Source organism: Aythya marila (genome assembly GCF_965140915.1).
Source record: "Aythya marila genome assembly, chromosome: 22".
Taxonomy (NCBI): Eukaryota; Metazoa; Chordata; class Aves; order Anseriformes; family Anatidae; genus Aythya; species Aythya marila.
This window is the reverse complement of record NC_139063.1, coordinates 3,650,395-3,790,238: the sequence shown is the minus strand read 5'-3', so window position 1 is coordinate 3,790,238 and position 139,844 is coordinate 3,650,395. Positions and strand designations below refer to the sequence as shown.

Here is a 139,844-nt window from a genome sequence, read left to right as displayed (position 1 = left end):
GTAAATACTTACTGAGCTGTGACTGCAACTCAGAAATACTCCAGGAAGAACACCATGGCAAACACGGTAATGCTCTTCTTGACGTACTCCAAAAAAAAACTCAAAAACGCTCAAGTTGCATGACTGAACTGCTGAGTTATACGCTGAGAGTGCAGGTGCACAGAGGAGTAAGAACTGGGAACCCCTCCCTCATCCATATGTTAAAACGTATTATCACATCTGATTAAGACACTACAGGAACTGGTAAAATATGTACATGAGCTCAGCCCTGAGAGAAGCAGCTCCTCCTGTTCCAGCCCTGCTTCTTTCACTCTACGAGCCTCTGCGGACAGGCTGAGGTGCTGCTCCTCTAAGTGCATTAAAAGGGTCTTAAGGATGCATTCAGCTCAAGCCATGCACTGGGGGAAGAACCATGGCCTCACGCTTCGAGCACAGGATGAGCCTCACAAGACCCGTACTCCATCCTCAGCCCTGTCCCAGCTCCGTGCCTCACCCTGGCAACTTCCCACATCGACATCTCGGCTGCTTCCACCGAAAAGCAGTCGCTGCAAGAGCGCGAGAGCTTACGTTCCTCCTCTACATACCAGGGCAAAACAAATGACTGCCTGAAGCCTACGGTTTCCACGGAATTTCAGCCTCAAGAAGAATAAGCGTACACTCAACCCAGCAGAGATGACATTTAACTTATGATTGGAATTTTACTGGAATCGGTTTATAAATACAGCACGGCCTTCCTGAGCCTGCAGAAAACACGCGAGGCCTCTCGGTAGGTGACCAACTTCACCGCTTTTCCAGCCACTAAAATGAAAAACAGAAAGTCACCATCGGCCTCCCGAATGGCACCCAGAACAGGTGGACGGCAGGGACCCAGACGGAACACGTCAGCTTTGGTCCAGCGTGCCAAAGAAAACTGCTTTTTTTTCTCCAATCCCACCTGTCACTCACTTCAGGCTGGAGATTTATCGCTTTGGCTAACAGACATCCAGTATAGTTTTACCAGTGCGTGTGCATAACCTCCTAATAAATTAAAGGCTGAACTTCTGGAAATCAGCTCATGGCAGAAAAAAAAAAAAAAAAAAAAAAAAAAAAAAACACTTTTGCAGGATTTCTCCCCAATTACCCTTTGTTTATGGACCCTTCCAGAAAAGAAAGCAGGTTGGCCCTAACAGCAACTTTAATGCCGCCAAGCTTATCTTTTTCATTCTCCCCCCTGCACTTACGCCTGCCTGCCTTCGGTTTCTGCTTTGCTGCTGCCCGAGAGTTTCAAACATTCTTGGCAGGAATTGGGCAACGGCATGCTGATGAGCTTTTCCCCAGAGCAATCCATCACACAGGAGTTGCAATTCAAAAAAGAAATCAAACTGACTAGACAAAGAATTTCAAATCCACCCGGTAAAAACTGGAAAGGGCATCCTTCTCTAGTATTTTAATTACGGAAGAGCACGGATTCAGATTTGTGGGGCAAAAACTGGATTTCCAAGCTGGTGGCGTTCCTTTGAAAAGAGCAGACAGAAAAATGGTGGAAAAGTCGCGTATGAGGTAACAGTAAGATAAAACGAACAGCTGCACTATTTAGCCTAATTTTAGACTCCAGTTTCTCTCCGAAGGAAAGCTGATGTGTTTTGCTTTGTTTTTTAAATAGGGTCTTCACGTTAAAATTTCTGTAAGATAATATCCATTAACCAGTGTTCTCAAATAAGACTACAGACTAAAAAAACAATGAACACAGCAAATTTAGGGGACTACATGGATATATAACAGCATTTGAGTCGCATGCTTCCCCCCAGTTTCTAGTATCACCTATGAACAGGGGAGAGGCTCCGCGTATCAGCTGAGCAGTCAAATCAGGAAAGAGAAGTTTCAGCAGGTAGAACAACTTGAACTGGACTGATAGTTTTAGGAAATGGGCAGGCATTCTCACAAAAAAAAAAAAAAGAAATATGACCCAAAAGTCAGATGTACAACCTTCCATAAAGCACGGCTCTGTCTTGCAACCACCACGGTGATTACAAGAGGCACCAGATGTAGAAACCCTCCCCTAGTACAGCTAATAAATAAGGATTGACAGAACATTTCATTTATACTTAGCAAAAGGCAGGTGCCAAGCATTACTAACCCCGTTCCACTGAGGGGAAAAAATGAAAAATCAAAAAGGACGGCACAATCACGTTTGCCCAAAGTTTCATGGTAAACTAGCGGGGACAAGGGCAGGAAAACTAAGCTGCAGTTGAGCATCAGAACTGATGGTTAGTGTCCCGTGTCCTAGCTCACACGTACCCTGCCCAAATAACACTAGTCACCGTAAAACCAAGCATCATGACGACGGTATTTCAGAAATCAAGGTGCTTAACAGAATCGGGCAACAACACCTGGTCTACCTCAGGCTACTCTAAGAAGTAAGCCTGTAAGATCTTCAGCATCCACATCAGAATTAACTGCAGTATTTCTTACAATAGAAGACAACCCCCACCTTTTTCTACTTCTTTTAACACAGAGAAAATCTGAAGTCGCCCATTCAGAGGTGAAGCCTGACCAGAAAAAGATGCAGCACCCCCGTTTTCATTGGAAAGCCCTCATGCGTACTGCACCTCGCAAGCAATTCGAGGCCTCCTAACGTTACCATGCTAAGCAAGGAAAAACCCCGCGCTCCAAGCCAAGAGGAGCCAGGTCTCAATTGCAGATTCCAAGATATCACAGCTCATTGGCAGCACAGAGCCATTTGGTGCCAATTTAGTTTAAAAAACATATTTTCAACAACATTTTTCATGCCTCGCTTACCGCTAAAGTTGAGATCTAAGTCAACAAAACATAACTATTGTATGGCAACGGGCCCAAGAGCGTTTTTTATTAGCATAGGATTTTTAAACTGACTTTACTGAACTTACAACAGCGGCCTGGAGACGACGGTGCACCTACGGGGAGGTTATCCAACGCGCCAATGGTTAATAAAATCCAAACACATCTCCCATTACAGGAGACATCGTTTGCCGTAGTAAAAGCGTGTGCCACGAGAAATGCCCACCTCTTACAGGGAGGGAAGTGCTTTCTCTTGAGCAGTTTCCTTTAGGTCCCAAGACGCTGGGAAAGCCAGCTTGTTATTAGGAACGGCTACACGCTCTGAGGGGAAGTGGAAACAAATGCACGACAGAGCTGTTAGTAAAATGGAAAAACTGAAAACTAAGATCCCAAGCCTGGTTCCTTACGAGTCATTCCCACAGAAAACCACAGATTTCTCATCCCACACTCTGTAAAAGCAGGCATTCTCATCTCTTGACCCTATTCCACATTTCCCAGCTGTAAAGGTCAGCTGAAACAGACGCAAAGCCCCTAAACCTCCATCCCAGTCCCTGCAAACACAGAGCACATCTATCTTACGGGGGGCTCCGGGAAGCACCACGCTCCTGGGGCCAGCCAGTGAGCAAAGGTCCGTGAGGGCTACAGACCATCCCTATCAAGTGATTGTGCTCTTAGTTTATTACAGGAAACAACTTTCACGCCAGAAATTACTTCGTCTTTCTTGATGAGCAGTGTGATGAAACTCCCCTTATGGCATCATTCATAAATCCTACCACATGTGGAGAATTAAAGGCACTCCTCTTCGCTGCTCAGGACGGCTTCCCAGCCCCAAAACCTCAGGTTAATACCCCAAAAGCTCCTGAACGTAGGAACCCCATGCTCTTCCCACATCACCTTCTCCAGGTTTGCACCAAGAGACACCTCTCTTTGTAGTGGGTCAGATGAATTACACTCGCCTCTCGCTCCCCTACAGTTCCTCAGAAGTTAGGGCTAAGTACCTACTCTGTTCTCCGCTGCACAAGACAAAGGAAAGACACGAGCTTTAAATCCTTCCAGCTGAGGGAATTTAACAGGCCACACACCTGAAGGAGGCTGTTATTTGGAATGGAGTTATATTATCGTTATTAATTAACCGTTTCTTGTGAGCGGCTCAGAAGACAGGTGGAAGCTTTTCGCATCCTGCCAGATGAAAGGCCTTTTTCCTTTTTAACAGCAGAAAAAAGGAATTGTCAGTCTGAGTCCACTAATCCTTCATGCAAAAAGGATTTGGGGGGGGGTTGGTTTGGCTTTCAGGGTGGGAGAGTTGTTGGTTTACTTTTTATACGCTATTTGTACCATCTGAAGTTAAACTAATCCTCAGAACAGCTATTCATTAATAATTCCAATTAATGAGACTAGTTCCTCAGATATTGACATACGATGCATCAACAGCTCCCAGAATCACATCAGTTTCACTTTCCGGGACAAAAACGCAATCCAAAGACATCTCCCATTGTACCAGAACAGACAGAAATACGCTTTTGTCAGATACGCAGCCTACTAAAACCCCTGCTTTAAAAGTTCAGACATCGTATTTTAGCAGACATTTCATCTAGATTTACATTTGTCAGGATACAGAAAGCCCCTTCAAATAACCCCCCGAGCATCTGTGACATTTGTCCGAGGTTCCTCTATGCCTGTATCCCAGGTATGCATGAACGTAATCCCGAGGACCCGAAATCTCCGCTCAGCACAGCCGAAAGCTCACCACCCGCTGCCATCGGGCAGGTCGATGACCACAGAGATAAGAGCCACTCTCTCAGACAGCAGCGTTCCCGTCCGACAGAAAGGACGGGTGAGTAACTCAAGATGCTGAAGGAGGCTGCCTTCAGCAATCAAGGAACAAAAATTAAGCAGTTTTCAGATTGACACCAGAGAAGCACTGAGTAAGAAGGGAAACTCTGGAGGCTGCATGTCACGCTACGTCAAGTGTCTCTGACCCAGGGCCTGAAGTTAGAGAAAAGTACACAGAAAGAAAAAGGGAAGTCTGTCAGTCCTGCACGAGGCCACGACAGGCCTTGGGGATGCACATCTAAACACAGAGAGTAACCTCTTTTTAATCAAAGCTTCCAGATACCAGCATCTCCTTTCCCTGTATCTACAATATCTGACGTATGTACTGTACTGCTTTCTCCTCTGCCCTTTTTCTGGCCCTCCATATTTCCAGCAAGCAGGAAATTCTACGCATACAGCAATAATTTTAATTTTCAGGCTTGTTTTTCCTATTTGTATTCCTCTGCAAAACAAGGAGTTGGGACACTGTGGAGTCTGACCACAGCAAGAACTTGCATGTCCATCAGATCTCCCTCTAAATGAAAGAGAGGGTCAGGCAGTGTCAGTGCTTACCCAAAGAAAGTCAAAATGTGCCCTGATAGGTACGGTTAGAGCCCTCGGCCTGTCCTCTGGTAAAGCTCCCAACGGAATGTAAATTGGTAATTGACCATTTCCAGTGCTTCCACCCCAAGTTTGGTTTTGATTGCTTTGTTGGGTGTGTTTTTCTTTTTTTTGTCCATTTTTTTCATTATTAAGGCTGTGATACACCCCAGAAACCCCCACATCTCCATCTCAAAGCACCCTAACAGCCCCAGTTTTGAAAAGGGCCAAAATCAGCCAGGAACAAAACGCATCCTCAGACCCATCAAAGAAATCATTTATAACCAAAGGGAAAGTCGCATAACCAAAACAAACAGCAAGCCCATTGTGCGGAGAAGCCCTGCCACTGTTCTGACAACACAGACTCTTATTCCAGGCCGCAATCAAACATCACAAGCAAAATAAACCCAAGGTACAAACAAAAATGCCATCGCCTCCTCTTTTGTTTCAGGCACAATGCGAGGAGGCCGGGCTGGCCGGGATGGATGCGGGGCTGCCACCCGAGCTCCTCAAGGTCACGGCCAATTTCTGCTGGGGGGTTGGTAAAGGAGAGAGGGGGGGGGGGGATGAGGATGAGGAGGCGGCGAGCAGCAGGGCCGCTTTGGGTCGGGGCTGGCAGAAAAGGCGAGTGTAAAAGTTTATGAGCTCATCAGGATTGTTGTACCATTACATCAGAGGCAATTATAAATGGCCAAGAGCAGGAGATGGGGAGCCAATCAGATCACAGATAGGATGTCAACCTAAGACCAACTGTCTCCTGGCTTTGACAGAAGGATTTTACCTCCATAATTCAAATCCCAAACCAAAGCGATCTGCGCTTTACTACTCCCATCGCCGAGCTGCTCACCGCCGCTCCCCGCCGCCCGCCCAACCTCCGGGCCTCCCGCGGGGGGAAACGCGGCCCCGACGAACCGGGCCGAGCCCCGGCGACCCCGGAGGGCCCTCGGCGACCCCCGACACGAGGGGCTCGGCCCCCCCCCGGGGAAGGGAACCGGGGCCTCGGGGCCCGGCCGGCGGCGGAGGCGCTGCCGTGGCCCCGCCGTTGTCCCACGCGGGCCGCCCGCGAGCCCCGACCCCGGTTGCGGCCGCCGCCGCCGGGCCGAGCCCTACCGGGGGGGGGCGACCGCCGGACCCCCTCCCACCGGGAGCCCCCCGGAGCCTCCCCCCCCGAGGCAGCCCGCGGGACGGCGGCGGTTCCCCGGGAGCCTCGCACAAAGGCTGGGGAGGGAGGAAGGGAAGGCAGCGAGGCAGCCATTTTAGAGCGAGCCAGCAAAGCACAGACAATGGCAGCTCCCCAGCAGCGCCGGCCCGCCGGGGGGGGACCCGCGGGACAAGCAGCTGCCCCCCAACACCCCGGGACCCCCCTCCCCAGCCGCCCCCCGGCCCCTCGGGGTCCCCCAGCGTCCCCCCCCACCCCCCAATCGCCCCCCTGCACCCCCCGCACCCTCCACGCCGGCCCCGCCGTTACCTGCTGGCTCCTGCCGAGGCTCTGCCCGCTGCCGCTGCTGCTCCCCGGGCTCATGGGCGCATGGTGGCTCCTCGGGGGGGCTCCTCCGGCCGCGGCCCAGCCCTGGCTGTTGCCCCCGCCGTACTGCGAGACCATATCCGCGGCTGCCGGGCCCTTGGCTGCTGCTGCTGCTGCGGCCGCTGCTGCTGCTCCCCCGTCCTGCGGCCCGCCGCTATAGTCGCCCCCGGGGTACCCCTGGTAGCCGCGGGCGGAGCTGGGGGAGGTGAGGAGCTGGTTGAGGGTGGGGGTGGCGGTGGGCTGCGGGGTGGCGCCCCCTCCTCCTGCTCCGCCGCCGGCCGCCGAGGGCCCCATGACCCCGAAGCGCTGCTGCTGGAAGGCGGCGGCGGCGGGGGACTTAGCCCCGGCGGAGCTCTGAGCGCTGCCCCGGGGGGAGCTCAGGGCGTAGGCCTGGGGGGGAGGCGGGTAGGAAGCGGCGCTGCGGCCGGCCGCGTAGTAGGAGTTGTACTGGTGGTTGGCGAAGCCGTGCTCGGCGCCGCCGTGCGAGTTCTGGGGAGGGGGCGGCCCCGCGGGGGCTCCGGTCGGCCCCGGGTAGGGCTGCTCCAGGCCCCCGCTCTGCAGCGCTGCCATGCCAGGGCTTTGTTGTCCGCCATGTTGGTGGAAGGCAGCGGCGGCGGCGGCCGCAGCAGCGGCGGCGGCGGCGGCGGCCTGGGCGCCCCGGCCGTAGGGCTGCCCGAAGCCGTAGGCTGGCGGGGGCAAGGCGGCCGGGTGGGAAGGGGGAGGCTGCTGCTGCTGCTGCTGCGGCGGCTGCTGCTGCTGCTGCGGCGCCCCCACCCCGTCGCTGCTGCCGCCGCCGCCGCCGCCACCGGGCGGCTCCGGGAGGTTATTGTTCAGGGTGGCGGCGGCAGCGGCGGGCCTGGGGCCCGGGTTCCCGTTCGAGCTCTTCAGGTCGGCCTCGGCCCCTGCGCCCCCTCCGTTGCTCTCGGCCCCGTCCTGCAGCTCCTTCCCCGGGGGGCCCTCGCTCTCCGCCTGCTTCTCGCCGCCGCCGCGCTCCGCCGCCGCCTCACCCCCCGCCTCCTCCGGGGGACAATCCCGCTGCTGCTGCTGCTGCTGCTGCGCCTCCGCTTTCTTCAGCTCGGCTGGAGCCGGGGCGCCCAGGCTGCTGGCGGCGGCGGGGGCGACCTGAGCAGCCATGATCCCCCCTCCCCACCCAGCCGCCCCCCGCCCCCCCCCGGGCCGGTCCCGGTCCCGGTCCCGGTCCCGGTCCCCCCCCCCCCCCCCGGAGCTGCTCCCTGCCTGGCCGGCCGGCGTGAGGCCTCGCTGCTCTGCTGCTCCCCGCTCAGGCGGCGGCGGGCTCTTCAGGGCAGCGGGGGCTCATTCCCCCCCGGCCTGCTCGGCGAGGCGGGGAGGGCTCCGCTGGGCTGGGCTTCCCGGGGCCTGGCCCCGCTGTACCTCCTCGGTTGCAGCCGGCGGAGAAAGGGGAGGAGGAGGAGGAGGAGGTGGGGGGGGGGGTGGAAGAAGAAGAAGGAGGAGGAGGAGGAGGAGGAGGGGTGTTGGGGGGGGGGGGGGGCAGACCCGGGACGTAGGGGGCTCGAGGAGCGGGAGGGAGGGAGGGGGGGGGCAGCGGCGGGCGAGGTGGGAGCCGTGCCCGGAGCCGGGCCGAGCGGCGGCGGCTGGGGCCGGGCTGGGGCGAGCAGCTCCCGGCTGGGGCGCGCCGAGCGGGGCTCACTCCGGCACGAGGCTCAGCGCTGCCATTTTACCCAGCGCCGCGGCCGCCTGCCAAACCCGGAGCGGAGCGCGGCGCGGCCCGGACGGGAGCCTCCTCCTCCTCCCTCCTCCCTCCTCCTCCTCCTCCCTCTCTCTCTCTCTCCTCGCTCTCTCTCTCTCTCTCTCTGCCCCCCCCCCCCCCCCCCCCTCCCCTCCCATCACAAAGGAGGAGCGGGGCCGGCCCCGGCCGCTCGCGGCTCGGCGCGGCGGAGCTGCCGCTCGCAAAACCCGCGGTGGATTTCGCGGAGTTGAGAGCCGGGGAAGGGGGGGGTGGAAAGGGGTGCTGGGGAGGGAGGGGATGGAACGGGTCGGGATGAAGCGAGCGGGGTTGAAGCGAGCTGGGCTCAACCGGGCCGGGCTGAAATGGGCTGGGCCGAACCGGGTCGGGTTGAACCAAGCTGGGCTGATCCAGGCTGAAATGGGCTGAGCTGAACTGAACTGGGCTGAACTGGGCTAGGCAGAACCGAGAAGGGCTGATCCAGGCTGAACTGAACCAGGCCGGGCTGAAATGGGTTGAGCTGAACTGAACCGGGCTGAACTGGGCCAGGCAGAACTGAGCTGGGCTGATTCAGGCTGAGCTGAACCGGGCCGGGCTGAACTGAACTGGGCCAGGCTGAACCAAGCTGGGCTGATCCAGGCTGAAATGGGCTGAGCTGAACTGAACTGGGCTGAACCTGGCCGGGCTGAACCGAGCTGGGCTGATCTGGGCTGAACAGAACCGGGCCAGGATGAGCTGAACTCGGCTGGGCTGAACTGGGCCAGGCCAAGCCAAACTGGGCTGAAATGGGCTGATCTAAACCAGGCCCGGCTGAACCGAGCTGGGCTGATCTGGGCTGAACGGAACCGGGCCGGGCTGAAATGGGCTGAGCTGAACTGAACCCGGCTGGGCTGAGCTGGGTCGGGCTGAGCTGAGCTGGGCTGAACCAGAACCAAGAAACGAGCAAATTGCCTGGGGAGCCAGCGGAACCAGGGCAGGAGGAAGCCCCCCAGCATCAGCTGGGCTTATCCCGCTCCAGTCAGAGGCCCTGCTCGGGAGGCAGCCCCCCTTGCCTTGCTAGGATGGTGAGGCCGTGGTTCCCACCATCAGGAGGCCACCAGCCCACCTCCCGGGGACAGCGGTGAGGGCACATGGCTGCGTTGCTCAACACTGGCTCTGGATTTTCGGCAGGGAAGACGGCCCGTGGGTTAACGAAGCGCCTCTTCTTTGTCCCTAGAAATTCCATTTAGAATTAGCCTTTGCAAACTATTAAGGATTGTCATTTCCTCTCCGCTGGTTGTGTCCCTCTGGAAAGAAGAAAAAAAAAAAAAAGAGTTGGCGGCACGCCATGACAATAACTGCACACACGGACATCCAAGAAAGTCCGGTTCCCGCTCCTGCCAAAGCGACAGCAGTGGGCAGTGAACCAGGAACTCCCTCGGGGTGGCTGAACGGGGACAACCACAACCACCTGAACGTGTCTAGACACAACACGTTGGGCAATGGGATGGGATGCTCCCGCCGTCTCAAAGGATAACGAGGTGCTGGAGCTCCCCAAATGTCCACGGGTGAACCAAACTAGGCCACGTTCTTCTGCAACCACTTCAGGCCCAGTTTCCCACCTCCTCCATCCCCACAGCCTTTCTCACAGTGGGAGGAGGGAGGAAAGAAATGTACCCAGAGCTTGGTCCTAGAGCCAGGTCCCCTGGCCTGTCCTGTTCCAGTGGGTCCTGTGGTTGCAATTTTTACTTCAGATTGTACAGGTCTGTGGGAAAGAAACAAAAATATGAGTTATTCAGGTTATAAAACACAAGCTCACAGAAATTAGGATATGGTTGCTCAATAAAAATGGCAGTCATATAGTTCAGCTCTCCGTCTGTGTACTGGATCAGGACAGCTGGGCAGGAAGGTGTCTCCTCCGGCATAGGGAAGTATTTGGCAAAGCCAAGTGGAAGCCAACACAACTTCACAGAGAGAAAACGCCAGAAAACAACGGGTAAGGAGTCAAAGGAAGCTTCTGAGATGCAGGCTTCCATTTTAGACCACCTTGAAACAAAAAACTGGGGCAGAAGTAACCTTGATTACCAGAGTTACAGTGATGAAGGCCCGAAGCTTGGCCCAAGCCTAACAATCAGCAGGCCGCACCACGAGAAATCCCATTTTAACACCACTGAGGACAGTGGGGGAACCTGGGTCTGGAGCAAGAGGCAAGCCAAGGCACAGAAGGACGGAATCAGTGCCAGTGCTCCAGGCCTGTTAGGGACGAAGTGAAGATTTCAGTGTCTACTGCTGTCAACTCAACCCTCACCCTCACTGTAAAACTTATCATATAAAATATTTATTATCCAGAATGCAGGTGGCAGAACAAAAGGGTTTCTTCCAAAGCTGAAAGTGGGAGGGGAGGCTGGATGGGGCAATAAATAGCAAAATTTTAACTGTATTCTAGAGCAATAAAGAGCCCTGCAGGCTCCTGGACAAAGCCTTTTGCCACTTTACAGTCTTTACAGTTGACTGTGCAGCGTGGAGCAGATTCCCTCACAGTAAATTGGTCAGTCAGTCTTCCTCCACAGCGGTAAATAAACTATTAGAAAGCAAAGGGTCATAAATGATGGCATCTGTGTTGTGATATGAAAAGCCTTCAAAGGCCTTCATGAAGTTTGGAGCCTCAGAGTTTGAAAACTGGGGAAAATGCTAGAAAGGAAAGTTGATCTACGTGCTGTCTTTGGAGGAGCCTCTGTTACTTGATCAAACCCGACATTCTAGAAAAAGCAGAGAAGCAGAAGGAAAAACTCCTTCAGCACATCAGGCCCGACTCCCTCAAGTGAGCTCCTGTGGCTTTATTAATGCCCATGGTGGGCTCTAGTGGACCACAGCACCAAAATACTCTTGTTTAGATGTTTTGTTTACTACAAGAAAAACCCAACTGGAAGCAATTCTGCCATTTAGCTCCAGATCAGTCTCAAGCAACAATCTCCTCAACTCCAAAGCTACATTCTGCTTCGGGAGGCAAAGCCCTGCTGTCCAGCTGAGCCCCACCATGAGTTCACTGGCTGCAGATCAGGAGCTGCAGTTTCAGCCCAGGGGCACCCAAAGACTCCACGCTCCGAGGTACCCCACGTGTCTCAGGCTTTTGGAATCTTCTTCAAAGAGCGCTAGGGCAGACTATGAAACCTGGTGTTGACTGTAATGTGAAAAGCAGGCTGGATTCCCCAGCCACCCACACAGTAAGGAGACACTCACTTTACCAAATGTTTGTGAAAGCTGAAGCAGATTTTGGAATATGCCTCATCAATGAGGCCCTGGCACTTCACTAAATAACTGAGGCGTTCAATGAAATTCCAGCCATGGGGTTTGGAAGGCAGATGACGGAACAGTTCTTAACAACATTTCCACCTAAGAGCTGAAAATCCTCCCGCCGCTCGTGCCATCCCGTGGTGGAACTACCCAGCTCTGCACGACGGGACGAGACTTTGCGACACGTCGACGCTCTTCCCAGCCCCAGCGCTCTCGGCTGAGCCGCGTGCGGCAGTCGGTCGTCTCTTCCCCATCTCCCAAAGTGCTGAGCACGCTTTCCTCCACGGCAGGCTCGGCCCCGAGCTGCTCAGATGGGCTGGGGAGCCAGCTCGGCGCTCTCCCCTGGCAGCGCAGGCCGCCACCGCTAGGCTGGCTCCTCCTGAGCCCAGCGGAGTCTCCTTCATGGAGGTGGCCGTGCCATTTAACCCAGCGCTAAGGCGGCGAAGGAAACCTGGTGTAGATTATAGAGTACTAGAAACAGGAGTAGCGTCTCCCCCATGAGAAAAAAAAAAATAAAATAAAAAAAAGGCTCTGCCAACTGTGTGATGGCAAATATGGACTGAATCGTTGACATGGAAACCGGACTAAAGTCAGCCGCGCTCCCTCACGCTCGCACACACACAAGTTATCATTATCCCCAGCCTTTCAACTTGCTACAAACGTGGACTGGATCAGCACTTCGGGAATTGGGCAGAGTTTCTCTAATAAAGTATCGGGTAGCTCGGCCACGCTCGAATGAAACGCGCTGAGGAGCAATTAACGTAGTTGGGTGAAGAAGGATGCTCTTCCATTTTCCTGAAAGGCACAGTGTGCTGAGATATGCAGACTGGACCCAAGAACAAGAGACCCATCTATTATAATTCACAGAGCACGCCGCAAAATATGGAATGGAACGAGGAAAGGTTATCAACAGTCCCTCGGCTTATCTGAGAGTAGTTTTGCTAAAGAAAATTACATTTCCTGCAAATATGTTTGCATTTGTCCAGCCCATTCTTTCCAGTCTTTTAGCCACTATCATATCTAGGTTAAGCACTCTCGTCGCAGCTTCATAACCACTAAGATTAACGTTATTGGAATTATTTGGTTGCCGTGAGTGGCTAATGTGCTGGGGCATTGTGCGAGACAATGCTTATTTATCCTCTTAAAAATATGTCAAGATAGTGTATAATCTCCCTCTCCAGGGCTGACACAATGGCACAGGGGCACGCTGCAAAGTGGAGTTTTCAGCAGAAGGTAACTCCGCCAGCTCGCAGCAGCACAGCTCAAAGGCAGGAGCGGATCGCAGGCTGGATTTGCAGCTTTCCCACCGAGCTGGCACCAAAAAGGGCACGGAGGGAAGGGAGCGAGCCCCTGCCCCCGCCGCGCCGCCGGAGCCGGCCGCTAGCATCCGACGGGAGCGCTGCAAAACTGCAAAACTTTGGATGCGCATGGAGGGAAGGAGGGAGGGAGGGAGGAAAGCGGAGCGGGGCTGGCTGGGGGAAAACGCACGATTTTTGCAGCCCTCGCTAGGAGGAGGAAAAAGCGAAGCGGAGTCGGAGCGGAAGGGAAGCGGCGCGGAGCCCGCAGCGCATCCTGCTCGCGGGTCCAGGCTGCGGAGCCGGAGCAAGTTTGGGTGCACACGTGGGCGGGGGGGGGGGGGAGAGGGGAGAGCAGCTCGCCCCCAGCATTAAAAACGAAAAGAGTGGAAGTGGGATGTCAGAATTTCCCAGGGAGAATTCACTGATGTTCTGAACACGGTCCCTGCGAGGAGGAAAACAAGTTTAAGGTGCCACGGCATTGATTTTCTAGAGGTGGCTGTGCACACCGTGCTCCACTGCCGCCCTCAGACATCAGCTCTCTGGTGCTGAGCGCTCGCTCGGAGAAGGAAGAGTAAATCTACTTAAAAAAAAAAAAAAAAAAAAAAAAAAAAAAAAAGGCAAAAAATAAAACAAAACGCGGAGCGGAGTTCATAAAAACCCCTGCACTGGATCAGGAGCCAACCGTCTCATTTCTCCTGAATCCCACCAGATTTGGGACCTGGCCAGTGGGCTTGCAGAGCAGCCCCATCAGGCTGCAAACCCCACTTGGAAGAGTTAAAAAGGCTTTCAAAGCTGCGAAAAGAGACAGACCTCAACTCTGGGCCTGGATTTTCCCACTGAAGCAAAACTATTATTCTGTTTAAGTACTTGGGAACTGGCAGCAGCGTGCAGGGAGGCGAAACCAGCAGAGAGTTCGCCAGCACGCAGAAAGCTGCCGACTCCGAGCAAGTCTGTCCCTCTGTGTTTCTCCCACCCTCTGCTGCTCTTTTCAGTGGAGTGAAAAAAAAAAAAAAAAAAAAAAAAAGAGAGAGAGAAAAAAAAATCACTCCCGTGCAATGCTGCCCTCTGAAAGTGTATTTTTAGCCAAGTTGGAGTTCAGGAGTCACGAATAGGGCAGGGGGAGTGCTGCTGGAGAGCCAGGGGCCGAGAAAGGAGGGTTTTCACCCTTTTCATGAAGCTCTTGCACTGCCATTTTACCGAGGCAGGGAGGCAGCGAGCAGGCGAGGGAGGCAGCGCGACAGCCAGCGCTCGCAGAGAAGTTTCTCACGGCAACTGCGGGCTGGATCTGGAACGGAGCCTTTTGTTCACAGCAAGTTGAGCAGGAGAGAGAGTTGAGTCTGCTGAAAAAGAAAGAGGAGAAATAAAATGGAGGGGAGGAGGAGGAGGAGAGGAGACGTAGGTCGTGCTGAGCTGCTCAGCACACAAGGGGAAAAGCAGCGAGCTGGGTTATTCTCTGCAGCGCTGCGTTTATTTAGAAAGTTGGTGTCGTAGCCTCAGGCACAAATCCCTTGTTAAATGCATGGGAACGAGTGAGAGACCCAAGGACAAGCATTAGTATACAGGAAGTGGAATTTTCCTAGGGGTTCACATCCTTTGGTGCTCTTTTTGCCAAGATTTTATCCCCTTGCTCGATGAAGGGTGCCTCCTACAGACACCAGGAAAAAGGCCTGAAAGTGACACGAGGTGCACTGTAGGTCTGGCTAAACTAAATAATTAAAGGTAAGGGACACCTTCCACCAGGAATTACAGTGGGGTCTGAAGGCCAGATGCAACTTTGGGCACTCCCCTCCCTGCCCCCCCATTCCCTTTCTCCTTTCTCAGTGCTGAAACACCACGCGTTATGTCCAAGGTCTCTGAATGGGGTGAAAAGATAACAAAAAAAAAAATCCCCCCCTCAATGTAATGCTTACACACATCCAATATATGCTGCATTCACACAAACAAGTGGGGTTTCCCTCCCAGCACACACTGCTGACCCCTCGCCCCCAAACCAGGCGCGCTGTTTGCATGTGCCCGCACCCCAAATGCTCCCAACGGGGCTGAATTAACTCCTGAATTAACACCCCTGAAAGGAGGAGCCCAACTTCAGTCGCCTTTGTATTTTGTATTTTTGTACAGTTTATGTGTCCACTCGGTGGTGGACTCAAAGAGCAAGAGCCTGCTGCTGATGAGAGCTGGCTTTTCCCACAAGTCGTGGGTTTTTCTCTCTCTTTTTTTTTTTTTTCTTTTTTTCTGTGGTGTCTGGAAATACCGTTTCATTAAGAGTGTTAATCACCTCCTGCGCTCTCCGCGCCAGCAGGAAATAAGTGAATTCGCCCCGTGTAAATGAGTGAGCGGCGTGCCTGTGACAGCAGCTCAACGAGACACCACGTGGGAAATCCGAGTTAAGGATTTCAACGTGCTTTGCCACTCCGGCCATGAGGGACCGAGAGCCTTGGTGGGGAGGAAAAAAAAAAAAAAAAAAAAAAATCCACCACGTTTCGTGCTGCTCAGAAGCGACCTCTGTGGCTGCTCGGGGAGTGAAGTTCAACAACCCTGAAGTGCGTGCTGGGCAGATGCGGCACTGTACCACCGACTTCTGGGCTGGAAAAAGCAAAAAGAGAAAGAATGAATAAATAAAATAGGAAAGAAAACCCGAAAAGGGGGCACCCCCCGGGGCAGCGCCGCTCTCCTCGTAGCGAGGGGAGCCCCGCAGCGATCGGGACTCGCTCCGAAGCGGCTGCTTTCCCTTGTGGACAAACCCAAGGATGCTCCGCGCTGACAGAGGGATGTGCGCGATCTCCAGGTGCTGGAGACATCTAGCGCCGGATTTCCAGAGGAGCCCGGTGCCCGGCACTGCCGGGACCAGTGGCGCCCCACGCTGTCCCTGTCCCCATTTGTCCCCATCCCATCCCCATCCCACCGACCTGAGCAACCTGCAGGGGCCGGGGGCTTCCCCCGCTGGCCACGATTTTCATCCCCGTTACTTTCTTCTGGAATATCGAATAAAATCGCCTCTCCACCGGGAACCTCTAAAAGGCCTGTAAAAGTTTAATAGGGAAATGTCAGGAGGCATCACGCAGGAATTTCACTTCGTTTTTTTTTTTTTTTTAATTACTTATTATTATTATTATTTATTTTTTATGGGGGCATTCACTTTTGCATATTTTGTGAGTAATTAACAGCGTGGTTGGTAAAAGATGTAAAGGTGCCCCCCTCTCCTTTTGCTTACTGAAATGGTGCGAATCCGGTTTTACCTCTGACGTGAAACACCAGGAGAGATGAGGTGAAAAGTACAAGCATCGCAGTTTGCCCACGTAGGCAGGAAAATATATTAAAACCTACGTATTAATAAAAATGTCCATTAAAACAAATATTATTTCCTATTGTTATTTTTGGCTGTTGTTTCCCCCCCTCCCCAACTTTGTTTTAGTGAAGCAGGGAAGCATATACAGAAACCTTGCCTGCAGTAGATGCTTTTTTTTTTTTTTTTTTTTTAAACGGAGCCCAGATGCTGGTCAGGATTAAGGTTACACCAAACACATTCTACATTGCCATTTTCCAAACAGAATGAAGCAGATGGAAAAGCTGGAGGAGGACGGCACGGGAACGGAGCACTGCTGAAAACTGCAAGCCCTGCACTAACGCTGTAGAGGAGCGAGCCTGGATGCCAGGAGAGACGGAAAGAAACCAGGCATATCAACTTCACATATTGCATTCCTCACATTTGAAATGACTATTTTAATTAAACATCTGTCAGAATATCTGCTTTAAGCCTCGTATTTAAAACGGGGAAAGAAAATTCAGCTGCAGCTATTCACTGTAGGCTCCTTAGGGCTCTGTCCTAGAAGATGCAAAAGCCACTGGCCTCGGGCCATCGGAGTACTTAAGTATATGCGTAATTTTAAACATCGGCAGCCCCAGTGATTTTAAGCATATACTCCCTTAAAGTTAACCATGTACTCAGCACTTTGCAGGATCCGCCCATAAGACTCATACCAGCTCCTAGCTCAAGAAAATGAGTATCTGTGCATCTGAGAACACAAAGAAAATCTTCTTTGGAGAAGGGCTAAAGATTTTTGATTTCTAAAAGACACCAGCTCATCCGTATTGGGAACTCAGGTCACACTGAAATAAAATCGCTGGGGGAAGTTGGCTGAATCCATGCTTATTTGCAAAATACCCCTATTTGGCAAATTAATTCTAAGCATTTTATATGAGATTCTACAATAGCTTAGTTCATCCAGCACTGTGACTCAATCATATGATGTGCTTTGAAAATCTCTTTCTAAAATTGATTTTAAGAGCTTTTTGTTGATATCATATAGGCGCACACAATACTTAATACAGAGAAAGAACAAATATTCATGCTATGGGGAGAACACTTAGTTATGTCCCTTCGTTTCAGACATACAAAGGAAGGCACAAATAACTCTCACAAAATGTAATAAAACAACAACAACAACAAAAAATGCAATATTGCAAATAAACAAGGTGTTGACCAGCTTTGAAACATTTGATCATGAAAGGGCCAGACAGAAATTCTACTCATCTACCTTTCAACAGTCATCCATAAATGTGTATTTCAAAATCTTAATTCTGTAATCTAACCCACATGGGGAGCTTGCAGTCTGCATGCAGGGATGTGACTGATTTTCTGCTTTTAAGGCCTCCATTCTGTAATCTTGCTCAAATGTACATGGCCTAAAAGTAAGATTCTTACCTTCCCAAGTATGCACCTCAGTAAAAATTTACTTGCATGAAAAACCAAAAATGTAGGGGCATTTAGACCAGCTTCACTGGAACTTCTGGAATTCATTACTGGAGCAGAGAAACAAGGTCATTTTTATCTTGCTGTTATCTATGACTTTAAAGAGGCCCACAATCAAACCTTAGCAATATTACTTCTTCATAAAGACTGATACTATCATACTCACCTTCAGTAAAACAAAGGCACTGGTCAGAACTGTTCGTTCTCTGTAAAACTGAATCCTGAGCTCAAGACGTTCTGGAGAAACATAAAGAAGACATAATTTTAAAATGTTTATAACATTTATAAAAATATTGAGCATACCCAGAAAGAAAAACAAAACAAAACAAAAAAAAAAAAAACACATCCATGGGTTGTTGCTTACATTCCTACCCTCATAATTAGATACGTAAGTGAAATGTGCTTAAAAAGATTCATACCCATTATATGTATTGGTAAGGTGTAACAACATACGTTATGAAACAAAGTATTTAAAGTATTTTCTCCTACTTTTAAGGAAACACAGTTAGTGACCTAGGTTTTCCAGTGCCATGGATTACTGTAATCACTGAGAGCACTGCAGTTTTCCCCATGTCTTCCTCCAGATCCACCACCTTCCTATTGTAATGTTTTACTGACTTTGTCTATTCTTATTCTGTATTTTCTTAAGGATTGCTTTATACATACATGTATGGTAGCCAGCACACATTATTTTATATTTAAACAAAGGAATGATAGCAGTAAGTAATGCTGAAGCAGCACAAGGAATGTAATTTCCAGACATAAGTGATCAAACTTTCCCGGGGCTGTAATGATCCACTGGCAGTTATCAACAGTTACATGTGACAATAGGGTTCTGGATTCAGCTTTCATTAGTTGAGAAACTTCTCGTTATTACTTTTTAAAAGGACTTTGCAATACTTGAAAATTAATGCTGTTCCCCTTGTATTAATAGCCATGCCATAGCATCTTTTTTTTTTCTTAAAAAAAAAGTGAAGGAGTTGAGTTTTGATGCAAATGATTGATTTATTTTCCATCACCTCTACAGGTACAAAAATAATCTGGATTTGTCATGCTACTATGGGGAGACAAAAAAACAACGGCAAACCAAAGACTTCGAAAGTTGTGTCCAGACAGCTATAGACTAATTAGCCTGACCTCAGTGAGAAATGTAAAACTTATTTCTCACCTGAAATGATGTGGAGGACAACAGGAAAACAAATGGATAACATGCAATATAGGTTTAACAAAGGCAATCATGCCAGACAAATCTGATGTCTTTCTTCAATAAGAGAACATAGCTTTCTTTGTAAAGGAAAACACAATCCACCTGCTTCAGCAGAACATTTGATCTGATGCCACATGCAGAACTACCAGTTAAACTGGAAAAGATGAAGATTAGTGAAAGAAAAGTTTTGCAGATAACAAGTGGTTAAAGAAAACATGCTGAATTGTGTTGAAATGCAAACTTCCAGCCTAGAGAGTGAGTGCATGAGAAGCTCCACCAGCACTGGTCTCAGGACCGGTGCTATTCCTGTTAAGTGATCTTCACACGAGCAATGGCAAGAGGAGCATTAATACAGCTTGCTCCTGACAAAATTAGAAAGCATCAGGACAGAAGACTGGAACGTGGTAAATGAAGAACCAGATGAGGTTCTGGAACAGCACAGGAATTCTGAGGAATGGCCTAGCAAAGTGGAATGCAGCAATAAGATTAATGCAAAGCACAAAGCTGAGGGACTATTAGCCAAAATTCCTGTAATTGGGAATTTGGGAAATCATCACAGTTAATAGAGAAGGATAAAAACTTAAAAGCATTATTTAGGCACAGAATGACCACACATCACAAAAATGAAGAAGAACCAATGCGATCTAATGGTCAGGTAAGGCACATCCAGGTGTTATTACAGCGACTCTTGCAGAATTCTGCGTCCAGCTTATATTCACAGGTATGTGAAAATTGGAATAGTCATAGAAAAGGCTTACTGAGATGGTTATAAGCACAAAGAATCTATCATGAGAAAAGATTGAAGTTTTAGTTCAGCAAACTCCCAACAAAAGAAAGGCTGAAATAGAATAGGATTAGTTTGTATACATAGCTTATGGTATGAATACAGGTACTTAAACTAAAGGGTTTTGTTAGCACCAAATACACAAGGAGGCCTGATTACTGAGGATGGAAGTTAGAGTAGGAGGTCTCAGTAGAAAAATTAGATTTATAAAAGCCCTTCTAGTGGGGCTACCGGGCTGAAAGCACTAAGCAGTTTTATGCTGGAGTTTGTCGTCCTTATGGACAAAATGAGATCTGATTACCTGTAGACACCTGGCATAAGGCTTGGTGACCAAGGGAGGCTCCTCGAGTCCCACATCGTGGAAGTCCAACCACCGGGGAAAAACAATACCAGCAGTGTGCTTGGAACGCTCATCTGCAACCTGGTGGATGACTAATGAAGATATTTATAATTAGTTTACTGGAACACGTTGAAAAGTTGTTTATTGTCACCGTGGAATATAAAGATACAGTGAAGAATTTTGATAGCTTTGCCATAAATTTCCCTGCTTTGCAGCAATGAAATGAGAGGAAAACCTCTGTGCAATATCACAAAGATACATTTATAGTGGTTTAAAAGCATTCAGATACCATAGTGAAAAACATAATGAAATTCCATTACAATTAGTAATTCTGTATTTACTGCAGCACACAAATTGCATGCCATAAATATGTAAGCAAACATCAAAAAACAAGGATAAAAAGAAAATCTGAAAAAAAAAAATAAATCATTAAATGAGACAGGATTTGAGAAGGCAGGTTTTCTGATTTGATTTGTAATTACAGACTGCCTAACAGTGCAGGAACTGGGCTAAGATGGGCAGAAGTGTAAGATGCACACATAGGAAAACTGAACACACTGCTCAGTTCCCTGTTAAATTCATCCGGGTCACGAGAGCGTAAAGAAGCATGAAATACAGAGTGAATAATATGTAGGCTGACCTGGCGCTGGAATACGCTCAGGCTCAGCAAGTTCTGTCAGACAGCACTTGGAGAACTCAGCAGTGACCCTGGCTGCAGCCAAACCTCCACTCACACACACACAGACACAAACTCACCTTAGCAATGTAACTCTGGACAATTATAAATGAAAGAACAATCTTTTCTTAGGGTAGAGCTTTCCAAAAAGAAGACCCAGAAGCTGCCAGAAGACCATGAAAGTCTCCCACCCTATTTCTAGATTTTGCTAATGGCTTTTCATTTCCACCACAAAGAATGTAGCCTGGAACATGCATCACCTCCTTCATTCACAGGTCTCTTAACCTCTCCAGACAAAAACATACCTGCTTTATCCATACTTCTCTTTAACAAACAAACCTTGGCTGCTCTTCTTGGGGTCTTCCATTCTCCACAGATGTTCAGGACTTCAAGCACACCTTGCTCCATGCTGTCAAAGCCTTGTCTGTCACCTCTTCATGCTTCTTTAAGCAATAATTCACAAGGGGGCACAGGGCAGAAATGGATCCTGCATCTTGGGTGGTTGGTTGGTTTGGGCAATGTTCTCACCAGATAGCTGCATGAAAGACCAAGAGGACACCTCGCATACACAGATTGCATCTCTACGTCCTTAACATTTTGGACAAAAGCGGAATTGCACGGCTCTTATGGTTGTTGATTTCTTCTTTCTACAAAGCCACTCAATTTTAACTTTGGTTCATCTCAACTCCACAGCCAAAATTATTATTTTTTAAAAGGGACATTAATAAAGTTGTTCTGCTCATCTTGTGAGTGACAGGACAGTGAAAAACACAGCAAGAATTATAACCCAAGATTCACGTAGTGTAACTTTTTTCCTTCCTATTTGCAAGCAAACATTCCTATTCCGGCTCACATTAGGACTTCTATGAACTTTTTGAGTAATAAAACATAAATCCCATCCGTTGTTGAAAAAGAACATTAACTGACAATTCCTCTTCCATTTGCAGGCTGGCCCACTTGGAGTTCACACCGATGGTGCATTTGGAAACCCTCCTCAGATCTTTTTCTCCCCCTTGTCTTCAGGCACGACATTTTCAGTCGTTTTCTGTAGCCACAGATCAAGACATGAACGTGCACAGTAAGGGGGAAAACTGGCTGGGCAGCAGAACTGCACTAAAGAAGCCAGTGGTTATAATGGATCACAAACTGAATTTGAGTCAACACAATAAAGATAATACATCACAGAAATATTTAATAAGGTTGTTTTACGTAGGACACCCGTGACAATTATCTTGTTCAACTCAGTCCTGGTGAAATCTCAGCTGGAATATTGTATCCAATTTCAGGCACCACATTAAAAATAAAAACAGATATAAACCAGCTGGGAAGAGCACAAAGAGAGCAACAAGAAGGCTAGGAGGCTTAGAAAATCTAAACCTAAGAACAAGTTGAAATATTGCATTAAAAACGGGGAAAAAAGGAAAAAGAAAAAAGGAAAATGGGGAAAAAAAAGGGAGAGCTCACATGAGAGGGGACAAAACAGCCATCTTCCACTTTGTTACACTGAAGGTCGACAACCAAATGTTCATGCCTACTGAAAGCAGAACAGGCCATAGACTTAATTCACAGGAAGATTTAGCAGAGCAACAGAAGTGATGTCTAAACAATGAAAATACTAGCACGGGCAGTGGTTTCGTCGTTGTTTTGCTTTATTTTTAAAGGAGACGATATAAAAACATCCACACATCTTTCCAGCATCTCTTCCACACGTCGAAGCATCTTCCTCTTGTCCTGGAGCAGAGCTGTGACCAATGGGCCTCGTGATGTCTTTCTGTGACTGCTATTTTTCTTCCTGTATTTGCTATAGTAATAAAAATAGTGAGAAAGGTGTATTTCAAATTTAACAGTGCACTTTTAGAGGAAGAACAGATGATCTGGGGCCACCACCTCAGGCTACCATTTCAGCAAGTTACTTGGAGGACTTCTTTGCAACTTTCAGTTACAGAAGAGATGAGGGAGTGCATTTCAGATCAAGCGTTTCTTCTTTTATTAATGTTATTTTGCCAAGTCAAACGACTTCGACACTTCTGTTGAAGATCTCTGAGCTACACTGAACACGCAGCAGCATGACAGCGCCTTTAGTAACTGCTAATAAAGTCCAAATGCCTTTTCTTTGATTAATTTGATTCATTATCTCTTGTCTTAATGCACATTTTTTCCTCCTCAAGCAGCTAGTTTTGCAGACTTTTTCACTGGATGTCCATAATACTGGAAGTGTCTTTCCATTCCTTGCTTTTGTCCACCCTTCAGTATCTTTCCCCTCCTCTTATAGACGTTGTACAAATCAGGGTAAGTTCAAATTTCTAAAGATTCTGCTCTGAGCAAATTTCACAATCCCATCCTAGGCTCATTCTACATCCATTTAATGGTAAATCACCTGCACTGATGAGCAAGGCCGTGTACAACCATTAAGAACCTGTTCGCTGTCTCCATAAATTCTTTCTCCTGGCTCAACAGACCATGTTTATTCTTTGAACCCCTATAACCCCTGCTTGATTCATGGACTATACCTAGGAAAAGCTCTCAGTAATTTCTTATGCATTACCAAGCTTTATGACACAGAAGATCAGCACCTTCTTCAGATACAGGCATAAAAAAATCCCACGACAGCATCCCTGACATAAAACTGGCTAATTTTCAGTTGCAAGTGATCAGAAACGGTGCTCTTCCACAGACAGCAACGGGCTTCTGCATGCTAAGGGCTGCCTTTGTTTTGTGTTCTGCCTCAGCAGCTGAGACCTGCAGATTTCTATGAGTGTGATTCTCTCATCCCGACGGGGGGCCGCTGGTTCTGCTCATCCCAGCTCTGCACCAGGACCCGGTGCCACCAGTCACACCCAGAAGAGCTCACCTTTGAGTAAGCTGCTCCAGGTAGATGTTGTACAGAAGTAACAGGTTGATTACATCTGGTGGTTTTGCTTTTTTTTGCATTTCTTCCATTCCTCAAGTAGCAAAAGACCTGCGAAGCTGTACAACTAGATCCGTCCACCTGTGCCACCTCGCAGGAATAAGCATTGTAATGGATTTACCAGCTGCTTCTTCATGCAACCTCGCAACGTTTTGAGAAAGAAGTTGCACAGGCAAAAATCAATGCCAAGAAAAAAGCAACAGTAAATAGTCGGTTTGACCTGAAGAATTCCCAAATTTCAGAGAATTCCCTACCAGCATGCTGTGAAAAAGAACACGCAGCTGAGTAACAGACCGGCGCTCTGTGGGATAGCTGCCCAGAATATTTTGCGAGGTGAATTGATGCAAGGAAGAATGGTGCTCACCCGATTAACAGTGGAAAACGTCTTAAATCAGCATAACAAAGTGGGGTGAATGCACTTGTGCTCAGTGTAGTTAAATAGCTGTAATTAGATCAAACAAACGAGATTGATGCATCATCCCTTTGTAGACGTGGCCTTAAAAGGTAGGTCAGGAGCTAAGTTCAGGAAAACAGTTACTGTGGCTTTTACCTAACAAGGCACAGCTACACGCTGACTAAGTAAATACGACTTCCAAGACTTGCTGAATTCTAAAGAAAAAAGTTAATAGAGAGGCCAGCAATATATAATAATCTTATTTTTTAATCTTATCTTACTGTCAGTAATAAAACTACTGTAGTTGATTGGATACTGTGCCTTTTGGATAAACAACGTACAAAATCGCAGTTACAAATTCATTTGTCTCGAGGCTTTGAAGGTCTTAATTGAAGTGTTCCCTCACCGGTTAATATGTCTAGATGGAAAGGGTGAGTTCTAATTTGCTTTGTTCTTTTTGAATCTTTTTATTAAACGTTAAGAAAATAAGGTACCACGCTGTTGCATGAAGTACGGTTGCTAAATTTCAGAGATGAGCAAAACATAAGGTAGCAGATGGTACGAAGAGGATATATGTGAAGAAATGTAAATAGCAGGGAACCTCACCAAATCAAAAACGTAAGGCAGAACTGAAAGCGTGTGCAAGACCCCTGGGAGAGCAGGGGAGATGAAGCAACAACTGAGCTGCAAGATACCTGACTTTCCTTCCTCAGAAATGGCAAAGCCCCGACAGGGCGCTCTGATCTAGTAGAACAGAAGTCCTGTCGTATCCAGGGGAGCCAACGTGATTTTGAAGGGTCCTTTAAATAAACACAGAGTGAGGGGAAGAAGCAAGAGCAGAGTTTGCAGGTGCCAACAAATAGATTTATCAGACACTCGGAATCAAAAAGAACCCCCCTCAGCCCCAAATATTTCAGAACTTGGATCAATAACTAATGAAGATATTATAAAAGTACTAAGAGTAGAAGATCACTATTGAACAAAGACAAGATGCATTGTTTAAATTAGGCAGGAGACCAAGTGAACTGGTGTTAAGAAAGCACCTAGCACCCATTTTCAGAAGCCGCAAAGTGTTTTCTTTCCTTATTTGCACCCAAAATACTGCCACCTGTACCCACACTCATGATCCATCACCCTAAAGATGTTTTTACATGTCTCTACCTCCAACAGAAAGACTAGAAACTGCAATAAGATGAGAGGGATGCTGAAATGTAGGCAGGTGAGGGCGCAGAGGTTGGTTGACAAGTCTCAGGAATTTCAAGGAGGAGCGGCTGGGCCACAGACTTTCTTTCCATGTCCGTTTACTGATCACCAAAGGTTAAGCTCAGCTAAAACCTGTGAAGGTGAAGAGTGGCTGATTTCTGAAGTGGCCCTTCCATGCAGCTGCAGAGAATCAGTGTCAGAAAATACCACACCTTGCTGTGGGGACTGAGCGACTGCCTGCAGCTTGTACAAAAAATCACTGCATTCTGAGCATCAGAAATAAGAGGAAAAAGATAAAAAAGAGAAAAAAGCACAGCACTGTTTGCAAAAGACAGCATTAAGGAGATATGGAACAACTTGCTAAATACCCTGCACGATTGCTGAGCCCACTGAAGTCGCTCTCGTGGTGCTCCCTCCGTCGTGAAGATGTGCTTGGTGCCAGGTGGCTCTCTCTGTTTGTCTCATGTCACGAACATTTCCATAGCAGAATACCACAAGTTCGTTGAGACTAAATCACAATGACTCTCGTTTTGTACCTTATTCTGCCCTGAGTGCCATTTGTCTAGGTGATTTATGAGGTGAACTCTGGCCATGCAGGTCTTCTCTCCTTCTGAATGGAGAAATAATCCAGAAAAGAAACGCATCTCTTTTGAGTTAATAGAGGAAGCTGCACTAAGCCTCATTCACTAAAGTGTTTATTAGACATCCAGGCCAGCTGAAGCTTAGCACGTTTCATACATATCAAACTGCAGAGAGCTGCTGGGAAGAGCAGAAACAAACAAAACAGATTCACAAGTTTCTTAATAATTTAAATTAAGCTACTAAAGTAACAGAAAAACAAGAGTTGCTGGCAATAGCAACAGATATCTATCAATTCCAGCTTGCTGCTTATAGCAACGCTCAGGAATTGAAAAGCAGTTGGCTCTCCATCCCCTCAGATATCCTCAGGCTGAGGGACTGTTAAATTGTAATCAATGTGAATACATAACCCCCAACAGGCACCACGTTGCTTTTGTGGCTGCCGATTTCATAAATTGTCTCCAGGTTCTTTGTAATGAAAGATATTGCATATAATTACAGAAAAAAAAAAAAAAAGACAGAAAAAAAAGAAAAAAAAAAAGAGAAAAAGAGTGCAACTTACGAGCCTGGTCCTGTGAAAACTGCCTGCTCTTTGACGACTCAGCAGTTCATGGGGGGATCATCAGCACTTTGTAGATGTGAGGCCAGTGTTAAGATATAATTTGCAAGAAATAACTTGAAGTTATACCATAGAGATTTATCAGTTCGGAGAAGACCACATGTGGAATTCTTAAAAAGCAATGAAATCACAGAATTAAAAATTTTAAGCATAAAAACCATTAAGTCATCCAAGTCCATTTACAATTATTGATGGTAAATCCATCTACTCCAGATGGGAAGAGGTCACTCTCTTCTTTTTCCAGGGCAAGTCTATGAATAATTTGAGTGATTAAAGCTCAAAGCAGGTGTGGAAATGAAAAAGACCGGGAAAGCACATGGGAAAGAAAGCACACTCACATGAAGATGCATAGCTTTCCTTCTGAAATCAAAAAAGGCACCCTCCGTTCAGCCATACAGCCACAAAACACAGATGAGTTTGTACATTTTTTTTTTTGAGAAGAGTTGTCACTTTTTAAAGCGCGTTGAAATCTTATTTTTACTTTTTAGGTTTCCTCTTCCTTCTTCTATCGAAGATGACCTAAATTTTGAGCTGAAGTATTCACAGGATCCTCGCTTGGAATATAAAACAACAGCAAAAACATCAGGCTGCAAAAGAGGCAAAATAATAGGAGGGAAAATTACAGTGAAGACCTCCCTGAATAACAGGAGGTCACAAACGCTGCAGAAATAGATGCTGAAGTAGTACTATCCAGAGACAGTGGACACAAAGTGATTGCATTTACAGAAACCCAGCTAAGGACAGGTGGGCAGGATGTGAAGCTAAGCAAATGGTCACAGCCCTGGGAATACCCAACGTTTCTCCAAATTTCCCCTCAAATATACCACTGTATTCTTTGTGAAAACAAACCAAAACAAAAACACCACAGCAGAGATACTGATATCCAGGAGTCTCCCGTTGCAAAAAAATATAAAACTTGAAAGCTCAGTAGGAAAGCAATGGACTTAAACAGCTACAGAAAGGGGTGGAAGCTGTATTTTATATGCAGAAGAGAAAAACATACAGAATGGGCATATACAACCAGGTAATCAGTACTATAGACTATGGAAGATTCATGCAGCTCACTATTTAAAAAAAAAACAAAACCCAAAAACCCACAGGCAGTTGCATTTTATTTTGCTTAAACAGTCAACAGAAACTAAGATTATAATCTGTGCCTTTTTAAAATTCCATTCAACAGATGTTCATAAACAGACTTGAGCCAAATTTCAGTTCCCCAAAAGGATATTCAGACGGAGAACCCTTACAAATGGATGATAAAGTCCTGCTTTTTCCCTCGTAATAATTGCTTTTCTGAGACATCAAATCCTCTCTTAGCCTCATTACAAAGTTCCCACCAGCATAAAACGTATTTTCCATTTCCTATAGTATTGTTTTCCAAAAATGGCACTGACATTCCCAGCACAACTCTCCTTTACTCGCTTTTTGTCATCTCCTCAGCACAGTGTGAAGGGATTGTCTCGGTGACAACGTTCTGTTCTTCTTAAAAAAGCTTAAAATAAAAATCCAATTGATACTGATAAATATTTACTTAATTTAAGAAAAGGGGAATTCATCAATTAAGAATGAAAATTCCGGAAGAAAACAAAAAGGAAAGGCAAAGCTGTAAGAAGTTGTCTTTTTTTTTTTTTTTTTAAAGAGAATGACTGCTCAATAGCTCCTTTTGGGACCCAGTGAGATGATTTCTTTAAAAGTATGGTGTAGAAATACCCCCAAATCACAGAAATTATAAGTCACTTGAGCATTTAAGACGCAATACAGAATTAAGAAATACCAGAACACATAATGAAAACAGTGTTGCACTTTCTTCTCTATGTTAAAAGCGACGGGGAGGGCTGAAGTGAAAGGTTTTATTTTTACTTAATTACTCTCAGTGTTCACTGGGGACTCCTTAGGAAGGGTATCTTACATTTGGACCTAAATGCAAGCAAGATTCAGCCCTGATCTTACATCTTCTGACAATACATTTCTTAAATTAGAAGGCCCACAACTAGGATGTTGATATCACCGCTATGTTCCCCCAACACCTGAGAGGCTCTTCTGTGTTATCAATCTATTAATCCAGGAAGCAGTTAGCATGAAAACAAACAAAGACATTGTTTAAAATGAAAAAACAACCCCGAACACAATACTTTGTAGGCTTGCAGCATCCTTCATCCAAGGATTTCAACACACTTTGAAACACGAGGTCTCACAATTTGAGGAACAAACAAACAAACAAACAACTTTTAGGTATTTTGAAAACGATAATGCATTAATTGAGTGAGCATCCACCTGTGATGCAATTACAAGGGACTGCTACTGCAGCATTTCACACATCCAATCCACCTTCTGGTTACAGCTTACAAGTTTGTGGTATGTAGAAGGAACAGCAGAGCTGGTTAAAGATTTTCTCTTGCTTCACATACTCTGCAAGCTTCTCATTAACTCATACATGACTTTAATCAGTGCTGAAGCACACACTTCTTTCACCGTGCATCAGGACTGGTCTGGAAAAAAACCCTCCGCTCAATAAAATATTACCATAACCACGAATTAGTATAGAAAAAGGCAACCTTTTTCTAAAGTGGCTGCTGATTTTCCTATATAAAGGGTTAAACTGACCTTCACTCATCCACGAGAGGTAATAAAATAGAACTTTAAGGACAAAAATGGAGCACTTCAAGAGATTATTATGAAGAGCTACATTCAAGACGATAGAAGACAAAACCTTATTCTTAAAGCACAGATGCTTCTAAAACAAGAGATCACACGTTTTCAAAAAAAGAACGCTACCGAGCCCTTATAATGAATAAGCAAAATAAGGGGAATCAGTTTTTTTTTGTATTATTATTTATTTTCCCTGGCAGGGCTGTGGAGCTGGGAGGAAAGGGGGGCATTTCCTCGCTGTGCTTGCAGAGCCAGCTGCGTGCTTTGCACTTATGCAGGGCTGTGGAGCTGGTATCGGTTGGTGGGGTGGGGGGGGGAGAGAGAGAAAACAGAGTAAGCCTGAGAAAAACCCATCAGAGCTCCTGTCCTCCCCTTTCAGCGTTAATGGGAGGGATACGAGGCTATGGGAGCTGCAGTGGGGGATGGGGCCGGGAGGGGGTGGGGAGAAGCCGAGCAAGGCCTTACAATCAGCAGCAGCTCTTGTTCTCCTCTCCTTTCAGCCCTAAGCAGGAGGATGTGAAGCTCATGTAGCCGGGGATGGGATGGGGGAAGCCGAGCGGGATCAGAGTTTAGCTTTTGTCCTCTCCCGGCAGGGTTAATAGGGGGGGACACAGGAGGCCTGCGGGACGGGGAGCGGGACGAGGGGTTAACGGGGGGGTGGGGGGGGGTCGGGGAGTCCTTGTGGGGTGGATTTGGGGGGGGCTGGGTGCTCTCCTGGGGGGATTTGGGGGTCCTCTGTGGGGTCTTAAAGCTGAGAGGGGGGCGTTGGGGGCGAACTTCCCGAGCTGCTCGGGCATGGGGGTGAGCCGGGGGGCTGGGGGCTGCCCACCCGCGGTGTGGGGGTGAGGTTTGGGGGTGAAATGAGGGGTTGTAGGGTGAGGTTTGGTGCTGTGGGGTGAGGTGAGGGGCTGTGGGGTGAGGTGCAGCCGCCCCCTCACAGCTGCGGGGCGCAGGGCCCAGGTGCGCTGACAGGAACGTGGGTCCTCAGAAAGGGGACAGGGGGAAAAAAAGGGGAAAAGGGGACGAAAAAAAGGCAAAAAAATCGTGTGGGCGGCGGGCTGGGGGGCAGCGGGGCGCTGTGGAAGCTCCGCGGCCGCTCACCTGCCCGTGAGGGGGGGTGTGGGGGGGGGGCCGCGTCCTGTCAGGCGCCGGGGCTGAGGCGCGACCCCGGGCCCCCGACCTCGAGGCCGGGGAAACTTTTCCCCAAACTTTGCCGCCCGGCCCCGGCCCCTTCCCCTTCCCCTTCATTTCCCCGGCCCCTCAGGGCGGGCAGGGGGCAGCCGGGAGCCCCCTCAGCGGCTCGCCCCCCGCCCTCCCCCCCCCATCTTCTCCCCGTGCCCCCCTCCCCTCCCTTCCCTTCCCTTCCCCGCGGGAGGGGGCGGGGGCGCTGTTCCCGGCTCCGCGCCGCGTTTTCCCGCTCACCCCCGCCCTCGCGCACGGCTCCCCGGGCCGCCTCACTCCTCCGCGCCTCCGGATCCCTCCGCCGCTCGGGTTTTTTTCACCTCCCCTCCCCCCCCCCCCCCCCCCCATCACACTTCCTCCTGACTTATCCCGGCCGAAGCCGCGGGGTGAGGGGGGGGGGACAAACGCGTCCCTCGCCTCCCCCTCTGTGATAAAACGCCGCGAAGGGAGAGCGGGACGGGGCTCGATGGCGGCTGAGGGCTGGCACCCTGCTGGGACTACTTGGCGTTGCTGCCACGGCCTCTGCGGAAGGAGCGCGCTGTGCGAGGGGCTGCGCGGTGATGCGGCTCTCCTCAGCGCTTCCTGGAAACTCCCGCTTAGGAGCGGGGGGGGGGGGGGCGGGAGAGAGAAAGAGTCCCAGGCCGGGAGCTGAGGGGGGGGGCCCGGCCCCCTGCCCTCCCCGGGGCACCCCCGGTTCGCTGACACCCCCACAACCGCCCCCCCCACACACACTAAGAGGAGACCCCCCCCAGTTGGCACAGTTTGACCCGTTTGTCCCCTCACAACCCGGGCAGCCCCCCCCCAAAAATAAAAGAGGTGCCCCCCCCCCCCCATACACCACAACGGTGGGGATGGGGGGAGGGTAAAGGGAGCCGCTGCTACACCGCCAGCGCTGAGCACAATCGGGCTGGAAAGCTCCGACTGCAAAGGGCTGAGAACAAAAAAAAAAAAAAAAAAAAGTGAAAAAACCTTCCCTTTGCTGCCCCCTGCCTGCCGCTCCGCAGGGCTGGAGGCAGCGGCGCTGCCGGGCTCCGACCCCGCTGGCGGCGTGGCATGGGGGGGAAGGGGCAGCACCGAGCCCCCGGGCTGCCCTCAGCCTGTCACGGTGCTGCTGAGGGAACCGGGGGGGTTTGGGTTGGAAAAGGGGGGCTCAGGGCAGAGCTCATTGCTCTCTGCAACTGCCTGGAAGGAAGGGGTGGGGAGCTGGGGTCGGCCTCTGCTCACAGGGAACTGTGCCAGGAGTAGAGGGAACGGCCTCGAGTTGTGCCAGGGGAGGTTCAGGCTGGAAATGAGGAGACATTTCTCCTCAGCAAGAGCGCTCAGGCGTTGGGACGGGTTGCCCAGGGAGGTGGGGGAGTCCCCGTCCCTGGGGGTGTTCAGGGAGAGGTTGGACGTGGTGCTGGGGGACAGGGGCAGGGGGTGGTGGTAGGGGGCGGTTGGACCAGATGAGCTTGGAGGACTTTTCCAACCCTAATGACCCTAGGCTTCCCAATAACAGAGACTCTAAAGGGCTAAAACGCTGCCCCTTTTATACAGCAAGTTGAGAGGGCTCAGGGGTCTGCACCTCGCTACTTGTGTTATTTAACAAGACAGGACTGAAGACACATCACGCCTGCAAACCACAAAGAAACGAAGTTGGAAAACAGGAGGGGGGGAGCAAGCCTGCTGATAAATGTCCCTAATAGACAAGGACATGCAGCATCAGTAAATACCGTATGGTTCATTAGATACGGGCTTTAGTGATTCAGCCTAACAGTTAAAGACCTTCCTTCCTCTGTCTCCTCAAGCCTGTTGCCTTTTACGAGCCCTTGTCTCCAGCTCTGCCAGTCCCTGGAGCTCACCACCCCTGAAATGTGGAGTTGTTGAGCCTCTCTGCTGCTGCAATGCAACTCCTAGATATTAAAAAAAACCCTTCCTCCACCGAACCTGTGGGTTTCAGGGATGTTGGGACTGTACTCAGTCGAAACAGGCAACGTGTAATGAAATTATGTGGAAGAGAAAGATTAATTATAGCAAGTAGATACCCGTAAATCCTGTTAGCATTCAAGCATTTCCATAGAAATTTCCTGATGCGAGATGCCCGACACCTTTCATAAGCTTCCATTTCCTTATCACCGATCCCTAGATTTGTATGTGGCTTCATTTTACAAACATAAAATCCAAATGTAAATCGAGGGTGTCGGGGTAAGAAGGCCTGCTTGTCCTCGACCTGCTGATCTCTTTGAAGTTTCTGTCTTGTTCGTGGGTTATAGCTCTAAATTGCATAGTTCACGGGGTGCTGGAAACACCAGCCTCCAGCTCTTGAGAATCTTCAGGACAAAGAGAGAAACATCTCTCGACTTCAAGCTCCTCCAGCACCAATTACTGATGATCTGTGCTTTGTTTTAGGCCTCAGGTTGCCTCTAGCATTTGGCATTTAGTTGGTTGCTCTCTTTGCTACACTTCTCTTATTTTGGTCTTTGTACTCCGGTCGATACAGAACATCCTGTAAATATATGTATTTATTCTGTCAGTCTTGTGTTACTTTCCTTCTACCATCAAAATATTAAAACACAAAAGCTTCCCGATTACTCATCGGCAGATCTGCGAATTTGCACACAGACGGCTTTCTTTGGAGCAAGTCAGCAAATTAAAAACAACTCCCTCAGAAAAACTTTTCGCTGAGAATCGATTGTTTCCAGATCCTTTTCCCCTCAATAAAAAAGGCAGGTCCTGGGGAAAGCTAATAAACAGCCGCTATTGAAAAGCCAACAGCGCACCGGATTCTGATGTTAGTTGTTTTGGGGTAATTGCAATTTTGTCTTTAGCTAGCAGGAGATGGGAAAATGTCACTTTGTCTACATGTCTCATTAGAATAAATCTTCCTGGATACTTCAAGGGGATAAAGTGTCTACTAACAAAGAATTGATTCAGTGGTCTGGACTGAAAAGCCTTACTTTGCTTGGTAGATAGTTTAAATTATCATCGGAGGATTATCAAAAGCTTAAAAAAAAAAAAAAAAAAAAAACAACACATTGAAATGCAGAACTCAAATTCTTACTGTCCAATGGCAGGAAATGCAAGTGTTGGAGAGGAAGAAAAACGCCCGCATCTCCCTGATTGCACGAGCTCCTAACTGAGGAAAGTGCTGTATTCCTAAACCTCCTTTTTGGTGCTCTAGTCTGACTTATTGTCTTCTATTTTTTAGGGAAATGAGTACTGACCACTCTTGTTAACCCCTTGAGTGTTTCTGGTGATTCCCGAGAGCTGTGAGAGTGATAACGCGCCTCCTGCACCTTTATCCCACCAGGACAACCCGCAGCACTGTGAGACAGCAGCACACACCCTGCAGAGTTCCCTGAGTGAGTGAGCCTATATCTGTTATTTATTCAGGCTGAACTTTGTTCAATTAATGATGCTAACTGCCGGGCCAGCAGACGATTTAGGATTTGAAACTGTTTCATACCTGATAGGTTTTGCAGTTGGATGCAATACAGCAGCACTGTTGGTAATAAATCCACTGCATGTCCCTCTCGTGCTCTCACTCCGCTCTCCAGCGCCAGGTAGAGTAGAAGTGCCAGCCTTGCTGACTGGGAAAAAAAAAGAAAAAAAAATGTTTGAGACTTGTGCTTACATTTTAAATAAATACTGCATCAGGTGTAGTTTTTATACCTGTATTTTTAATGCTCCAGCTTACAATGTGTTTTTTTATTTAAGAAGTTGCACAAGTGAGCAGAGATCACTGCGGCTGGACTAGCAGCATCTAGTAAAAAAGGTGTTAGTTTTATAAAGCTGCTGCTCTCGCACCAAGCGCATATGAAAGAGGGAAAGCTGTGGTTATCAGACTGGAGGTCGCGATGCTCGGTACTCCCCCACAGCACATCTGAGGTGACATTACCGAAACACGCTGCAGGAGACGCCGCTCTTCATTTCTCAAGCCTCCAGCTAGGCCTCTGGCAGAGGATGAGGGAAGTTTACAGGAGCTTCCCAAATGGGAAAGGGAAAAAAAAAAAAAAAGTCAGTTAAATGATTTATTTGTGAGTCAGCAGCTGAAGAAACATTGCCATGTGAAGGGAATCCCGCTATTAATGAGAGAAACATTGCCATGCCTGCATGCTTAAGCGAAATCCCATGCAGTGCACCACTGCAGCCCAGTCACAGCTCCTAAACTGCACAGACCTCTGCGATTTCCACGCTCCACATGCAGGCAGCACAAAAAGGGGGCAGCAGGGACGGGGCAGCTTCATTTGTTCCGGGGGTGCCCGCTTGCCTTTCCCACCTTCCGAGTGGAGCCTGCCCTGCGGGCCACAGAACCAGAGCCAGGAGGTTTAAGGGAAGGGGGGATTTTGGAGCCAAAGCAAACACGTTAGAGAAGTCGGGCGAGTAGTTTTGGAGGAGGAAATCTCAGGCGTGCTTTTCAGCCCGTCGCACGAGCTGTCGGGATCTGGCGAGGCTGTCGGGCTAACGACGCTGGAGCGAGGTGCAGGGAGAAGCCACCGGTGCCTCCTCTCTGCACCTGCCAAGGATGGGTGGCGAGAAGACAGCACAAGTCAGAACACAAACTGCCGAGACAACACGCTCGTTTTTCAGAAAACACCCATTAGCAAAATTGTTTTCTGTGCTCAAATTTGACAAATCGGTTCAAGCCCACACATATCCTGCAGGATACATTACGCTGGAGCATCCAGCCCCTCTCATTTCCCAGGCAGCTCTGTCACCCTGCTACTGATCTCCCATCAAAGGCACCTCGTTGCAATTTGTAGTCCCTCAAGACGAAATAATTCAAAATAAATATACCCAATTTTTAAAGAAATATGGATAGAAAATGCTCCTATGTATAAGCTGAAGACAAAAACTGACAGAAGGAGCTAAACTTGTCTTGCTTTACATTTTCAGGTGATGCCAAGTTGCCCTCCTTACAAATCTTTTTGCTGTTCTTCTGGCCTCTAGATTTAGTATGGTATTTCAAGGACCGCTGATTATAGCGTTCAGTAACTGGAAAGAGAAAGAAATCGCAGGTGGAACTAAGAAAGGAGATAAAAGCAGTCTTTGTGCAGAAACCAAAGTTTTTACAAGGCACACAGGTTAGTTGGGGGAACCGACGCGGTGAGGTCCAGGGCTGTTATGCTGCGATCTTACACCAGATGCTGTCTTGAGGTTCTCATTCTTGCAGTTTTAAGGCGGGATCTGATTGTACATTTCTCTGGTTTTTGAGTGTGTAATTATCTAGCATGATGTGCTGAAGTTCTGGAGAAAATGGAGCTGGGTGCCGAGCAGTAAGGGGAGGAAAGGTCTGCGTGTGGGTGGGTGGGTGGGTTTGTGCTGGCGAATGCAACAAATGGTGAGCGCGGCGCAGAGAAAAGCCTTACCTGGGAAGAAACTCAGATATTATCATGGCTTTGTGCTGCGAGCAGTTACTGCCTACCTGCAGACGGCGAGGATCCAGAACACCTGCTCAGGTGGAGTCGTAAGCAGGTTGAGCAGAGGAAAGAAAAGTTTCAGGCTTTGCAGAGTTGAGGAGTTAAAGAAATTGAAGTGTCCTTGCTGTAGACGCAAGGTAAATTATTCATTCTCTCTCCCCCCCACCCTTCCCTCTCTCTGGTTCAGTTTTTCTTTTCATGCTTTAATCGTTTTGACACCAAGCTGTACAAAAGTAATTTAAAATTAACATGACTGACACTTGGTAGATAGCAGGACCCGGTGCAGAGCTCCACCTTCTGCTGGGGACTGCGAGAGGGGTGCCTGGATTGGCTGCAGGTCCTGCGGCAGCTGATGGGGACCGAGGAAAAACACGGCAAACAATTAATTTGCTAATTTAGTTTTCTGTTTAAATTGAAACCAGAAAATTGTCAGGCACCCATCAGCCCGTGAGCCAGGCTGAGTGGACTTAGGGCATCGCTGTGCTCTTGATAGCAAAGAGGGGACACGTTTGATTAGATGGCAAAGCAATTTCTTCTGCAAGTACCAATGGCACTTAATAGTTTTGCTGTCACGTTTTAGCATTTAAGTTCAGCAACACGGTGTTTTTGGGTCACCTTTCCTCCATCCCATGCATTTGGTGCACGTAACAGCCTCTTTGGCTGGGAAAGAGGCAGCGCCCACACACGCTGCTAACCAGCTGAGAAGGGTTGTGCCCTTCAGCACTGAGCATCCCAGAGCCTGCGGGTGCCACAGCGATCTGCAGCGATGCCCTGGTCACACAGAAGCCTCCCAGGAGATCTCCTGCATGCCTTGAACGACAGCACGGCGTAACGCGGCCGCAGCAGGCCTGGTGTCCTCTGATGGGGAGAGAAACGCTCTAATTTGATTTCCTCCCTTCAGCTGTGAAGGAGAAGCTGTAATTTCAGATCTGCTTGGAGTGGGCCTTTTAAGCTCGTGTACCCTTTCTGCTCAGTTTTAGGCCTGGTTTTGATGCAGTAACAGAACCGTGTCTGTTTAGTGCGTGCATCCAATTCAAGATTTCACTCCTGGCTCATCAGAGCAAAAAGGTGCATGTTCATCAGGACCGAGAAATCGCCGCAGCCCTGAGTTTCATCGCATGCTACTGCCAGGATTTGCTGTTGTGCGTGCGTGTGGGTGTGCATGAAGTTGTGAACACATTAAGTAAATTAGTTCGTTACCAGCAGAGGGAGCGTGGGTCAGGGCTGGGTTCAGCGGGGAGTCAGTAGGCTAAAAACGGGATTGTCTCCCAAGGAAGCGTCACATCACAGCGAGAGGCTGCTGTGGCACCAGCACGGTTGGCTTCCTAAAGCCAAATGAACCCAGAGATAAGACCTCATCTGCACATCTGGGGCTTTGCTCAGACTCCTTAATGCACCCATTTCCTTGTCCCCGTCTTAACTGATGCTCTCTGTGAGTCAATGTCACTAGATGGTACTGTTGCTGTTTAATATTGATGCCTCTGTGGGCCGGCTACTTGGGAAACTCACATTTCTGCCGGGAGATGAAGGGCCTCGTAATCTGTCAGGGAAACGCAAGCGAGGAGCCAGGGAGAAGAAGTAGGTCAGGCCTGGTTCCTGCGACTCGGTTGTCGGAGGGGGAGCAGGGGGGCAGCAGAGACTCTGCCTGAGCAGCTTTTACTCCCTGCAGAGCCCCAAAACGCAGCTCTCGGCCAGCCTTGCTCGGGGAGGGCACCTCCAGACACAGTGGGTGGAAGCTTTGCAGCTGCCGCCCCCAAGCAGGGGAAGGCCACCTCGGGTGGCAGAGCTCAGCCTCGGCTGCCCCGCAGCGAGCAAGTGGCTGCCCAAATTCCTTAACCGAGCTTCCAAATAACATCATCGCACAGGTCCCATCCCTGGTAGGGGTCACCAACCTTTCCGTCGCAGCTGATAGCAACAAGCAGGTCATTGTGTTCTGCAAACGAGGCCCGGCTGCGGGACAGGCTCCATCCCCAGCCAGGCAGCCCGCAGAGAGCTGCCTGCACGCCCTGCCTTCGTGGGGCTTCTATTAGAGGGGAAAGTCAGGCCAATTAAATCAGGCAGCATTGAATCTCTAATTGACATAAATGAGACAGACAGACAGCTGGGAGGACTGGGAGGGGGAGGGAGAGGGGAGCAGGTGCCCTGGATGAGAAAGGGATGGAAATCCAACCCAACAGGCTGGCTGCCTCGCTCCTTCTGTGTTTGTGCAAGCCAGAAACATCTTGAACAGTACCTGAGCTTCTGCTGGAGATCACAGCAAATACATCCAAGTTAGAACTGTTGGTGAGGATGTTCCCCAAAATCTCCAAACAATCCCAAAGCAAAAAAAAAAAAAAATCTTCAACAATACCTTTTATTATTTATTTAAATAAAAAGTGTTCCCCCCACCCCCGACTAGGTATTGCCCCCTCTCTTTTTACCAGGGAGTGCTCTTTTTTCCTTGAGTAGACCCTTCAGATATTAACTTTTACAGAAATAAGTTATTTAAATCCGTGCATTTCAGGAGGATGAGGCACAAAGGACGGGGAGGTACCGAAGCCGCGCGCACCGGCGCCGTGCCGCTGAGGGAACCAGAATTACCAGCCCGCCAGCGCCTGCCTTCCCCGGAGAGCGCGTTGCCTCGCCCAGGGTGTTGCCTTCATGGAAACAAAAACTGTTTGCCATTTTCTGGAAAGATCCTTGCCGTGCTGTGCGTCTGAGCAGAGGGCACCCTGCGGGTACAAGAGCAGGGGTGAGGGCACGGTCCCAAGTGGGTGCAGGTAACGAGGGGGTAAATTCAGCTCCGCTCTGCTGGTAAAACCTCCAGCAGCCAAAGGAATCAATAAAGTGGATGAATTCCTGTAAACCAGCATGGGAACAGCCTGTAAAACAATGCTGATTTACACGTTGGGATGCAGCAACGCCAGAAATGTTTTCCACCTCCATCTCCAGAAACTTTTGAAGTTTCTTCCCGAATATTTCAACACGTTTTCCTTCCCCGCTTCCCCAGCTGGGATCACTTTTGCCGGTACAGCCAATCCTTCCCGGTATCCATGGGAATTGCCTCCGTAATTAGCAGCGCACCCCGTGCACAGATCAGAGCGTTGGAGCCCGGCAGCTGGAACTGGGAGGCGGGCCCGGGGAAATCGCGCTGCCGCCAGGAGCAAAGCCGGCTTTAATGAAGCACCAGCGGAGCTCCCTGCCCTGCTCCGCTCCTGTTCCTCCTCGCGAGCTGCTGCTCTCCTGTGCCCAAACTCACCCAAGAGAGCACGACTGGGGCCTTGAAACGAGTGATCTGTCTCAGCCGGAAGGATCTGATTGCCAGCAATGGCATTTATTGAAGTGCTGCTCAAAATATGTCAGAATTACCGTTTCTGGCAGGGAAACCGTGTCTGAGCTGGGCCCCCTGCCCTGCCCAGCAGCAAGCCTTCACATCCAAGAGAGCACGTGTATGGCCCGCCAACATCTCCCTTTTTCATGGAAAGGAAGAGGTTTTTATGTGGTACATCTTAAGATCCTGCTGTACAAAAACAGGCGCTGTGGAAGAGGCAGACAGACAGGAGTTATTCATCCAACCCAAGCTCTTTTACCTCTAGTGCTGCTTGTACTCGGTGTCACAAAGCCCATTATGCCTGCATGTTCCCAGCAGGCTCAGATCCATGGAGCACGGCATGCAGATGATGGGGCAGCAGAAAACCATCCTGTAAGCCTGCCTCTCTCCACCTTTTTTAAAAAGTAGGGCTGGGGTGGAGAAGCCCTGTTACAATTGCAAGTGGTTTGGTGATTAAGGGCAACTCTTAACAAATAATCAATTTTCCTACTGCTTAGGACAGCAGAGGACGCTGCAGGGACTGGGCATCCAACAGGGCTCTCATCTGGATGTAAAGGTCCCTGCCTGCCTCAGAAGTTCACACAGCAGGGGCCGAGGGGACGTTAGCACAGAGTTCTCCTAGATTTAATACAGCTCCTGTCCTGGGGTGCTCACAAGTCCTCAAATCCATAGGCATGCAAAAACATTTTATCGTTTCCACTGCTGAGGAAGGAATTCGCTTTGCAAATCTGGAAGCGAAGACAAGCGATGCTCACAAATCTCAGCTAACGGAGGCTTCTGTAAGTGAAGTTTGAACTCAACCCTTGGTGTAATTCTGTAATTTGAATATCATTTTCACAGACCTTGCAAGATGCAGATGAATGAGAGATTTCTGGCTTTGAGTCAAATGCTGCAGTAATTAAATGTTTATAAAACACTTTAAGCTTGTGAAGTGCTATTATCATATACAAGAAACCAATCGACTACGGCAGATTGGAGCAGGATTTTGAGGCACACCAGCAAACACAGCTCATTCCCCCTGCTACATCTCTCTTTTAGAGGTGCTAACGGAGAATTATGAACAACACTGCCAGGTTCCTTTTATTGTAACCAGAGTAAGTCAAACCTGAATTGCTTTCTTTCATATGAACATGTGCGATTCAGAAGCTTTTCCTTCTCTGCAAATACCCAAGTCCATGGCCAGCTTTTGCTGTTTATCTCCTGAAGGAACTACCCCTAGGGAAAGGAGGAATTGCTGTTACTTCTGATCTCTCATAAAACTGAAGAGGTTCCACCTGTTATAGGTTTCTAACACCATCTGCTGTTTAAAAGTAAGACAGCATAGGAGCTACTCATCACACGAGAGTCTGTGCTTGTTTGATAAACCAGAAGTGACACCAGCTCAGCTAGAAGGGTTTGGGTAATTGGCACATTTCACTTTTGTTCTTCCAACCCTGAACATCTTTCAGCTTGTCCTTAATTACGAAGTGAAACATTTCTTCGCTAGAAGACCTAAGAAGCCAACGAGCAGCAGCTGAAAGCCAGGCCCACGCCATGGGACTTGAACCCTCGTCGGCAGCCCTGGGATCCTGGAGCTGCTCACAGCTTTGGCAGGACGCTGGCACAGCGTGACGCTCTCCCACCGCCACCACGGACTCCGCTTGTCAGTATCAAAGCAGGTTTTGAAGCAGCATCCTTCCACTCCCAAGCCTGACCCGAAGAACAGACTTCAAAATGTTCTCTTAATAGAGAGCCATAAACTCCACAGGGTGTGAGGAGCACAAAGAAAACCTTTCTTTTTGTCAGGAATGAAAATATTTACCTTGTGCTGTCTCACGCTGCTGCCTGTATGGCAGAATAAACACTACCCAAGGATTCTTCTGCTGCTTCTTAACTGAAAGTGGTGCAAATTTTTGTCCCAGGAAAAACAGCGAAGCCTCGCAGCTCATTAAACATCTGAATCAAAGTACTCGTCACCAACACTCTTAGTTTTTGTCACGTGTCTTAAAAAGCAGGGAGGTGTTCTTAATAATACTTTTTCTTTAAAAAAAAAAAAAAGTTTTCTCCAAATGGGCTCCTACAGAGTCCAGCTATTCACCCTGAGACAATGCAGCACTTTTACTGCCACAGGTTTAGGCAAAAAAACACCCCAAAGCTTAAAGTCTAATAACAAACAGAGGATGCAGCTATGTGATTCTTCTCTAGTCATATCACGTCGGCCCATTTACAACATCACCCCCCATATTTAACATTTATAACCCCCTTCACACTCATAATTTAAAGAGTCGGTGGCTCCTTTTGTAAGCGATCAGCTTCTTACCCCAGCACTTTACATGCACTTCTTGACAAAAGAGACCTTTTACATGTCAATTTATTTTCAGACAAGCATATCTGAAAGGGAGTTTCTCTCCGGAGTAGAATTAGTATTAATGGCAGGTGTTCCAGTGTAGCACAAAAGGAGGAAGGCAGCAAGTTAGCTGAGCTTAAGTAGTCAGACAGCTTGATGTTTTAATAACCAGAGGCAAGAAAATGGAGTGGCAGTGGACCTCCAGCTTTTACAGCATGAATGAAGGTTTTATTCAGAGCCCCCTGTGTACTTGCAAAAGAAGACCTTGATATACTTTAAATGTTGTCTTTGCTTTAAAAGGGGATTAAATTGTTGAATATTACATGAAAGCGCAGCATCCGCCCCATGTACCGTCACACAGGCTGACAGCCACCGAGCGTTTCCGAAGCCCCTGCTTTTCTGGGAAGGCGGCAGGGGCTGCCACTAGGAGGTGGTGGCACCCCGGAGGCCACCAGCTGCACCGTCCCCAGGCTTGTGTCCCCATCTACAGACAGCAAAAGATGCAGGAAAAAAAAGTTAGAATTATCTGGACTAACTTGGAGGTGGGGACTTGATATTTGCATCGGCCAAACTGACGCTTAAAATGCAGATCTCATGAAAAAAAAAAGGACAATTGCTGGGAAAGTTACCGGCCTTCAGTTGTCAAGACAGCCCGAGTACTCATGATGGGAATATTTCTCAGGCCAAAATACGTTTATTTATGCTCTGTTTAATTTGACAGAGGTCAGTCCCGTGGCATTAAGAGGAAGGCACGACTACTTTACACAGTGGGAAGAAGGAAAACAGCCTCTCAGCTGGGTCAACCTTTTACAACAGAGAACATCGCTGATTTATGCCCCCAAATCAGAAGGCTTAACCTTTCTTATACAAAAGCTGGAGTCATACAAAGAGAGATGCTCAACATTATTTCCAGGCTCCTTGTCTGTGGATTAACACGATACTTCCAGGTAGACTCAGCGATCGGAGGCTGGATTCTAGGATTTCTGCTCCCTTGAGCTTTCGTATAGACGTACAGGACGAAATCTTAAAGGTCAAGTTGCCTATTAAACACCTGAAATAACACAAGCAGTTTTCCTTCTCAAGATTTCTCTGTGTGTGAAAATTAAACACATCGCTGTCCCTGTTCAAATTGAGAAGGAAGGTAGCCTGCACATCCTCTTTGACCCACGTTTGAGCTGAATGGCCTCAAACTCTCGTGAGAGCAGCCCTTTGGGCTTCTCCAAGGCATCTGCTGGCTTCTCCCCACCAGGTTTAAGAACTCCAGCTCAGCGCAGGCCCCACTTGCAGCCCAAGTAACGCAATCTCAATTAAGATGAGAGCAGTTGGTCCCAGCTGTATTTTGGGGAAGGTTTAATACTGTCAGGGGAAAACCACAAAGGGGGGCCCATACAAATGCCTACAGTTCTCATACACAGAAAGATCAACAAGTCCATTTTTATTGAGCACTGGAATTAAAAAAGTAACAGCACTTTGTTGATTTGGAGCTAAAAATTAAAACTTAGTTTTTAACTTACAGAAGGATCGCTCGTAACAACGTGGCTAAAAACAGCCCGGAGAGCAAGGGGCAGCCCTTCTGTGGTGCCGGTGGGCCCAGGGGACAGCTGGCTGTGACCGCAGGGCTCAGCGCCCCTGTCCCTGGTCTCCTAAACACCGTGGAGCTGTCCCCAGCTGGCCTCACAGCACCAATACCACAGGGAGAATTACGCCCAGGGCGCAGCGTTGTTCCTGGCTGGTTTTCAGACACGTATGGTTTCACACAGACATGCAGCCTACCCTTCCAGCAGGGGGGAACGTTTGGTTTGAGACTGTCCTGACCAGCGCTGCCATCCGACTGCTTCAGACCAGCCCTTGAAGCCCAAAACAGGGCAAAAGGAAACAGCCCAAAAAGTTCCTGCGGTGCCTGCTTCAACCCACAGAGACTGAGCCAGGCTCCACACAAAGCCATTTCTAGCGACTGCGCTTGTTTAAGGTACCCAACATTTGCTGCCACTGGCACCAGTCAGCACACAGCGGTAAATGTAAGGCAGGTTCACTGGCAGCAGTACGAGCGCCGTGCCAGGAGCAGGTATTGTAAGGGAAGGCAACGTGCGCAGCCAGGGCTCTGCTGCCTTCAGCACAAAGTCCCGTTATCCCCGACAAGCCCCTCTGATGCAAGGAAACCACTGGGTGTATTAGAGCAAACACCTCTGCTACAACAGATGCCACTCCATCAATTTATCTTCGCTGACTCCCAAAGCACAGCAGAGTAAACCCAGCACAGGCAGATCAAGGGCATCGATCCAGCCTTAAAGCATTAAATCCAGCTCTGCTGGGGGCTGCAGCAATCCCGGTGAGGGGATGGAGCACGCACTGACACTGGCCTTCTCCTCTCAGAGGCACTGGGCACTAGGACAGCACTTGGAATAAATATTGAAAGAATCCCTACTGCAGCCTCTCGCTGGCTGCTCCAGAGTAAAACAGGACCTGCCTGGGTAAGGGTGGAGGAGGAAGAAGAAAGCTGTACATTTTAGAGATTTTTTTTGAATTCTCCATTTTAGAGTCAACCAGGACTAAGCAAAAGGACAAAGCAACAAGCAAGTGTCCCCTCTCATTATATGACCAGGCCAAAGTAGGAGAAATTCATGAGAACATTTACTGACTTCGGTCGCATTCTTGAGCACCTGCAGTCTTCATAGTTCTCCTGCTCCTCCCGAGGAACAGCCACCACTGAGCCAGGAGAGTTCTAGCAATTCCCTGCAAGTGAGAACGGGTCTGGAATACATTTTTAGCACAGTTTACCTCCAAGCATTGGTTTCTATGAATGTTAAAATGTCCTGAGAGAAGCTCCCCTCCACAGCCCACATCCTGCCACCTTTCATGTTGATTACTGCCTTATTCCACAATTAATTCTAGTTATTTCCCGCTGCAAAGTGACGTACTGCACCTGAGGGAAGGTGGCATAACACGCAGCCCAACTACAGCACTGCTGGTTTTCTCATCACAGGGCCAGATGAAAAAGCTTTGCAGCTCTCCCAAGAGGCAGCCAAGAGTCATTATCCCCACATGACAGGGGGAGAGGGCTGGGGTCGCTTATTCTGCAGCTAGAAGTCAGTCAGTAAAATAACATCAACTGAGTGACACGTTTATTGTACAGTTCAGAAAGAAACCCTGAGTTACCAGCTGTAGAACAAAGTTAAATTAAAAAAAAGGATGGTTTGTTTCACAGATTCCTGCAGAGTGAAAGGAAAACCAACGAGGGTAAGAGCCAGCCCAAAGCCCCAGCTTTGCTGAGGTTAAGGTTCTTTGTTGTCCACACCTGCCTGGGCGCCAGGATCCCCAGGGAGCCCTGGGATGAGCTCACATGAAGACAGGAGGGCAGGGGGAAGGGATGAGCCAAACCTAGCAGGTATTCCGGAGATCTGAGCATCTACAGGAGGGTCTGGAAAACACGGGGTTTATTTTGTTCAGAGAACTGCTGCGTGGCCCAGGGGAGGGCAGAAGGAAAAGGAAGAAACTGAGTCTGAAAACCGACCTTACACTCTGAACACGCACAGTGAGGCAGAGGGGGGGGAAGGTCTTTACAAACACAAGTGCTGCTGGCTGGGAGGCTGCAAGTTTGACTTTGGGAAGGGCAGCCAGAGCTTTAAGGGAGGAAAAACCCAAAGCCTAAAAACCCAAACATTCTGTAGTCTTCCAGCTGCATTGGCGTTGAAACAGATCAATTCCAAGAAATGATGTAGCTACAACAAGTATCTGGCCCTACACGGGAAAGGGTGAATCAGAGCTGCTTTTTAGTGCCACTTGACATCAGTTATACATTCTAGTTCTCATATACACAGATGGATGTCTTTAAAAATTGACAATTTACACTTCAAAAAAGTTTTACAGTGAAGTTCTCTCAGCAAAGATCAGTCCACACAAGGAGGAACAAGTCTTTCGGGGCGGAAGGCACTTGGCCTTGACGTGGATTTGAGAAAAAGTCCTCGAGGGAGCTCCTTTGCAGGCACTGACTACCCAGTTTCCTGCCCCCCGTCTTCAGTAGGTCGTGCAAAGTCTGGTGACCGCACTGCACCGCGCTGCTGCAGGCTGCCCCGGTTTCACAGTGTGGTGGAAGGAAGCTTCTTCACCCGCCTCTGTGCCAGAATGGAAGATTCGATGGGCTTCAGCTGGGGGCTTGGCTTGGAGCTGTTCAGTGCAGAGTAGGTGGCAGCCATCGCCCCCTTGGAGAGAAGGCACAAGAAGTCATTCAGATGCTGAAGAGGCTTTACAAGATGAAGGAGCAGAGTTGCCACATCCCCAAACAAAGCCAGCAGCATTTCTTTTTCCTTTAAATCTCCCTCCCTTATTGACATGCAGTTAAAGAACCTTCTTCCCAAGCTTTCCTGCTAAAAAAGCTCTGTATTGCTTCTCCTGGCCCAGAGCTCTACGACCTTCCACCCTGCTCTGCCCACAATGCTATCACCAAGGTTTTAGCAGGACAACTGCTTTCCAAAGAGCCCAAGGTACACGAGGAACCCAGCGCAGATTTTGTACCTTTACAAGCTGAACGTCTTGGTGATTCAGCTGGCTCTGGGGTAAGCTGTCCTTCTGAGTTATCCACGGATGCTGCAGGACCTGTTTGGCTGTTAGGCGCTGGTGAGGATCTACGTGAAGCATCTTTGATACCAGATCCTAAAGGCATTGTTTGGAAAGTCAGACTTGAGAAGACTTCACACTTTAAAGGAAAAAATACCACCCACCTGCTCCCAAATTAGGATTTAAATTCAGAGGCCAAGTTTAAGGACCCCAGACATCAATCCCCTTTTGTATAAAATATGTTCCCAGTGGGCCTGGGAGGTATAACACAGCAACAAACCCAGCATGGCTCAAGCATGAGGTTGGTGCTGCATGCAAATATTCACAACCAGAGCTAGAACAAAGCAGGCAGAGGCACACTGCTGAGCTGTTTATGGGGAAGCTGTGGATGGGGTAGAAGCTACGCCGCTGCCTTTCTCCTCTCCCTTCTGCCCTCCCTCCCCAACCTGCTTTGAACTCGCCTCACAGCAACTGGCCGTGCCTGACCCCAACCCTTTAATGTGATGCAGCTGAATATCAAACCGTGCCTTGGACAAGTCAGAAATAGTGTCCCAGTTGCCTCCACTGACAGAGAACTTCCCCCCGCCTATTCGGGTCAGGATCTCTTCCGGAGTGTCACTGGGCCCGTTTGCAAATGGAGTGCAGCTGAGGAGAAGAGAACAAGCGTGTGAGTTACTGTCCTGTACCCAGGTCAAGGAGGGACTCCAGGTAGCAGTAATCCACGAGGAGAGCACGGCTCAGGGCAAGGGCATCGGTCTCCATTGTTGCCTTCCAACACGACGGAGGCACTTACCCTGCAAGCATTGTGTAAAGGAGAACTCCCAGGCTCCAGATGTCACAGCCCTCATCGTAGCCTTGCCGCTTTAGTACCTGGAAAGAGTAAGCAAAGGAGAAAAAGTGTTTAGCTCTTGTCGTTGAGCTCCTATCAGCTTGCAAAGAGCGGCGTGACCCCTGCATGTAGTCTGTATGCAAAGCTTCTAAAGCCCTACTGAACAGCTAAGTCAGGGACTAAAGGTCAGCATTCCCATCAGACCTTGGCTTCATGGAACAGAGGAAACCCCCCAGCCACATCAAAATGACAAGCGGGAAAGAAGTTACGATGTGGTGACACTGCATGTATGTTCCATTGCTTCTCAGCTTTTTCTTTCTTCCACACCAAGACACACAAAGGGAAAATAACCCCACCTCTTTTGACAGGTCAGTTAATCAGGAAGAGAAGCAGCCTACAAAAATCACTGGATTTTAAAGTCTCACTGCCCTAAGCAAAGCCCCCAGCAGCTGCAGAGGTAAGGACAGGGCAAGCTGGAGGACTGCACTGCAACTGCGCTGAAGCCCCCACATTTGTTCAGTACTCCAAGTGCTGTTATTTCTGTAATTACCTATTATTACCTAATATGCCAAAACAGGCAGGAGTTAGACCTATCTGTGCAGAAAGAGAACAGTCTTGGGGAGGGAAGTGAGAGCCACTGAAGTCCATAAGTTGCTTACCTCGGGTGCCACAAAGTTTGCAGTATAACAAGGAGTCATGAGAAGGCCGTTCTCAGCCCTTAGCTGCTTGGCAAAGCCAAAGTCACAAATGCGAATGCTCTCAGGGTTCCCTGACTCATCCACATAGAGAATATTGCTGGGTTTCAAGTCCCTGTGAACTACCTGCGGAGAGAAGAAAGTGCCATTCTCATACCCCAAGAAAACATAGGGCTGGAGCTGCATCAAGATACTCAGCCCCTGCTCTGGCCCCACATCTGGCTTGCCAAGACAGCAACACAAGAAACAATAGTCCTGACAGGCACAGTTACTCCCTGGAGGAGAGGAAGTGCAGTGCAATGCCCGGCAGCTGCCTAGGAAAACAGATGTAACCATACTCACCCCTTGAGAATGCAGATATTCCACCGTTTTACAGATCGTGTGCAGGACCGAACTGGCCTCCCTCTCTGAGAAAAATTTCTGTCTGAGGATTTTATCCAGCAGCTCCCCTCCTCTCATCAGCTCAGTCACCAGATACACATACTTCCCATCATCATAAACCTAGCAAAGCAAATATGGAGGGGGTTAATCAAAAACTGCTTCACAAGCTTCCCTTTTGTATTTCTACCACCAAGAAGCAGACAGAAGCCCACAGTGCAGCGGTGGGATCTGTACTGCGTGGATGTTTCCCCACCCCAAAGTGATACAAGGAGCAGTGCCATTGGGCTGCCCATGCTGGAGCTGCATTCTGAGCCCTGCAGACTGGTCTGCACTTCATAAACATATAAACATATACATGAGAAGTCATTCAAGTTACACTCACATCTTTCAAGGTAATGATGTTGGGATGCTGCCCGTATCGCAGGAGGATTTCGATTTCCTCGGAAGGGTCTCTCTTGCTCTTGTCAATAACCTGCACGAGTACAGACAAGCATTAGCAACAACTGGATGGGGAAGCAGCCAGGACAGAGCAAAGCAGCTGAATGTTTAGAGTGCTGCAGATATATAGTACTATATCTATTCCCTGTCCCCTGCCCTCTGTAGCAATAAGTGCAAGAAATCCCCCAGTTGCTTCAATGGTTTTGTGTCCCCAGACCCCAAAGTTTATGTCTAGGTTATCTGCTAAGATCTGGCATAGCCACAGCAAGCTTTGCAAAGAAAGGCAAGAGCTGTCCTCCCTCCGTGAGAGAGGGGAACGCTGTTTCCCCACTACTTCTAGATAAAAAAAGCTTGTGCAGTATACAAGCACAAAAATTATACATTTAGGCCCGACACAAGCAGGGAAGGCAATTTTATTCTTTGGTATTATTTTGGTCATTGTGGGGATGAACAGAAATCTACCAGGGGAGTTCAATTTAGAGTGTGAATCTCAAACCTTGACTGCGTACTCCATGTTGGTTGCTTTATGAATGCAGCGTTTACACACTGAGTAGGAGCCAACACCAATTGCCTCCTTCACCACGTAGCCGTCGTTGAACTGGACATTCTTGCCGTGCAGTTGCTGCAACAGGAGAATGGAGAGCAGATGAGCTGGGAGAGTTCAGGGAACAGTTTGTGCAACTCAATGAGTTAACTGCAACGCAGAGCAAACTGACAGACTGCTGTCTGCTACATCCCACAGCTTCTCCTCCCTGCTGGGAAGAGGGAGGAGAAGAGAACAAGGCAAATATAGGTCAGTAGGCTAACGCTATCTGCATCTAGCATGGTGCATTTTTGTGGCACCTTGCAACCTGCAAGCGTTTGCACAGACCTCCCACTAGCACGGGTCCGCCTGGAGAGAGGAAAGCAAACAGACTCGAAGTGCCCTGCTGACCTTTGCCCATGACAGTCGATAGAAAAGAAAGAACAACAGGATGCAAGAATTCAAAACAGAATAACACGGTCGCAGGCTTTCCTTTAGCCCTGCTCCAAACAGCACACGGGTCCTGCAACCCCCCTCTGGAGTTCTCTGCAGAGTTACTGAAGCTTCAGCACAGTTGCTCCTCTGTCCCACTTTTTACCTGTACCACTGAGTGCAGAGGGGGCTGGGCAGGTTTCACCTTGCCATCCTCCATCAATCCTGTCGCCACAAAACTGAAGCCTCGGAAGAGCTGATGGGCCCCTGCACTAGGGGGGATGCCTGGGGAATCTGCAACAGGATTTGAAAGAAAACTTAAGAAGGGCTGGCCGTGTGGAAGCAGAAGCCTTCCCCTTGCTCCCCAGAAGCTACAGCTCCTCTTGAGGTTATTCCAGACAAAAGCCATACCACGCAGCTCTGAGCTCACCAATAACACTTTGCATGTCTACAGCTAGCACTCCTCACTGCTGCCACTACCTGAAGCAGGCAGCACTAAAAGGAGGCAAACCTTGTGCTAACGGCATAGGCAGTCCCATAATAATCCGTACAGTATTATTCCACACAGGAAGCTTTGGCTGCATGAACTCATACAAACCTTTTGGTGTACGTGATGTAAATTCTGTGTCAAAATAAAAGGTGTCATCAGGCTGGCCTACTGCAGGCTTGAAGGGAGGTTTGATTTCTCTTCGGTACAGCTTCTGCAAAGTAAAGGCAGATTGAAAGTGCTTTGACAGGTCAGTGCACTCAGAAGGGTGCAAAGAGCTGCTAGGAATGAGAGGCTAAGAGACTTTGCAGAACCAGAAGCAGCCTCGTGACTTTGTATTTAACTACAGCTCAGCAGTCTGGGAGATGACTTCTTTGCCAGGAGGGTACTTTTGAGTCAGTTTGTGGAGAAATACTATGAATTTCTACCACCCACAATACAGCATTCAAGGGAAAAAAAAAAAAAAAAAAAAAAAAAGAAGTCTTCTATGTGCAACTTGGCCCCACTCCAAAAGCAGTATCCATGAAGTATTTACTTCACCAGGCCCTTCTACTGCTTCCTAACCACCATTAACGCTTTGCTGTCACATGTGCCTCCAGGGACAGCCAGAGGAAATGCCCCAGGAGGACATCCATATCCCAGCACCTCCGCGAGTATCCTTTTTAAATTGCTTCTTCTAGCAAAAATTTGAAATGAGCTTGACAGCAATGCTGGAGGTTCATTCTAGCAGCTTGCTGGGTGCCTCGAAAGCATTAAAAGATTGCTCTTCAAAATCACTTCTGAAGTAAGGGAAAACAGGGAAGAAATAAAATTCCATGGTAAAGCAGGGAGTTGGCCAGAAGCAACTGGGAAATGCAGATTCAGTTATTGCCCTGCTTCTCTGTACAGAACAACGCATCGCCTGGCCAGAAAAGTTTCCCTGAGTCCTTCCTACTCCATGCAAGGCAACTCCTGTTGTGCCAAACCCCAGCTATAACCTGCACCTTACTTCTGAGAAATCAGGAAATTTAGGTTGAGATCATAGGCAACTCAGGTATGAGACAGTTACTTGCATGGCAAACAGCACTGTAGTTTCAGGAAGGATAATTAAAATAGATGGGAACACAGATTGGCAGCGCTGCCATGGCTGGTGAGGCTGCAAGCAGCAGAACTGCAATTACTCCAGTCAAGAGAGGCGCAGCACTGGTGCTGTGTGGCGTGGAAGTTTGCTGTTGAATTCCTGATACTCACATTCCAGTCAATAGTGGAGTAGAAAGGATGGCGCTTTATCTCTTCTGCCCCATCTGGACCAGAACCTGAAAGAGACACCCGTGGAGCACGAAATGTTTAATCAGGACCACCAGCAAGGCGAAGGCTATTAGCACGTATGCAACACAACCAGGTATTACGGGGAACCTGGCTGTAATGAACCAAGCCCATTAACCCAGCACAAGTGCAAACATGCTGCTGACCCACTAGGACGTGAGAGGCCCAGATACAGCATCAGGTGTATTCAGAAACAAAAAATGTCTTACCTAATCTGTTGGCTGGATTCCTTTTGAAAAGGGCTCGCAGGAGGCTCTGTGCTTCAGAGCTCAGGAACTGAGGCATGCCCAGCTTTGCTCTAGAGGGGAAGTTATGCAATCAGTTGCAGGTTTAAAGAAGTCAACCCACAAGCCAACTGCAGTACCTCCACCCCTGAAAGTACAACAATCTGTTTGGCATTTTATACTGCACCCTTCAAACTAACTGTTGATACCAAACCACTCGCGGTGTAATGCCATTAAGTTGTGAGAAGCCCCAAACTGCAACATGCTCAGAGGAAGAGCAGCAAGCTTGCCCTCTTTATACACACACGGAAGAGAAACTCCTCTTACTTGAGGATGAGGGTCATTGTCTCCTTACGATCCTTCCCCTGGAACGGCAGCGAGCCAGTGAGCATTTCAAACTGGGAGGGAAAGAGAACAAGGGGAGGTCACACGTATGAGCAAGTCTGAGGGCTGCACAGATCTCGTTACACCTTCAGCAGGGAATTCTCCAAAGCTAGAAAAAGCCTTGTAAGCGATCAAAAGCCTAGCTCTGAAGTAAGATAGCAGACATCATATTCTCAGAAGGGAGCCTGGTATCAGTTCGTAGCAGGGATATGTTCAAGCCAGCGCCTGCTCCTAGGAGCCCTTGGATTCAGCAGCTGCCAGATGGTGGCACCAGATCCGCACAGCAACCACCAGCCCGGCACTGGGGCTGACACGGATGCCCACACGTGCACCCCACGCTGCACAGCCCAGCACCCGGACAGCCACAGGAGCTTTGCATCCCCTGAGAAACGGGCATGCCTGGCTGCGAGCCCACACTGCCTGAGCAGCCTGTTACAGCGTCCTTCCAGGGAGCGCTGAGAACATCCCCAGGTCAGCACATCTCATAGACATGCAGAATCATGCAAGGGGATTTCAGAGCTCTTGAGCAGCTGCTGAGCAGCCAGATTTCTGAAGGCACGGTTTGGTACGTACCATTAAGACCCCGTAGGACCACCAGTCAGCACTGTGGGAATGGCCCTGACGGTTCACGACTTCTGGTGCCATGTATTCCACCGTCCCACAGAAGGAATAGGCTTTCTTCTCGTGGTCAATAGCCTCCTTACTCAAGCCAAAATCTACGTATGAGAAAAACCATTAGCATGTACCCATCTGCTCTGACAGAGTGGAGAGGTCGAAGCAAAGCTCTGTATTAAGAACCAGGCTTGCTGGAGCACAGTGTTTTTGTGGAGTGCTTTACCTGTGAGTTTGATGTGTCCTTCTTCGTCCAGGAGGATGCTGCAACATAGATGAAAAACAAAACAAAACAACATTATTATCTGCAAAAAGCCTGGTTAGAACCAGCACATGCCTTGGAGGCTGATCAGAGATGTTCCTAGAACTCCAGAGAAGAAAGTTATTTGTTCCTTCCAACCCCAGCACTTCAAACTCCATCACCAAAGCATAAGCAGGAGAAAGCAGCCCCCTTCTCTCTATACACTCAACTTCCCATTGAACAAATGAGGCAGCAGGTTACAGCACCTTTGATCCCCCACATATCCCAGGTAAGAACAACCGAGTCATGCAGCTGCTATGCACCTCTTCAGAGGCCCCGTGTGGTGCCTTTTCCCTCCAAGGGCTCTCAATTGCTTAAGCTGGAGCCCAGAGCTGGCTCAGGATTAATGCTCAGACATGTGGTGCACACATGCTGCCTCCACAGTGCTCCTGGCCGTAACTGCTGATGTGAGGAGCAAGAGCCTTGCTGATCTGCTCTGCTGCCTCCCATCTGGTTGGCCTGGGGGCGTTAGTCAGCTTTGGCTGTGCAGAACAAGGCTGGGTTCTGACAGCGGGCTCGGGACTGAACTCGGATCCCTGGCTCAGCTGTGCCACACGTACTTTTCCGGTTTGAGATCCCTGTATATGATTCCCAGGCTGTGCAAATGGTCGAGTCCCAGAGCCAGCTCTGCTAGGTAGAACTTCACATCCTCCTCCGTGAACATGACCTGTGGTAAGGGAGAGGAAGCAGACAGGCACCGGGGTTATAACCCTGGCAGCAGGACCACTTCAGCTGCACCCAGGCAGCTGCTTTCACACCCATATTTCTCCCTTCTGCTTTTTCAGACCAAAGTTTCACAGGTTTTGCCCTCCACCCTAGAGCATCAATTGAGCATCAATACTCAAACAAACAAGGTTGCTAGGTAGCAGACAGTTTAAAAAAAATAACAAAACCCCTCAATGTTTATATTAACCAGGTTATGTTCCCAGTTGGCTTCATCTGGCACAACTTGCTGCCCCTCCCGTTTCGTGTCCTCACCCTGTCCCAGTGAAACAACACATCTAGACAACACCGCAGCAGAACACGGCACGTGCTTGGTTTCATTCTTAATGTGATGCTCGGCAGAAGCCTCTGAGGAGGTGAGAGCTGCCTCTGTGCTGGTGCTTTTCTGCCAGAGGACAGGGTTCCTGAGACATCCTCTCCTCCTGCCAGCTGTGGGCTAGCAGCAGGTTGGAGGTTTTTTATCCCTCTCAAAGACTCTGCAGGAGTCAATCGCTTCTCCAGGTAACTAAGCACATGTGAACTGAGAGCCCCAGGAACCCACCACGATGCCAGAATATACCCACCTCTTTGGAAAGCCGAGTGAAAAGGTCACCTCCTCTGAGGAAATCCAAGATGAGATACAGCTTCCCCTCTGTCTGGAATGCTGAAACACAAGCCAGAGCAGGAATCAGACCCCTCTGCTCAGAGAAAGCTCAGTGGTGTTACAGTAATCACTTAAATCCCAGTGGCTTCATCTGTGCAGATGCCCTCCATTGTTTGTAGGTTACACACAGGTAGGGCTAATTATTTGGGGTAAATGAGATAGCCTGCCCATAATGTTTTAAGGGAAGCTCACCAGTAAGACCCTGGCACTGCACAAAAGTGTCATTTTATGTAGGATTTGTTCCCTTGCCACCAGCGATGCCCTACTGAGAGATACATTGGTCATTTTACAGGGAAAGAAGGCATCTTCAATTTCCCCAGAGTCAGAGCGTTAATCCTGCCCTACTCTGGCTTGACCAGTTAACTCTGCTTTCTCAGTTTCTCCTGAATTAATATTTTAATCCCAAGGGTTTGATGTTTAAACCTCTTCTCCTGGTCAATGCCCTGTTCCCCATTCAACTGCTAGAATGGGCTGGAGACCAAAGGCCTTTCCAGAGAAAGATTTGCTTTAAGGGGACTGTGAAGGCTCTGGAGCAGCACAGCCAGTGAGGGATGCAGACTGATAAAGGCCCCTTCACCATTTCAGCATCTGAAACCTGTTAGGGACCATGAGAATCTCTCAGCAGCCTCCAACTTGCCTCATGCTTCTCTACCTGCTCACAGCAGGCACACCTGGAGCAGAGTCTTTATTGTGCTTAAAAGCAGTCAGTGTCTGCTCAGGGCTGCAGCCCTCGGGCAGGAAGCACAGCTAGGTACCCTCTCCCAGTGTCCCAGCTGGTTTTTCACTCACCGTAGTGGAGTTTCACCACAAAGGGATGGTTTACATCAGCCAGGATATCCCTTTCTATCTTTGTCCTTACACGATCACGCACTGTGGGAAAGGAGAGGAACAGCTCAGGCACTGAGAAAGGCACACAGTACCCTAGCACCAGCCTTGCCCCTAGTCCTAAAAAGATCAGGCGGTTTGATGCAGATCTTTTCTACCTCCAGCACTGCAACAGTGGTCTCTTGGATACAGAAAGACAAGGTATCTTTACCTCTGACTGAGGTGAAGATACTTCTCTTTCAGCCATATCACCCCAGGGCCAGCAGTGACTGCTGTGACATTTTCCCAGTGCCACTTGCCATCCATTTTTAGGACATGGAGGAAAAGAGCATCACAGTAAGACTCTCCTACCTTTCAGTGTTGCCTTCTTGAGCACTTTCATGGCATAGAGATGGTTGCTGTCTGGTGGTGTTATTTTTCTCACCAAGAAAACCTGAGGCAGAAGAACACACGAGCTAAGCACTAAACATTAGCACCAGGAGCTGGATGCCTCCCAGAGTGGCAAACCCCATGAGGTTTTCAGGGAAGTGCTGTGTGTGGATGTCTCACACCCTGTCTCCAGCCATTACAGCACTCATGCTTTTATTCTGCACTTTCCTCCACCAGGCTTCCACACCTCTTGCTCCTTCCTGCAGTTATCATGGGGCTGTGACTGATGCCTGGGAGCTGTGACTAAGTGTCCTGAGCAGCCTCGTGTTCCTAGCTTGAAGCAACCACTACAGAAGTCACCCCACCTACTCTCAGCTCCTGCCACTCGGTGTCCAACATCCCGGGAGACTCACCGTGATGTTTTGATGTACCACAAAGCCTCCTGGTGACGTGCCAGTTTGACAGCAAGAGCAACTCGCTGTTCAGAAATCCTTGCTGTTTTTTTTTTTACCTCCTTCCCTTCCCTGGTGTGCCGTACTGCCTGGTTTTAGACAGCTTTAAAAAACCTCTGCCATTCTTTGCAGTAAAGCCCACTGCTGCTGCTGCATGAGCCCTCACTGTTGGTGATGGCAACTGAGTGAAACGAAGCTGAAGACTTAATGTGGGAACAGACGGTCTTGCAAAAAGACCTGGACTGCTTGAACTTTGAAATAGATAAGAGTTACAGGCTACTTCCTTCACCCTTCACAGAAGGGAAACTGGACTGTAAACAGGGGCCAAACCCAGCCCTGTTTCACAGCATCGTTTCTGAGAAGAGAGGGGCAAGCCCCAGCCCTCCATGTCCTCAGTGCGACCAAGCAGTCTGGCAGCCTGCTAGAGGGCTGCAGGAGGTCCCTCTGCCTTGTGCCACACCTGCGTTCACAAGCAGGATACTACTTCTTTCCTCCTGATCATCTGAAAAAAGACTTACAGGGGAGCTCTGGTCATACAGCCTGGCCTTTATGAGAAGGCATCTCTCCAGCTGCCTTCCAAATTAGAAGCAGCCACTTGCTAAGTGGGCTTATCAGTCAGATTCTCCTTAGCCACGATCTGGTGAGAATCAGGAAGGTGGTTACGCTGGGGACAGTCCCTTTTGTCATCTCTCTGAAGATCACTTATCTGGCATGACGCACAGGAAGAACTCAGCTCACCTTGCCAAAAGAGCCCTGGCCCAGAACCTTCAGAAGCTCAAACTGGGAAGGGTCGGCTTTCTCAGAGCCCTCCTTCACATGGTGCGTGATGTTGATTTCCTTCACAACGCCTTCACCCTGAAAAAGAGGGGACACAGTTGATTGGGAATATACTCCTGAACAAGGGGAAAAAAGCCTTGTCCAAGTAAGGAACAAGGATTGTAGCTGCAGACTCACAGGAACCACATCTGAGAGAACCATAAAAGCTGGTGCTTGTCACAGGTAGCTCCTGGCTTCAACATCTGGAACAAATAAGTCACCAGTAGGCTTCTACTAGGCAGCCTTGTTAAATATCCCACATTCTCCCCAAACGCTACGCTCCCTTGTCCTTTCCTTTCTTTGAACTGCATTTCAGAAGAGTGCTTAAAAGCACCTTCCTTTTTAAGGCACTGGTGGCAAAAACAGGAGTGTTTATGCCACTAAAAATCCCACAACACAAAAATACAGCACTGTTGTCAAAACACGGCCAGGGCTGGCAAAAATCAGACATGTTGGAGCCCATCTGCTCAGCAATCTGAGCAACTCTGCAACATAAGTCTTAGTGCATCTTCAGCACATACAGATGATGCTTTTTAACAGACTCAAGCCTTCAAGAAGATTGAGGGGAAGCCAAGGTCTCTGGCACATGTTTTGTTTAAAACACATTCTTTTATTAAAAAAAAAAGAAAGAAAAAAAGAAACAAAATGGAAAAGAGACCTAATCAGCAGTACCTAGAATAAACTTATCAATGAAGCTAGACCAGAGTGGTCTGAGGAGCGTATGAGGACAGCCACGGACAGCGAGATGATGCACAAACACCTCCTTTCCCCAGCAAAACTTGTCCACCCTCCTGGTGCATAAAGCCCAGGCACCTCGTGCCGCTTCCTATTTCCACCTCCAAGCAGGAAGAGACCTTCCACACCTCCAGCCTTGCAGCTGTGCCTTTTCTTCTACTTCTCATGGATCACACCTAGCCAGTGGGTCTACACCTAGGTTTCCTCTCCTCCAGACCTGTTCCAGCACCTCCCCTACAGCCCATGGGGAGAGCTGGAGCCAACTTCCCGCTGCTACAGACACCAGTCTTACTCAGGCCAGAAACCCCTTGTGGCCACACGTCTTGTAAGGGCAAGTCCAGCTTTCTTAGCACTTCAGCCCCACGTTACCCAGTGTTAGCCATGGTCTGGTTGCTATTTGGCCCAGCAATTATGTTCCAAAGGGCATGAAACTTGGTTGATCTCCAAGCCTAGGGCAGGTGTGGCCATCACAGAGCACCAGAAAGCTGGGATTCTTATTTAGATTTTCCTCTTGCCAAGCGTGGTGGTGGGGGGAAAATCAGACTTCCTTTTCTAAAACTATTCAGAGACGTGCTCTGGAAGCCGCCTCGTCAAAGCAGCTTTTAAAAACAACAGGAACCAAGCTTCAGCCTCCGCCTCCCACACACACTGAGCCCCGGCCCCCTCCCCACCCTCGCACACCTCCTGGGGAGGGCGGCTGCGCCCAGCACACGGATGTGGTCGCCTACCTGCAGGACGGCACCGCGCACCCTTCCTTTCCCACTCTCTTGTTTGCCTTTTGTCTAGATTAGGAAGTGGCTTTGGTCTGTGTTTGTTGGTAGCTCTGCTGTCTCAAGATCCCGCACCGTTCAGACACTAAGATGTGGCACAGAAGCTCACGCTCTCGGCGGTACAGCACGAGGGGGGTGTATGAGACAGGTACGAGGACAGGACAGAAGCTCCCCCCCACGTTGTCTTGCCTTTTGCTCTTACCATCACCTCAGTGACCGCAGTCTAGCCCTTAAAACCCCCGTGCCAACAAGTTCTCACATTCCATACCATCTCTCAGCTTAAACCACCCGCTTTGCACTTCTGGTTTCATTCAGAGGCTTAGCCCGTGGCAGACAGCTGGTTACAAACAGCTTCCCATTCCTGCCAGCAGTTAGCCCAGAGGACCCCACAGGCTCGCACTCCTCCTGTGGTCCTTCCAGGTTGTCCCTCTCACTGGGATACCCGGGATGGGACCAGCTGGGAGCTGTAGGAACGCTCCTGTGAGCACACACGAGGGGCTCTGACCACCCTACCTGCCTCGTGGTCAGAGCATTCAGGTGCAGAAGCAGCCACACAAGCCATCGGGCACAGTAAAAGGAGCAGCCGGTATCCCAAACACCCTGAGGGGCAGCTGCATCAATACAGGGCTGGCTGCAGGCTGCCGGGGCTTCTTCCCTCCCCTCCTGCCATCTTCATGAAGACATTTGAACAAACCAAGTCTATGCAGCACCAGCACTTGTGTAACTGAGCATAATTCACCCTGCAGCCTCACACACCTATGCAGAGAGGAGCACTTAAAATAAACACTCGTGTCCTCCTCTGAGACATTTGGACCCATCCTTGGACCACAGCCACAGGAACTCTTGTCCTCGGCCCACAGCATGACCGGCTGTGTGGCTGTGAGTGGTTTCAGCAGCCCCAGCTGCATCTCCCGGCAGGCAGAGATTTGCATGCGCAGCCTGCCAGCCAGAGCCCAGCAGCAAACACGCACACACACCAACTCGACCAAAAGCGGCATCTGTGGAGACGCTGCGGATAGCTTTCTGAGAACATCTTTGAGATGTTTGGCATCTTGCTGACACGAGGGAGCTTCCCCCAGGGACTCATCCAGTAACTTGCAGTTCAGTGGCTGCAGCTCTGGAGACCAGCTCCAGCAGCTTGTTTCGCTGCGCACCAGAACAAGTCTCCAGCACAAAAGCACCTTTGTGCCACTAACCTGTAGCACTAACAGCCTTCACTTGCACCAGGTTTCTCACCATCAGCTTCAAAGCTTGCTTAACGGCACCACAAAACGAACTATTCCACGAGGAGCAAAAAGAAAAGCAAACCAGGCTGCTCCGAAAACTCATCTGAAGCCTCGGCTGAGCAAGGAGCGACCCAAAATGAAGCAAAGCAGCCCCCTGGCAAACTGAGCGAGCGGCTGGCAATACTGACCGGGCTGGAGAGCTGGCTGGGAGCAGGCAGCTGCAGGCTGCAGGGCTTCGCTCGGTGTTTCCTGTGCAGCCACAGCTTGAGGAAGGTGCAGATGCGAGGAAGCTTAGGGTCCCTCTCCATTCTCCCATCCCGCTCAACATCGCCCAGCCCCGCTGCCGGCCGGCTGCCGGGGACAGGGAGGCCCCCGCGCGCTGGAGGTTGGCGGATGGAGGAGCTGCAGGTGGTTAAAGCCCCGCTGGCAGATGCGCAGTGGAGACGAGCGACTCGGTCGCACCACGAGGCAGGTTCACGCTCCCGCTCCCCAGCAACAGGGCTTGTGGTTGGGGCTTTTTTTTTTTTTTTTTTTTTTTTAGTTTTGGTTTTAAGAAAAACAATTCTTACGGCTCCTTGTTCGCCTTTGGTTTCTCCGCGCGAACAACACAGAAAATGTGCGTGGTCTGCTAGGTTGAAGCCTGACTTCCACCTCGTACCGCACAAATCTCATGTCAGGCTCACACTTTGGGGGTATTTCCACACCAGGGGAGTATTCTGGGAACCTCTTACTCTTTTAAAAGGAAGAGAAACACTGAAGAAACCCCACACAGAAGTGTGACAGCACTTAGGAAAGCTGCACGTCTCTGCTCTTGCACTCGCACGGGGGTGATGGGTCACTCACAGCGGGATTTGTGTGCACCAATCCCATGGGCAAATCCTCTGCCATCCCTGGGGTTTGCATCTAGGCCTTCGCTAGCTCTGTGCTGGACATGAGTCCTTGCTGGGGATGGTGGAGTTAGCTCAGAGCCACCCTGGGCAATTCCATGCAAGGCGTTTTATTTTTAAAGGCAGTTCTGGAGCAGACAGCGTCTGAACGCACTGCTGCTCAAATGTACCGGCAGGACAGAAGAGAGGTATTTAGCTTATTTTTCTCCTTTTTATTTCCAACCAACCCTTTTTGCCTCATTCCCCTTCCAAACCCGTTTCCCTTTGACCTTTGCAGTGGGTCAGGACAGACAGATGTCTTCTGCAGCAACACCCTTGAGAGTGCAGATAAGACAGAAACCCCTTGAAATGAGTAAAATGACACCCACACACCTTTGCAATTAGAAATAACTCCGTGTCAGTATTGATTTCTGAAATCCTCTGGAGTGCAGGGTTTCAAAAGAGGATCTTGGTTTGGACCCAGAGAGACTATGAATGTCTTCCCTCCTCCGCCCTGCACCGTGTTCTTTGATAACCGATAACAAAATGATTTCATACCAGGAGCCAGCTGGTCCCAGCTCTACAAAGGGAACCTCAACAACAGGCGATGAGGTCCAAAGCCACTGGGAGGCTGAGTAGGTGCCAGAGAGCAGCGTGAAACAGCACGGCACAGCTATGAACAGGAGTCCTCGCGAGACCCAGCTCTTCCTGACACCCACTACACTCAGCCACAGCCCCAGTGAAGCAGAAATCCCGTCCGCAGACGAGCTTCCACTTCCCAGGCAGCTCTACGTTGCTCGGTGAAACCACGCAGGAGCTGCAGGCACCCAACCAGCACGCAAACCCAGTGCCCTTTCTCGAAGATCTGATAAATTTTGTTCCGACCACGCCAATTTTACGTGCTATCAGCCCCTGGGAGCAGAGCCCGTAAAACACGGCCAGGAAAAGGCACGGTACACCCATGTAGCTACGGCGCTGGAGCCCCCGCCCCAGCAAGCTGACAAGATCAGAAAGCTGCAGGAGACAAAAGTGACAGCACGGAAAGGGGTTCGGTGTGGGGAGGAAGGAGGAGGAGGATGAAGTCAAGTCTAGGATGTCATGTGAGCAGGTGACTAATCGCTGCTTTCTGTATTAGCAGTTCCACCTAGCTGAGACGGGGCGCTAGGTGCGTGCTGTGAGGAAAGGTTGGTTTTTTTTTGAGGTCCCTGTGAGCTCTGCTCACGCCCTCGCACATGTGCCCGTGTGAGGCTGCGGGGACCACCTGCCATGGCACCGAGTGTGAACTGCACGCACGCATCTCCTGGAGGCACCGCCTGCAGCAGGCTCTCTTACCTTGTCTGCTGAGTCCTCAAGGTCTTTCTCTATCCAAGTGATGTCTGACTTTGCCTGCGGAACAATAAACGAGCGTCAGCACAGAGGGGCTGTGATACTCTGCTCAAGTTTTCCCAATTAATTTGGTTGGTAAGACTAGGCGAGCTGCGTGCAGTCCCTGGTTGTGTCCCACCACGCACACCCCTCCTCAGGATGCGATCCTGAGCCGTGTTGGTGGGTCCAAGAGCAGGAGGAGCCGGGGGGAGCCAGCTGCTCTTAAAGCCTTTGTCAGGCTCCGACAGGCAGCAGAGAAGGACATGGTGCTGCCAGTTGGATACATGCATTCCCCAAGAACCAGAGCACCACCACCAAAGAGGGAGACTGACTTTCTGGCAGGTTGATTAACGTCTAAACAAGATTTTGCTCCGTTACATCTGGACGGGCTCCAAAAGCATCTGTTCTGGCAGCGATGTCCCCAGTATCCAGCACGGCAGAGAAGTCTGGCACCCCAGTGGTGAAGAGAGGGCTTCTCCTCAAGGGCACGCTCGGCATTTCTAGAGCAGCCAGGAGGAACGTATTCAAATAGAAAAACTCACCACATCCCTCGAGGGCAGGGAAGGGAAGGGCAGCTCAGCTGCTATGACAGGTCCCTGAGCAATATTAGAAATATTATTTTACATCGCCTCTGGGACCAGGCAGAATTCTGTGAACCCTTCCAGTGAAAGGCAGAAACATTTGAAGGGAGCTTAGGAAAGAATTGCTGCTCAGCTAGGAAACGGACGCTTCTCCTCCCAAAAACTCGGATGGGGAAGAAGTTTTTGGATGGACAGAGCTTAGATCCCTACCCTGCTGTATTTTTACAAATGCACGTAGATAAGCTGTGGCAGCTAGATGCTTTCATCTGGTTTTGAGAGAACGAGCCGAAGCTTGAAGAGAAAAACCACCCCAAAAATCAAATCGCATTCGAAACATTTCCCCTGAGAGGTCCGTGTCTTCGGCTTGCAGATGAGATAAAATGCGTGTGACTGCGCACAGAAGGGATCTAAGGAGAGACTCGAGCTGTGACTTCTGTTGTTCCTTTCAGAGCCGTTAGTCAGCACGCCGAACACGTGGGAGCCCGCGGCGCTGGCAGGGCTCTACGGCGCTGAGAATGTCACCGGGTGGGCGCAGCGCGAGGCAGAGCGACTGCCACTGGCTGCCAGCAGGTCTGAAAGTAGGACAGGAGCTATGGAGAAGCGAGAGAAGAAAAAGCCAGCCCTGAGGGCAGGGAGGAGCCGCAAAAGCAGCGAGATCAGAGCTCAGAATTAACTGGTTTTAAGCTCCGGAAGGACTCGATCAGATCGGAGGGGGCCCTCGCCTTCGCCTCGTCCCCTCCTTTCTCCGCCGTGGTGCAGGAGTGGCCGAGGTCTCTTTTGGGAGGTCTGGGACAAGGTGGCTGTCCCACCTGGCCATGGGGGGAAGCCGACGTGCTCGGCAGCCAGCAGAGCCCCAGCTGAACCCCTTCCCGAGCCCTAGTGCCCAAAAGTGCCCACAAGACCCTCACGGTGCCCCTGGGGACGGCACACACTCAGAAGGAAACCTGCTCCCTCACGGCTCAGGCTCCCCAACACCTCGCGGGGAGCAGCGAGCGCAGTGCCCACCGGGGAAGGACTGGCTTTGCTCCCAAAGGCACAGATCGCTGCGGGTCCACCCCAGCAGCGCCAAGAGGCTGCTCCAGCGAGCTCTCAGCCATCTTCCGACGCCCACGGCCTCGGGGAGGCCATCTTACACAGATCCCTCCGCTGGGAAATTACAATCACCACTCCTGGAAAATAAAAGAACACCCACGGCCGCCGACCAGGTTTGAGTCCAGGAAGTGGCAGGAGGCAGAGGAGGAGACAACTTCTTTTGAACTTCTCAACGCCGCGCTCTGCCTGCACAGATGGCTCAGACATCCTGCACCAGGGGCTGGGGACACGCTCGGTTTCTTTCCAAGACCAAGTTCAAAATACAAGTCCTCTCTCCCACTTTCCCCTTTTTTTGAGGAAGGATTTTACGAGCCAGAAGCCGAGAGACAGGTTTGTTTTTGCTCGCATTTTGTCACTTTGCTGGTTGATATAGTCACATCTAAATGCAAGAAAAAAAACTGCAAGAGCTAGAAACAGATTATGCTTTTGGCATTTCGCTTCCTATTCATCAACAACTAACCAGAAGCTGTTTTAATTTCTGTTGCTTCACACATGCTCTGGTCCCAAAACATTCCCAAATTCTGGCAGCACCTAGGAAAGACACTTCTTAGAAAGCAGCTTTACCATCGGAAATGCCTTTCCCAAAAGCAAAACCTGTTAATTAAAACTGGACAAGGTCTGGCTCTCCAAGCTCGGGCGATTCGCCGACTTCTCCCTGCGCCCTGCAGAACAGACAGCACGGTACTGCACGCAGAGCAGATATTTTACCAGCTCGACACTTGCCTCCTGGATCCTTGGCTTGCTGCGGAAGAGGAGCCTCAGCATCTCCAAAGCTTTATGCTGCTATTCTCCCATAGTTTGCAAGCTGCCTTCCGAACTTAGAGCTCTCTGCAGCACCCAGCCGAGCACGAGAACCCCAAGTAGTAGTTACGTCACTGGGATGTATTTTGGGAGTTTTCGCTGAAAGGAAACTGTGGTTTCAGATGGGGAAATTGCATTGTGTGGTGATCGCTGCGCAGCACCAGCGACCAGAAGACAACACGGGGGGACTTTGGTGGTGCTCAGGCACGGCTCCTTCCATCAGCAAATCTCAGCGGGCTGCCCAGCAGGACGGGTCCTGTAGTCCCATTCCACACACAGGCACGCAGAGAGAGCAGCTGAGCACACCTGGCTCTCCCCACAGTTACACTGCCGCGTCCTGAGGGGCACAAGTGATGTTTCCAGCCCAAACGTACCCCGTACATCGGGTGTTCAAATGCAGGCTTGCACCTCTCCAGGGAAGGGGTCAGGAGGAGCCATTTTCTGCACATTTTCCCCGTTTGTCCCTGCCCCGTGTCACAGCCTCTGCTTGGTCATCTGCATCCTGCTGCATCAGGTCTTTCAGAAACCGCTGCAAGGCCCCAGGCGAGGTTTGCACACTGACAGCTGACAGGGTTGCACAATCCAGCCTGCTTGCTTCGGGGTCAGCTCCTGCGCTGTGCCACTGCCCTGTGCAGTGCCCTCAGACATCCAGAGGTGTCCTAAAGCAGCCAGGGGGGAGGAACTGGAAGTGGCCAAGTCAGGCAGTGCAGGCACGGGGACTAGCGTGGAGGGGAAGGAGGGCTTCAGTGCCACGGCTCTGAATTAATTCTCTCTCCCTGTCTGTTTGCAAGGAAAGCGAGCCATGTGCTTGCTCCCAGTTCCCACCAAGAGGCCATCTGCACTTCTTCTATGCAAAGCAGGTGCCATAGCTGGCTCCTGGAGCAACCCCGCTGTCTCACCGGTGTCACTGCGAGGTCACTTGCTGTTTTACAGAGCCCCGCTAGCCGTGCCCGCTCTGCACCTCCCGAGTCACACTTGCTGCTTTCAGAAGTGACTGCTCCTGCTGCACGACGTGGCAGGCTCACAGTGTCCACAGCTGGCAGGCTGTGCGGTGCTGCCCTGGGCTGCAGCACGAAAACTGCTCCCAGGCTGCGGCTGTGTCCTCACGGGAGCATCCCAACAGCTCCTTTCCGCTTACACAGCCTGTTTCTTGGGGATCTCCCCCTCCTCCTGTGACAGGAGACACGACAGACCTCAAAACCATTCCGTAGCAGGGAAACAGAGAAGCTGGAGCTTACATTTGGGCAGCCAGGACTCGTGAAAGGAATTAAAGCAGCTCCAGAAGGCAGGCCTGCTTCAGTGTGGTCGTGAGAAAGCATGACTGAGTATCTTGGATTGTGGTCTAGCCTCTCTTCTTATCAGTCTTCTGACCTATATGTTAACCCAGCTGAAGCTGCAGCACAGTTTCATCCTCACCTCTTTTTGCCTTGCCAGGACCTTGCTCAGCCCACCCGCCCCTCCTCTCACCTACAAACAGTGCGCTGAGTTCCTGGGGCTTTCCACAAGGAAGAGGCCCATCCTGAAGTCCCTCTGCTAAAGCCAGGGAGCAGAAAGCAGTCTTGGTTGGAAGCAGAAGCCATCTTCACTTCAGGTGCTGCTAACAGCCGCGATAGGAAAGGCTGCTGAAGGAGTAGAAACCTCAATACTGCGTGCTTTGCTCCCTCTGCTCCCACAAGAAGGGACCAGGACCAAATATTCCATCTGTTAGCTGCCTGTACGGTGGTACGTCTAAAGCAAGAAGCATAAATCCAAGGAAAACGCAGCCCAGGCAGGCAAGCTGTGGGTCTCAGGGCAAGGAACAGCCAGGCTGAGCCAACACAAGAGCCTTCTGCTGTCACGCTTCCAAGTGACCTCGTGCATCCGCGCAGAGTTTGACACTCTCAGGGCAGATTTAAGTTGCTTCCAGGCCTTACTCCCTATTTTTTGAAAAGCAAAAAGGTGGTGACAGAAGTGGGCTTGCCAATTCTTTCTGTTCTATACACACGGGTCCTGGGAGAAGCGATGATGCTATCTGAGCAGCAGTGGGCCAGACGCTGGCACTGCAGCGCCAAGACGCGGCTGTAAGCTCAGTGTGAACCTCCTGCTGTAAGCAAGAAACATCCTAAAAAAGACATCACCCCAAATCCAACGGTGCCAGGTCCAAATGGATCCCAGCGCGTGGTTTAAAAATGCTGTAATCCGATTCTGTGTCAGCAGACAAGCCTGTAGGGCCAACTCCAGCAAGTCCTAACGTCAGCTCCATAACCAGGACCCCCTGCTCGCTTGCTTTAGACCCGAATACCCAGGGGACTGCCTCTGCCTCCCGCCTGGATCCAGCTCCATCCCACCAAGCTCTGCAAACACCGGCACAGCAAGAGGGGAGGGAAGGCTCGGCGCTGCACCAACACGAAGCCGATGGCGTGAAGAACTGCTGCCTGAGGAGAGGCAGCTGCTGCCATCTCAGCACGCTCCAGCAGTGGGCTCGTGCCCCAAAGACCGAAGCGAAGCCTCAGCAGAGGTTTCAGCTGCAGGCTGGGCCTGAAGGTCTCGAGCAGGAGCAGGATGAAGATGACCTCTGAGCTCTTGCAGCCCAGAGAGCACAACTGCTGGGGGTGCAGCCCCCTCCAGCACAGCCCGTTCCTGAGGGTTTGCAGGAGGGTGCCAGCCTCAAGGGCACGGGAGCTTGGGGCTCCTGAACTTTTGCATCAAGTTATTTTGTGCAATCCACTTCGGAGCGATTACCACCCCGCTGAGCAGCAAGTGCTGGTAACTGGGGCTCCCACCCTAGAGAGTGCCTGAAATAAACGGGAAGCAAAGGGATCCTGCGAGCTTTCACAGGAAACAAGTGTGCTTTTTGCTCTTGTAGAGAGCAGAGAGGCAATGGCAGCACAGAGGCAAAGGCAGCTCTGTCTGGAACAATTTTTTTTTTTTTTTAAAGGTGGTGGTTCTCAAAAAGGGGAACAAAGCAAAGAAACCTCACCAGCCACTGCTCCCCTCTTGCACAGCCCTTATTTGGCAGGGCTGACGGACGGCTGCTCTCGTTTGCTAGCACAGCAGCAGCAGGACCACCTCCTTCTGCCTTCGCTCCTTTGGTGGGTCACCTCCAGGTGCTCCTGGGAGCACCAAGGTTTGGTCCCAGCATGAGAAATCCCACGTGAGCACCCATCCCTGAGCAGCACAGCTCCCTCCTGAGCAGAGACAACGCTTGTGCCCTTGCAAGCAAAGGGCTTTGGCTTGTGGTACGTGCGTCTGAGCAGACCCAGCAGGCAGCACGGAGGGTGCAAGGAGCTGTTTGGAGAGATGGGCTCAGGAGGGACCAAGAGGAGGGAGATTTGCCAGAAGCACGCTCAGCTCTCAGGGCAGAAGCCATTTTGACACGAGAGGAAGTGCTGCCCACAACAACAAGATGGTCGTAGCAGCAGCTGCAGATTTTAACTCGCTTTCTTGCCATCTACTAACTTCCAGGAAAGCGAGGCAGGCGACGCTAGCTACCCCCACAGGAAACCTGCCCTCCCACCCGCGCCTCTCTCTCGAGAAGCCCGCGGCTGCTCCTGGACCTTTTGGGAGCTGGCTGCCCCGGCAGGCTGAGAAATGTCACCGTGTACCTGCGCTAACCCGCAGCACAGTCACCGCCCCAACCACCACCTCTGCCAGCCCTTGCTGGGAGGGGAGAGTAGGAGCTAGGTCAGAGTGAGCAGGAGCTGTTACTCCTTGCTTGTGTAGGGGAGGGAGCTGTTTCTTGGCCTGCCAGGAGGGCAGATTCTTCAGAAAGATGGAGTGTTACAGGCTGGGTTTGAACCCCGCTGTTGGCAAGGACAGTCAGTTCTTTTCCTGAGAATTTCACAATAACGCCGATATCGGAAGAGACCTGGAACAGGCTTTTGTGCAACCTGTATCAACCAAGGGAGGCTGCAGATTTGAAGCTGAAAAGTGGTAGCCAGCAGTATTAAATCCGGGTTTTGACAAGGTAGTTCTCACTCCAGTTTGGAAGAGAAGTTAAAAACCAATGTCCAGCCAAGCAGAACATTGTGCGAGATCATAATGATTTAAAAAACAGCTTGGAGAATTCAAGAGTTCCTCTTTTTCTAATCAAGCAGGCATTTCAGTATCACGGTTGTATTCAAAGATTAATTTCTGAAGCCACCTCTGTCGTGCTTACGCATACCACACAAGCAATTAAAGAAAAAAATAATAATAATTTGAAACCTCAAGCCGATTTAAAAACCTTTCTGCCCAAGAGGAGAATCTGTCCTGATCTCTTGCACATGTTCCAACCGGTCTAATTCCTGCCCACGCTCCCTGTGCCATCCCAGCTCCCTCAGCACCGCATCTGGCCTCCCTCGTGGGTACGAAACCTTGTGGGCTCCAGTTTTCCTGCTCCAGCATCATCCAAAACATGGCCAAGCATCGCTGCAGGGCTGCCTGCTCAAAGCAGAGAGCTGACCGCTCTTTCACTGTGCCCTACAAGCCAGGGTTATGTTAGTTTAGTACGTGCTAGCACTCATCTACGAAAAGTCACGGAGAAGAGATGCAACCTCTCGCTTGAGCTCCTCAACCACTTCCATCCATCCTCAGACCAGGAACGGCTGCAGAAGAATTCACTCCTGGAAGGTGCATAAAAAAGAGGCTGCAGAGGCAGGGAAGAGCTGTACCCATGCCCTGCTGAGACACGAGAGGAATCAAATCAGCTTTTGCAAGAGGAGGGAGAAACAGGACAGCACAAACACGGGCAGAGCTTAAAAGAGGGAGAAACTTAGAGCAATCCCAGAGGCGGATCTGTGGGGAGAGGCAGCTTTGTTAGCCCTGGCACGCTTTAAGCTCACGCTGAACAAGGTATCGGCTGTTTTGACAGACAAAAGCCTCCGCGAGGCAGCCCGAGCGCGCGGGGTGGGGGAAGGCAGGGCCCACCCGCAGGGCGGCTTTGAAGATGGAAGGCTTGGACAAAGTCACTTCTACAAACACGGATAAAGAGCACCGGAGACTTCGGCAACTGGAACTTCCTGATAAGTGGATAACGAGGGGGGTGGATTCCTGGCAGGGAGCTTTCAGGCTCGAGGTTCGCAAGAAGGGATTGCGGAGAAAGAACAGCGCTGCTACGGGAAAGAGGCACGTCTCGCCCCGCGCCAGCCCCGGGGACTGTTTTGTTGGTCTCCTGGAAAACAAAACAAAAAATGGGGCAGGGAGAAAGAGAAAAGAAACGCAGGACACACAGCTAGAGCTCTGCACAGGGATTTCTGAGGAATGCTGGTGTCATAAACCCTGCTTGTCACCTCTGTGCACCAGCTCTTGCCGGCAGCTGGGAGCAGCGACTGACCAGCTCCATCGCGGCAGGGATAAGGCCAGGAAACTCCCTCCACGTGGCTTTGAACAAAAGCCACAGAACTGTTCACGTCAGGCATCAGAGCATCCTAGAAGCACCCCGTCATTCTCCTTGGGGTAATTCCTCTCCATTCCGAGAGGCAGCCAAATGCTCAACAGAAAATTAATTCGGTCCCCCTCGGGAACAATTCTGCTGCCCATCTGAGCAGCGATCTTGGCTCCCCACAATGGGGTTTATAAGCAAATCCCTAAAAAGGGAAAACTCAAACCAGGACGGTCCAGTTTTACCCTGTTTGGTGTTTATTCAGAGCAGTTCCACCCTGTCTTTTTTTTTTTTTTTTCAAGGGCCCCTTCTTTCAGCAGAAAGCTTACTTCTCTTGTACGCAAGAAAATGACCCACATCTTCTTCCGTGGAGGTGGATGGAGTTGTAACAGGAAGGAAACGCTGCGAAATCCCGGAGGCTACAAATAGATACCAACGCTCTCCGGCAACAAACAGCAGAGCAGCAGTAACAGAGCACAGGATTTCCCAGCAGAGCGCGGTGGCAGGGCACCAGGGCGTGCAGCTTGGGCTGTGTCACCACCAGAAAGGGGCTGAGCAAGTGGCGGGGCCCAGAGGCACCCCTGCTGCCCTGCCACAGGCTCCCCGGCCGGGCACACTCCAGCAGGTGGCACTCAGAGCTTCTTCAAAGCCCAAAGCACATTTCTGAAGAGCAGAGAGGAATCGTTTCATGAATACCTTCGTCGAAACATCTGGCAGCCCTAAGATGGGGAATTTAGGAGTTGATTAAGGGATAAGGTGTTTTCTCCACCAAAGGCTGAGGCTGAAGGAAGGAGGAGCCAGAATTTGGCCTGCCAGTGGAGCTCTCACAGCAGGGCAAGCCCTCCTGCTTCACAACATCCTTGCTGACCTGCTCTGCTGCTGCCTGACTCATCTGACCAGGAGCACCAAAATATTTGCCTAATGCCAGAGAGGTCAGGTCCCTTGTAGGACAGAGGGGAGACAGAGCAGAGAGCCTCAGGCACAAGGATGCCCCATGCACTCCACAATCTCTTCCCTGCTCCTGGCCCTCTCCAAGGGAAGACATTCTGGCACCAGATCCTGCAAGCCTTTAAAAAAAAAATAAAAACACTAATAAAATCTCTCCACCCTTTCCAGGCACAAGCCACAGCTGGCCAGGATCAGCTGATGAGGAACAGATTGGGATAAAGATACAAGCTCAGGCAAAAGATCTGCCCAAAACCTGGAGACTTTCTGATAGCTCCCTGGTGCCACTGCAGCCAGCCATGAAGCTGCAGCTGCAAGAAGAGCACTGGCAGGGGGCAGGACTTTGCACCCAGCAAAATGAGATACCAGAGAGGAAAACACCTTCAACTGCTGGGAGATAAGGAACTACTTAATCGTGCAGCTTCTAAAGGACAAATTGGTTCCCGTATAGAAAGTGCAAAGGATACTGCGAGCCTTTCCTGCAGCCCTATGGATTCTGCTTGCAGGCAAGGAGGAGAGGGAGCCAGTCTGTTAATTCTCACCAAACTCAGATCAACTTGTGTGCTGATGGTGGTAAAAGCAGAAGACCACGGCCCAGGTTTCTCTAAATGAGGAATCCAACTCCTAGGAAGCAGCCCTGAAGCACTATCCTCCATGTAGGCCCGATGCAGTTGTGCTGCTTTCAGTGCCGAACAGGCAGGCTCTTTCTAACCAGACTGGAAAATACAGCACTGCTTGCACAACGCGGACCGAGATCGCTGCCCCTGGAGTTATCGTGGGCTGTGGAAACTATTCTCTATTGCAGGAACGCTGGAATTCCACACTCCTCCCACAACACAGGCTGCGGGTAGTTTTCTTCTTGCAAAACGTGAAAGTCTCAGGTCTTGCTGGAGCCTCTGCCTGGTGAGTCCCAGGTTTGGGTACACCGAAAGCACCCACCCCTCTCCTGCCCCCCAGGAAGGACAAATTGAAAGTAAAGTTTCACACGCTCAGATGGTGGCTTAAAATCAAAACCACATCGAAAACACACCCCGAGTTGTGTGGTACTGACACCCTTGTGAGAACGTGCAGGATGAGAGCCTGCCACGGCAAAGCACAGTTTTTCATCTGACTTGAAAAAAAAATACTGTGGCAGCCAGCAACCAATCCCTCCACTGCTCGGCCGTGCCACAAGGCACGCTCCTGCTCCGGGTCCCTGGGCCAGGATGGCATAAAATGAAGATTTCCAGCCTTCTCCTTCCCAAATATCACAGTAGAGGAATTACAGACACCTTGAATAGCAGGAATATCTCATCCTGTTTCTCACATACACAAAAACTGCTATTTTAAGGAGCTGCTTTCTTTGCTTCCTCGCTGCCCTTGCCGAGCCCCACGGCTCCCCTCTCCCAGCACTGCCCACACAAGCTAGCCCAGGAGAAGCAGGACCCCCAGACACCACAGGCACACGAGCCCCGTCTGTTTTAGCACGCCGTGCTCCTTGGTGGCCTGCTGACAGCGCACAGACATCGCCTCCCCCTTTCTGTCACCAGATCCTGCATATTCCTCTGTAAGTAGGCCAGCCCGAGCCGGAGCAGTTCAGCCGCACACACCTCTCCTCACAGTGAGGGAATCGATCCCACCACATCCCGGAGTGCTTACGGGAGCACAAAACCACTCTGCTCGCAGTCAAACCAGGATCCCTTGACCCGTGGCAGCAGCTTTGCTGAAGTCTAGGTTTCAAGTACAAACGAGGGATGAGTGCCCTCGTTTGCTGTACCTGAAGGTGAGGGGGACGTTTCCTGGATGTGCACTCTGCGACTGGCGAGGGACGGGCCCAGATTTCGTGCTGCACTCGGGTAAACCCTTTTTGCCTCAGAGCAGTGAGATCAGCTGGAGTTTCTCCTGAGCCCAGCCAGCTGGGAGAGTGCCTCTGCTTTCCTCACCGTGGAGGCAGTGCCAGGCAAACAAGCGAGTAGCTCTTACTAAGGGCAAAGGGGAAAAGGAAGGGCCGCGGGCCAGGCAGGAGTCCTTACAGGGGAGCTGGGGCTCAAAGCTGACTGCGTGCAGAGTTTGTGAACACTGCCTTCCCCCCACACACTTATAGGGCCAGCAAGAGCTGTTCTTGCTCCCCGAGCCACCTCTAGGATGCTGTGATCTTGCTGCTGCAAGCTCCGTGGGACAGCCCGCAGCCTCAGGCAGCACCGTGCAGCCGGGGGGAAAAAGTTATCGCAGCTTCACCTGGAGCTACGGAAGGCATTTACTGCTCGTGTCAAAACCACGCTCCAGCTTCCACATAAAGCCGAACCTTGTAAAGCTGCAGGAGCTTCGGAGGCTGCCTGCGCGTGCAGGAGGAATCCCAGATGTGCCTCTGAGCCAGCGATGAAGCCGGTTACCCTCCAGCAAACCCGGAATGAAACTCGCAGCTCTGTGCTTAGGAACACCTGGCCAGGGCGGTGTGCTCCAGAGACCCAGGTCTGCTCTGCGCCCTTTCCAAAATCTTTAAGATTTTCAGTTCTTCAGTTTGAGCTCTTCAGGGTCCTCTTCAGCACCAGCACTGCTGTCTGCCTGGGCACAGAGGCAGCTGCCACCACTCCAGCCCCCACCCCATCTTTTGGGGCCAGTTTCTTTCTTCCTTTTCATTTCCCTCAATCAGAGGGAAGAGCACACGGCTCCCCTAACCCTCCAGAGAAGCGCAGGCAGAGCTCTGGCTTTGCTCACGCTTCCTCCCAGGTCCACAAAGAACTTGACTCCGCTCCAGTGCCCTCTCTGCCCCCTGCAAAGTGCACCCATCTGCCCCCACAGCTCCATCCTGAGACACGTGGCTGAGGGGAGGATGGCAGGAGGATCCCTCGCTTTGCTGCAGGCTCAGGAGAATTCACCCCTTTGAACTCTCACCGGGAGATGGATGACACAGGCTGCCTCCGGGGGCAGATGGATGACACATGTTTCCTCCAGGTACGGTGGTGTACAGTAAAAGAGGTGCTTTTTCTTTTTCCCCTCCAGTTAAAGAGGCTTCCCGGATGCAGAATCTGAGGCAGTTTCTGTTAACCCCTGAGGTGGATGGAAGTGGAAAAGGAGAGGGCAGAGCAGTTGTGATCGGTCACAGCTCTGCGGGGCGTGCTGTGCAGGAGGGCTGTTAGAGCGCTGCTCGCGAGCTCTGCAGCCTTCGCTGCATTCCTCCTGTGCAAGTCCTGTAAGCTGACCCCTCTTCAATTATTCATTAGAGTCTGCAGCTCATCAGAGACTCTGCTCCTCAAACAGGCATTTAGTTGTTATTTTTTTGAAAGAGCTCAGAAGCTTGCTGTTAACCATCGCCTGGCCTCACCAAGGACGAAGAGCAAACGTTCTGGCAGGACCGAGGCAGGCAGCTGTCAGGCATTACATTAAAAACAAACCCACTTGATTACCTCCACTGACAACATGGAGCAGCCGGCTCAAACCCAGAGCTTCACCACTGACAGGCTGGGAAGCAGCACGTTGAAAGAGCGGCGATAGCTGCAGCTAGTCCTCGTGGTGGAGAGGGGAAGGCAGATTGCCAGGCAGCGCTAAGATGTTCTGCTCCCACCAGGTTAGGCCAGGCCTTGGGGTCTGGCCCAGCAAGAGAATTCTTTGCTAAGAGGCTGGAAGCAACCAAGAGGGGCACTGGGCAGAGAAGGGATGTGCTGAGATATCCATCTCTTCCCACATTCGATAGCTCTCTAATTCTTGGAGAAAACAGCAACAGCTGTACAAACACACCAGGTCTCCGTTTCAAAGAAGAGCATTTCACTTGTTTGTTTTAAAACCTTTCATTTTAAGAGGCTGCAATTGGAGTCGTGTCCTGCGCTGAGGCTCACACACCACTGGGCTTCCAACAAGATCCGCGCTCAGCGTGGAGTAAGAGTTCGCCTGCAACACTGACAGCATGCAGCAACAAGAGCCCTCCGTCACCTGGACACTAGAGGGGCACGCAGGACTTGTCCCCTCTGGCCACCCACTTGGGGATGCAGCTCCAAAAGCTGTCCGAGGATGTTCTGCCATGCAGGCAGTGAAGCCAAGCAGCAAGAGGCAGATTGCTGCTGGGAAGCAGAGCTATGACCAAGCACTAACATGCTATGCCGTGATGGTGCAGCAACAGACTTCCCCTCTGACATCCTACTGGAGGAGCATGAAAAATTCTGCTTGTGCCCAGAGGTCAGAGCAGGATTCCTCACCAGCAGCCTGCAAGAAACCGTTGCACATCCAGTTTGAGCCCAGCTGCTTGCTGCCACCCACAAGCACCTCAGCAGGTGCACAGAAACCCCGACAAAAGTAGGAACCAGCCTTATTCCTAACAGCAGTCTGCTGCTATCAAAGCACACAAGGACAGGAACAGAGCAGCCTCGTGTCTTTCAGCTGTCAGGTAGCTGGCTACGATTCCTTCAATCATCCCGAAGAATTACTATTCAGAGCTGTGATAGCGACTCTCCTTTGCCATCACTGGAGCTTTACAACCGGGTGTTTCACCCACAACGACACGAACTAGTGTTAACACTGACAGTGCAGGTATTTCTCTGGCCCAGCAAGTCCAAGTCCTCAGCTTCTGCCTTTAGCTTCCCCTGTTGGAGATGATGCAGAGGACAATCCTCCTGCAGGCTTTACCTGGTCAGGACACGGGGATGGATCAGTAGGAGTTATCCAGATCTGGGTGAGAGCTGTGTGTTCCCCCTTGCTGCCTTCCTGCTGGGGTTTGCTGCCTAAGAGCAAGGCCCAGCCTGGCCAGGTGGGGCACCTCGTGCCTGGTGTGCAGAGCAGAGCAGGTCCTCGCTCCTGTCTCAAAGGTCTCTTTTATGGCACACAGCAGAGCTGGCAGAGGTTACTCATTCACCTCCCCAGGTTCCACTGCGCCCTGTGATTAACACCCAAGAACAAGCTGATCAGCGCTCCCAGCCTGCACCTCCAGAGAGAGAGAGAGTGGGCACACTCAACACTGCAAATCCCCTCCTCTGCTCTTCATTATGAAGTGATTTCGCTAATTGGGTGTTGTACTTTTACGTACAATTCCTCACGCTTGGCACCTTCATGGAGTACATGCTCACCCCTCAGCCAAACTGGCTGCAGAGCACGCTGTAAAGCCCCAATTATGAGAGTTTCCATTCTTCCACTCAATTCAAGCCTTCTGCTGCCAATCCCCAGCTGAACAAGGACAAATCTTCAGCCTACCTGACAATTAAAATCTAGAGAACATAGGAGAGAATGAGATTCCATATCAAAAGACCAACAAACAGGGCTGGCAATTAGCCCCTGGCACAGAGCAGCTTCTGAGAGCATGGCACAAGCCCTCGTGTTCTGCTGCTGACCACAGAAGCTGCACCAAAACACTGTGCTGACTGCACTGCTGCTATCATAAAGCCAATGTCAAATTTAAACTGTGTGAAACACCCTCACCAAAGGAGAGATGTTAAAAAAAGACATCCTCACACCTAGCTTTTCCACAGACCTCCTGCTCAACGCAGCTGGATTAGCACTCTGGTTTTAAGGATGTGTCCAGGACTGCTCGGCAGACTGCAAACTGTTCTAACAGATACACACTGGGAACGTCCAGATAAGCAAAGATCCAGACATTAGCAATTTAGGATTGTGCTCACTGTCAGGAGAAGGTTTGGCTTAGGATTCCTATGGCCACAGAGCTGGAATGCTGTTGGGATGCCCTGACTGCAGAACCAGGCTCCTTTCCCCCATGACCACGCAAGGGGAGGCAGCTGCTCTGGATAACGCTCTGCCCAACCTGTAGGATCTTGCAGGCATTTCCAAGATACTCAGATAAACTCACCAGGGTATGATGCTTGCAGGGACTTGTGTACCACAATTGTTCTTGAAAGGTGGGAAGCCACACAGGAATAAAAGCCAGAAGTTGTTGTGAAACACACCAGCTGTCCTGGGAAGGAAGCGGAGCTGCAGCTACAAAGGCAACCAGAAAATATCGGGCTATTCCCACACCACAGGTAGCCTGGCCCAAAATAGCCCCTCGCTGCATCTGCAGTGACCAATCTGTTGTGTTTCATGCCCAAAGGCCGTCATGTGCAACAGGTGGGAGAGAGATGAGGCAGGCATCAGGCTGCATTGGTCCTGTGCCACCAGCTGCCAAGTTCCCAACTCTTTTGAGGAACTCTTGGACTTCCTCCTTTTCAGAGTTTCTTTGGTTGTTGCCCAAGCAAATAAAGATTTTACTTTTGGCAGCATCCTGCTCATGGGGACAGGAGGAGGCACGGCACTCGTGTGGGCGTTGAGGAATGGCCGCTGTTGCTGCTTTGGCCTATTTTTAGAAGAGATCACAGAATTAGCCGCAAGAGGATCGCAAGTACAAACGTGGGATAAAGGTGCCTCTTGTCCTTACGCACAGCTAGAAGATCCTGAGCAACTTTCAGCTTGCAAGTACACAACCTCAGATGTTTACCGCTGCTTAGTTCTCCTTCTTTAGTCCTTGCTGTAGGTAAAAAGCAGGAGTCAGCACCAGATTGCTGACGTCTGCTCCCAAGCGAACAGAAAAATACACAGATACCGAGCTAGCTGCCTGCCTGCATCCCCCTCTGGAGCATCAGAGCTGGCTCCGAGTGCCAGCTGGCCCTGAAGTTTAAGGTATGTGTTTATAGTAGGGATTTCATTTGTCTTTGCGCTGGTAGAACATATACACCTTGTACAAACTTGGAAAATGCGACAGAGGTTATTTCAGGAGCGCGTAGCAGGGCTTCACACATTGAAAAGTTACCGAAAATGGGATTGTCAGACGCTGCTCACAGGCATTTGGGCCATGGGGCCTTGGAAAAGAGCACAGCAGGACACCTGCACACAGCACAAGGCTCTTGTGGTTCCCTTCCCAGCCTGCTGCGGGATGTTGGACAACTTGTCTGCTTCTCTGCTCCGGGCTCCTCAGCTGCAACGGGACCTTGACTCACGTCTCACAGAGGGACAGACGTAGACACAGAAAAGGCGAAGAAAAGCCCATGTGCTTTTTGGCTCTTATTTCATGATCTTTTTGAGGGGCTGTATCTATGACTGGGTTCAGCCGGGCTTTGTCCCAGTGACGTCCTTCAAAGAAAAAAAAAGTCTTCAACTGTTCTTAAAGCAGCATCCTTCAGCCACTTTCACGGGAGGGCAGATTAGCCAAGTGTTTGAAGATGAAACAGGCGAAGTCTCGAGTTTTAGAAGCCCAGCTGGCATCTAACCAAACAAGATGCAGATTTTCTTCCGTGCCAGAGACACAGGCGCAGTGAAGAACCATAAAACCATTATGCTCAGGGGAGAGAAGTGCAGTGGCATTGACCCGAGTTCATCCGACCCGTCCCACATTTCCTGCAGGCCACTGGAAATGTGCCCAACAGCTAGCCCAGGAAAGCAGAACAGGTAGTGGAGATGCAATGGCAATACTAGAAGTTTGGTGTAAGCTTCTGGGAAAGAACTAGCTGAAAAGTAGCCGGTTGTTTTATGCTTAAATTTCTTTTACTACAAACATTATGGTAACCGAGAAACAACACAGGAAGCCTCCATGGCCTTTAGCATGAACAGGGATTCAGAGACAAACTGCCACAGGGCACTCAACGGGTGTAAAGAACGGGACAAACTCTAGACAGGCCATTCAGCAAGGTCCCCAAGCCAAATCAAACACGGAGAGTCATTCTTCATAATTACAGCATGTGTGTATCAGAAAAGGGAATACTGAAAGGCTTGTGCTTTTAGGGCACTGAAATTCCTGTTTTGCTGCCCTTCTGCCCTACAGTGTCTTGCAGGACAGAGAAGTAAAGGCTCAGTGTGCGCTAGTAGGAAATACCCGTGTTAATAACATCAGTCCTCAGTCTTGTACTTGGAGAGGGCTCATATCGGAGTAATCACGTCCTTCAACATCACGTTGCTCATGTGGGGAGCAGGAAGACAGCAGATCAATCCCCTCTACCACTCCCTGCTGCTGATAATGGGGATGCAGAGGGCAACGTGACAGGTGTGGAGCTTCTCCTAGCTCCACCAGGGCAAGAGAATAAACAGAAACCAGGCGCTCTGCATGGGCAGCTGTGCCAAACCCATCAAATACTCTTGCATTTCTCACCCCACCTGGCAAGATCTCAACAGAGAAGCGTGTAAATATGGCACTGAGACACCCCAGGGATTCTCACTTCTGGCCCTCCTCTACAGCTGCTAGTCCACCTCCGGTGTGCTAGACTCAGGTGGCCCTTTGGGAAACTTCCCAGATAGTTTGGATGACCAAAGGGACAGGAGGAAAGAGGGCTTGGCTTTCCTCTTCCTCTGCTCCAGTCCCTTACGCTCCTGCATGCACTCAGCCAGATTACAAAGCAGCAGCTTACAGGATTTAAAAATAGCCTTCCCCAACCCATTCACCAAGTCAGCTCACACACCACATGCAGCTCAGAGGGATGAGTGAAAGACTTAACCCTGCTGCATTTTTACCTTGGATGGAGGATTCCCACTTTCTTCTGGAGCAGCCTGCCCATTCTGCAAAGGAAGAGAACCTGCTGTTAGCACACACCAGGCACGGAGCACTCCTCTCACACCCCCTGCAGCCTCTTTGCTCTGAGAGCATTTCGTGCTGGACAAACAGGGGGATGCCACTTTCAGACACGGTACGAGAGGGTTGAACTCTTCCCTTGCATCTCGGGGACACAGCAAAAGACTCTTTCTGCCACGGGAAAAAAAAAAAGCACTTGTGTAAACAAAGCCTCTTGCCCAGGGAGTCTGCAATTAGGGCTGCAATTGCTTGTGGGGTCAGCATCATCCCTGCACTCCTCAGGCACAGATGCCCGGGTTGGTGTGTACAGGAGTCCCACTCTCAGCTGCGTGTCCTGCAGGGACTGCTCCAGAGACAGAAACCCAGCGGTGCGGCCGCACTATCCCACCTCCAGCACTCCACTGTCACTCCGGGACTCACGAAGAAGCAAGCAGGGGAAATCAGGTGAAGACAGGACAGCAGTGCTAGCATGCAATTTACAGCCTCACAGCCATTTTGCCTCCAGATTGGTTTTTAATATGAGCTTTTATCAGTAATTTATTACCTTATCACAGCTGGTATCACTGCAGGAAATCGGCACCACCTGGCTTCAGGCCACCTTTGGCCTGCAAGTCAAGCTTCTGTTGCTGGGGCTCTGTACAAAGTCACAACAGGTGACCTGAGCTGCCTGCAGTGGCACCGGGCCAGTCACACTCAGCGCTGAACCGCAGGCGTATCAGGTTCAGCACAGCACCGTGCCTGGAGGAGCCAGCAGAAGCAGGAGCAGAAGTGGGTGGGATTTACTTGGAGATACTGGGAGCAGGGTAAGCGTGTACAAAAGGGTTTCTGCAGACTAGGGAGAAAAACAAGGGCACGATGATTTTCCTTTGACATCTATTTGCACTTGTCTCAGGCTCCAAAAAATCATGGAAACCCTCACTTTACCTGGAAGAACAAAGCAAATCTATTCACCCCTCTTTAGATTTTACAGTCCAATACAACACGTTTGTATTTCAGCCTCAGATTCCTAGTTGAATGTTTGGGTTTCACTGTTTTTAAGGGAAAACTTGCATTTGCTGACTTTCAGGGAGCTTTGGGGCCACTGGGAAAACCTCCTTCTGATGTTGTGCTCTCTTCCTACAACATTCACTCGGTGCTTCCACTCTCCTCCTTTCCATAGGTCATCAGTGCTGTGTTTAAACTGCTTGTGTACCTACTTGCAGCTAGCTCGTAATGAAGGATGGAGCACTGAAGAGCTCAATTTCTGTACAAGCGTGGTTTTCAGATAACTCAAACCACAGCCACCAATCTCCATGGGTCTTCCTGTTCAGCTCTCTCCTCTCCCGACTCAGCCCAGCCAGCACAACCTGCAGCAGCTCCCAGAAGAGCTGAGCAGAGAACTGCCACACCAGCTAGGGGAAGGAAGACCTGCCCCAGCCTGATGCTGGCCCTGCAACATTTACATTTATACGGAGTTACTCTGAGCTCCCCAAGTCCCCTTAGTACCACTCACAACGGGGTTTGAGCTCCTAGGATTTTCAGGCAACAACTGAAATGAAGTCATCGCACACCGCCACGCACCAAGCTCTTCCAGAGGAACACAGCCCTGATGTTTACACAGAGCTATTAGTGACATTAGCACACCGAATATCTAAGAAATGAAGTAAGAGTTTATGTTTATGTATATGCTCCACGAAGAGGGGGAGACACCGTGCTGAAGACAGCCAGACTTGGAAACATGCTCGTGTTTACTGGCTCAGCTGTCACTGATCAACAATTTGTAAGTTGCTGCTAATCAAAACCATAGCTCTGGGAGGGCTGTTTATGTCTCAAACAGCTCGAGTCCCATAAGAAGTACGATTTCCATGTCAGACAGAGAAATACTGCCTGGCTCACAGTCTGGAGAGCAGATCTACAAGGCACGTGTCAGGAGAGGGGATGAGTTGATGCATGGGACAAGCTCTTTTATTCCCCTGGGAAGACCAGCATCTGGCAAGCAAAGGCAGGGTCTGTTCGAGCCCTCAGCTTCGGGGCTGAGCTGGGAGACACCAGGACCTGCCAGAGCTTTTGAGCGCGGCAGTTCATCAGCTCCCTACCCCGAGGGACACTTGTTCCGTGCACTTGCTGCTGATAACAATCGATCCTACCTGGGAACGGAAGGGATGTGGAAACAAACAGAACAGTGGCCGTTCTAGGGAGGCTTCCTGGGCACGTAAATCCGTGGCCTTAGCGAGATGAAGCTCCTAATGCAACAGTCACGTTCTCGAGCTGATGTTGGATGGATTTGTAAGGAGGGAATTGCAGTATTTACAGCCAAGTGTTTTCCTTCTACCCGAGAGAAGAAACAGAGCCTTTATGCCCTCATATGGGATTCGAGAGCCGTTTGTAAGCTTCCACGATGGAAACACGCTCCCAACTACAGACTCACCACCTCGCAGGATAACATACGGCTATTCGCCGCAGCACGAGGAGAGCTGAAATAGTTGGAGGGTTTCTGGGTTTGACGTCTGTCTCTTTAAAATGCTGTATTCCTGCACTCCCCCTGCATACCACGCACAGCATGGTAGCGAGTGCATGTGTGTTTGCCTCCGATTGTGCCACAGCCACTCTTACAGCACCTTGTTCTCCTGCTTGGAAAGGAGCGGCCTCGATGTCCTGCTCGGAAAGCAACCCCCAAGAGCTCCCTGCAGGCAGCATCTGCTGCAGGAGGGAGGCACGGCGCCTTCCCTTGGGTGCCCACGGCAGCAAGGAGCCAACGCAGACCGAGCAGGGCTTGGTCCCACGTCCCTCACCAGGGGCCACGCGCTGTCCCTGTGGCTTTCCAGCCAGCACCGCTCCGTGGCCGAGGGACACGGTGATTGCAGAGCTCATCTGATGGCCACGCGGGGTGGCAGCCCGGCAGCAAGGGCAGCTCTAGCTGAGGATGTCTGGGAGGTAATGCAAAGGCCCTACCATGCACACGCTGCTCTGAGAACTTCTCTTCGTGGCATGCAGAAAAGTGTACCGGGAAAGAGGTGTATTCAGTTACATAACTGCCAGCCTGGCTGAACCTGGAGATATTTATCTTAGGGCATCTTGCATTTTAAATCCCTTTAATTCCACATAATCTGCAGCACAGGGAGGAGCAATTTACAGAACAAGCCACCGCTGCTCTCATCTGAAACCAGGACAAGTCTCACCCCGGGCAGGACCACGCGCGCCTGTGCCCACTCCTGCTGCCATCAAGGCCTGCGCTCTATAGTTAGCACCATCAGCACAAGTCATCCTGGATTATCGACAGCTCTGCTTAGCCAGGCAGCCTGCTGCTATTTCTGGACCTCTAGGTTTTGGCCGGTCACTTCCGAGACACCCAGATATAAGCCACGGGGAGCAGGTACCGAGGGTGCTCCTTCTCCCCCCCTTTGATGAAGGGTGAAACATTCAAGCAGGCAGCAGCAGGGGAAGAAACCCTTCACCCCAGAGCTTCTGCTCATTTGACACAAGAACAAGACGTTTCATTTCTATTTTTAAGTGGATCTTGCCTGTTGCACTTCACAGAAACGAAAGAATTCTGCAAAAAAAATAAAGATCTCCAGCTCTTTTCTGCAGAACTCACACAGTCCAGACCGAGGAGAGTCTGCATGAGGCATATCAGAGACATAAGGCACTTGGCTTCCTCCCGTATCTTTGATCACTGTTTTATGCACTGTTCAGCTAAGATGCTTGAAAAAGATAGTTACTCATGAATAGCTTCTGCTCAATAAAGGATGATACAGGCAAAAATAATTAGCTTGAAGTGGTTGGGTTTGTCGTAATCCCACGTCAGTTGTGTTGCTGTATGTTTGTGTAACAAGAGAAGAGTTTAAAGAAACGCATAGCCCAGATGACAGTTTCCATCGCTATGGTGATGAAGTCATTCAACTCCGCTCTGTCACTTGTACCCTGCCCCAGCCAGATTTTTCTACTACATAAGCAATATTCCGAATAATACAAGCTTCTGAGGGAAGAGGGAATGAAAAAGTATTATGAAGCGAGCTCAGTGCCCGGGACAGAGGGACTTGTCTCCTGCAGCCGATCTGTTCCTGCTCCCACTGCCACCCACTCCCGGCAGGCTGGGACAACAGGCGCCAGCTGTGACCGGTGCCCAGCAGCAACCGCTTGGGGAATGCAGTGGAAAAACCCCAAATCTGAAACAATAGGTCTGATGCCTCCACCAGCGTGGTGACAGCACCTTTCTGTGACTCAGAAAGCAAAGGTTCGAGGAAGCCGGTTTCAGACCTCGATGGCAAGGATCCCAGGCAATTTACGTAACTGACATTCCAGAAAAGTCTCTCGCATTTCTCCGTGGTACCACCTTGCCTGGGAGAGGTTAAAACTTTCTGCTCGGGCCTCTGCTCTCGGTGACTTTAACCTCACAAGGTAAAAACAAACCCCCACCGAGCCTAAGTCCCTCGCTGCGGTTTGCAAACAGGCTGGAGAACCTGAAGGAGCACAGCAACATCTGGCCCAGGGGGTGACAGCCAGGCTCAGAGGTGAAACTACTCGTGTGTTATCTTCCTCGCTGGAATCCAGCACACGGACCTGCTCACCTCGAGCCTCAGGGAGCTAAATTGCTAACAGCCCATTTGGGGTGGCACGGAGATGTAAAGAGACTGACCTTCAGAAATATCAGCTGCAAGCTGCTCCCGACCCTGGAGCTGACCTGGAGCTCTGGTCAAGGTGAGCTGGGGGAAGGCAGGCCCTGAAGTTTCCGTTTACAATTAACACACCTGTTAACTAACGCAGTGGGGAAATCGTTCTTGGTGCTGCCACGATCTTCACAACTGACTCTGGCTGACAAACGCAGCGGGCCCCCCACAGTTCCGGTCAAGAGATCTCGTGATGTTGACACAGCCGGCTGCCGGGCACCTGAGCCCTGGGATTAGGCAGTAAATGAATCTCACCGATGGCATTTATCGCCCTGGGCACTAGCGTTCATTTCCTCCCATGACAAGACTAGTTTCCAGGCTATCTTCCTGCTTCGGAAGAGAGAAACCACAATTACAAAGCGCCGTAATCCAGCTCGAACCTACCCCAGCACACCCGGCTGGCTCCGCGCACGTGACGCGGTCTCAGGAATGATGATCAAGTCGCTGCAGGACTGCCATCCTCTCCCACCTTCTGCACAAACACATCCTCGTGACTCAAGCGATGCTTCAGAACGGATGCCCTCAGCCCACTGCACCCGCACCTTGGTGCCAGATGCGTGCCCACAGCGCGGGGACCCCCCGCACGGCTCCCACCCACCCCGGGAAGTCTCCGGGGGGAACCTTGCTGCATCTGGCTGATGAAGATCAGGAAACCCTCCTCTGGTTGCCAGCAGACCTTTCTGCTGGCGCTGCAGTGCTTAGTGAAACGCAGCCTGTGCTCTAAGCAAAGGTCCCTCAAGTGAAAATGTTGAATAGGAATAAGCACATCTGAGCAGTTAAGCACCACAACATCCCTAAGTGTGACAGGAGGGGTAAGGGAGCGTGACAGCCTTCAATCCAGCCAAGTGGGAGAGCACCAGGGGCTGAGCAAAGCGCCTGGGACAAAATCCACACCGCCCCTATCACTCCTCCAGGGAAGCGGCTAGTTCCAATTTGGATTAGGAGATGTTTAACTAAAGAGTGCCAGAGCACACTGCCTCAGCTGGCTGCTCTGCAGCGGGTGAGAACTGCTCCAAGCTGTCCCTTTATGCCGAAATGGCTGTGAGGCAAGGCTGCAGATGTGGGCAGATGCTGTGCACCGTCCTGCACATCTGGGCTGGAAGCTTTCATTAAAGGCAAAGAGCAAAGCAAGAGGGAGGCACACACATCCAGCAAAGTAAAACAGAGCCATGCCTGGGTACCCCGAACCTGTCACCCGGGCCTGCCAGGGCAGCTGGGTCTAGGCAGACAGACAGCAAGGAAACCTTAAGGAGAAAAACCCCAAATCAGAGGCATTTATTCCCGGGGCCTTCAGCAGGGCCAGCCTTCCCCTGTGTTTGGGTGGGCAGAGAGGTGCACGCTACTCACACGTTACTCATCGTTCCCCGCAAGGCGAGCAGCGGAGCCATGAAGCCCCCGGCGCTCCCAGCCCCGGGGCCGTGCAGGCAGAGCCCTTTAGGCTGGGAGCAGCCGGAGCAGCTCTCGCCGCCCTCCAGCCCCCCCCGATCCGAGCCGGGAGCCGGCCCCCAGCCCTGCCCGCAGCCCTCCGGGGAAACGCGCGGGGAGGCTCCGCGGGGCTGGGCAGCGGCGGGGCAGGAGCGGAGGGAAGGAAGGAAGAAAAAGGGAAGGAAGGAAAGAAGGAGGAAGGGAAGGAAGGGAAAAGGGAGGCCGGCAGGGCGCTCCTTTGTTCCGCGGAGCCCCCCTGGGGGGGGGGGGGGGGGCGGCGCTGATCCCCCCGGGAAGGGCCGGTGCCCCGCTCACCTCCGTGTCCAGATGCACCAGCTCCATGTTGGGCCAGGGCTCGGCCAGCTGGGCGAGCGGCATGCTGCCGGCGGGCTGTGATTGCCCCGCAGGGCTCGGCAGGGCTCGGCACGGCTCGGCTCGGAGCCCCGCGTTGGGCACCGGCTCCCCGGGCCGGGCCGGGAGCGGCGGGGCGGGCCGGGGCGGGGCGGCCAAGGGGGGAGCCGGGGGAAGGCGGCGCCGCTCCGCCCGCACGGCTCCGGGGTTTGGGGAAGGGGGAGGCTGGGGGCTGCCGGGGATCGGGAGCTTTGCCGGGGAGGAGGCAGAGAGAGCAGGGAAGGGCCCGCGGGGAAGTTGCGGGAGGGATCCGGGCAGGTGCCCCAGGCGAGGAGGGTTTGGGGGCTGGTGAATTCGGGATGTGCCCGGTAGGCATAAGGGATGTTGGAGGTGGTGGTGAGGCACTGGCTAGGGAGGAGATCCTCCAAGGCACCCGAACAGCTAACCTGCTGCAAGGTAACACTGCCCTGAGCGTCCAGCTCTGCTGTGTCCTGGAAGGATCCTTCGTTTTTAGAGCTGCAGAAGTCAGCAGCCGGCTCACTGTACACACAGTGCTACACGGCATTACCAGAGGAAGAGGCTGTGAGGGTAAACTCAGTAAGAGAAAATTTGCGTTTCTGTTTAAAGCAGGAAACGTCTCTGGGAAATCTGTATTTTAGGTTTGAAATGCACAGGGAGTCACTGCTCACTGCTGCTTGTAGGGCCCTTCTCCCCTTTCTGTTCCTGGCAAAACAGATTAAAAACACCCACATCCACCTTTCGACACTGTCTGGAGATCCTCAAAGGAAAGGAGCCTTAAGCACAAGTGCTCACATACCATCGCTGTTCTGCTTTGCCAGGCTTCTCACACAGGAAAAAGTTACCAAAACCCAAGGCATTGTGTTTTTGTGTTTCGCTACAGAAATGTTATAAAAAAATCTTTTAGAAAGGGTGCATCACTAAGAGTTGACCTCATCAAGGTGTGGCTGGAAATACCATTTAACGAGCCCAAGTGAAAGCACACAGAGCTCAGGTTTTGCATTCTGCAGGCATCTGTCCCAAGAAGCCAGCATTGCACAGTCCTAAACCTGTAATCTGTTCAGGGAGGGCAGTGAACTCAGAAAAAGCTCAATTAGGGCAGAGCACAACACTGAAAAATTCCAGTTAGTCTTCACAACACTTAAGCTAATCTGTAAGTCATCATCAGGACCTGCCTGTGGTTTAGGCTGTTATCTGTTTCACATATGGGGGAATCATGTGTAAAAAATTCCCAGGGTGACAGAAAGTGTTTGAGCCAAGCCTGGGAACCGCTGCCTCCTAGTCCTGTGAGCAGAGCACCCTCTGTGCCCTCAGTGTTGGAGTCCCAGATGAAGGCGTTCAGTAACACAAACCCACCAGGCCCTGTTACAGCCAATTAAACTCACATCACTTACTTTTGGTGCAAGCTGAAGCAGATCTCGTGGAGAGTTATTCATTCAGCTCCAAAGCTGTCCGTAATTTCCCCGTATTGCCTGGGACACGGTGTGCTGTCTGGTTACATCCATCCTCCAGCTGCTGGAGATTGGAACCTGTTTTAAATGGCATCAATAACACGATGATGTCAATACTGGCGTCCCACTTACCTTCTACATTTAATTGCAAAACGCATCTCCCTTTCTGGATTTCTATCTACTCTGCGTGCATGTTGAACAGGTCTGCGGTGGGAACATGAAGAGAAGTACGTGTAGCAAAGGGTTCTCTCGATGTTTTCTGTAAGGAGAACAAAATGAGACACTGCTCTCTGTGACCTGCCGTGCCTCAATGCCGGGCTCCATGAATGTGACCTTTGGGTGACATTCTGCTGCTCTTGGAGCTTCCCACCCGGGTGGCAGACCCACGCGGGGCAGGTAAGCCATAAGGACAGGCACAAAAGACATTTCCCAACGGGTGACCCACAAAACATCTCCCAGCTTCAAAGGCAGGTTTGTGCCTGCAGGTCAGGTAAGATCGGGTGCTGAGCGGTTATCTGCAGCAGCCGAGGGGGTGATCTTAGTCAAGTTGGTCATTAACTCCTGAGAAGTTTCTGACCCCAAGGTCACGACTGTTACTGTAAACAACAACAAATTAAAAATGCTAAACATAAAAAATTCCTTGTGAAGTGCTGAAAACTGGAAGGAACCGCGGCACTTATAGGGTGGTATGGTAGCTGGTAGAAAAGCGAGTCTTAATTTTCAAGGTCACAATGAAAGGTTGATGGACAACATGCAGAAGAACAGTTTGTGGGCAGAGCAAGACCTATTGGAATTCAGTAAGGGAAGGGAAAAAGGAACCTAACTGCTGCTTCCACCCCCCTGTATGTCTATTAAGATGCAGAAAGTCCTTCATATTTCACAGCAGAATGACAGGCAGGCTGACCGTGAGCTTGACAAAAGACAGAAATTATGAAGCTTTATGGAGCAACGACTTCTTTAGGCTCAAAGAAAAAGACAGCTCTGCACCCATGGGTGCCACTGCACCTAAACAAAATTCTCAAGTTATCTTGCCCAATTCTTTTAATAAAGCAGCAGGTTAAATATATTGGAGAGACTACAAATGATTTATGCATGACTATGTCCTGCATCTGTGCAGCTACTTTTGTTAAAGGCTAGGAGAGAGTTTTGCTGAGGTAGCTCTACAGTATCCTCAAAATTATACAACCCCCCCGAAAAGACTTCATAATAGCACAGCAATTCAGCAGCAGTGCTGGGTAGACAATCTAAAGGTCTCTCAATCCCCATCTACAGGGCTCAAAGAGAAGCAATGCAATCTATTATCAGACTGACCTTCCTTCAGTAATTGTGATTCAGTGTTGCCTAGTGCAGGAGATTAACAGAACATGAAATGTGTCACACTAGATTGTTAGCAAGTCCAAAGGAGGACACCTGGGTAAGTGAAATGAGCTAGTGGTCTACCCTGGTATTTATTTTCTAGTCAAAGAATAGCTATAAAAAACAGCCCTTTCCTGAAAGCAGGGTACAAATAATGTGCTTTGGAGCTGAGCAGCACAGCCTGCTGTTTGGGTAAGTGTCATGGCTAAATACAGTGATTAAAACGTATATACTGCCATTTTTTGGAGAGGGCTGCAGGCTGGAGAGAGTTCATAGCATGATTTCTACATTTCCGTTCAGACTGCTGCTGTTATTGTAAACAGAGACTTCCAGATCAACTGGCTGGCCCTGTCATCAGTATGAAATTTGCTGAAAATTCAAAATGCTACAGTTTTGGTTTGGTTTGAAATAAAGAATCTAATCCTCCTCAAATACAATTGTAGATATTTTTGCCTCTGCAGCTGGCTGGCATTTGGTTTGTAACATTTTCCTCTTCAGGGAGGTTGACAACATTCGTTAAGCCAGTTATCCCCAAAGAAGCACTTCCCCGGCGGAAGTATCGAGACGGCTGCTTATCCACATTACCAAATCCAATCAGGCTTTGAAGAGGCAGAGTTCTCCTCATTACGCTAAAAGCTGCCTAAGTGATTCTCCACCTAACCCAACAGCAACACAGCGTTCCCATGGCTCACCGTATCCGTTTTCTTTACTGAAGCCAGGGAGCATCTTTCTTGAACCTCATGCTTCATGCTACGCCGCTTTTAAACATATAAGGAAATGCAAAGAGATTGCAGGCATGAGAACTCACAAGCTGAGTCCCAAATGCCTGCTACGATTTCCAAAGACAGGCTCGTGTAATCTGCTTTGTGTATACAGTATGACAGTCGTTTAATTAGAGCTTACAGCAACCTTCTTTGTATTTTTAAGATTCACTAATCGGTTCCTCGGTTCGTTGTTATCCCCACTACTAATAGGGAAACTGAGTCACGGCTTCAGCAGGCCATCAGGATAGAATTTGAACTCCATGTCCTGTCTTCTAATCCTCAACTTGTGATTCAAGATCTCATTTCCTTGCCTCTTCTGCTTTGTTTTTCCACTATGAAGGAAGAGATGATAAATCACCTTGTTTTGATCCCAGGGAGACATTTTTCCTTAGCGTGGTTCAAACATCACACTTAAGATATAAAGCAGGTGCCCTATAAATGAGGAACTCTGGCTGGGCTTAACAGTGGAATTGCTTTTTCCTTTTGTGACAGACTTCTTTCCGTTCCTTACCACTGTGTGCAACTGCAGCTGCCTCAAATGCCAGCGTTTTCCAAGGCAGGTCCAGGCAGTATTTGGAATGCAGAAAATACACCACAGCAGACAGTGGGATGAGGATTTCCTCGAGGATCACAGTCCAGGCAGCTCTTTCATTCTCATGAAAGGGGTACGTGCAGACTGAAGGCCTATTCAGAGAACAAACATGTTTAACTTCTGCCAGTACTTCCAGCAAAGGTGAGCATCAGATGACCTTGCACAGCTCACCAATTCCTGCATTTATTAAGGTCCCTGGCATATCTGAAACCTTTTGTTTTCTTTTGCCCTACATATTGCATTTTGCCTGCTGGCTCTGCAAATTGCTGAGTCCACCCTGTTCCTGTGTGTTCTTACTGTAAATCAAGCAGTTCCTCCATGGACCAGAGTTTCTAAAACCTCCTCTGGGACTCCCAGGGAGCCCTTGGCTGAAGCACATGCAGCACAAGTCAGGGAAGAGTTTTGCTAATGGAGACAAGAATTGATTAAGCTGTTGCCTTGAGGAAACTCATTTCATCTGGGAATTTGGCACCTATCTCTCAGGAACATGCAACTGCAGCCAAGAGGTGCCTCGAGGAAAGGGACCCACCGGAGCTGAGAGCGTGGCCTGGGAAGGCGACCAGGGAACGAGCTGCCAGGCAGCAAGGCCATATCTGCTGGTTGTCATGGATACAATCACTCTGTCAGTCTCCCCTGATATCAGTTACCTTCCGTTTCCTGGATGCAAATAAATGAGTGGAGGTCTGTTCCTGTTTCTATGCAGAACAGAACCCTTAACATCCAAACAAAAGGAGAAAATAATCTGTTTCAAACGCAGACAGCTCTTCTTAACATTATCTAAAGGGAGAGTGGAAGGTGACTTGCTTTTTTGGTATTCAGACTATGTGAGTCTGATAATACTCCGACCAAGTGCATTCGGTGCTGTCGTAGCCTTTAGATACTTCCTAGGACCTTAGAGGAGCTATTTTCACAGCCCATTCAGCCTTTGCTCTGGCTCAGCCTTTTGGATTCATAACAAGCTGCTGCGAACTTGCCTGCCGCACACACTTGCTATTTCCTTAGCTCTGTTGCTCAGAGAATTCAACGCAGTAGCACCAGCAGACACACACCTGAGCAGAACTCTTAAGGTCCCAACGACTTCAGTTCCCTGTTTGAAAGGAAAATGGGAGGTTTTGTTTTCAACTACAACTGAAAAAGACTTACAAAAAAATCATATAAGATACAAGCAAATGCATTATTTTGGGGGTGAGAGAGGCAGATTTTTAAAGCAGGTTTGCAGCCCAGGTGGTAAGTTATTTAGAACAAGTTACCTGGCAAATTTTGGTTTTAATTAGCATGCAGATATGTTTATAGTTTATTTCATTGTAGTGCTATGCAAGGGAGTGATAACATGAAAGAGAAAGCTATTAGAAACTGTAAACAGAAGTGAAACTCTCGGGCCTGTTTTCATTGTCCCCTAGCCAGGGAGAAAGCTGAGTAAACAATAGTGGTAAGTAGTCAGTTTTATAATTCTTTTAGGTTTAAGAACTCGTAAATAAGCGATGGGTCTTTTAAGTGTATACAAATAGATTCCCTCAGTTTTGTGCTACTTACAGAACAGACGGAGGTGCACAGGTCCCAGTTTCTCCAGACAGGGAAGGAAAATCTGGCAACTGAAAACAAAAACACATTTCAACAGAAACTCTGCTTCGGCTAGAGGAAAATGTCATTCCACTCTTCACAGTCTCAAGCCTACATCATGCAACTGAACAAGTCTCATCCTGCTTAACTGAGGGCACACACAAATACCCATTCCTAATTATCCCATTACACAGTTTGGGATGCCATCATTCAAAGTTAAAAAAATAATAATAAATCCAAATTGGAAGTACGTTTCAGAAATCCTGATGATAAGCCAAAAGACTCCAAGCCAAGTAAACTATTTTTCTTATGGAGGAAAAAAAAGCACACACACAAAAAGACTTTATTTCCAATTTGTTCAAGACTGATATAATCATAACCGTCAGTATTTCGCTTCTTAGTACTCTTACAAAACAGAGATTGCTGCACACATCCAGACTTGAAAAACCACATCACAAAAACAAATAGAGAAATAAACTCCCAAAATATAAGAAGTGATCTTGCCTGGGAATGTTTTGGCATAATGACCAATTGTATTCCATAGGAAGACATAATGGAAGCAAAACTTTCTAAAAAGGTGCCTTCATCACCTGGGGGGAGAAATGGATGTCTTCAACTTTTCTTCTAATGCTTCTTTTCTGCATTTGATAGCCTGATTAAAACTGCAAAGCGGCACAGATATGACTCAGCTGGCTTGCATATACAGGTAGCAGATATATCTACCCCATGCTCACTGGTTTCCTTGTTGGGGAGTGAACAAAAGGCACTACAGGTTCAGTGATGTCAGAAAGACAATTACCTGGCAAAAGAAAACCTGTTTGTCCCTCATCAGCATTAAAAAAAAAAAAAAGAAGATTCTGGAGTTAATGATGCTCCGAGACATTCTGCAGCACTGCATGTCTTTCAGCACACCATAAAATGGAGCAGAAATGCAAGGCTGGTGCTTTGTTGCTGAAAGATTGAAGACTCCCTCTTTGCTTCCCCAGGGACTGGATCAATACTCGAGAGCAGAACAGAACTTGCTAACAGTGGGGGAACTTTTTGTTTCCGCTTTTTAAATCGCTCTTCTCTCCTGCTCACCTTCATGATGAGTAAAGGGAGTTTGGAGACTGCTCTTTAGGCGTTTGTCTTTCCAAAAGAGGTACTTGTGCTTTATATTAGAAATCTAAGCAGTGTCCAGCTGGGCATCTTCTGGCTCAGTCTCAGTGAGCTTACTCACAGGTCTTACACTTCGACTGATGAAGGAAGGCTTACTTTTTCTGGATTATTCTCTAGTGGCAATTTAAGCGGTCATTTCTTGTGTGGTTGTCATTTCATCGTCATTCTCCAGAACTGCTCAGAAAAGATAATTTCAGAATTTCTAAGATCAAAAGCAAGAAGCTTACTTTTATCTTTCTGTCTTCAAACTCTGTGGGCTTCCTTCCATGTGATTGAAAGCAATTTCTTTGTTACACTGGGGCTGTGCCTTTCCTCTGTCCCTGTAAAGAGAGTAGCATGGTATTACTCAGATGGTGATGTTTTACCACTGAAAACAACCTACATTTCCCTATAAAGGCTATCCCAGCATTCATATTCAAGAATTCATAAAATAAGCACATTAAAAAAATATCAAAACCTGCTCAATGCACAGATAAACCTCCACCTCCAGCACCCAGGAGCAGCTGCAGCGTGAATGGGGAGCTGCGCAGCCACCCCCTTGCTGCCTGGAACAGCTGAAGGCTGCACCAGTAAATACCAGTGGAGCAGGAATAGTGGTGGGCCACACCACCAAGTTCCTCCCTGCCCACGGATGTGTCAGGCTCTCAAAGTGCACCACCACACCTGCCTTCTAGACTGTCACACTCAGACACGATGCTCAAAACATGTCCAAGGCAAAAGAGCTCACCGCAGGGCAGTCTGTGCGATTCTCCCACCACCTTCTCCTGTTCTTTGCTCACAAGTATGTCTCCAGCCACTGAGTAATAGCAATTTACAGAGTAAAAACTTCAGAGACAGGTATTTTGTCACCCCGTGGGGATAACTAAAAGCTTCAGTGCACACTGCTTTATATCAATAAAGGTTTTGCCACAGGCAGTGAACATTTTAAAAGGTTCCAACTCTGGAAGCCTGTTTGAGTTTTGCTGCTGACTTCAATGACGGCAAAAACGAGACTTAGACAGGGCTTGCAAGGTAGGTAAAGACTTCTTTCACCCTTTTCCTGTGGGAAATCAGAAAGATTATTTGCTCATAACCTTGTTTCTGAAAGTCTTGGCCAGACCTGTTGCCTTATTTGTCTATTTAAAATCTGCACAGAAGCATTTTCTGCCTCAACCTAAAAAGCTACTAACATGATGTTAGAGATAAATGCCCTGTGGCGGCAGCCCAGCATACGATATGGTGGAAATGAGGCCAGTATGTTGGAAATGGATAATAAATAACATCTGATGTAACATTATTTAACTGAAAAGTCTCTCTGAAATCTAAAGACATTGCAGCATGTCACAGTTCTTCAAGCAGTACAAGAAACACAGCGCTATTAGCTAACGCTCAGTAACACCACATGCCTGTTGAAAGGCAATATTGATCAGCAGAGACGGAAACAGGTTTTTTGGCAGCTGCTTGCCAGATTCTTGGAAATTAATACAGGAGTCAATTACCAATGGATAAATGTCCCTCCTTACAACATCACCAGGGCGCTTTTGGCATAAGCTCACCTGCTGCCAGAAGCATTTTGGGAGAGGTAGATACAGACAGAAGCAGATGAGTTTAAATTTCATCACTATGGCCTTAGAAATTGTTCAGTGAAGTGAGAAAGTGAATCAGTGTGGATCAGGAACCAGTAAACCAGCCTATCTGGAGTATCAGTTAGTTACCCCTTGTGGCCTCGCAGTTCTTAGCACCAGTCATGAAGAAAATTTAGTTATTTGCCTCCCAGTGTAAGATGGACACTGTGTCCGAAAGACAAAAAAGCTGCAGAACCAGTGTTGGTGAGGTGGCAATACTGGGAAGAATCCCTCTTGTGAGAAAAGCACGGTATTGCACAGAGACTTACATAACTGCTGTGCATGAGAACTGCTGCTGGGTTAACTGCACACAAAGTGCAAAGAAGCCACAATTCTGACTTCATACGTGTCTGGTTGTGTAATGAACTACCTGCTCAGGGTTCAGACACCATTTCTTCATAGTGGGCAGGAACCCAGCACCTTTGAGTTCAGAAAAAAAAGCTATTGCATTTCTCACTGCTCTGATGCACAAAGGCAGCAAATGCATAAACCCAGTGCCGAGCACACAGCATGTGAGAAGGACCTTGAGATGACTTTGGGGCATTTTATCTTAAACAATCTGATTACTCATGTGTGCAAGCCAGGCCCTGTATATAGTATAAGCTTGCTGAAGCCAACACAGTTCAGCCCATCTGGTATACTCACTCAGGCAGCTGACCACCTCCGCGAATGATAGGAAGAAAGGGTCTAAAAGGGGCTATTGGCATCCCTAATTCTGGGCTGAGTCACACACACACACACAATGCAAGCTCTATATGCAACCTAAGAATTCTGCCCTGGTCATTTCACTCATCACTAAATTATCACTGTAGGGTTGTTATCTAGGAACTAGCAGGGAATGGTGATGGTGCATACATAATAGGGTCAGTTGAATAAAAACTATGTTGTGTTTTCCAACGCAGTGCACACTCCAATGTCCCTGAAACAATTCGTTTCAATGTGTGCTGTATCTTCATTGCAAGGCATCTATACCTGTCAGTGACTGAGAATCCCTGTCTTCTCCCTGTAAGTCTGGGTGATGTTTTGCTCGCTTCATCCCAAAAATGCATCTAGCACAGTGATCCCTGCCCCAGTCATGTACTGAGAGCTGAAGAAAAAGAACAAGTTTGGCTTACCAGGAGCTCATCTTTCCATTTTGCATCCACTTCAAGGAAGTATCATTAATGTGTCAAGTGTTTCACCTGCAATCTCTCCAACTCTTGTAAGCAGCCACTTCCTTTCCAACTTCAGGCACTGCTACTTGCTAAGGGTAAACATTGAAAGCATGTGTTAGAAGGAGATAACCCAATGACTAAAGTGTTTCATAATGTACAAGGTGAAGGACAAACAGCTCTCTACAATTGGTGGTATTGCTTCAGCCCAATATATATTAAAGGATGTCATGCTGCTAGACCTGACAAGAATGTTAATGCAATGATGGGAAAGGTTGCTGGCTACCAAAGTGAGCACTGAACTTTACAACATCAGAAGAATCTGATCATTCTAGTCAGGCTTTTAATGAACATTGCGAATTAGCACAAGTATTACAACTCTATTTCCTGGATTGCATTTACCTTGAAGACAAAAAGCAAACATACTCAAGACACTGGCATGCAAAAGGAGACGTGACAAAAGGTACAGAAAGCTTGTTGATGTATTATTTCTTTGAACAATACTGTCATCTCAGGTTGAAGATTCAGCAAATCTGATCTAAGTAGCTTGTGCCAACAAGCCTAAAATTGACCAGGCTTATACAATAGCTATTTAAATCTGGGTTTAAGATACAGTATCCCTTCCCCAGTTAAGGACAGGTGAGATGGATAACAGCAGCAGTAGTTTAGGCTTCAACTTTCAGGACGTGTCATACCAGCTGCACTAACTGCTGAGGGAAAAAACGAGCAGTCCGGTGACTCCTAGAATAGAATTTGGGAAGCCTAAGTTCAAAGATCTGCCGTAACACACGTTTCGTCTGAGATGTCAGGTAGGCCTGTAAACTGGCAATGAATTGAGCACCGTGTGGGCTTTGAGCAAAAACATAACAGAAACTGGAAAGTGCTCATGTGGTTGTATTGATACATCAGAAATCAGTGCAGAGACTCGCACTGCTCAGGTGATTACTGGTTGCCTAATGTTGTCTCCCAAGCCAGCACAACACTACAGTGATGGGGAATACTGGAAGAGAACTTGTCCCACTCTCTAAAAGTAACACGTTGGATTGTAATAAACCAGACTTCAGCCTCCCAGGTTTGTTAACAGGCAGTGTGTGATGCATTTGGACACTGCCAGCCATTTCTTGGCTTCCAAGCACTGATTCTGTGTTTCCTGGTACCACCGTGTGGTGAAGGGAAGGAATAGGCTGTTAATCAACATTTGATAATGAAACAAACAGCACTACATAAATCCCCGTGTTCACTGAGCTGGGGCAAGAATGTGAGAGGCAAGATTGCCAAATTCAGCGCTCCCCTGCCAATGTGCCTCACATCCAGCTTACTTTTGAAACCATGGGCATTTTCGCAAGAGAAATTAATTTAGTATCAATGGAATTTTCCTTCCTGGATTTCTGGTTAGCTTGCCAACAAGGAAGCTAATTTGGTCATGCTGTGACAGGGAAACCTGGGCATTTCAAACCAGGCTACAGTCCAACAAAATCTATTCACCAAATACCCAAAGCATAGTTAACAATCTCTGTTATTATCTCCAGTAAGAAGGAAACCACTAGAAAAGGTAATTTAGTCGCCCAAGTTTACAATCAGTCCTCACACTAGACTAAGACCCCCTAATATTACGCATTCGGTTCTTATACTTAGAAAACACCTATTTCCGTCAAGAATAAGCAGAGAGATACCACTTCATTAGACTAAAGGCACACAAAATCTCCCGATTGTGAAACACTAAAATAGTAATCTTCTCTGGGCTAACTCCCCTCTTGCTTCACGATTGCTGTACACACTAACCTCCACATAGCAACAGCAACCGAAAAGCTGGAGAGCAGGAAAGAGTTGTCGCCCAGAGGGAAATCTGTTAAAAATCCAAAAGTAAGTTTAGTGGGATAACTGAGTAACATAAAACAAAATCCATGACCAAATATGCTATTCAGAAGGGGAAACCCAGAAAGTTTGGGGTTCAAGTGTCTGGTAGAAAAAGGCAAAGTCTTCCAGTATCTGCAGGTGGGTTGGAAGGTGGAGCAAAGGTGATATTACACATCTGGGTTATTTAAAGACACTGTAGGACCACTCCTTCTAGCATGTTTTCTTAGTACATTCTCCAGGCTGGTTTTAAGCACCTGAGGCAACGAAATATTGTTTGGAGGCATTAATGCATTTTAATAGACCTCACATTCAGGAAGCTTTCCCTGATGTATTCTCTTGCTATTTCTTCTGTCGCACCCTACGTCATCTGGCACCCTGAAAATTCCCATTTCAAGGAGATGGTTAAAAAAAAAAAAAAAAAAAAAAAAAGATTGCCAAGAGGTTTTTTTGTTTTGTTTTAAAAAAAAGTCTTTCACATCAGAAAACGTCCTAACCTCAATTTACTAATGCTTTATTATTTGGTATTTCCTCAGCCTCAGTCAAACTCTACTCATGATCAGCTTCCCATGTTCTCATTCCTATCCCTTGCAAATGAGGACAGGTGTGCATTGTAAATTGTCTGCATAACTATAGCTCCATTTCATCTTTATGAACGGCAGGATAAGGACCCATTTCTCAGAAATTATAGTTAGAAATATTAATCCCTGGATATGGTATTACTGTATCTGGGATGATTTAGGGACAATGAAATCCCTGTGCCATCAAGCTAGTTGATTCTTCTGACGTGAGTGATCCTGCAACTCAATATTCGCTGTGTGCACTCACTGAAATTTAGTCTCCTTTCCTTCCTTGTTCCTTTTCATACCCACCCATGGCAGGGCTTGGCTGATGCGAGGAGTATACCGTCACTTTTTCCAAATATAATTAAGCTCTGTGAATGCAAGATGAAAACTTCTGCAGGAGTACGTTATCCTGAAACTCAAAACTGTTAATCCAAGGGCACCGCACTGGGAGGGGCAGGGACATGAGTTTGTCTTTCTTGGGAGTCCTCCCAGCACAATCTACTTCGGTTCTCATACTTTTTCTAGCTCAAAATCCACTTTCACTTTACAGCGAAAATATGTTTGAGCTAAAGGTGTTTCTGCAGAATTGTGGTGACATGCTGGTCTGCAACTTGCTCACGCTTTTACTCACATTTAAATGTCACTTAGTACACTACTTTAAAAGTCCAGACACTTTGCTCTATCATGTCTCAGTAATCTAAACGTTCTTAAGATCCCAGCAAAAAGTGGAGGCATTAAGAAAACAGGAATCACCCACAGGCTCCACTGGAAGCACGCTAAATATTTTGGTGCCACTAAGAGCTGAGCCATTCTTTGCAAGCTTACCTATACAATCAAAAAGCAGCTTTAGATTCAAAGTGTAAAACAAATATGCAAATATTTATTTAATATATATATATGCATATATAAATTATATAAAATAACTCCATATATAAGTAATTTCAAAAAAATATGCAAACATGCATATTTATTTGGGCCTATTTCCCAGATACTTTTGCTGAAGCCATAATCTGAGAAAAAACTTACGGGCACAGCCACTGATTTTATATGGATTTAAATCAGAGAGGTACACAACTACTACTCTAAGGCCTGTAAGGAAACACTGAACCTACTCATTTGCCTTTCTGTTGTCAGTGGTGACCTTCTGCATCCTGGATGTGGCTGTTCTCCTTTGCATGAAAGCAGCTGCAACTCCAAGCAACAGACTCAGCCCTTCATAGTGAACCAGGCTCCCGTTTCACTGGGCATCACTTGTGCAAATCAAGTTTTTCTGGAAGAGGATGGATAAAATGAAGGTGGGAAAGGTATCAGAAAGCAGAACAAGAAAAAAGAATAATGCAAATTGACAGTGAGTGTTCAGAACTCGGGTAATTAGCAGAAAGACAAAAAGCTTTCCTATCTTATTCTAAGTAGAGGCCACATCCAGTGTACCCAGCACAACCCTGCCTGAGCGTAGCACAGATTTCAAGATGTACCGTAGCCAATACGAAGTGATACAGCTAGTTGGAAACTGCCAGCATCCCAGCTTATTTACCCTTCAAAATTTCATTGTCGGCCCTCAAGACATCGACATTTAAGAAGCACTGAGGCATGGTGGACAAACTACAGAGGAGGATTTGTGCTGCAACAGGGGAAAAAATCCTAGACAGGAAACTTAAGCAAAGCCCAGCAGCACAACTGAGCTCTGTCAGTACTACTTAGTTACTTATTTGTAAACCAGACAATCCATGGCCCTTCCTTGTCATCTGCTGCATATGGAAACTCTTGTGTGTTCTGAGGAGTGCTTTAAATGCTCAAACCGTCAGCCTGATTTGAAATTTGGGGAAAAAATACACATTGCTGGAGAGCACGTTATTTATCACTGAAACATCACATAGTGACTCTCAACTGTGTATCACTGGGTGCTTTTTCAGGTTACCTCTGTTTCCGTGAAACACACCAGTAGTCTCCAATGTTTGTAATCTCAAACTTTCTAATAGCACAAAATGCGTGCTTAAGCAAACACCACCTGAGAGACCAGCTTTTTTAACGTACCCAGTAGCATAAATCACATTTCCAGATTACACACACAATTTTCCATGTAAAATGGTTATGATTTAACAGAAAAACTTATTTTTAGCTTAAGGCGTTCTGGCAGCTGGAGATGCAGATTTGTGGCTATTTCTAACCACTAAACATGCATGGGTTACAGCACAGAGTTGTCTGCTATTTAGTTTTTAATTTAGAGAACTAATTAGTTGGATTTACTGTCTTTAGCATCCCTTACATTTCGCTTAAGGAGAAATAGATGAGCCCTGCATGTCAAGTCAAGCCCAAAAAGAAAAAATAACTTCAGCACAAGGGCATGCCCAGTGGGAAACACCTTAGATGTAGCAATAGATTCAAATCTTGCAGCAAAAAATACGTGTCGCTGCGTAGAGAAGAGACAGGCAGATCCCTCATGTAGCTGAGATGCAGATCATCCAGTGAGTATAAAACTTCCCTAGCAACATTTCTGCTTATGGGAGAGAGGGGTATTCTGATCAGCTAGATTCCAGATCAGAATAAAGGAAAATATAAAAGAGCTTTGTAGCAAAAACTAAAGCGACAACACTTTCCAAAACGTGAGCATGAAGTTAGACATATGCCACAGACATGAAGACAGTTTTCAGTACATGCAAGAGGTAATGAGGATTGGAAGTTCAACGGGAAGCAGTCAAGGTGGCATGGCTGGATGACTACAGAGAAACTGACACAACCGTTCTCATGAGAATTAATATTTTCCTCTGGCTGGTGGAAATACCCTGTGCCATCACGCACAACACAGCAGCAAACATTTTAGAATTTCAAGTATTGAAAACATTAATAGTTCAGGAACACGTTCTTCAACAAAAATATAAGATCTGTAACTACACTTCGTCAGCAGCAGTGTATCTTTCAGCTGTGGGATGAAGAGGCCTTCCAGCCACAAGGTTGGTTTCGGAGCATTTCAGTTGGCAACCAGGCCAGCAGCAACCTGCACAAAAGCCAGCTCACTTGGAACTGCTCACTCCCTTTGCAGAGGCCCAGTAGCATAACGCAAGGTGGGGTATTTCAAGATTTCTTCACTCTTACGTTATTATTTGAATGTAATAATAATTACATTATTATTGGGTGAAACCCGTTTCACTGCTCATAGAGCGCTCCCACCATCATCCAGCTCATGGATGTCCAAGACCATTCCGCTGCCTTGATGCTCATCTCACTTAAGTTTTAAAAATTCACTCATTGGGAAATCCAGAGGACTTCAAACCTGCAGTTCTCATGCAGGTGAGCCACTCTCCCTCCCTAGAGCCATCAGATCCTCTTCTGAGGACACGGCCGAGCAGAGCAGACCAACGTCACAGCACCCTAAGTGCCCTTCTTGTTAATTCTTGAGCTCCTTTCCACTTTGCCCACCGCCACAGCCCCACTCACTTGTCCCAGGGCTGACCCTCCTGGAGAACGTCCCCCCGCTTTACTCCCCTTTTTCTCCCAGTTCCCGCTGCAGGGGAGCTGCCTCCTGTCAGCGGCTGCATCCTACTGCTTGGCTGCTCTCAGTTGTCAGAAACGTTGGCCACTTCTACACTGCTGCTTCTGGGTGGGGTACGTACATGACTCAAGCTCACTACTTCTCCTATCTTTGTGAGGGCAAATGTAAAACTTCTCAGCTATGATAACACAAGGTGGAAAGATAGAACAGATCCCAATGTCCCAGTAAGAACTGTGCTCTAGAATACCTCTAGCATTCTAGATGCAGAATACTCCCCCCTGTTGCTGTTGGATTCCCTCTGAACAGCACAGGTTGCAACAGGTCACTGCACTTAACCAAGAACAGACACTGAAGTCCCAGGAAAGGCTAAATAGAGATGGAAGAAATATTCCATCTCATAAAGTTATTGAAGGAGACATTTACACGTTAGGGCTTTTGGTTTGGCTCTGTTCTAGGGTGTAAGCAGTGACTATAAAAATGCTGCATTTTTACTCAACAAATCTTGTTTCCTGCTTAGTCACTACACCACAGCAAAGTCTGTATTTGATTAGCAGAAGCAACAATATTCAAGCAAATCTAACACAATCAGTTTTATGGAACTAGTTCTGGTTTCACTACGAAGAAAGCCATACCAAAATTTATTTTTTCTCTGCAGCAACTGAAAGATTGCTGTGTTCTTCCCCCTTTTGTGTAGTTACGACATGATAGCCACTGCTTTTTAAGCGATAACAAAGATAAATTATCTCAGGAGATTCACTTACACGCTCCATTTTGGGCCTCCCATGAAGTCAAGACCTTCCAACCAGCCTGCAGTGAAGTTACCTTACCTAAGTTTTAGGTACAGAAATCTTGCTTTTCACTTGGGAATTAGCAATGCATTAATTATCTGAACTCAGATGCTTAAAACAAAGTGTTTTAACCACATCAGAGATGAAATAATGGCAAGAGAAATTAGAAAGGCATTAAGAACAGTCCAAGCCAAACCGTATCCAGCTTTATTAAAGGTACTTTTCATAAACAATCATGGTAATTTAGGCAGGACATGGGCTACAATCTGCAACATTTTACAACAACTGTCAAACTCCCCTCCCTTCATGGACTACCCAAACGTAAAAGTTGCTATAAAACCGAAGAATCTTCATTTCATACTTGTAGAGGGAAAAGTTTAGAGTGAGGGTGGACACTTTCACATTTAGCATGTTGTTTAACAACTCTTCACAAATCTACCCTGACTTTGAGAAAAATTAAAACTGCAGATTTCTTAATCTGAAGATCCACAATATAAAAGAGGAAATGCAGCTCCTTTTAGAGCTATTATGTCCCAAATTAGACACCACAAGTCCAGGATCACCTGACAATGCATTTAGAGTGGCAAGTCCCAAAATGCCGTTTTTGCTGTATTTCGGAGTGATAGGCTCTAGGCAAAAACTGAGGACACGAAAGGGAACACAGAGGGCAATACAAACTGCAGTTGGAAGTTGGCAACAGGCGTCTTGGGAGCTTCAACGTTCACTCTGATGCACTTCACGAAACAGACGTGCAGCATTAAGGAAACCCTTCCCCCTTTATTCAGGAAGAGCCCTTCTTCCAAAAACTGGGGAGGGGGTAAACTTTTACTTTTAAAATTTAGGTTCCAAGAAATAGACTAAGTGACATTTGTCCCCACTGCCCCCCCCCTCAAAACACAACAACGAAGCGGTCTGTGTGCTAACAACATAGCTTAAAAAAAAGTAAAACAAAATTCTGCATTGTTATAAAACTTGATAAAAAATAGTATTTCAAACTGTACAGTCACCAGAAGTACACAGTTATCAAAAATTCACACATTTTACTTGGCATCACCAGCACCTTCGGCTTTCTGTGCCTAAAAGAAAAAGGGGGAACTGGTCAATACACACCACACACTTGCACCAATTCTCTGAACAGAAGAAATCTATCTGGGCCGTACCACTGTAATTCTTAGCAGAATGAAATCTAACATTCAAAGGAGTGCAAAAGGCAACCTGGAGTTGCTTTATGAAGTGCTAACTTTATGCGATTTTAGAACAAGGCAGAAGAATAACTTTTCCAACAGCAACTCCAACTAGCGAACAGAAAGCATTAACTCGTTACCGACTGGGCAACACAGCCCTCTGCATCCGTGGACATACTGTTAATGTCACAAGCGACAGGTCTAAATACTCAAGCAGTAACTCATCTTCATTAGCACAAGCCTAGACCTGCCTTTGTTTGATAGGGAAAAAATTAATTTGCTGCTGTAACTCAAGGTGCTAGACCTGCTGTTATACCTGGTCTGTTTTGGCATCTCCGTTTTCTGCAGGGTTGTTTCCCTCCTTGCCAGCATCAGCTTTCCCCTTCTTTCCCTTGGGCAACTTCTCGCTCTTCTGTCAAACACAAGATGACACACACCATTACAATTACCAACATCCACTCATGAAGCCACAGGAATCCAAAATCTAGCATGGTAAAATCAACATTGGTTGTTGGCCTGAACGGAACACAAGCGTTCACGTATTCAAGAGATCGACACCAACTGAGAAGGGTCTTCTTGTATTTAATCGCTCTTTAGTATTTTTTTATTCAAGTTTTGTAAAATACAGAAGTTTTCACTGCAACTTTATAGAAGTGACGATGCAGCTGGATTTCAGGACTAGATACGCTTCGAAGTTCTGTCAACAGACAAATCCAAATCTCGTAACCTATTTTTCTCTTGGTAACAGCACAAACACAACTCACCTTTGGAGCTGCCTTTTTAGGTTTAGGCTCTGGCTTCGGAGGGGCGGGTTTCTGTTAAGTAAAAAAAGACTCTTGTATTATTAAAATTATTTTTAAAGAGGCATTTCTTTTTACTGTTCAACCCCAGATGGTTTATTTTTAGGAAAGCAAATTGAAACATTTGAAATCGAAGCACTTACTTGATTTGTCAGTTGCTCAGCCACTCCCATAACACTACACAATGGGGCAGTTTGTTAAGCTAATAACTTTCTTTCAGCTGAACAATGCGTCTCTCCAGAATACCTACAGTTCCCACACAGATGCAGCATTTAATACTCGAGCCTAAAGCTATTAAATGTTGTGACATCTCTGCTCAGCACGAGAATACTCACAGCAGATAACCTCGCCGATCTCCGTTGTGGCTGTTTGAAAAGAGAAATTATTTAATTTAACGTCATGAAACGTAAACTATCAAAACACACAAAGTCTCATCTCAAAGTAATAAAATCCCAGGAGCAATTTCTAAGTTTTTTAGTTCACTTTTTTTTTTCCCTTTCTCAAGGAGCACAAGAATATCCTGTTTACACCGCTCCTAATAATAACTAACAATAGTTAAATAGTTTTTTCATGCTTCAGCCCAGAAGACGCAGCTAACGCTTGGAAGGGCCGCTATGGATTGGGAGCAATCCCCGTCTCCTCGAGGATCTTTCTGACAATCGAGCTGAACCTTGCCTTCCAACACTTCACAACCCAACTTCGGCGAAAAACACCCAACTTCTTACCTCATCCTTAACTTTGGCCTTATCGCCCTTGGTATCTCCTTCAGCCTAGAGCGTGAAAGAGAAGCGGAGGCAACAAGTTAACGGGGGCGCGCTCGCTCCTAACGGCTGCGGGGGGAGAGGAGGCGGGGGGGCTGCCGAGCCCTGGGGGCTCTCCCTAGGATTTAGGAACTACGAGGAGGCCCCAACAGGCTGGGGGGGGGCTCCCTTTAAGCCAAACTGAGGCGGAAACTCAGCGCCCCCCCCTTCCCCTCCGCCAGCAGGAGGCGGGGGCCGAGCCGCCCCCTCAGCGAGGCCCCGCTCCCCCCCCCCTTCCCCTCCCCTCACGGGTTTTGGCGGCAAAGCCCCTTCCCGCCCTCCGCGCTCCTCTGAGGGGAGGGGAAGCGGCTCCCCCCCTACCCCCCCCCCATCCTCCTCCTCCTCCTCCCCCCCCCTTTTTTCCCCTCAGGCCCCCCCTTCCCGCCAAAACCAGCCGGATCGGACCGGCTGCGCGCGCTCGCGCCCCTCCCCTCCCCTCAGCCGTTAGAGCGAGCGCGCGCGCGGCCGGCAACGGTCCCGCCGCCCCGCCCCCCCCCTCCTTTTTCTCCCCCCCCCCCCCTTCCTCCTCCTCCTCCTCCTCCTCCTCCTTTCCCTCAGCGCCCGCCGGGGCCTCCGCTCGCGCGCGCCGCCTCGCAGCCGTTACCGCCCCGAAGGGAGGGGGGGGCGGGACTACGCGCCTCAAACTGCCCCCCCACAACCCCTCACCGCCCCCCCCCCCCCCTCCGGTGTGTGTGTGTGTGTGTGGGGAGGGAGGGAGGGGAGGCCCCCGGTGTGAGGGGGGGGGGGGGAGGGAAGAGGGAAAGGGTCCCGGTGCCCCGGTGCCACGTACCTTTCTCTTCGGCATGGCTCCGGGCGGCGTGTGTTGTGTGTGTGTGTGTGTGTGTGTGTGTGTGTGTGTGAGGGGAGAGCGAGCGAGAGGAGCGCGCTGGGCGGCGTGAGGGGGCGGAGGGAGGAGGAGGAGGAGGCGGAGGAGTGAGGAGGGGGGGGTGTGTGAGGGGGGAGCCGGGCTCGCTCGGGCCGGGGCGGCGGCGGTGAGGAGGAGGAGGAGGAGAGCGGGGGAGGGGTGAGGGGGGAAAAGCGGGGAGAGGCCGGCGGCGCGGAGGGCAGGCAGGAAGGCAGGCGGGAGGGCGGGCGGGCGGCGGGGCTGCCTCCCGGCTCGCTCCGCTGGCTGCCGACCCCACTAATTTGAATCGGGTGTTTATAAAGTTTTATATAGAGCCGGACGCGGCCCAACCGGTTCCAGCCGGATCCCCGCCGCCCCGCCCGCTCATTGGCCAGCGCGGGTCACGTGGCTGGTAGCGATGGGGAGGGGAGTGTGTGGGGAGGGGGGGGGCCGCCAGGGGAGGGAGCCGCTGAGGCGGCGCGCGCGCAACTGGGCCTCGAGCCCCCCCCCCCTCCCCTCAGCCCCCCCCCCCCCGCTCCCTCCTTTCCCTCCCCTCACGGAGCTCCGCGGCCGCCGCCTGCCCCCGCGCCCGGCCCCCGAGAGCGGGAAGGGCCCTGGGGAGGGGGCGGTGGAACAAAATCATAATAAATAAATAAATCGGGAAGGGGGGAGGGCTCGGAACTGCAGCGACGCAACAGGGTTTGTGTGTGTGTGGGGGGGGTGATGTGGGGAAAAGGGGCTTCCCCCCCCCCCCCGGCTCCGTGTGCAGGTGAGGGGAGCTGTTCCTTCAGCACCTCCGCGGCCTCTTCGTCTTCATCCTCCTCATCCTCATCCTCCTCTTCTTCCTCCCCCTCCTCGTCCTCTTCCTTCTCTTCCTCCTCCTTCCTCTTCCTCTGCTGCCGCCACCCCGCTGCCCGGCTGGAAAATGGGCGTTAGCACTCCTCTTTTCCTGTGAAAAACAAAAAAATAAAATAAAAATAAAAGGAGGGGAGAGTTGAGGCCAAAGCTGAAGGAAAGGAGGATAAAGCAAAAAATAAAATGGAAATAGCAGGACATTGCCCACTAAGCACAGGTGGGGGAAGTTGGTGCCTGCTGCTTGCCCTGAGGGAGCCACAAAGCTGGGCTCCCCCCCAGCCCTTCCTCACACCTGGGCACAGGCACCAAACGTTTGCTACAAAGCCAATTACAAAATATTCCCCTCGGTCCTGCCCCAGCTTCTCACCTTTAATTGAATCTCATCCAGAAGAGCAGCTTGACAAGCACGCTCCCCCTTCCCCACCAGGTAAGCTCTCAGGCTGTTTCCAGACCTCACACACAAGAGCGCATTCCCCCAGCTGTGCTGATTTACAACACCCTCACCATATAAACACGAATTAGGAGGCTGAATTCTCACTGCCAGCAGCCTGTAGCTCATTCCACAACTGTCATTTCAGGACTGACTGGAAAGCTGCACTCCTGAAAACTCAGTTTGCCTTTGTAACTTACCACAACCTCTAAGGAAGCGAGGTTGACAGGGAAAGTTTGTATTTCACTGGAATAACTGATGCAGGGAGAATCAAACTCAGAGGTAACAAGCCTTTTTCCACTGCTTGATGAACTGACACCCTCTTCCTGCCCCCCCCAACAGCAAAAGGCTTTTAGAAAGGCATTAAAACTTTCCCTGCAAGCCTTCTGTAACTCCTAGCCTTCAGTTACCACACCTGCAACAGTTATACCCCTTTTTTGGAAAGCCACCACTGCAGCTTTCATCACCCATAGCATCAGAACAACTGAAAACTTGGTTTTTAAAGGCAAAAAAACATCCTTGGGTAGCACCAATCTCCCTGTATCTGCCTGGCAAAGCAGACAGGAGTGTGCATCTCACGGAGAATAAGAACTATTTCCACAGAGAACTTCCCAAAACGTGCAGACAGACAAAATAAAATAGAGCAGAAGTTGACAGCTCCCTTCATCTTGGCCCCCTTCACCCACGTTACTGTTTGCTTACTTACAGAAGAGGACGTACGTGCACACAGCTCCACTCAGCCAGGTCTCGGGATACCAGCAAATTGCTCACACAACTGCAAAGAGAACACAGCCTTCACATTTTTTCCAGTCCCACAGGAACCAGATGAAGAGCCTGTCACAGGTTAAACGATACACTAGACCTGGATGCCAACTTCATTACACCTAAGGACATGAAGCTCTACCAAGTTTTAAGTGTTCATTTTTTTTTTTTTTTTTAAATAGTTTGGTATGAATATGCTTTATTCACGGTTTGACAATGTAGTTACCCTCTTCACAATCACATTCAAAATGCTGAGTTCGCAGCACTTAAGTCTTTTAAATTTGCATTTTCTCATTTTCACCTGGAGGTTAAAAAAAAGAATACTTTAAAAAACAGCAATAGCTGATACTGCTGCACCTGTACGTGCATCAGTAACAAAAGCAAGACATTTCCTATTATTTTGATTGTAGGGACGGAAACCAGGAAAAATTAAGAGACAGAAACAATCTTGGAAATTATTTAGTCCATCTCCCTGCTAATAGAGAATTGAGAAGTAACACTCCACAGCTGCTCCGGCCACTCCCATTACAATCAGCTATACAGCACTTCTGCATCATTTTGGCTGGGCTCAGAGGCTGGTTTTGGCTCCTGTATTCCTGAACTAAGCCCATCCTCATTCCCCAGAAGCGGATGGTGGATGTTAAGTCACAGCCCCTAGAGGTCTCAGAGGGATTTGGCATACGGCATCCATCCCCTGGTTCAAGCTAACTTCTTTTCCTTTTTAAGCCATGAGGTTAATTCCCAAACAATTGTTTTTCTTTGCCTCTTTGGACCCTCCCCCCCCTCTTTCCCTCAGCATAGTCGGTCTGCTCCAGCTGGGTTTGGAAGCCAGCATTTGGGTTCCCCCCAGCACTGCTGAAAAGGGATCACAGGACCTGACGGAGCTCTGGAGCATCCTTGTTCCTCCTTCATGGCAAGGCTGACAACACCTCGCTTTAGCTTTTTGGAAGCCAAGAGCAGATAAAACCAGCATAATAAGGTGAGGAAAAGGCAAGATGCCTGAAGTAGGCAGGGGAAAGTATCTCTGCCAGTGCTTGGCACAGGGCTCCCTTATACACCAGGAATAATCCTCTCTCTTCAGAAAGGAAATTGGATGGGACAGCAGAGGAAATCTCACAGGAAGATTTGCTACTGAGAAGAATTCAAGCCCAGGCTGATTTAACATGACTGAAATTGATTGCCTGGGCCAATTCACGAGGAGCCCAACAGAATGTGAGGCTCATTTTAGTTAACTTGTCACAAAACCACCAAGCCTCTGAAATACCAAGCAGTGGAGATACAGCAGGGTGCGGGTATTCTCCCTCTATCATGGGGCAGGGAGGCAAGACAGAAGGACGGCATTACTTTCCTCAGCAGCATTCACAGAATTAGGAAGGTTCACAGTACTCTGTCCCTGCCCTTGGACAGTGCCAGTGGGGATGTAAAGTCCAGTAGCAGCCCTGCATCCCCACGGCAGAACCACACCAAGTGAATTCCTCGGGACAGCAGATATTCTCTCTAACACGATTAAAAACTGTCTTCCCAAGAACCACCCAGCACTTATGTCATGCAGACACTGTACACAATCTTTCAAAGAAGTCCGCTCTCTTGTGCTCTAGTGCCTGTAGGAAGCCCTGGATTCTCTCTTCCCGCATGGCGGTGCATTTCTGCAACAGTGTCCGTCGACGCTGAGAGTCTCCATGGGATGCAAAACCCTCCTGCTGCAGCTTCTTTGTCACATAAGCCTGATCCCTTTCCATCTCTTGTTGCTTCCTTTCCTCCATGTAGGAGTCTCTGGCCTTCTAGAGTGAAAAGCAGCAGAGCGTTAGCACTTTACCAGGCCTTTCAGCTCATCTGTGGTGCAGATGCACGGCAGCTTAGGTTATGGAAGAAACAACCTCTGCTCGGCAATCATCTGTAGGGGAAATGAAGAGTGGCTCTGTGTGTGCCTCCCCTACTTCAAGGCAGTCTGCTTGATCAGTTAGAGAAAATATAGGGATATCCTTCAGGACCTTCTCCCCAAGACACACGCCTGCTGAAAGCATTAACTCACAGTTAAAATATATAAAGGTCATGACAGATTGTGGAAAAACCCTCAGATACCTGAATCAGAGAGGGACGGTGTACAAGAGCACTTTCAAACCACAGATGTGCACATAAGCTTGCCAATGTCATCACTGAATCTTTGATCCTATTCATGCAGCAGCTGAAAGGTTTTAGGGGATTCAGAACAATGATCTGTGCAGCAATTCTTCGAGCTGATGATCAGGTATTGAGCTAATAGCTAATCAGCTTGAGCAAAAAAGCAAGAGAATGCTCAACATCCCCAGATGTCTGCAATCTAATAAATTACCAGCTCAATACACAGCAGGATGGGCAGGGGAAAGGTAAAGGCAGTAGCTACCCTTGCCTATTCTTCAAATATTTGAAGTATTTTTGCAGAACATCACTTGAATTTCTTATTGCAGACATCCTACCCTGCAACCCATATCACACACAAAGAAAAACACAACCCACACCTGCATGCAGGTATATTAACTTCTCATTTTAAGAGCAGTCACTATGACACGACCTGACATGCACACACTACGGGGAGTAGTGGCCTTTCAAATTAGAAAGTTGTAATAATTACTCTAATGAGAGCCTGAGCCACTCTTCACCACCCTTTCACTGTGTTCATCTCAGTAGTCTCTGCTCTGGCACTGTAAACTTTAGTTGTGCTGGGAATGAGCATAGAAACACCCCCAGCTAGAGAAAACCCAATGGATTGGTAACAGTCCACTGCTCTAGCTCCATTTGTTAGAAGTGAAAAGATCATCAGCTTGCTCAGAATAAGACTTCTGCCCCAGGACAAAGTGAAATTCTGCCTGTACCTGCTGGCCACCATGTACCAACAGCAGGTTATAGCTGATCTAGAGGCTAAGGGGTGAGGAACTCCCCTGAGCGGCAGGCAAACTGGGAAATGAAGATGGCCAGTAAACAGAAGGAGGATACCTTTATCAAATGCCTCCAAACCATATGTTTTCTGTACTTTGTCCAACCTTCCATCCAGCTGCTTATCCATATAGTAGCTGCCTCCAGCACCCTGAACACAGCAGCACTCTCCCTAAGTAGACACAGCTGCTGGAACCTATTCTGGCTTCTCAGCAAGTCAAGCCCCTAACCATCAAACATCCCCTCCACCTGTGTCAGCTGTTCCAAAAGCTCTGGCTTTGGGCTTTCAAGATTACTTATTTCAAACACAAAAAACCCACCTACTGGTAATCAGCAGTTACTCTGAGTGAGAAGTCCTCCCTTACCAATTCCCAGGTGAACCCAGCAGTCTTCACTGAACCCACTGATTAAGTGGCTTGAATTAAACTCCCTGATTTCGCCCTGTAGCAAATGAGGAGTGTTTACTTGTTCTGTCCTGCCAGAGTTGGAGCAGGGACATACTTCCAGCTGGTGGAGGGGCAATAAGCAACGGAAACAGTGGTGCCTTCAGATACTTTAGTTATTCCTGCAAGCAGAGGAGTCTATACCCATGTTAACGTGTTGTAACAAGGCACACGGGTACAGGAGACACAACAGATCTGGAAATGGCTGCTGCTACTGAAACAAGGTCTTAACTAAACACACTAGATGAGTAATTCCTGTTTCCACTTTGCACAGTCTCACCTGATGTCCAGCACATTGCTGCTGTGCAGATAACTGTGATGAGCTTTCCATCTCCCTAAGGCTCCCTTACCTGTAAAGCACTGTAGTTCATCTGGAACCGAAGGATAGCCTCACACAAGTTCCAAAAAGAATATTCTGGCCACAACACTGACTGAAACACCAGGCATGAATGGGATGTCTGCAGAAGACAAGATTACCAACAGTTTAATCGGCTAGCGAGGGGGAAAAAAAGTCACCAAGATAGAGCTCAATTGGTCAAGCTATGCTGATTTTCACATAAAGATTTCACCCAGCCTGTGTTATCACATTCTACTTAAAATGAAATAAATACCAGCCAGGATAGTTTGAAATCACACACTGCACAGTCTAATTAGTTTGTAATGCTAGGACACCAGTCACCCATTCCTGCAAAATCACCAGCAGAATACTCTCTAATGCTACTCTGGTCTTCAGAGGTATTTTTAATAGCTTAAGCATCACAGATGTACAATAAAACTAAAATAGCAACATTGGACTATCAAAGGCTGTGTTAAGGGAATAACACATGAACCGAGGATCAAGACGTGACATTTATGCCATTCATCAAATGACATCTCGTGATATCTCTCACTGCCCACTCATGGCATTTAAACTGCTTAATCAATTTAGGAGTTGTGGTGTGCCGCAGATATCCTAGAGCTGAAAGATGTTAAGTTGAAACTTGAAAGCTTTTTTTTTGTTGCCACTAAGTCCCTCAACGTTTCAAGTAAATGTATTCCTGTGACCATTATTATGAAATCTAACACTTAAAGAAACACATGACTCAAAATTGTAATGCTAAAGGAAAAGTCTCAGAGTTGATACTATGCAAAAACACTGTAAAGACAGTTTCTTTGACATCACAGAATCACCCTGAATAGTCCAATTTCCCCCTACTATGGAACCATCAGGACTCACATAATTGCTACTGAAAGGAAATGTGTACCAACGCTTTGGTCTGTGAGCTGGCAAAGCAGGAGCACAAGCGCACGTTCTCCTCTGCTGCTTGTGCCATAAACCATGGCACAGGAGAGGGGCATCCCACCAGCCATGCTCACAGAACATCAGCTGGCTCAGTAACGCCTCACAAGTTACATAAAAGCTCAGGACTCTGCCAGGACTACTAGCAATAGAGCAAGAGAAATGTTACTTTGCAGTACTGACGCCCACCAATTCAGGGTAAACGTGCCCAAGAATATGGCAAAAGGGAGGGGAGGGGTGCCTTGGTAGGCAATCGCAGCTGAGGCCAGACAGCTTCTGCAAACTTGCCAATTAAATTGGAATAGGAACATTTGATGTGGTTGCTTGAAGGCAATTGTTTTTTGGCTTCAAACTGCACACGTAAAACGTAACTTCAAGTAATGCAGCTCGACTCAAGTGTTCTCCCACAAAGTTTGTGTTACAAACCATTCAAAAATTGCCTACCACAGGAGAGAGAGAAATGGAAGCAGCTTTGAACACCGCAACTCCAAATCCATGAACTTTACCTGTGCTAAGAAGTTTCTACATTTTAGCTTAACAGCCCAGTCATGCTGATTTAACTTTGCTGTCCTTAGAACCTATCCTGATTGTGTCTTATTTCACTGCCAAAGTCAAATAAACTTCTGAAATGGTGCAAAGTTAGTCCCATACATTAAAAGGTTATATCTTCAGTACCTACAGCTGCTGACATGTGACAAATGCCACTCCCAAGGTTCTAGAAACCCTTTCTGGAATTTCTTCATCCCAGGAAATACTGGCAGAGAGCCTTCATCATCGTCACACCTGGAGTCAGAACACTCTCTGATGCAAAGATGGAGTATTTTATGGAAAAAACAAAAACTTTACCTGCCAGAGCAAGAAATCACTTAACCGGACCTCTCCGGAGGTTCGAATCAGGAGGTCTGGGTCAGGGGAGTTGCTGGTGTACAGACACTTATCAAGCAACGATTCAGACACATCACTAGAAGACAGATGCATCCCATTAGAATCACTTTCCTGAGCCAGTGGAGGTGTCACTACTAAATCAGAATTACTATGCAACTTTATAAACTCAGGACTGCAGATTAAGATTGTGTGGCTGGGACTGAACCACAGCCAGTCATCAGCTTGCTGACAGACACTGCTATCTGCTCCACAGGCTACTCCAAATGCTCTTTCAGCCCCCAGAGCATCCTCTAATGCTCTTTAGAGCATAAGAGCAGTAGGAACAGGCTGTGGAGACTTCCATCTGGAGCATAGAGCTAACTACTCCATCTTCTCTAGGGCAGAGGAACAGTTTAGTATTTGTGATTTATCTGTTGTTTGACCTCACAGCTAAAACTGCCAACTGAGCAGCCCGGCGTTGCGGCACGAAGTCTGTCTTCACACTTCAACTTAAGACACAGACCTTTTCTTCTGGTGTGGCTGTGTATCTATCACCACGGTAATTGAAATAACAAAAAAACAAACATTGCATAGTACCTTTAAGTCATTTGCTCCAGTCAGACTGGTTTAATAAGATCTATTTAAAAGCCACCTGGTTTCTGGGAGGTTATTGATAAAGCACAGGAATCAAGACAGACAGTTTTAATCCATGAAGCATCACATAGAAAAACCAGAGTTACCTGGGTTCAAGCAGCCCTTGCTCCACGCCCCATGCCATCTCCCTGACAGCATTGCTGATTTCATGCCTTGATGTGTATGCAAAACAGACATTTAGAAAGCACCTGAAAAAAGAAGTCACAAAAACTTAAAAGTAGAGGTCCAGCAGGTGACAAATAGACGATGTACAGCACTTGTGTGTGCTTGTAGGACAAAGAAAGAGGTATTGTGTTTGACAAGTACTCAGCCTTCAAGGAGAAGAGGAGAGCACGACATACCAGCTACTTTGACCCATACATCACTTACTTGTTGTAGTTCCTGGTTGCCAGCACAGCTTGGGCAATCAGTTCCTGAATATCCAAGGGCAGAAGTGGCAGGTCTCCGAGGACACGGATACACACACCGTGTTTCTTCAGCTTCTCCCTACACCCAACAAAGAGAGTGAGGACTGCAGCAAACAGATCAGCCCCTGTTTGCCTCGTGTAACAGCCACCAAATGAAAACAGCAGGCACATTGCAGGCAAAGCTTCAGCAAAAGTGAGAATTAGAAATAAGCATAATGACCAGGTGTGTCAGGTGTTCAGAACTGGCTTAGATTTGTTCATCCCAAACCATTCCCTGAAGGGAAAACGATCATTCCCCATGAAGTTACCTCAGGTTCAGACATTACCAAAGGGCCAGGTAACAATCACAAATTAGGCATGCCTACCTAAAGTTAGGAAGATCCACACGTGTAAAACTTAAAATAAAACCACAGACTCTAGGCAACTAACTAATCAAACATACAGAACACAGAATTACTGATGATCACCCACAGAACAGCACAACTATTCCTGGCCTATCACTGATGAAGAGGCCACGCTGGCTAGGAAACAGGGAAACGCCTCTTAGAGTCGTGGTGTACTGCAGTGCTCAGACAGAGCTCAAGATCAGGACTCCCAGTGCACAAACGAAGCAGTGTGCACCAGGGAGTCCTCTCCCTCCCTTACTTCCAGTTGTGCCTTCTCACTGCCCTACCAATTTACCTCAGTCAGATAAAGCACCTTTCCACACAGCACTTTTCTCATCTGTCAGGCATGGGCAAACAAACACCACCAAGTTACTGTGCAACAGAGCGCTGCAACATCTGCAACTTCCCTCCCTGCTCACTCAAGTCCGTACTAGTTCCATCAACACACACACTGTGAACTAGCTCTCCAGCTCCAAAGTGACTTAACACACCATGTGCCCACATGTGGAAGCCTCAAGTTGAGAGATTTCTCTTAATGATGATCTGCTTTTGTTTCACCCTGTAGGAAAGAGACGTGAGAGGGTTCTTACTGTTCCTCCAGCAGGCGGCTAAATTTCTGTCTTGCCAGATCCATTAGGCCATCCACCTCCTCCTTGGAGCGCTTGAAGTTCTCAATGCTGAAGGCATAAACAGTCACCTCCCGAATACCCAGGTTTAAACACCACCGCAGCGTCTGCAAGAGGACAAAATGTAATTAAAAACACAAGTCAGATAAACAGACTCCGGTAATCAGACAGCTCAGCAAGACTCATGTTCTCAGCTGCTAGAACCTTCCTGCAGTTTCCCACTGCGCTAAGACTGATCAAGAGAAACAACCCTCAAGAGCTGACAATTCCTACCTTGCCTTTTCAAAGAAACTCAACCTGCATCACAGAATTAAGCTTCAAATGTGCAAGACAGACATTTTAAATGAGCATAAAACAGGGGAAAAACTAGGAGATCAGAATGACTCTGCAAGACACCCGTAAGAGAGCAAGCCAAAGTCAGCCCCCTGATGACATCAGCTGCAAGCACAAGGCCTGACTCGTCAGAGAAGGGCCAGAACACATCAGTAAAGCAGCAAACAAAGCCGGCTGATGAACACATCTCAGACTTTCAACACAAGTCAGAGGCAGCAAACATCCTTCCCACCTGCGCCAGCTTATCAAAGCCTTGCGAGTGTCCCTGCTGCCTCTCCACGTGACACTTCTGGGCATAACGGCGATTGCCGTCCATGATGAAGGCAACATGCTTGGGCATCGGACCTGCCTAGAAAACAAGGACAAACAAAACAGAGCAGAAAGCTGACATCTTGCATCGCAGAGCGTAGCCCCACCATTCCTGGTAGCACCCCACACTGCTAGGAGTGCAGCGGGTTTCTCACAGCTGAAAGATAAAGATGCTAATCACCTCTTTGGTAATCCCAGCTTAGTGTCCCTCTAAAACCTCTCAGTATGGACAATTGTCTAAGCCTAAAAGCAACCTTGCCCTCCCCATTTCTGTTTCGTGACAGAGAACTGTAGCACTTCAGAGGCACAAGAGCACTGCCACCACAGCTGCCTCTCTGCAGGTGCAGGGGAAGGTGCACTGAGCTTCATGGTGCTGTGGTTGCAAGTGTTTTTATTTCAGATTTCAGGGGCATTTTCACAGACACAATTAACTTCGGTGAAGAACCAGTGAGGCCATGAGACCTTCTCCCCTTTAAGACTAGTAACTCCCTCCCAGTGACCTCAGTAGGCCTGCAGAGAGACCCTTTGAAAAAAGGACAGCAGCACTAGTTCTAAAACTCTGCTGAGCCAGGACAGAATTTCCCTGGAGCTGCTGGGTTATTATTCCAGCCAGGAGAAACCCAGCTTCATATCTTGGATCATAACCCACCATTTCACTGTTTTCCCTCCTCCCATGACTACCTTCACCAGCGAGGGCACAAATCGTGGAAGCCTGGGAGTGTAAGCTCATTATTGGCAAGCACTGCCTGCAGACCTGCTCATTTGCAAGACTAAGCTTAAGTAATTTTCCATCCCCGAACGCTGCTTAGGGATGTACATCCAGTGCCAGCATTAATATGCACCCTTGCTAGCAACACTACCTTCCTACAGCAGATCGGTCACAGAGATAGCTCCACTTTGAACCACGATGAGCCTGCTAATTGCTGACTACTGCAGGTAACCGAAGTTCACTCCTTACCTTAATTACGTTGGCACAGAATCTCTCTATGATGGTCAGCTCGCCTTCTCTGATCCACGACATGTCTTACCAAGAGCTCCTGTTCTTTTTCAGAAGACGGGGGGAAGATGAAAATAAAAGGGTTAGAGGTACAGAAGATTCCATCTGAGCCCAAAGCAACACTGCATGCAATCACCTGGGAAAAACAAGGAGCTGTTTTGGAGACCTTTTTGTCACCTGCATGAGCGCTTGGACAAGCGAGCAATGGGGGAAGCGAACAGCTCAGAAACGAGCTCTGGAATTTTCCAGCTCCGTGCCAACAGACTTGATGCTCTACTGGTTTGCTGCCGGGCTTCTTCTGCTTCTTCTTGCAGAAATAGCCGGTGAGATGGTACACACCCACATTGCACCAGACTAAGCACAGAGCAATGATCCCAAACTGACCTGCGGTGCTTTGGTGCTGGAAACCCTTCAAACTGACATCACCAACCACCCTGCTCTGTCACCACTAAGATTTCTTCTCCCTCACAAACATAGAATTTCAGCCTTAAGAGCTCTAAAAACAGTTTTTTTAACCACATCACCCACTCATCAAACACTAGTACCTGTTTTAAACTAACAAAATACAAGAGCCTGCAAAACTCCCAAATTTGCCTTCATTTCTCTGAACTTGGAGCCCTGAGAGAGGTGGGCACAGCGATTCTGAGGAGCACTGCAGGGTCAGAGCCCAGACCCACCCACCCATCCCCCAGCGAGGAGCAGGAGCAGCCTCAAATCGTACTGACAACACATTTTCTACGTGCGCCTTCTCCACCTGTGCCCTCAGGAAGGGGTGCGCAGCCACAGATGCAACCGCAAAGCATTCAGGCGAGGCCAGGCCGCACCTCGGGCTCTCCCTGACAGCTCCCTGCCCTCCCTGGGGACAACCCGGGCTAAAAACACCCCCTCCCCCTCCTCCCCCACCACCGCCCGCTAACAAAACCCAACCTTCTGCCACTAAAACCTCACCCAGCCACCTCTAGAAGCGCTCCCCACCAAGAAGCCGCCTGTCTACGAGCCAGGAGCACCGGGGGGGGGGGGGCGCCGAGAGCTCACCCCCACGGCCTCAAAGCAAGGCCGGGAGGCCCCGGGCCCACCCCCACCGTGAGGGGAGACCCCATGCGCGGAGCGAGGCCCGGCCTGCAGCGGGGCCAGCACCGGGAAGGAGGGGGCAAGAACCCCAAGAGGCGGCTCCCCGGGGCCTGAAGGGCCTCCCCGCTCCCTTTTGTCCCCGTTTTTCCCCTCCTCGTCCCCCGTTTTCCCCTCAGGGCCCCCCCGGTGACCGCCGGGCCCCCCCCTCCCTCCGTTACCTCGCCCGGCGGCGCCGCCGCTGCCTCCTCAGGAGGGGGCCGCGCCCTTCCGCTTACGTCACCCGCCCGCGCCCAGGGGCGGGAAGCGCGTGCGCGGGGAGGGGGAGGCCGGCGCGCATGCGCGCGGGGTGCTCACGGCTGACGGGGGGGGGAAGAAGGAGGGGGGAGGGGAGGCGGCCATGATGGGGGCCGCCATGAGGGGAGGGGGGCGGCCGTGAGGGGAGCCCGGCAGGGGCAGGGTGGGCGTGGGGAGGCTTCAGGCCGGCCCTGGGGAGTGTAAGGGTCCTTGGGGTTCGGTTTTCACCCCCAAAATCTGGTGCCCCCCCCCTCCAGCCCCCTTTTCGGGGCTGAGAACCTCAAACCCCACAGCCCCTCAGTGAGGGGAGGAAGGAGGAACCGCACACAGCAGCCATTGCCCGTGGTCTTTCATTTATTTTATTTATTTTTTTTCCAGAAAAAAAAAAAAACACATTTCACATAGATGGTAATTAAAAAAATTAAAAACACAAATGAAAGGAGGGAAGGGGGGAAAAAAACCCTGCAGCGACAGGAGCTGCGGCTCTCGCTGCAGGGACTCCAGCAGGAAACCTCCTCAGAAAGCGCGGCCGGGGCGAGCCGCACGCAGCCTTCCCCCCTCATCCCTCCCTCCCTCCCACTTCATACAAATTCAAAGAGTTTGACACAAACAAGCTTTGGTTGCTAGCAGTAAACATGGAGTTACATTCTTCCGTCTCCTCGTAGACAATCTTGCGACTCAAAGGCTTTTTAACACCGGGGGAGACACCGCCGCCACCTCGGGAGGGACATTTCTCCCCATACATTCAAATGCCCCGTTACAGCAGGACCCTGAGTGTGCAGCCTCCTCCGCCCGCGATCCGCCGTCCCCTAATGCATAGTGCCCAGCGCCTGCGAGCCGAGCATGGGCAGGGTGGGTGATGATGCAGCAATTTATTTCATTATTGTCAAGACACGGGAAGAACCCACAATGGGCAAACGCAAGGAGAAGATGCAAATTGATCCCGTCTTCTCCAGCGTGGCTTCCCTCTACAGATAAAAATCCCTGTGTTCTGGGGTCCCGGGGCCACAGTGGCCCTGGGGAAAACCTGAGTGATTCTCTAAGCCGTTCGCTATTTGCTTTAGCCTAGGACAGGGATGGCTACAGAAGTCAAATCCCCACACAGAGTGGCAAGGCAGAGTACACAGAGAAGATCCTGTCTCCCTGGTCCAAAACCTATTAGATGCTTTGGCTATTTTTTCTTTTTTTTTCATTTTTTTTTTCATTTTTTTTCTTGTTACTTTTGTAAACAATAATCATGAATACTGAGAGAAAGTGGAAAGATTTACAGAGATATTTACACGTACTAGGCATCTAGCAGAAAAATCACCAAAACCATTAAACTTGGGGGGCGAGGGGGAAAGGTCCTACACGATTCTTCAAGACAGATATGAGACCTGGGGGCAGCCGTTTCCCTGGCACCACCAAGGTGCCGCGGGAGGGCCAGCAGCCCCCACAGTGGGACCGAAGCCCAGGGTTAGACGCGCAGCCTGGTGCGCTCTATTGCATTCACCCCGTTCAGACAAAAGCGGTTTCCCTGAAGTGGCTTTGTCTAGGTCCCATCGCTAGTTGAGAACTCGAGGTCCTTCCCCCACCCTCCCAAGAAGAGACCACCACCACCTCACCATAGGAACTACTGGAGCAGGGCAGGCTCAGCTGGGAGCCGCTCTCCATCCCCGCAAGCCTCGGAGCAGGGGGTGGATTTGGGGCTGAGCAAAGCTTCAGAGGGAACGCCAGGCTCCGGCAGCCTCAGCAAGTCCCCGTGGTGATTCCTGCTGGCGAGGTTGGAGGAGATGCTCTCCACCTGGTCCAGCCCTGCTCCACACCTAAACCTATCGCTACCTAAAGAACAGTGGGAACCGTGCTCACATCCTGAGATGCCAGCACAGCGAGACGCCCTCCCTGGGAAGGCTCCGGCCAGCCCCGGTGTTTTGGAGTGGAGTGTCAATGGCCCGAAAGCAGGGATCCAGAGCTTCCCCAACCATCACAAGCCAACATTTGGGGGAAGCCAGGAAGGGAGCAGATGGAGCCGTTGCACCTCCTGTGCCAGAACTTGGCACCGGGTCCCTTGTCCCAGCGGGTCCCAGTTTGAGGACGAGCGAGGGCAGGGAGTCAGGACAACGCTCGGTCTCTCAACACCCTCCCTGGCTGCTGTCAGCTCTCTCCACATTGCCCTGGGACCCCCACCCTGGCTTTCTGGTCCCCAGCCCCATGTCACCAGCATACCGGGAGCCTGTGTGACGTCCCAGCCTGCGGGTGACAAGGGGGACTCTGGCACGGGGCAGACAGGAGCGTTCCCATCGGGATGGCAGGGAGGGGGATGTAAACAGGAGAGGGAAGTGGAGGACAGTCCTCAAAAGCCACCAGGCTGGGAGAAAATCTGGAGTTGGGGAGCCAACACGGGCTCTAGCAGCTGCTCCCTGCCCCTGCACTGCCTGGCTTCTCCATCCCTGCGCACAGATCGACAGACCCCAAATTCCTCCTCAGTCCAGCAGGGAAGGGAAAGAGACTATTAAAATACAGTTAAAAAGAAAACAAAACCCAAACATACAAAAAAAAAAAAAACCACAACCAAAAAGCTCAACAACACGTCGAGTCCACCTAGCGAACATCCAGTGAGGTAGATCTACGCTTCCAATACAAACTTTGTCACATCTTTGTGCTGTTAGAAAAAACCCTCCTCTCTGTCCAGCACGGGGCTACAGAGGCATTTTATCCCTGAGATTGCTCGAATACCTGAGAATAAGTTGCAGGAATTAGGTCCTTTCTCTCTCTCTCTCTCTTTTTTTTTTTTTTTCCTTTTTCTTTTTCTTAAAGATTAAAATATACAAAAATACAAAAACCAGAATATTTATATTAAAAAAAAAAAAAAAAAACTAAAACAAAGACGACAAACAAACCCAAAGATACGTCATCCACGCACATCCTAGTGCAGCTTTCACTTGGCGTTGGCTTCAGCACGGGCGGGGGGCGGCCGGCTCCGGGAGAATAAAATTATAAAATTCATTGTCACCGGGGCCAATAAATAAAGGCAAGGCCGGGGGGCGGCGGGGAGGGACGAGGGCAGCCGCTGACACCCTGGTCCCCTTTTCCCTCTGTCCCTGGGCAGGCTGAGCCCAGGGGCCATCGGTTTGTGGCACACGGCACGGGCAGGAGGAGCATTTCTGCCCTGCGTGGGTTTGCTCCACGTGGAAGAGCCGACGTGCGGGAGCCCCGGCTGGGTTGCGTTTCCCCGAGGGAAACACCACCAGCAAAACCCCGGCAGCTGGCTTAAGCCCTTGCAGCCCTCGCAGCCTTCCCGCTGCCCAGCTCCGGGGTTTGGAAGCGGGGAGACCTGCGAGCGAGGAGCTGGGGGAGCCGCGGGGCCGGCCCGTGGGTGTCCCCCAGCTCTGCCGCCCTCATCCCTCCCTCCTCCGGGCATGGGGCAGGGGGAGCAGGGAGCCGCGAGAGCCTCCCTGAGATGCTGCCTCTCTGCTCCTCCTCCCCGGAGACCCTCCTGCCTGGCTTCGTGGAGAATAAAGACGAATCAAACCTGTTCCTTTTTCCCTGCAAGAGGTGCGCCGAGCGCTCCCCCCCCCATTTTTGGAGCCACCCCAATTAAAAGCGGGCTGCGGGGAGGAAAAGGGGCTGCCACCTCCCCTCCCCGCTCCCTCCTCCCGGCCCCCGTGGCCGCCCGTTGCCTTGCCAAAGCCTCTCCGTCCCGGTGGTAGCCCCCGCCGCCTCCTGCCATCATTCCCGGGTTTCGGGGAGCAGGGGCGAGCTGTGCATGTCCTCCTCCTCTCGGAAGTAGGCAGGCTTTCCCTGCGAGCTGGGGGACTGCTGCGCTTTCGCCGGGCAGTTGGCGACCATGTGGCTGATGCTCTGGCAGAAGTGGCATTTCTTGGGCTGCGGCGGGAGCTTGCACTCTTTGGCGTGGTGGTCCAGCCCGCCGCAGTTGTAGCATCTGCGAGGGGAGGAGAGAGATTCGAGGGGGAGAAACAAAAAGGAGAGAGGGGGTCGCCGCCGCCCCGAGGGAGGTGGTGGCCCCAGGTTTGCTCCCCCGGTGGGTTTGGAGCTGGCCCAGTGGTGCTGCTGGTACCCAGGAGATGGCAGCAAACCCACGTGCCAAAAATGAGTGTGTGGGGACAAAAACGGGGACACTGGGGGCACACACCTCTCCATCATGACCGCGGTTACGGATCCTGTGTCTACAGATCCTGCTTTTTGGGTTGCCGCCAGCCTGCACGGTGCAAGCCACCAGCATTTAGAACAGCAGGAACAAGCAGTCACACAGCCGGAGGCCCCAACTGGGAGGACAGATACAGGGACCGTGGCCACCAGCATGGGGACAGCCCCGACAGCGGCTTGTCCGAAGCTGTGCCATTCTAGCACGCACCCCCAGGTGCCCCCTTCATGCAGGAGCAAGGTGAGGAGCGGGAGCTGCCTCGTGCCCATTCCTCATCCTGCATCATTTTAGGATGGCCACGACCATTTGCTCCTCGCTTCTCCTCCCCAGTTCCTTCCCAGCCACCTGGAAAACCCAAACTTTGGGCAAACAGCCCAAAGAAGAGGGCAGCATCACTGGACCTCGCCCCGGGGCCTCGATCCTCACCGTGGGAGACGCTGCCGGGACGTCCGGCCACATCCTTCCCCCAGGGAAGGGTTTCTCTTTGGGAAAATTACCCCTGCCCGGCTCGGCCGGCCGCAGCTCCCGCGCACAAGGGGAGCATCAGCCCGGGGTGTCCCCGACCTCTGCCCTCTCCCCTCGGCTTCTCTGCCCTTTCCCCACCAAGCTGCATCTGCCGCTCATTAAGCGCAGGAGGAAGCCGCTGTCCCAGAGGAAGGGGCTGCTGCCTACCCCGTGCCCTGCTGCCCCCCGGCTCCGCTCGCCTGCCCGAAGCAGGCAGGATGGGGCCGCCCCGGCCCGGCTCACACCCAAGCATGGGGCAGCCTCCTGGGGACAACGGGGACATGAGGGGGACGCTGAGCACATAGCCCGGCTCCAGGCACCTCCTGGCACCCGCAGGGCTCTGAAGCAGCCCCGGATCAGGCCCCGGCCGCCCCTTACCGATCTCCTTTCGATCTGCGTTTCTGGAGGCTCTTGCCCTTGGGTCTCCTCTCGCTGCCGATGCAGAAGACGCCCCCCGGGCCGGTCACCCGGATGGACTCCAAACCTTTGGATGACTTCTTGAAGGTGAACTCGACAGCTTCGCCCTCCTTCAGGCTGCGGAAGCCCTCCATGTGGAGCTTGCTCTGGGGGCAGGAGAGGACAGGGATCAGCACCAAGCCAGGGCACCCCAATCCCCGGCACACCCCAAGCCCCACCCCACAGCACCAGGGCTGCTGATGCCCCCTGTGGTGCAGGCACCAGGGACTGAGCTCAATCGTGCACCTTCATCTGCTGGTTGATGCGGGGCTGAGGCACGCAGCCAAGCTGGGCTCATTGCTCAACAAAATAGGGCCAGCAGAGCCAGCTCTGACCCTAATTTCAGCGGGGTGTGCTGCAAAACACTGTCTGTCCGTGCTGCAGCCCCATTTCCCCCCCCATCCTGCACTGCCCATTGCAAGCTCCCGATGCCACGGGCTGGGGATGCTCGTGCGGAGCTGCAAAACTTCCTTTTAAAAAGACAAAAGGACCTGGAGGCTTTGCACGTGCAGCCCTTCTCGCCTCCCCACGGAGAGGCAGAACCAGGGGGACACGGCCCGAGCCCCCTGCACATATGCCCGCACCAAGTCCAGGAGGTTTTGCCCCAAATCGTGGCTGAACCACAGAGGATGCAACACGGGGGTAGGAATTGGGGCCCTCAGGGCGGCATCTGCTGGTCCGTCCCTGCTCCCTTCCCGGAACAATAAGGAGCTTTTCTCCAGGGCCCAAAGGCTGCAGTTGCCCACCGTGATGTGCCAGGGCTGCTACCAAAAATCGGAGTCTCCCCTGGCCTTAGCTCACCCCAGCTCTGCGCCGCTTTTGCCTGAGCATCCTTCAAAAGCTGCCGGGCTGGAGGGTGACCCCAAATGCAGCAGCTCCCTGCGGCTCCAGCCCTTTAAAAGCAATTAAGCAGCCATTTGGCCCCGGCTCAGCACCACCGGGGGCATCTCCCGGCCCTGGGGGTCAGCGCACTGAAAACAAACGAGTTTGGAGAGACACGGGCTGTGAGAGGATGGAAAAATCCTCTCTGCTTTCCCCAAGCCCTGTCCATTTCAGGACACCTTCACGGGGAGCTGGGCCGGGCGATGCATTCAGCACCCCCTGCCCTCCCGCTTGATCCCGGGCGGCCGTCGGAGCGGAGGTTTGGCTCAGCTTCGTTAGCGGAGCCTTAACGAGAGCAAAGAGTTAAGGGGGATTTGCTGGCGGAGGGAGGAGCAGCTCCAGCTTGGCCGGGCTGGGATTCCCGGCAGAGCCCGACGCCTGCGCGGCTGCGTGAAGCTGGGGACGCTGCTTTTATGAATGGAGCATCTCCCATTCATGGGCTGCCCCGTTCCCATCACGTGGCCCCCCCCGTGCTTCCCGCAGGGATCCTCTGCGGACACGCTGCCCATCCCAGCCCCGCCGCCTTCCCTCTCTCCCTCCTCCTCCTCCTCTTCACCCTGCAAAAAATGCCCGGGACCCGCGTGGGGACACCCCACAGGACAGCAGGGAAGGAGGAGATGGAGCCGTTGGGGTTTCAGGATGGTTTTTTCTGGTGGGATCGTGGAGGATGCGCGAGCATCTGTGGGCACGTGCAAGTGAAAGCGCAGCAGAGCTTGAGAAGCTGCTCCTCCTTCCCCCTTTTCCTTTCCCAAACCTCTTGGGGGGGTTTCCCCACACTGGTCCCGGAGGCTGGCTCCATCCGGGACAGAGCCCATGGGGCTGGGGTGGGCCAGGACACCCTGGGACAGCTCACCAGAAACCTCTGCTTCCTTCCACTGCCAAAACAGCCAAAATTTAACCTACGGGGTCCCTGATGAGGACACACTGGGACACGCACCACTCCCCAGTCCCAGCCTGGCCCCCATGGTGCCCCAAATCACCAGGAGGATGCTGAGCATCATCGGGAGGATGCTGAGCGCCTCCCCAGCACCAGCTCCGACACGAGGCAGCCTCCAGTGGGGTGTTTACAGCCACGGCCCCAGCCCAGCTGTGTTTACACTGCCAGCGATGAAAACTCGCAGGCGCTTGGCCCCGTGCACCGGGACAAAGCTGAGCCACAGCAAGGGGGGACCCTGGCACCATTCCCTGGGGGCTGCTGCACCCCTGGGTGCTGGGATCCTGCTCCTCACCCCTCCCACACCAAGCACCCACCCCACTCCCTGCCATCGCCCCGCTTTGGAGGGACCGAAGAGGAGGAGGAGGAGGAGGAGGAGGAGGGCCGGGGCAGAAGCTGCCGCAACATGATGGGGAAGCGATTTATTTTCCAGCAGCGGGCGAGGATGACAACCGCCTCCTCGGCCCCCGGCCCCCTCCGCCAAAAGGCCAAAGGAAACGCCCTCTCCCCGGGGAAGAAGGGGGGCAGCGACCGGGGCGCCCCAGCTCTCCCCCCGCCGCGGCCTTTTGAAGTGAGCTGCGAGTGGCTGGTGGTCCCTGCGCATCCCCCTGCCCCCTTCCCAAAACACACACATTGCTGGCATTCCTCTGTTATCAGATAGGTAATCAAACTGCAGCCCATTGAATTAGCTGCATACCTCCTGCATCTGAAAGGAAGGGGCCCAGAGCCCCCCGGCCCACACCACACACAAAGCGGGAGCCTTCCCAGGCCTCCACACACACACACACACACACACACACACACACACACACACCCTCCCCAAAAAATAAAGAGGGGAAGGGGGGGGGGGCTCGGAGCGAGCCGGGGATGCTGGCGAGGGGGAGCGCAGGGGAGGGCTTGGGCTGGGAGCCACCGGGGCCGGCCAGCGAGAACAAAGGGCCGGCGGCGGCCGAGCTCACGCCGGCCAAATTCCAGGAGTTCCAGGCCACGGCGGGGGGAGGAAGGGTGGCCGGCATGGACGCGGCCCCACTGACCCCCATCGCTGGCCACGGGGGCTGGAAGCCCCAGTGCTGCGCCGTGGTTGCCCCCGCCAAGCTCCTCTGAGCCCCCATGCCCGCAGCAGCGCCGGGTCCCGCACCCCACGGGTTGGTCTCGGGGAGATGGTTTGGGGGCAGGGGGTGTAGGACGACCCAGTGTTCTTGCTTACAAAGCATTGACAATAAAACCGTGTTTTAAGGCATATTTCACGGGGATCTCGCTTGTCATCATTAGGGCCCAGAGTTAACCGGAGGGCCGAGAAGCAGCAGCGGCACCGGCACTGCCTGACCCAGCTCCCTGTGGTGCTGAGTGACCCCACAGCCCCCCCCCACGGGCCCTTCACCCCCTCCCCACCCATCCCGCACCCCGCTGGCATTTCCCACAGACAAAGACCCAGCACGTGAGCGGCCGAGCGCTGCCCACCGCCCCAGCACACCCCCGCAGACCCCAACTTCACCCACTCCCCCTCCCCACCTGCACGTGGGCACCTTCCTCCCTCCTCTCCCTCCCCTCCCACCACCCCCCCGGTGGCAGCCCCATCATTAACACCGCTTCCCCTTGGGGCTGGAGCACCCCAACCCCAAAAAAGCTCCGCTTTTTGCCCCCCTCCCCAACCCCGCTGGGTGCTGGAGGGGCTCGGCCGGCCCCGGGGTCACCATTGTCCCCGCGGCCGCCCCAGCGCGACACAAGGGGACGTTTATTCCAGCCGGCCCCGGCCACTCAATCAAACCATCTTTGTGTCCGGAGGGGCCTCGGGCGGCTGCGGCCGCTGCACCTCGCCCTTATCTGCGCGGGGGAATCGCCACGCTTTCAACTCAAATCTCTGGGAAAAGGAGCTGGGTTTGGGGTGATGCCTTCAGAGCGGCTCCGGGACGGCGAGCGCGGCACCGAGCGGTGCCAGGGGATGGCCGGGCTGTGCTCTGAGCTGGCTGTGGGGTTTTGGGCAGCCCGTGCCTCAGTTTCCCCCTCTCCTTCAGGAAAGACCTCCTGGTATCCAGCACACGGAGCCTGGATCCCGCAGCGGGGGCACCGCACCCTACAGGCTGCACCCATCTCGGTGCCTGTTTTAGGGTCGGGCTCAACGCAGCCCCAAGTCCCACGGGGCTCAGGCTCAGCACAGAGCAGCCCCTTCCTCGCTCCTATCCCAGGAACAAGAGGGCATGCAGAGGGCCCCCGCTCGCCCAGTTTGGGCTAACGCTTGCCCAGTTTGGGCTGGCACGGCATCAATTCCTGCCCAGCTCCATCGGCTCGATGGCCCCAATGGGATGGGGCTGCCTCAGCCCAGCCTGGGAGCAGTTTTGGGCACGTTGTGGCCAGGCTGGGCTCTGCCAGCGGGGCACCAGGGAACGTGGTCCGCATCCACAGCCCAGGCAGGATCCATCCCCTGAGCAAAGCCCTTCGCCCTTCCCAAATTGCCCTTTCCCAGCGCTGCTGGACGGAGCTCAGCGACCCTACTGAGGCTGTTTTGGGGCTCACACGCAGGAATCGGAGCAGGAATCATCTCCTGCTGCCCAGCCCTCGGTGCAAACCTCGGGGCAGATGCTCAGCCTGGCAGGAGGTGGTGGTGCAGGGGGAGATGCCAGCAGGACCCCACCACAGGGAGCCCAGGGGATTTCACCGAAACCCTACTGGGGATTTTCCAGGCTCTCCCTCCTGCAATCCGGAGCAAATCCCTCAAAGATATATATATTTTTTTCTAATTCAAGTAAAACCAAAACAAAGCCACGTTCCTGCCAAAATAGCCACACATTCCCTTAATTTTCCACCGTAAACAAGCAAAATTAAACACCAGATTAATTCTGGGGGGGGAAAAAAAAATCACCCACTGGGGGTCTAAGACATCCGTTGCCTGCCCTAAATCCACCCCCTCAGCTCTCTCCGTTGGGTTTTTACCTGCCCGCAGGTTGCCAAACCCTTGCATGCTTCCCAGGCAAGCACCTGGTGCTGCGAGGGGGCCAGCACCAGCACCAGCTAATTAGGATCAGCTGCTGCATCTTAATTTCATACTCCCGTATTAAAGCGGGGACACGTCCAGGAGCGGCAGCACCCCTTCCTTCGGCGGGGTCAGCTTTGTCCTGGTTATTTTTAGGAGCAAATAAACGGGGAAAAGGAAAAAAACAGAGCTTGGAGCAGCAGGGGAAGGGGCTGGCGAAGACCCCGGCTCCATCCTGACCCTCCCCAGCTCCGCGCCAGTGCCTTAGAGAATGGGAGAAATCCCATTCATTTGGGCCATTTTATCTCGGAGACCATTTAAGGGTGTTTTCTCTCCCTGCCCGTCACCCTGGGGGCTCGAGAGAGCTGGGGATGGGGGAAGGGATGTGCCTGCAGCCATCAGTTAATCTTTAGACAGAGACAGGAGGCTTTTTTTGTGTGCAACTTGAGGGAGTTTCAGGGCAGGAATAAAGCCGCTCTCTTTCACCGCTCGCCATCGGGCACCGCGTTCCCAGGAATTCCCCTTCCCAGGACGCTCCGCGATTGTACCCAGCGGTTATTGAAATAAAATAAATAAAAATTAAAATAAAAATGAATTAAATCAAGCCATTGCTCTCGCCTCCCCTCCCCCCCTGAAAGCGGAGAGGCCAAAGTGCATCGCTGCCCCCCCGGGGAGCCCTTCCCGAGGGGACTCGGTAAATCCCCCCCCTGCTCCCGCAGCCACCCACGCCGGCACCCCGGGACGCCCACCCACGGCCGGGGGGAGCCCAGCCCCACGCGGAGGCAGGAGCACCACGCACCCGAGTGGGAAAAAATGGGATTTTTCACACCAACCCCACGGGCATCGCCGCCCCGATGCACTGACTTAGGCAGGAGCCCGCTCCTGGGGGAGAAATGCCCCGTGTGCCCCCCACCTCTGCGCTCGCTCAGGGATGGAGCTGCCTCCAAACATGTGTTTTTGTTAAAATTTCTCATCTCATCACCTCCCGGCCATGCTTGGGGACACGGCAGCAGCCCTCATCCCTCTCCAACCCATCCCCTGTGCAGCCGTGTGGGGTCAGAGCCCCTCTGCACCCCTCTGCCCCCCTCTGCAGGGTTCCCGGGGCCAGGAGCCCCCTCCCCGTGCCGGCACGCAGCCAGCTGGCCCCATACATGCAGGGCAGGAGGGACACGTCCTGGATGTGTCCCCCCACGGACACGCGGGACCGTGGCACCGAGATGCCAGAAAACAAAAATCCCTGTGGACCCCCAGGTCCCAGCTGCAGCCAGCAGCTCTCCTTGCCGAAAATCATAGAGCAAAAAGCCCCAATTCCATCACTTTTAGCAAGGATTTAGACCTGTTGGGTTGGAGAAACGCGCTGAGACGCGGAGCCGGGATGCAGGGACAGGGTGAGGCTGCTCCAGGAGCAGCGAGGTCCCCATGGGCTGGGCAGCCCCATCCCCTCCTCTCTCTGCCAGGGCTATGGGACCAATTTTGGGGATGGGTTGAGCTCTCTCTGCTGCTCCAGCCAGCAGGCATCGAGCCTTGGGGATGTTGGAAAGGGGCACACACATTTCCCCTTCTTCCTTTTTCCAGGTTTGCCTTCCCCAGCAGCCCGGCTCTCCCCTAAGCGATGCCCGGAGCAGCAGCGTGAGCCCGTCCCACATCCCTGGGGAAAACCCTGCAAATTTGGGGTCTTCACCAACACCAGCTGGATTTCTGCCACCTGGTGACCCCCAGCCCATCACGGGCACCGCTCAGCCCTCGGCATCCCCGGGACGACCTGCTCTGCTCCGCTCCTCCGGGCTTCATCTCCCCACAGCCCCCAAATGAATCCATCTCCAGTGTCCAGGGGAGGCATTTTAACCCAAATGCCTCATTTTTAGCTCACAATGAGAGGGAAAGGCAGCCCTGGAGGAGCCCTGTTAGTCTCCTGTCCTGCAGAGATTTTAATCTCTTTGTGATCAGATAAAGGGGGAGAGAGATGGAGACGCGCTCCCCGCGGAGAAGGGCCATTCAGACCTGGTTCCTGTAATAAAGTGATTTAATAGATCTAAAGAGGCCAATTCCCTTCTTTCTCCCACAATTACTTCCTGTGGGTCATCATTCACATATGTAAATGAAGAGGGGAAGGAGCGGGGGTTATCGGGGAGCAGGAGGGGGGGGCTCTGGGTGCTAAACCCCAGTGGCCGCTTTGGGGCACCTCGCACGGTGCCGGGCACAGCACCCCGAGCATCCCCCGCTGGGGCCGGGGTCTGGCTTTTGCCCTTTGGGTCCTGACCCCCTCCCCGGGGCGCGGAGCCACCTCTGGTCCCTCTCCCCAGGTGCCGAGGAGGGGTCGGGGCGACCCCACAGCTTCGCTTCATGGGATCAGCGACCTTGTGCTGAGAGCGAGCGGGGTGGGAATCGGGGGGGAATCGGGGTGGGAATCAGAGGGGGCTCAGGGCACTACCCCAGCCCCAACCCGCCTCAGTCCCATGGGATGCAAAGCCCACGGTGTCACGAACATCCCGGGTGGGACCCACACACCATCCTCAGGCAGTGCCTTGCCTCTCCCCTACCCAAAATCACCCCATGCCCCGTGCTCGCCGCGTTTCCCAAATGCCCCAAACCCCGCGCGGGGCTCCTGGCAAACGGGACGCCGGGAGGTCTCCCCTCTCCCCGGGATCTGCGGCAGAGCCACCCGGCTAATTCTCTCCTTTCCTACAGGAACGAGAGTGAGAGCAATCAGGAAACCAGACTGTCTGGGGGCAATAAAACCCGGGGAGAGCGGAGGGAGGCTCGCCCCCACCCGCACGGTCCCGCTGCACCGCATTGACATGCAAAGACCCATTTGCTGCCCCTGGGGAGCACCCGGTGCTCGGCTCAGCTTTCCCCTGCTGATTTTGGAGCCCTCACCCCCAAATCTGGTTGTTTGTTTTTTTGGGGGGGATTTGGCTCCTACAAAGGCAGCTTCACCATGCTGCTGCCGAAGGAAGAGGGATTTGGTTCTCCCTTGTTCCTCTGCTTGCCTGGGCACGGCTGGGAGCCCCTTGGAGACCCCAAATCCCAGGACGAGCCCTGCTGGGACGAGGAACAGCCCCGGAGCTCAGCCCCACACCTGGGCTGCCCAGCAGCCTGCAGGATGGACCCCGCTTTTGTGGGATTTGTGCCCGTTGTCAGCACCGGGCACTGGAGCCGGCTCTTCCAGGGGCTCCCCGGAGCCGGCGTTCAAGGCACCACCGCGCTGCCCCCATCCCCGTCCGTACGCACAAAAACACACCAGTTTGCTCCCAAAACACCACATTTTCTACACTCCCACTGCTTCCCAGCCCCACTGGCTGGGGTTTTCCCCATCAGAGCAGGGACCTGGTGCAGGGCACACTCAGCACCCAGCCCCATTTCCAAGCACGCAGGCGTTGAGCCCCATAACCCCTTCCCAGCGTTGCCCCATGGCCCCAGTTCAGGCACCAGCTCCAAGCCCATTTCCCCAGCCCCTATATCAGGATCCCCCCACACACAGCAGCTCCGTCCCCCTCCAGCGAGGCAGCTTGGAGCAGCCACAGCCCCAAAACTGCGATTTCCCTCGCTGCAGGATCACCAACGGGATACGCGCGGGGCTTCCCCGCTCGGCAAGGTGCGCGGGTTAAATCCGGACACGAGCCCGCCGCTACCCTACAGGACCCACAGGGCCGTGGATGTGCCCCTAAATGGCTTTGTGCCGGCCCCAGCAGGACCAGGCACAGCCCCAGCCCGCTGCCAGGCAGCAGGGCACGTTTCGGGCAGGACTTTTGTCCCCAAAAAAGCAGCACAGAGACCGAGTGTGGATCACTGCGTTGCAGCCAGGTTTGGTTCTCCGGTTCCCAGGGACAGCATCCTGGGGGCCCGCAGGGAGATAATTCCCCCCCCTCCATCCAAGGATGAGCTGGGGAGAGCCCCATCCAGCATCCCTGCCTGGCTCAGGGGTCCCAGGACCCCACAGCCGGGCGAAAGGCAGCTCTTTCCCCTTTCCCCCCATGGGGTGAGCAGCAGCCCTGCCCCAGCACCTCCCGTGCACCCCCTTTTCATTCGGGCGGGCACCTGCTCCCCCGGCCCCTCTCCGAGCTCCAGCGAGCTCCCCAGTGAACCATGATGAGAAAATGAAATCGCTCCGGGATCAGCTTACGGGGCCGGTCCCCGGAGAGGGCCGGGGGCTGCGGGGGGCACGGGGCTGTGCCTGCCCTTCGCTGCCCTCCTCTCCCTGGGGAAACGAGCCCGGGGGCACCCCGGCTCCCCGGGGACACCTCCCTAAAATTGGGGATAGCAACAAAAATCCCTTTTCGGGCAGCACGGGGAGGCTCAATCCTACACAGCATCCCCCCGGCGGGGTGTTGGGGCTGCACCCCTTTTGCTCCCCACCCCAGGGTCCCACGCAGGGGCCGGGCTCGCCGCCACGTACCTGGTGCACGAAGACGTCGACGGGCGAGTCCAGCGTCGCGCCGCCCTTGGCGGTCATGGAGAGGAAGCCGAAACCCATGCGGACGTTGAACCACTTGCAGATGCCGGAGCCGTGCAGAGGTTGGGACTCGTTTTCGGCCTTGGGAGAGTCTCCGGTCGTCTCCTCACCCGGCTTCGCACCTGGGGAGAGACCCACACCGAGCACCTGAGCCGGGGCTGGGGGAGCGCTGGGTGCCCCCAAACGCCGCCCAGGCCCCGCAGCCACCCAGGGAAAGAGCAGCAAGAGCCCCAGGTTGGATCCCGCAGGCTGGAAAAGGCAAAAAAAATAATAAAAAAAATATGATACAGCTCCTTTCCCCCAAATGCAGCGACTGGCTCAGCCTCCACGTGTGTGCGGGACCGCGCCGGGTGCCGGGGGAAGCAAAGGGAGCCGCTGCCGGCGTGAGCGGTGTGGGAGCCCAAAATCCAGCCCCCTCTCAAAAATGTTTTAAAAAAAAAAACAAAACAAGGAAAAAAAAAATTAAAAAGCCAAAACGAAAAAACTAATTAAAAATAAACCCAAACCATGCAAAAGTGGGAAAAATTCCCCCGAAACACCAGCTCGCCCCCCAGCCCGGCGAGCCACGCCGGGGAAAGTCTTTCACCCCGCTGCACCCCTGCTCCCAGCTGACCCCCCCCACCCCCCTCCAGCCCCGAGCTCATCCTGGGGCTGGGGGGGTGGCAAAAATCTTTCTAAAAATCCCCCAAAATCCCCCAAATCCCCAAAGCTCTGCAGCGGGAGCGTGGCCACGCTCAGCCCCGCTTGGCCGCCGGGGTCGAGCGGGGCTCAGCGGGTCGGGTTTGGGGGGGGGGGTCCCTCGCCCACCCCCTTCACCCCCCCCTCCCCGGCCGGGCTCTGTCGCCGTTATTAATAATCGCGGAGGCGAGGAAGGGCTGCGACAATAATATAACTTAACCTGCAAACTGCTGGTTGGAAACAGACCCCATCCCGACCCTGGCTTGCAAATTCCGAGTTGTGGCTGTTACCGCCTCCTCCCTCCTCCTCCTCCTCCTCGGCCAGCTTTGAGGGTAGCGGCCCAGCCAAAAAAAAAAAAAAAAAAAAAAAAGAAAAAAAAGGAGAAAAAAAAAGAAAAAAAAAAAAAACACAACCCAAAAAAAAAAAAAAAAAAAAGCCCGGCTTAGACCCCGACAGGAGGGAGCCGGGAGAGGTTTGACTCCATCTTCACTCCAACAATAGGGGTGGGAGGGAGCGGGAGGGTTTTTTTTTCAAAGGCTCCCAAATTCTCGCAGACAATAGCGGCCCCCGCCCCCCCCCCGGGACCCACCCGCGGGGCTGGGGGGCGCCGGGCCCCGCTGGTCCAGCCCGCCCCCACGTGATCCTAATTTCCTAATTAACCCCCCGGTAATAGCGACACATTCCGGGAGGGATTTGGGAACTTAGGGGTGTGGGGTGGGGGGGTTGAGGACCCCCCCCCATCCTATTTAGGGGCGAGGCCACCTGTCAAAGGGGGGGGTGATGTGACCCATTTGGGGGGCAGGACCCCCGGACCCCACTTGGGGGGGGTAAAAACACGCGTGGGGGGGAGCGGGCACGGGGCTGAGCCCCCCGGAGGGGTTTTTAGGGCTGGGGGGGGGGCAGCAATGGGGTTTTTCCAGGACACCCCCACCTCAACCTTGCGCCCCCTCCACCCACGCGTGTCCGGGGTGGGTGGGTGGGGTGGGGTGGGGGGGTGAGGGGGAGGCCGCTTGCCCCGGAGCCCCGGGGAGTGGGGTTGAGGCCGGGGGGGGGGGCGGAGGCCGGGACAAAGGGCGAATGCCCGCGGCCCCCCCCCAGCCTCCATTTCCGGCCGCTGCCCGCAGCCTCCTCTCCCCTCCCGGCAGGGGCACAGCGCCCCCCCCCGCGTGGTGCGAGCCCTGCGTGGGGGTCACCCCCTCCCCGACCCCCCCCCCCCGTGTCCGGCTGTTTGTGCCCCAACTCCTTGTGCCCCCTCCCGAGCCTCCTGGAGAGCCCCAGGAGCCGCCTCGACCCCGCTCCGCGCCCCCCCCGTCACCCACCCCCACGCGGGGTTCGGTCCCGAGTGGGGTCGCGGAGCCGGGGGGAGGCTCCGAGGGGAGGTGGGCAGCGGGGAGGGGGTCCTGGGGGGGGTCGCAGCGAGGAGGGGAGGGGGCAAACCCCCTTGAGCCCCCCCCCCGGTGAAATCTCGCGTGGGGGAGCCCCGCGTGGGGGGCGCCGGCAGCGGCGCTGGAGCCGGAGCCGGAGCTGGCCGCGGTGCTGAACGGCGCCTGTCCAGGGTGCTGCGCCGCAGCCTTCCTCCGCCTCCTCCTCTTCCTCCTCCTCCTCCTCCTCTTCTTCGTCCCCCTTCTCCTGCTCTTCATCTTCTTCCTCCTCTTCATCATCTTTTTCTTCCTCCTTCTCTTCGTCATCTTCCTCCCCTTCCTCCTCCTCTTCATTATCATCGTCTTCTCCCTCCTTCCCCTTCATCTTCTTCTTCCTCCATCCTCTTCTTCCTCCCCACACTCTTCCTCCTCCTCCTCTTCATCTTCTCCTTCCTCCTTTCTTCACATCCTCTTCCTCCTCTTCTTCTACCCCCTCTTCTTCCTCCTCCTCCCCCTCCTCTTCTTCCTCTTCTTCATCCTCCCTCTCCTCCTCTCCCTCCTCATCATCATCCTCCTCCTTTTTCTCTTCTTCCTCCTCTTCTATTTCCTCCCACTCCTCCTCCTCTTCTTTTTTCTTCTCCTCTCCTCCTCCTCCTCCTCCCCCCACCACCCCCAGTAGCCCCCCATTCCCCCATCCCCATGAAGCCAACCAACCCCCCCGGGCTCCCACCGGTGGCTTTGGGGGACGGAGGAGGAAGAAGAGGAGGAGGAGGAGGAGGAGGAGGAGGAGGCTGGTTTTCCTCCTGCACCCGAGGGCAGCTGAGCCTTCGGGTGGACGTGGCCAGGCCTGGGGCAGAGCTGTCCCTGTGCAGAGCAGAGCCCATCGGGGTGCTCCCTCTCCCAGTATGACCAGCTTGCCATACTGGGGACGGACTGGCCATCCCCCCAAAGCCCTCTCCGCCTGCCCTCAGAGGTGACCACGTCCTGCACCCATCCCCGCTCTCCCTCCCAGCCCAGTTTGGGTGCTCCCCATTTCCACTCCCATCCCCGGCTCCCCACCGAAATCCAAGCGAGGATTCACGGGGGGGGGACCCACGAGCGCACGGGGAAGGGGGACACCACTTTGGGGGGGCCCTAAAGACCCCTCTAAATCCCAGCCCAGCGAGAAAAGGTGCCGGGAGCTTTCAGCAGGTAGCGACCAAAGCCGGGTGTCCCCCCCCCAGCCGGGACCGGGCCGGGGGCGCCGGGCAGCGTCTGGCACCCTCTCCTGGCCGGCCGCAGCTCCTGTCCCTTCTGCCTCCTTTCCCTTCTCGGCACGGGGGATAATTTGGCTGGGGGTGTAAGGAGAGAAAGGAGAAAAAAAGAAAAAAGAAAAAAAAAAAAAAAAAAAAGGAAAGGAAAAGAAGAAGGAAAAAGTAAAGAGGGAATAAAGAAGGAAAAAATAAAGAGAGAATAAAAGAAGGAAAAAGTAAAGAGAGAATAAAAGAAGGAAAAAAATAAAGAAGGAACAAAGAAGGAAAAACGAAAAAAGATCTGGGGGAGACTTTTCCACCTCTCCTTTCCTCCCCGCTCACCTCTCCTTCCAGCCCCTCTCCGTCCACGCCAGCGGGATGTGGGGATGTGGGGATGTGGGGAGGGGACAGCCGCCTGCCCACGCGTTTTGCTCCCAAATTCTGTCCCATCGCACCTGGAGGACACAAAGGAAAAGCCCCCGAGCTGCCCCAGCCTGCCCAGGGGATGAGGGGCACCTCCAGCCCGATGTGTCCGTGATGTTTCTCCGGGCTGGGGCCAAGATGTGCAGAGCAGCCCTGAGAAATGTCCCTGTCCCTTCTGTCCCTGGAGGGGACACCCAGGTGCCAGCACGGCCTGGGGATGGGCCACATCAGGGACATCCCAGGGCAGACCCAGCAGGAGGTGGGCAGAGGTTCGGGACCAGCTCTTGGGGGAAGGACGCAGTGAGGCATCAGCGCTCGCTTTTCTCCAAACCAAATCCTTCCGAAAAAAACCCAGCACCGTGCACCAGCCCCCCCCGGGCTGATGGCAGGACTGTCACCCCCCAGCGCCACTTTCCTATCAGTGCTTAGGCTCAGCACCACTTCTCAGCGACCCCAAATTTCTGCCTGTCCTTGGTGACTTCCCCCAAATGACAGCCCCACGGGGGGCGACCCAACCTCGCTTCCCCCAGCCCCAGTGACGCAGCGGCGACGTCCCAGCCCTGTCATATTTCTGTGTGTGCCGTATTTGTTGGTTTTTTGTTTTTTTTTTTTGGGGGGGGGGCTGCTGAATGTGAACGGGAAGGGGACTCCTTCCTGTTCTTTCAGAGCCGGCCGCTGCGCCTGGCTCCACTTCACGGGGCTAGCCGGCAAAGCGGCCGCTTTCACAAATAATGGCTTCATTAGATTGAAAGAAGTGGACAGTGACCTCTCCGAAATGGACTTTCTGACCCCTGCTGACCTCTGGCCCCGGCTCTGACAGCCGGTAAATCTTCCCCCCTCGCCGCACGGCCGGGGTGAGGGACGGCAGCGCCAGGCACCGCGGTGCCGCCGGTGCCACCCGGGTCCTGCCCCGGTCCCCGGCCCCGCAGGATGAGACCCAGGGGCTGTGCGAGGCACGGCGGTGGCAGAGGTGGGGACTGGTGTCCTCTGGGTGCTGAAACCAGGTCGGTGGCTGGCCCCAGAAAATTGCATTTCCAAGGGCTGTGGCTCCGGTGCCATCTCCCAGCATCACCGTCCGCCCGTGGGGACGCTCAGCCTGGCTCAGCAGCATCCCCGGAGCCCACGCTGCCATGACCAAACCTCCTCCTCCTCCTCCTCCCAACCTCCTGGTGGGGAAACTGAGGCACGAGGGGACACCTCAGGAGCCCCAAGGCTGGCACTTGGCTCCATGGGCACAGTCCCATCACCGCCTGCCCACCTCCTCCCCGGCCCTGCCTGCACGCCGCTGACCTTTGGCTACGGAGCGATCAATAACGGAGCCACGGCGCTGCTCCTCCCCCTCTCCTGTCCCCACACCTCGTCCCGGGGCCTCTAATGAGCCCGGGGGCTCTAACGAGGCCGGCAGTGATTGAGGGACCCTCGGGTACCTCCCCTGGGTGGGGACACCCCGAGACACAGGTGTGCTCCCGAGGATGCCCTAACGAGGCGTCCCCTTCCCCAAACCCCAAAATGTTCCCCCGGCAGCGGCGTGGCTCAACCAAGGGAGGAGGAGAGGGCGTTTGGGGTGTCCCCTGGGGTGCTGCCCGGTGCCACGGGTCCCTGCTGTTTGGGTGGGGTGGGAGGGGTGCAGGGAAGGGTCCTGGGTTGGGGTGAGGGGGGTGCTGAGGCCTGGCAGCTCCTCGGTGCTCCCCCAGCTCCCCCGATCGATCGGCTGCCGAGCGGGGATTGATCAGGATTGATCGGCCCCATGCATGTTCCTGCTCTCTGATAAAGGGAAATCAATAGCTGCAGGAGATCCTCCCCCAACGTGGCCTCCCCAGAGGCAGAGCCCTCCAGCACGATGCTGCTTGCAACCCCGTCCTCGCCCCCTAAATCCTCCCACCCTCCCCAAAGCCTTGCTGCCCCCAAAAACCATCCGTGCCTCAGTTTCCCTACCCATACATTGGGATTTGTGCTCAGGTTCTTCCCCTGGGTGCTCCCTTTAGGGAGAAACCCCCCTCCAGGCACCTTTACAGGGATGAACTCGGGGTGGGGGCTTTATCCCCACACCCCTGGGTGCCCCCAGGGCCCTGAGGACACCACGGGGTGTCCCCATCCCAGGTGTCACCACAGAGACCCCACATCCTCACTGCACCCGGGGGTGCCGCTCTCCCAGCCGGGTGCTGCTCGGCAGCCAGCTCCTGAAGCTTTTTCTTATAAAAACCACCATTTATTTTAAACCCCAAAGTGAGAAAGGGCAAGGAAGGGCTGGGGGGGGGGTTCCGAAAGGCACCTGCTGGGGGGGAGGATGCGGGGGCTTCCCGCTGCGGTCGGTGCGTGCTCCCCCTGTCCTCCCCAAATCCCTCCTTCCCCCCTGGCATCACTCAGACGCTCTCAATGCACCCAAAAACCCCCAAAGCTGCAGCCAGGCACCCACCCTGGGCACCCCGTTCCCCCCTAGCACCCCCTCACCCCCACCCTGGGCGCCCCATCCTTTGCCCAGCACCCTGCCAGCACCCAGCTCCAGGGGAAGCACTTTTTGGAGAAGCAAGGGGAAGATAAAAGCACCCGAGAGCAAAACGACTCTGCCACAGCTTCCTGCTGCCAGGGCAGGGATGGGAGAGGTGCTGGGGGGGCTGCAGCCCCCACGTCCCCTCCCCAGGGACCGCTCCATCCCATCCTGGAGATGCCTCATTTTTCTCCTCCTCCTCTTCCTCCTCGCCTCTCCTCATTTGGACACGGTGTGGTCGGGGTCCCTGCACTGTCCCAACCCACGGGGACACCCCCTGCACTCCCCCTACCCCTCCTGCCCCTCCTGCAGGTCTCTCCAGCTCCAGATCATGGCTTTTTTGTTGTTTTTTTGGGATTCAGACCCAGCTCATGGGGGCAGCACGGGCGCAGAGAGGGTGATGGGCACCACAGAGCTGGATGGTGCACGCCTGTGCTTGCCAAGCTTTGCCATCCCCAGCCTGCGTGGCAAATACAAGTTTTAGGCTTGGCCACTGCCTTGGGGTTGGTTACCCCAAATATAAGCACTTTGGGGGGGAAAATAGGGTCTGGTTTCCCTTCTGAGGACAGGGGGAGCGGGGCAGGGCTCAGAGCCGAGCCGAGGGCCCCGCTGTGCCCGCACGCTCCCAGCCCTGGCTCCGTTCCCCGCCAGAGCCCCGGTTCACGCCTGGCAGCTCTGCATTTGGCTTTACCCCCCCAAAAAAAAGCCACATTTTGCCCTGGTGGTGCTTTTTCTGGACTCTGGGGTCAGCACAGCAGCAACCAGCCCCATTTACCCCTTGCTGGGCTCAGTGGAGCCATTTAGGGCACAGATTTTCCCCCAGGACACCGGCACCACCCCCTCACTGTGCCCTGGGTCCCAGTTTGGGCACCGGGTGCTGGGGAGCACCCACGGGGAGGGGACGCACGGTGGCCACGTGCCCCATTGTGGCCTGTCTGATCCGGGGCTGTGCCTTTGTGCCACAAATTCCCCTTTCCATGGGAAAAGCTTTCATTTCTCAGCCCCCTCCATCGCCGGCGCACCCCGAGCTCCGTGGTGCCTGTGGGGACGTGGCTCTGCCCGTCCTCACCCTCTGCGGGGCTGGGGACGTTATTAGGGCATGATTCCCGTGTTTTTAATCACTAAAAATCCCTGCCGTCGGATCCGGCCTGCAGGTCCCTGGGGCCTTGTTTGCTCTCCAGATAACCGGGCTGAGCTCCCGCGGCGCCGTGGCCCCAGCCTGGGTGCGCCAACCTTTGGTCCCGGCACCCTCCCGTGCCGGAGACCCCATTCCCAGGCTGGACCCCGTGCTGGGGCTTTGCTCCGGGGGTTTCACAACCCCATCCCGAGGCTGCAGCGGGGACAGACAGGGCAGAGTCCGACCGGCATCGGCGAAGGTGGGAGGAGGACGGCAGAACCACGAGCTCCCGGGGCCCATCCCGACCCCAAAACTCCTGGCCAAGGTGCAGTGGGACCGGGGAGCTCCCGCTGGAGCCGGGTTGTGGCTGCGTGCACCGAGCTGGAGGTGGCCGAGTGGCTCCCTGGGCAGTGGCCAGGAGCATTGGCCCCAGGGCGAGGCTGGCACGGCTCGGCAGGGCACCCGCGGGTGCTGGGGCGGAGCGGGAGGGGCAGGGCGAGGACCCAGGGCGGGTGCTGGCTCTGCAACAGCCCTGAGCCCTTCCAGGAAAGGGCCCCGCGCCCGTGCCCTGGGTCAGGACTCCTGCGGTGGCCCAGGGCCACCGTGACCACTGCTGTGTCCCCGGGGACAGCGCTCGGCCCCTGGGGCCCTGCGGGACGTGCGAGGCCGGT

General features: G+C 51.3%; 5 protein-coding genes and 1 long non-coding RNA gene across 21 annotated transcripts in view; all 6 read right to left on the bottom strand.

The window, feature by feature from the left end:
* ARID1A (AT-rich interaction domain 1A) overlaps positions 1-8,181 on the bottom strand; it is a 61,033-nt gene extending 52,852 nt beyond the window's left edge. For 2 of the 3 annotated variants that reach the window (XM_082777429.1, XM_082777430.1), the window contains exon 1: positions 6,677-7,923. In XM_082777429.1, coding sequence (XP_082633555.1) covers positions 6,677-7,867 — 1,191 coding nt within the window. In that variant the 5' untranslated portion in view covers positions 7,868-7,923. Of the gene's footprint in view, positions 1-6,676; positions 7,924-7,969 lie in introns of those variants that run through there. The other variant, XM_082777431.1, reaches the window with a different exon arrangement.
* Positions 8,182-45,086: 36,905 nt separating this feature from the next.
* Positions 45,087-86,444, bottom strand: RPS6KA1 (ribosomal protein S6 kinase A1). Of its 10 annotated transcripts, XM_082777445.1 has the most exons (24): positions 84,892-85,046; positions 78,448-78,492; positions 75,821-75,948; positions 61,258-61,311; positions 56,251-56,367; positions 55,043-55,124; positions 54,656-54,736; positions 53,787-53,866; positions 53,061-53,167; positions 52,426-52,463; positions 52,161-52,303; positions 51,531-51,601; positions 51,189-51,277; positions 50,905-50,969; positions 49,786-49,888; positions 49,354-49,481; positions 48,729-48,854; positions 48,177-48,266; positions 47,756-47,914; positions 47,378-47,539; positions 46,683-46,759; positions 46,417-46,534; positions 45,848-45,985; positions 45,087-45,534 (listed from the first exon to the last, which is right to left on the bottom strand). In XM_082777445.1, the coding sequence occupies exons 6-24, from the start codon at positions 55,071-55,073 to the stop codon at positions 45,412-45,414; spliced, it is 1,929 nt and encodes a 642-aa protein (XP_082633571.1). In that variant the 5' UTR covers positions 55,074-55,124; positions 56,251-56,367; positions 61,258-61,311; positions 75,821-75,948; positions 78,448-78,492; positions 84,892-85,046; the 3' UTR covers positions 45,087-45,411. The 10 variants fall into 10 exon arrangements, with proteins under 10 accessions (XP_082633571.1, XP_082633564.1, XP_082633562.1 ...); XM_082777438.1 differs by lacking the exons at positions 75,821-75,948; positions 84,892-85,046 and adding an exon at positions 86,340-86,444; XM_082777436.1 differs by lacking the exon at positions 75,821-75,948.
* A 91-nt stretch (positions 86,445-86,535) lies between these two features.
* Positions 86,536-94,660, bottom strand: LOC309886517. Of its 2 annotated transcripts, none has more exons than XR_014318945.1 (5): positions 94,546-94,660; positions 92,054-92,146; positions 90,642-90,700; positions 90,158-90,195; positions 86,536-86,655 (listed from the first exon to the last, which is right to left on the bottom strand). It is a non-coding gene; the product is annotated as an uncharacterized lncRNA (long non-coding RNA). The 2 variants fall into 2 exon arrangements; XR_014318946.1 differs by lacking the exon at positions 86,536-86,655 and adding an exon at positions 89,032-89,200.
* A 6,798-nt stretch (positions 94,661-101,458) lies between these two features.
* HMGN2 (high mobility group nucleosomal binding domain 2) lies at positions 101,459-105,265 on the bottom strand. The gene is made up of 6 exons (XM_082777469.1): positions 104,854-105,265; positions 103,989-104,033; positions 103,599-103,628; positions 103,228-103,278; positions 102,780-102,875; positions 101,459-102,355 (listed from the first exon to the last, which is right to left on the bottom strand). The coding sequence occupies exons 1-6, from the start codon at positions 104,866-104,868 to the stop codon at positions 102,320-102,322; spliced, it is 273 nt and encodes a 90-aa protein (XP_082633595.1). The 5' UTR covers positions 104,869-105,265; the 3' UTR covers positions 101,459-102,319.
* Positions 105,266-105,510: 245 nt separating this feature from the next.
* Positions 105,511-117,506, bottom strand: DHDDS (dehydrodolichyl diphosphate synthase subunit). 4 transcript variants are annotated; one of them, XM_082777463.1, is made up of 10 exons: positions 117,455-117,506; positions 116,127-116,210; positions 115,092-115,208; positions 114,491-114,633; positions 113,477-113,593; positions 113,194-113,295; positions 112,436-112,550; positions 110,661-110,768; positions 106,899-106,967; positions 105,511-105,856 (listed from the first exon to the last, which is right to left on the bottom strand). In XM_082777463.1, exons 2-9 carry the CDS (start codon positions 116,187-116,189, stop codon positions 106,929-106,931), a joined length of 804 nt encoding a protein of 267 aa, XP_082633589.1. In that variant the 5' UTR covers positions 116,190-116,210; positions 117,455-117,506; the 3' UTR covers positions 105,511-105,856; positions 106,899-106,928. The 4 variants fall into 4 exon arrangements, with proteins under 4 accessions (XP_082633589.1, XP_082633586.1, XP_082633588.1 ...); XM_082777460.1 differs by lacking the exons at positions 105,511-105,856; positions 106,899-106,967 and adding an exon at positions 106,976-108,735; XM_082777462.1 differs by lacking the exons at positions 105,511-105,856; positions 106,899-106,967 and adding an exon at positions 106,976-108,735 and having other exon boundaries at positions 116,127-116,205; positions 117,455-117,476.
* Positions 117,507-121,238: 3,732 nt separating this feature from the next.
* Positions 121,239-132,803, bottom strand: LIN28A (lin-28 homolog A; the record flags this gene model as incomplete). Its single annotated transcript, XM_082777464.1, has 4 exons — positions 121,239-121,452; positions 122,557-122,741; positions 131,818-131,996; positions 132,773-132,803. 4 exons carry the CDS (start codon positions 132,801-132,803, stop codon positions 121,239-121,241), a joined length of 609 nt encoding a protein of 202 aa, XP_082633590.1.
* Between the last annotated feature and the right edge of the window lie 7,041 nt (positions 132,804-139,844).

What these genes read in the sequence shown, in the direction of transcription:
- RPS6KA1 (XM_082777436.1), bottom strand. Translation starts at nt 84,954, where the DNA reads ATGCCGCTCGCCCAGCTGGCCGAGCCCTGGCCCAACATGGAGCTGGTG. An exon ending in TGGTGCATCTGGACACGGAG is followed by an intron (nt 78,493 to 84,891) that starts GTGAGCGGGGCA and finishes CTTCCTTTGCAG; the next exon opens with AATGGGCAGGCTGCTCCAGA. An exon ending in ACTCCACTATTGACTGGAAT is followed by an intron (nt 49,889 to 50,904) that starts GTGAGTATCAGG and finishes TTTACTTTGCAG; the next exon opens with AAGCTGTACCGAAGAGAAAT.
- HMGN2 (XM_082777469.1), bottom strand. An exon ending in GATCGGCGAGGTTATCTGCT is followed by an intron (nt 103,279 to 103,598) that starts GTGAGTATTCTC and finishes TTTACTTAACAG; the next exon opens with AAACCCGCCCCTCCGAAGCC. An exon ending in GAGATGCCAAAACAGACCAG is followed by an intron (nt 102,356 to 102,779) that starts GTATAACAGCAG and finishes TTTTTCTTTTAG; the next exon opens with GCACAGAAAGCCGAAGGTGC.
- DHDDS (XM_082777460.1), bottom strand. Translation starts at nt 116,189, where the DNA reads ATGTCGTGGATCAGAGAAGGCGAGCTGACCATCATAGAGAGATTCTGT. An exon ending in GCAACCAGGAACTACAACAA is followed by an intron (nt 113,296 to 113,476) that starts GTAAGTGATGTA and finishes TTCTTTTTTCAG; the next exon opens with GTGCTTTCTAAATGTCTGTT. An exon ending in TGAACTACAGTGCTTTACAG is followed by an intron (nt 108,736 to 110,660) that starts GTAAGGGAGCCT and finishes TTTTCACTCTAG; the next exon opens with AAGGCCAGAGACTCCTACAT.